The 144,179-nt window shown below is 38.6% G+C and overlaps 2 protein-coding genes across 5 annotated transcripts; both read left to right on the forward strand.

Moving 5' to 3' along the window:
• Positions 1 to 4,647: 4,647 nt before the first annotated feature.
• Positions 4,648 to 61,441, forward strand: LOC114648037 (cytochrome P450 2G1-like). Of its 4 annotated transcripts, XR_007933417.1 has the most exons (10): positions 4,649 to 4,888; positions 4,982 to 5,144; positions 32,062 to 32,211; positions 35,539 to 35,699; positions 35,779 to 35,955; positions 40,782 to 40,923; positions 42,962 to 43,149; positions 47,248 to 47,389; positions 49,720 to 50,224; positions 61,025 to 61,441. XR_007933417.1 is itself a non-coding variant. In XM_051918722.1 (9 exons), the coding sequence occupies exons 1-9, from the start codon at positions 4,655 to 4,657 to the stop codon at positions 60,702 to 60,704; spliced, it is 1,542 nt and encodes a 513-aa protein (XP_051774682.1). In that variant the 5' UTR covers positions 4,648 to 4,654; the 3' UTR covers positions 60,705 to 61,441. The 4 variants fall into 4 exon arrangements, 3 of the variants coding, with proteins under 3 accessions (XP_051774682.1, XP_051774688.1, XP_028652660.1); XM_051918722.1 differs by lacking the exons at positions 47,248 to 47,389; positions 49,720 to 50,224 and adding an exon at positions 58,051 to 58,192 and having other exon boundaries at positions 4,648 to 4,888; positions 60,520 to 61,441; XM_051918728.1 differs by lacking the exon at positions 49,720 to 50,224 and having other exon boundaries at positions 60,520 to 61,441.
• Positions 61,442 to 101,798: 40,357 nt separating this feature from the next.
• LOC114648063 (cytochrome P450 2B4-like) lies at positions 101,799 to 122,100 on the forward strand. Its single transcript, XM_028796867.2, has 9 exons — positions 101,799 to 102,006; positions 103,516 to 103,678; positions 108,460 to 108,609; positions 110,564 to 110,724; positions 110,826 to 111,002; positions 115,397 to 115,538; positions 117,986 to 118,173; positions 118,704 to 118,845; positions 121,655 to 122,100. The coding sequence occupies exons 1-9, from the start codon at positions 101,833 to 101,835 to the stop codon at positions 121,837 to 121,839; spliced, it is 1,482 nt and encodes a 493-aa protein (XP_028652700.1). The 5' UTR covers positions 101,799 to 101,832; the 3' UTR covers positions 121,840 to 122,100.
• The last annotated feature ends 22,079 nt before the right edge of the window (positions 122,101 to 144,179 follow it).

Here is a 144,179-nt window from a genome sequence, read left to right on the forward strand (position 1 = left end):
CAAATGTATTTTGTTCACTAATGCTTTAGTGTTTAATTAAGAATTACCGGAATATTTGATAATTAGTTTAAGCAGAAAGAGTAATTAGCTCTGCTATTTTGTGAGCTATACAAGCGTGCTGAGCTGTTGGCTCCCATTTATGAGGTCACTAGCATGAGCTAAAGCTGATGATTTTAAAAACATGATTTTAGTTCAGTGAACTTTGGATGTGCAGAAGAGCACTTCTTACAACCCTTGCCTCTAGTTAAACAAGCACACCGCAACTATAGCCTCCTGGCTCTAAGAGCAGAAGCGTATGAGCTATGAATGAATTTTCAGAGACAAGAAATTTAAATGTAATAAAGGTAAAGTTGTCTTGGAGACAGGATGACCACATCATACCTAGATTATCTTTATCAAATCAGTATAAAAGAAAGATCTTGACTTATGGCTGATACCTCAAACAACACAAAAAATGGGCCACCTGGAAAAAAAAACAATACATCTAGCAATACCAGGTTGTGTGGTGTTCACACTTTATTTTTCTTTTGTTTTATGGCCCTGTGTACTTGAACTATAATACTTGTCTCTTGCCTGTTATGGAGCTCTGTCTAATTACCTAAAGTTACAGGAATTGGGAAGTGATGAACTATTTTGGTAAGAATATGTGTTAAGGTCTAAATAAGAGAGTATAAAAGGGGAAAAGTGTCACCCTAGGACCCTCCCATGACAAAACAAAAATCATAATTGGGCTTTTCTGTTTTTTAACTTTTTAATTAAAAATAGTAAAATGTTTTCTAATTATCCCCTGTGTTAATAGAAATAATTTTAGTTTTTGAGTAGACAGAAAATATCAACATTTTGTGCTAGTGTAACCGTGAGTGTTTTTAAATGCACGTACAAAACTGGGATAAGGCGTGTAACCTGCTTTCTTATAAAGCTCCGTTTAAATGCACAAGTGTATTTACAAAGTTTTCCTTTTTGTCAAAAGGCTCCTATGTTATAGAAATGAGCTAAGCAAAAAATTAAAAATCATCATCATCATAAGCACGGCCATTCCTTTCATTACTAGTTTAATAGGTTTGAGGGAATAAATATTAATACACACACAAGATGTGCCTAGTCCCTCAAAAACAAAAGGCTACAATGCAGCGGAACGCTACGGAAATGGACCTGAATAAACAAATGAAATTCATACTCGAATGCAGTGACTTGAGCTCCGAGGCAAAAGTAAAACTTTATACGAGCGTCTTACAAAGATACCTGACGTTTGTGAAAAAAAAGAAACAGGTACCACAGAAAAATGTATACAAACTTTTTAAGGACGTAAATAAAAACAGACAACCGGGTCTCAGGTTCCCTGTGTATTAAGATATAATCTCATACATACAGGTACATCTTATACTATTCATTTATCCCCATTATTCAACAATACACTTTTGATACATCTAAAAATCATCCGGACTTTGGGGCTACTATAGGTTGTATTAAAATAATTACATTTCATTTAGAGGAATGAAAATACAGTTGCATTAAGCTCCTGGTCCCTGTTCATCCTTGGAGGCTGTCTCCAACCGGCTATCCTAATGAGAGTTTATAAAGTAAAAATGTTTCGTTACCTCAGACTTTTAAAAACAGGCGGATTCGTACAGAAAACAAAAGGTTACAGCGGGAACCCGTTTCGAAAGAGTACACGTTTCACAAGTGGGCCCTTCTGTACGTAGTTCAGAATACAGACATGTTATTATGTCAGAGCAAATGCCTACAATCTCTGCCTGCGCTTTTAAGCCACACCTGAATATTCTCAGAGAAGAGGCTCTGTTTGAATTTCCAGACGCCGAGACCAAAACAAATTGAACAGATTGTCCTGTTTCGGTAAACAGAAAGAACCACTATTGCTGAACATAATAATTAATGGTAACCTATGAGCATTTTTAAATTTAAAACCTCAGCCCCTCTCATTTTAAACAGCTGTCATTTTTAAAAAAGGGAGTTACCGGAGAATCAACTTGGAAACATTAATATTAAGGATAACATATAAGGATTCTGCCATCCGTTTTTTTTAAACATACTCATTTGGCGCATATAATAATCAAAAATATGCCCTACCGTGATCTCTTTAATGGGTGTGTGCGCTGACCAGGCAAGTGAGAACGGCGTCAGCCCTCAGAGTTATTTTATAGGCAAAAAGCAGGAATTCTTTTTTTTGAAATGTAATTTATAATAACAGATATGTGCCAGTTTTAAACGGGGAGATGTATATTGGAGTCTATTTGATGTACATTATGGTGTCAGCTACCGGCTTGCACCGTATCTGGCAGCAGGGTTGTGAATCACCCCCCTTTCTATAACCTCGCGCTCAAAGAATGCAAAGAATTCCTCAGACGGCCGGGCACCCCAGCAGAAGTGGGACCGAGCAGCTTTCCAGCACGCGCGAACGGCCCCAGTACTTGCAGATCCTGTCAGCTCAGTGTGTAGAGAGAGATAGGGACTGCTTGTCTTTCTGTGAAATGGAAGATTGAGATGCTGGGCGCTTAGAACTTTTCTACTTGTCGCTCTGAGACCGTACCCTTTGGGGTGTTTTTACTGCAGTCTGTCTGCAAAATGGAAAGCTGTTGGCCTTAAATAAAAAAAGCAAAGGGGTAGAGAGATATTTTATTTTCGTGTTAATATTAAAATCATAGACAGAATCGAAGAAGATGAACCGCTTTTTTATACAGCACTTTCAGAAGTGGTGGGGCCAACCAACATGTGCTGCCTGACCGAGGGCATGTTGGAACATGTTCTCGGGATGCCCCTGAACATGTTTGGACTTGCCTTCGGGAGGTGGGGGGTGGAATGTGGTGATGGTGGGTTCAAGGAGGAGGCAGATATCCATTCAAAAAGCCCTTGACAGAAAGGACACCCGAGCAGGCGAAGGGGGGTAATGGTGGGCTCAAGGAAGTGGTAGATATCCATCAAAAAGCCTTTGACAGAAAGGACCTCCGAGCAGGTAAAAGGGGGTAATGGCGGGCTCAAGGAAGTGGTAGATATCCATCAAAAAGCCTTTGACAGAAAGGACCTCCGAGCAGGTAAAAGGGGGTAATGGCGGGCTCAAGGAAGTGGTAGATATCCATCAAAAAGCCTTTGACAGAAAGGACCTCCGAGCAGGTGAAGGGGGGTAATGGCAGGCTCAAGGAAGGGGCAGATATCCATCAAGAAGCCTTTGACAGAAAGGACCTCCGAGCAGGTGAAGGGGGGTAATGGCGGGCTCAAGGAAGTGGTAGATATCCATCAAAAAGCCTTTGACAGAAAGGACCTCCGAGCAGGTGAAGGGGGGTAATGGCAGGCTCAAGGAAGGGGCAGATATCCATCAAGAAGCCTTTGACAGAAAGGACCTCCGAGCAGGTGAAGAGGGGCGGGGCGGGACCGGAAGTGGGCGTTATATGTCCTGTAAGAAAAAGATGTAAGCACCCCCGGGGCCGGAAATAAAGGACAAGTATTGTTTTCACAAAAGTTTTAAAGTAAAAGTGAAAATAATGCATATGTAACAACTCCCATGAAAATAACAATCTCTTTAAATTGTATATCCGGTAAACCAAACCCGGAGGTGAGCAAGCAAAGCGAGCAGGTGGTGGAGCCCCCTATTTTAATAAACAAAAGTCTATCTTTTTAATTAAGTAAATAAATGAAATTAATAAATAAATCCCCCAACTTTCAAAACAGTTGTTTTCAAAAACGTATCGATTGCTTACAACTTGTTCAAAATTCTGCTGCTAGGATAATAAACTGTTCTAAATCCACTGAAAATATTATACCTATTCTCACTCAACTTCACTGGCTCCCTGTTAATTACCGAATACAATACAAAATACTGCTCTTAACATTTAAAGCTCTCCACATCCTTGCTCCTCCCTACCTCACTGATCTCCCACAGACTCATTCAGATCCTCATCTGTAGCTTTACTTTCTATACCACACATCAAACTCTGTTCTATGGGAGCTCGAGCATTCTCTGTAGTGCTCCTCAACTCGGGAATTCTCTTCCCTCTCAGACCAGTCAACTAGACTCAATAACACATTTTAAAACTGCCCTCAAATCTTATCTCTTCAAACTAGCATACCAATTAAGAATTTAACACTGTTACTGCCTGTTATCTTTATATGTTTGCTATTAACTCTGTACCTTATTGCTATTTGATTTTATCGTTCTGCTTGTTTTTATTTTATTAATGTTGTTTAATTTCACTGTAAGGAGAGCTTGTGTGTTAAGAAAGGTGCCTATTAAATAAAATGTATTATTATTATTATTATTATTATTATTATTAATACATCTGTATATTACATCGCACATGCATTTCTAACTTGTTAGAGTTGAAGCTTTTCACCAACACACATGAAAGCAATACTTATCTCTAACATACGCAGATCCGTTATGTTTTTTTTTATATATTTATAAAAATATTCTCGTTCATTTTTTCCACATAGACATTTTTAAAACACTTTTTTTTAGAAAAACTAAATAATAAGCAGTTGGACAGTGGCTATCTGTGCATCCACTGCGTTTTTTAAGATAAATAAAAGCATAATTGAACTCATACCAGGTTTTCAAAAAGAGCAGCAATAAAAAAGAAAAGAAAAGCCCGCCCCGTGAATCGTTCCTATCTCCCTGCCCCCTGGCGCACCTACATGCGTTATGCTCCTAGTGCTGTTATTTAAACTGCACCGTAGCTACAGTTTTCTCTTAACTGTGAACATGGAGTTGGTTGGCACACTTGCCTTGACGGTGATCATTTTAGCTCTGCTGATTGTGTTTTTTCGGAAGGACTCGGCTCGTTACTCAAAGATGCCGCCAGGTCCGACCGCACTGCCATTGATCGGTAACTTGCTGCAGGTGAATGGCAAGGTACCCCATGAAAGTTTCTTAAAGGTGAGAGGTAAATGAGTTTTTATTAAATTCCATTCAACCCATTTAATCAATAAATAATAACACATATAGTGTGCTGATTTCTTTTCCCTGTAGATGAGTGAAACCTACGGACCTGTCATGACGGTGCATCTGGGTCCAAAACGCGTAGTAGTTCTGGTCGGGTTTGAAGCTGTGCAGGAGGCGCTGGTGCACAATGGGGATGCCTTTACTGGGAGACCAGAAATACCTCTGTTTACGTTGGTGACGGATGGCTTCGGTGAGTATCATTCTTTTTCATGATGTATGAGATATTTGGCAAGGCAAATTATCATTTGCGCATGTCCTTTAATTATTTAAATGTAGCTATGTGTAGTAAAGTGATGTACTATGGCATCAAGGGAAGTACTACTTATATATTATATTGCATTTGGGGGGACTATTCTGCTAGGTTGTGGGATCACCCCGGATATTATAGTTTGGTTTAGGAGATATAAATGCTATTTACCTGAGAAGCAGGCGCAGTATCGTGTTGTACTTTTAAATTTGGATAGAAATGAATTTATTGTTTGGCTCAGCGTCATTATCTGAATTAGTTGAAGATACCAGGGTATGTTTTTAGATATCCTCTCTGTCGCTTTCAGTAAATTCACCGTCTGAAAGCCAAATCAGGTATACAGAAAGTCAGTGTTGTTTATTTACAGAATCTGAGAGTGAGAGAAAAAAAAAATCGAATATATAAGGCGCTACACGATATAACGAAATAAACTCGGACTACATGCCGTTAAAATACTAGGAGACATTTTTAATTAAACTCAGTGGGGTCCAAATACAGTAAAATGAATTATATTTAGCAAACCTTTATTCAAAATAAAATTATAATTTTCGACTATGTGTTAAATATTATGCGTTTACCTGTCTTTGTAGCCCAGATTAATTTTTGCATGGGCACATTACATATATCCTACAAAACTTTTAATTTGCGGTAGCCCCACCCAAATTAAGTTATTCCCCTCCAGTCAAAATAATATATATTTTTAAATTATTTCTGCTGTGCTGTTTACACCACTATTACCTGTTTGCTGACGGTAGCATCACATAAACTCCTGATCTTGCCTTTAAGCAGCACAACCGTTGCCACACAGAAATCAAGCGACAAAAAAACGAGCCGATGTTAAATTTGTACATTTAGTTATAATCGTGTTATTTCATACGGGTGGTGGTATAGCGGAGAGCTACCGTTTCTTTCTCACATCACCAGGGGCTTGATTCTAGTCTGCTCAGGGTCCGCGTGAGGCTTGCACGTGCCGTCCATGTGTCTGTGGATTGATTTGCATGAGCATGTGTGCTGACGTGTTTTCTTAGCAAGATATACGTCCTTACCTTCTTATTTTTATTTGTTTATTTTTGGTGTTAGCAGAACCATTTAGGATTCCTATGAAATCCAGCTGTTGAAGTGTATCACTTTTAAGAGGCATCAGTGTCTGAGTGTTGTGTATTTCCTGTTGCTCTACAAACCTCAGTCTGTATCACGCCAGAGCTTGTATTGATAACGATTGCTCCTCAATGGTATTAGTGACACGTAATGAGTGATGGACTGGCATTAGAATTGCCCCTGGAAACCACAATTGGCCAGACACCAACTGTTCTTGCACCTTTTAATGTACATGAACATATTCATTTGTTAGGTGGAGTGGTGGCTCTGAGGCTACGGATCTGCACTGACAATCGGAAGGTTGCCAGTTCGAATCCCATAAATGCCACTCTGCTCTGTTGAGCCCTCGAGCAAGAAAAGCACTATATAAATGCAAATTATTATTAGTAAAGTAGCACAGTACGCTCCCATTGTTCAGTCCTGGCCCCAAGCTGTTGATTTTTTGTTTCAAACATTCACAATCAATGAATCATTTTTGCTTTTATTGATCTCCTTGTTTGAATTACCTGACATTTATTCCTTCTGTTGTTTTGCATTAATAAAAGTGCAATAATTTCATAGTCACATGTATGAGTAATTAAGCAATATTTATTTTTGCTGTATGGTTAAATATTTGTTTTTATCAGTTTTTGTTTTTTCAACTCTGTGGGTTAGCTCACTTATTTGTATCTAAATACTGCTGACAAGCGCAGCAGATCTCAGGGTAAACAAGAGTGAATGGCAAAGGACAGCTATTTCAATGCTATCGATTTGTGCCCTTTTTAGTAAAAACTGGCATAAATAACCAGAACATCAAAAAAAAAAAAATATTGTAAAGCAAAAAAAAAAAAAGTTTTTTTTAACTATATCTAACGAATCTACTTCATCCATCCATTTTCCAACCCGCTGAATCCGAACACAGGGTCACAGCGGTCTGCTGGAGCCAATCCCAGCCAACACAGGGCACAAAGCAGGAACCAATCCCAGGCAGGGTGCCAACCCACCGCAGGACACACACAAACGGGCCAATTTAGAATCGCTAATCCACCTAACCAGCATGTTTTTGGACTGTGGGAGGAGACCGGAGCGCCTGGAGGAAATCCACACAGTCACGGGGAGAACATGCAAACTCCACACAGTGAGGACCCGGGAAGCGAACCCAGATTCCCCAGGTCTCCCAACTGTGAGGCAGCAGCACTACCCACTGTGCCACCGTGCCGCCTAATGAATCTATTTCTTGCCTCTATTTCTTTGACATTTTGTAAAGCACTTTGAAGTACATTCTATGCATGAAAAAATGCTATAGAAATACAGTAAATGTTGATCTTAAAGCCTCATCCTTCATGTAGCAGATATTTGCCTGTCATGAAATTGACTCAAAATTTCCACCCTTTATTCTTATCCATGTTCACTTTAGAGCTATGGCAAACCAGTGTAGCTTCAAGGCAGAATTCAACCCAAGGTGGGATGTGTGTGCATCACAGGATACACTAACTCACCAAAATATATGTACTCCAGCCTCCCCAATAGGTCTTTAGATCACTGGAGCAAGCTTGAGGGCTTGGAGAAAATTGACCTGAACATTGCAAAGATTGTGAAAACTCCATACAAAAACATACGTTGGTTGAGAATCAACCTGGACAGAAGGCACCAATATGGGTGTACTTTTTAAAAATTATTTCTATGCATTTGTACATGGTCTTAATGAGAAGCCAAAACAAAGAACAACAAGTTCAATTTGCAAAGCTTTTTATCAGATATTAGAAGTTACACAGATGTCAGGTGATTGAAAGGAACTACTTTGAGGATCTCTCTCCTAGGAGATTTCATTTTGCCGACGTGCTTGCATCATTTGTGCATTAGCGGCTAAACGACTGTCTTTCTTCGGAGGTTTCGTTTTGCCAACGTGCTCGCCTCGCTTGTGTATTAGCAGCGGGAGGAGAAGTAAAAGGCATACCATTTGCTGATGTGCGCACCACACTTCTGTAATAGCGGATAAGCGAGTGACTCTCTCTTTGAATGTTTTGTTTTGCTAACGTGTTGGCCTCGCTTGCGTTTCTTTGGAGGTGGTGCCCTTAGCCCGACTGCACCTCTCACTTTCAGACTGGACAGACTCACACTTCCAAGCATAGATGTTTATATATAAGATATGTATATATTGTCGTGGACAGCTGGGGCTCATGCCCAGTCAGGACGCCTGGAAGATGGAAGGATCAGGAGAGGAGCAGTACCTCCCCTGTAACACGAGAAGGCAGCCACCCTGGTGGGTGTTGGGGTAACGGGAACAGAGCTTGGAAGCTCAGTCTTATGGGGAGCCATGGTCACACCAGGAAGTGCTGCATGGGCACCCAGAAGCACTCCGGGTGTACCTGCTTCCTGGTCCAGCAGCAGGGGTTCTAAGGCCAAGAGAACACCAGCCCCCACTGGGCATTCACATGGCTTCTAGGCTTCACATAAAAGTATCTGATGATGATGGTCATGTGGACTTCTGTGGTACTGTATTCAATTCATCAATGCAGGGACTGTATGTTGCCTTGCTCAGGTGGTGGTGGAGCAGAAGGCCATCAAAGAGAACTGGAAAAAGAACAGCAGAAAAAGTAGGGGTTTGTACGGATTGCAGAGCCTTGATGAAAATGATAATTCAATGCACATATAGTTTATTAGGGGTACACTAAAATGTACCTATGAGAAAACCATTTTAAACTAATGGGTTTTTAGTAGTTGTTTTTTAAATGCTCCACTGTATTAGCCTGGCAAATTTCTATCAGTCAGCTATTCCAGATTTTAGGTGCATAACAGCAGGAGGCCACCTCACCACTTTTAGCTCTTGGAATTATAAGCAGACCCTCATTTGAAGATCTAAGGTTACAACTTGGAGTGGAAGGTGAGAGGCATTCTGAAATATAGGATGGAGTGAGATTATTTAAGGCTTTGTACACCATAAGCAGTATTTTAAAGTCAATTCTGAATAGCACAGGTAACCAATGTAATGACATTAAATCTGATGTGGTCAGATTTTCTTTTTCCTCATTAAGATTCTGGCAGCAGCATCTGCACTAGTTGCAACTGATTGATGTCTGCCTTCAGTAGTCCTGAAAGGAGTGCATTACAGTGCTTTTTTCTTAAGTGAAAAAATGTTTTCCTGGTTAATATGTGATATAAAATTTAGGTCAGAGTCAATAATTACCCCTAAATTCCTTGCCTCTGTCTTGATTTTTAAGCCTAATGGATCAAGTGTATTTCTAATACCCTCACTATATCCATTTATTCTAATAACTGAGATTTCTGTTTTCTCATTATTTAGTTGAGAAAATTACTACTCATCCATTCAGAAACACAAGTAAGACATTGGGTCAATGAACCAAGAGAGTTGGGATCATCAGACACTATTGACAAATGCATTATGCGTCGAGATAATCTGACCTAATGGAAGCATGTACATCGAAAATAGCAGTGGACCCAGGATAGATCCTTTTAGAACACTATATAGAATATCATGTGTCTTCGAAGTATAATTAATATAAATAATAAATAATTTTCTACCTGTTAAGCAAGACTCAAACCAATTTAAGTAATTGCCAGAGAGGTCCACCCACTGACTTATAAAAATATTGTGATCAATGGTATCAAAGGCTGCACTCAGACGCAGAGCACTGTAACAAGTTCTTGGGTGAAATGCAAGTATATATGTTACAAATTTCTAAATATAAAATTACTACACATAACATTAAAACAAACAGAAAACAATGTACATAAATGGAAGCAATGTCAACTAATTAATTATTGAACTATAGCCAGTTGACAATGTAGAAGAGTAAAATACAAACACCAGCCTGTATCATTCCTGGAGAAAATAAACCTCGAGTGGGTGGTTCATTGTCAATTGTAAGAGAGAATATCAAAGACAGAGTCAGACACAGTCAAAGTCATGGAGATCTTGGCCAACTGGCCATCCACCCAGTCATGGGCATTATATGTCAGAGTCTATCCTGCCAATCCAATCTAATGAAAGAATTATTCTATTAGATGATTCTAGTGCTCGCAGCATCTGAGATAACTTTTCCATTGACAGCAGAACAGCTTGGCAGTAGAGCAGTGGCACCAAGTGCCACATCAAGATACCAAGAAGGGAAAAAGAATAGAGGGGGGATAGAATCCATCCATCCATTACCCAATCCGCTATATCCAAACTACAGGGTCACGGGGGTACTGCTGGAGCCAATCCCAGCCAACACAGGGCGAAAGGCAAGAAACAAACCCCGGGCAGGGTGCCAGCCCACCGCAGGGTGCGCACACACACACACACATACACCCACACACCAAGCACACACTAGGGACAATTTAGAATCGCCAATGCACCTAACCTGCATGTCTTTGGACTGTGGGAAGAAACCGGAGTACCCGGAGGAAACCCACGCAGACACGGGGAGAACATGCAAACTCCACGCAGGGAGGACCAGAGAAACAAACCCAGGTTTCCTTACTGCGAGGCAGCAGCGCCAACCACTGTGCCACCGTGCCACCTAGAGTTAGAATGATTCGTAAATGTTTTACTATTTAAGTCATTTCACAAATGACTGATAAAGTATGCACACCTAATCAGCAGCTCTATTCAGGGTATGCTAAACTAAAGTAGTCTTCAGCTGGAATTATAAAGATAGCCCTTCATGAAAGTCAAACAAACATGGATTTAAATATAAAAAGTGTGTGCATCTCATTAAAACTTTTACATTATATACAAATATTCTCTGAATGGTACTCACAAGAAAGAATTAGAAAGAATACACAATATCACATTATTATGAAAAAGTCAAACAGTTTTCAGTTTTACTTACACAGGGCTCCTGGCCTTAATTTAAAATCACTGAATTAAAGCCAACTTTCAGTGTGCTTTTTTCATGTCAAATTGCCTGATCTGATTATGTTTAAAATGTTTATTAAAATTTGGAAGCATTTGTGCTGGAGTATAATGTAATGTTTAAAGAACTGGAGGTATGGGGTGATTTTGAACTTGTAACTTCTAACATGTGATCAAAGATTTCTGCAAATTAACCTCATTGGTCCTTGTTTTATAACTCTGTGCAATTGCAAATGATCTAGTATATGTTAGTTGGTTTGTCATTAATGTGAAATCAATTCAACCCTTAAATGAAACTATTTTAAAAGAAATCAAGTTGTTACTCAGTTTCTCCATGCAGGTACCTGGGATACAGAGATTCATTTAATTGATGTTGTAGTTATTTATGAGTATTATGTTGTGGACCTCCAAGGTGGGCACCGCCGGCCCAATTTGGTACAGACAGATGCAGAGGCACAACTCCAAAGCACACAGGTCTTTTTATTTTCTTTTTCCTTTGTGGGAAACGCCATCCCCATTCTCCACAAGTATAACACAGACTCAAGTACAGCACAATGCACAATCTTCTCCTTTTCTTTCTCTTTCTTCTCTTCTCCTCCACTCCTCCCAGCAAGCTTCACCTCCCTTCTCCTGACTCTGGCTCACCAAGTAGTGTCTGCTGCCCTCTTATACAAGGCACCTGGAATTGCTCAAGGTGTTTGATGACCTACTTCTGGCAGCACTTCCGGGTGTGGCGGAAGAACTGTCCATGAGGGCTCAGAAGTTGCTGCAGCACCCCCTGGCAGCGCCCATAGACCCACAACAGTGCTGTACCAAGCTCCAACTCCCATGGAGCCCTGCAGGAATCCTAGGCACTGATGCAACACAGGGGGGCTGCCATCTAGCACTCCAGGGGAGAGGCTATAGGAGGCATCTAGAGGCTGTTATATTTGCAAAAGGAGGCTCAACTAAGTATCACTGTTGGGGTGCCCAAATTTTTGCACCTGTCTAATTTTGTTATGATGCATATTGCATATTTTCTGTTAATCCAATAAACTTAATGTCACTGCTGAAATACTACTTTTACCATAAGGCATGTCATACATTAAAAGGAAGTTGGTACTTTGAAAGCTCAGCCAATGCTAAACACAAATCCAGAGGGATCCCACACTTTTTCATATGACTGTATATATTTTATATACACTGTATATATATATATTATAAATATAGTCGCAAAAACCAGACATAAGAGTCATAAAAATGTTTGGGGCAGCCACCTGTATATCGGTATCCTGGCTGCAAATTTGCAAAATCTATAACAGCAGTGATGTGTACAAAACTGAGTCCAAAACAGAACTGATGGAATAGGGAAAAGGTTGAGGCTTTTAAAGGGGAAGACAGGAAGTGAAGTCAGATGGGTCGGGCTCATAAGGGTCTTCAGGCATAGGCTCGAGCCCGAACGTAACATCACAGGGGCTGGTGAAATCTCCCGTGGATGTTCTGCAGGAAAGCGAGAAAATGAATCAGTGCACTCTGCCACATCCTGGTCTGACTCAGAATTGCCCTTACTTAAGCCCTTTAGCTGCCTCCCATGCTCACATGTGTGACAATATATATATACTGTATATATATAGTAAATACAAAAACACAAAGATGGAACAAGGTTTGGGGAAACCCTGTATAATGTAATGCAAGTGAGCAATCACAAGAGACTGTGTCCAAAATGACACTGATACAGAAGGATAGAGGTCGGGTTTTTATAGGTGGTGGAAGGGAAGAGGCGTGTCCAGAATGGAAGAGCTGGAAATGAGGTCAGGAGGAGGGCGTGGTCTAGAGAGAAATGAGGAAGCTGGTTAGGGCTTAGGTCTTCTTCTCATTAGTGTCAAACCCTGACTCACTGTTTCATGCCTGATTAAACCCTTTGAGTGTTATATATATATATATATATATATATATATATATATATATATATAAGTAGTAAAGGAGCGTCACTTTTATCCATCATACATTTTTGACAGGTGTTTGTCCCGCCCCCCTTGGCATTTCCGGTACTCACCGTATGCCACCGTAATTTGGGCGTTTCCCCGCGCTCTGATCTCTGCCTGTTGTCGGGTGCGCTGTTTGACCGGCATCGGGGCTTTAGTCAGTCGTGCGTATGGAAAATGGTCGGCTGCTCTTAGCCTTGATCCTAAAAAACTGAGTCTGTTCATCTTTGTGATCCGAACCGGTCCTTCGGGGCCCCGGTAATGTGTCAAAAGGTAAGTCAGCGATTTTGGGCGGAGCAGGCATCCAGCTCCTGGCTGCGCACAGCGCCAGGTGCGTGTACAGAGAGTACAGCGTGCTTGAGTGAGCCTGCTCTTATCTGCTTACAGCGCCGGGGTGTGTACAGAGAGCTTGAGTGACAGACCCCTGCAAGATGATGGAAAAGAAAACTTTAGAGAGACTCTATTACACACCCAAGGAGCCTGGCAGTGCATCCCAAACACGTCCAGAGCATACCGTTACCTTGACAGCCATGTAAAACCATGCCCTTTATAAAGCAAGGCATAAAGTAGATACCAATTTAAAACAAGTTTTATTGAATGAATCAAAAAGATACCAAAAAAGTGCTTTAAACAATTTTTATTGAAGCAAAATTCCAAACATAGCAAAACAACATGTTGTCTTCACTTTCCGGGTTACACACTGTTATAGATTAATTGCTTAAAAGTCTGAATAAAATCAGGTTAAACAGTTGTAAAATAGTCACACAAGCTTGTTTGAATACAGATTAGCAATTCAATTTAAAAAGAAGCGAAAATACAAGAATTGTATACACTGTTGAAAACACAAATCAAATTGCAAACCATGTCCCAACCCATCAGTGAGCCGGTAATACATCTAAATAAAATGTTTAAGCCCCCAGACAGACAGATATACTTTATTAATCCCCAGCAAGAACGCTCGACTGGCCCCAGCAACACGGGTAAACAGCCTGCAGCAAGCGGCGATGCCGCGACGGACCGTCGAGAACGCTCGACTGGCCCCAGCGACACAGGGACACTGGTAAGCGGTCGGTTAAAACCATGCAAAGCGGCGGTCTCAGCCAGCCAGCAATCGCTCGGTCAGAAGAATGGTTAGCTGTAAACAAGTGTTAGTGTCTCCATTCTGACCTTAATAGCGGTGGTCGATGCCAACCTGCTAATTATCAGTCATAACGGAGTGGACACCTTCGCTCATCACAACATACCCTATTCTTGTTATTGAGGAGGCATGAGGCTTTCGATGCAAAAACCGTTCTTTAAATATGTTTTTGGGCGAAGCTTTTTACAACGCTCGGCCAATCAAAGTATTTAAAGATAAGATTTTTTTAAGATAACCCGCCAGCATATTTTTAACCAATCAACAAACACAAGCCTCATGTTAAGCTAGCCAATGGCATTACACCAGGCTGGTTCGGGCATGCGCTGGCTGCATCGACCCCTTCCCATGCTCATGCCTGCCAATCAGGATACAGACCTGTTGGCGGGAGTGTGAAATGTTTATGGATTGAAGGCAACATGGCGTTGCTGTCAAAAAAGCATGAACGACTCTGTCTATGGAAAATGTATTAGCATATGGATTAAACAGCAACAGACAAAAATATTGTAACACATACAATGCTGGTTCGGGGTATTCGGGCGGCCGTTTTTCTAAACCAGGAGATCAGGGGTCGTATCCGAGCCGAAGAGCAAAAGTAAGATATGTCCTTTTAAATTCTGTATATTATTATGATTGTGCATCACAGTTTTTATTCTATTAAAACCCATAAATGAAATGGTAAAATAGAATTATCTTGTTGAAATAAAAATCCGGTAACGCATTAATATTTATAAATAAGTCATGAATGTGTGTACAGGTTTAAGTAGCCTTTTTATCCCTGGTATGATGAATTTGTGCCTTAAAATAAGAAAAAAAAAGAACCGGCACATTTTGTTACGTATGTTGCCGCTGACACTGCACGCGTAGAGCTGTCATTTTCTAAGCCAGGAGATCAGGAGTCGCATCTGAGCCGAAGAGCAAAAGTGAGACATGTACTTTTAAATTCTGTATATTATTATGATTGTGCATTACAGTTTTTATTCTCTTAAAACCCATAAATGAAATGGTAAAATGGAATTCTAGGTTTCTTTACAAAATGAACATCTGTTGCTGATCGTTGAGATAAGACGCGTGTACTTGACCCCGGGGCCTTGTTGAAACATTCTAGAGGCACCCATAGAATAAAATTTGATAAAAAAATTCATTGGAATATACATTTTACCGGCTGTCTATAAGTGATAACGTTGGAACATTCTAGAGGTACCCTGATACATGACATAAAATGATAAAATTCCATGGAATATTTTTATTTACGTTTTCACCGTGTGTTTATAAACGATAATGTTTGATCAATGTTAGATGGTTATCGGCCTAATATATATAGCTGACTTGAGCCGAATTACACATTAAAATATTTTAATGCATTCTGCATTCCTGGAGCATTATGGCTTGCTTCTTAGATTCGGTTGAATTTGATGCTCAGCTTTCCGATCGACATAGAATTAGTACCGAATCGTCCGGTAAGATTTGTATAATATCTATCTATCTATCTATCTATATATATATATATATATATATATAAAATTAGTGAAAAAAACATCGGTTTACACCTTAAAGGTTATAAGGATATTTGTATGTACAATGTTAATTTTAAAAATACATCCACTACCTTATTATTATTATTATTTTATTTTAACAATATTTCAGCACGTGAGAAATTGCTTGAATCTCGATTAACAACGAGAAAAAGCACCACAGAACCGCAAAGACAAGTTGCAACCACCTTATTAGGAACTGTGACGGCACCTCGGCAACCTACAGGTATGAAAATAAGAAAAAATAAATTTTGTCGTTAATATCAAAATTGGGCTGTGTATGTATTTTGGCGTTCACATCACAGACAACAAGGACACCTGTGATCTTCAGGGGTCGGACTGTATGTGTTTGTGCTTTATTTATTTATTTTTTTCTTTGAATTTTTTGGTCGTAATCTTCTTTATTTATTTATTTATTTATGACGTTATGATCTGCTTCTTATATCCTGTAAGTGCCTTGTGCATGGAATAGGCTCTATATAAATAGAATGTATTATTATTTTATTATTATTATAGCGCTCAATGTACCCTAGCGTTAGGCAAGAGCAACACATGGATAGGGGTCCCGGCTTGCATAACTCAGTGTGCAAGCCATTGATAAGAACTTTGCTGACCAACGCCCTGACGTGGCCTGCTAACCTTGCTTAGCCACCGTGTGCACCCGACTGATAAGAACTTTGCCGCCCAAAGGCCTCAGAATATGAGCAAAACTGTATAGAAAAAAGATTGGGTGTGTGTCGCTATTTCTCGGGCCCTTTTGGGTCGGCGAGCTTAATGAATTGCTGTACGTATCCATATTTATATTATATAGCTATTAAGATTGTGGTTGATTTAATTTTTTTTTCAGATTTTGGGCAATCCGTTGGTAGCATTTCCAAAGGAAAGAAAACAGAGAAAGCAACAACCAAGTCTGGAAAAACCATTCATTCAGATGATAAAGTTGATAACCATGTGCATCATTTAATCGAGAAATGGCTGATGTGTGCTATTAGAATTATTAATTCATTTAGCAACAGACGTAAAGGTATACAGTTTTTATCAGCCTTTATCGAGGAGATATTATGTCCTGAGAGTAATATTTTAAAGAAATATCTTCTGACCTGTATCTCAGGCATTTTTGATTCTGACCAGATACCAGTACTGTAGTTGAACTTCAGACAGCTTACCAAAGGCTGCATAGACTGGAAAGCGTGATCTTAAAAGATTGCACAAGTCTGGGTAACGGTTCTGGTACAAATTCTATATGACTAAAGCAAGCTAAAATGAAACCTAGTAACACATTTTTAAATATGATCAGAAAGATCAAAAATAAATACAAACGGCTGTCTGCTTATCAGAAAAGGCGATTGAAATGTACCGGGGGTCCTAGGGCTAATAGAACAAGAGACCAAACAGATTCTTCGGCTCTTAATGCACATGTTGAAATTGTAAGGGAATCTGAAAGACGGATGAAAAGGTTTAGAGCTACAGAGCATAACTATGAATTCCGTTTTATCGATTTGCATAGGATTAAGTCGTATACACAGGCCATAAACATTGTTCATCAACGTATTCAGGGTCTTTTAGATGCATTATCCCCGAATATTGCACCATGTGATTTTGTTCAATTGCGACTTATTTCCCCGTGTTTGCAAAACAATCTTTATTCCCAAAAAAAGAATCTAGACAGCTTTGAAACCACAGGCTTTTTAAATTACGTGTCTCAGATGCTGCAAAGTAATACAGAAATTGTTACAGATTCTTCTCTCCGATTTGTAGTAACCATTGTGAAAAACATGCGTGGTGGTGGTGCAAGACTTAGAATTAACACATTACTCTTCAATAAAATTATTAATACTAAACGACGTCTATTAGTAGATTTCTCATATCGGGGTAATTTATGTTTTGCAGGCGCTGTCATCCGTTTACTCAGTCGGAAAGCCAAACCGGATAGCTGCATACTGCAAAAAGCTAGACAAATGCATAAACAACTGGGGTTTTCGGGTGACAAGAAAATATCTTTTTCAGATGTAGAAAAATTTGAGCGTCTATTAGATGTTTCTATAAAGGTACTATACATGCATGAGAGTACGTGGAAATACTTCACAACGGGTCCTACGCCTCCAAACTCTAAAGTGATTTTCCTACTCTTACACAATGAGCATTATTATGGGATTTTAAACGTGAAGAAATTTATCGGGGCTAATTATTTTTGTGAAATTTGCCATGCTGCTTATTCTCACAAAGTTCGCCATGTTTGTGCCAATCCTTGCAGGGCCTGCCATGATGCTTCCTGCATTGAAGTAACAGGCTGTTTAATTAGATGCCGGATATGCAAAATCATCTGTCAATCAAACGATTGCCATGAGAGACACCAAAACAAAAAAAAACGTGCCAGTGGAAACAATACTGTACTTACAGTCAGTGTTATACAGAGCTTACCCACAGTTGCAAACCGAGGCTATGTCCTCATTGTAAAGAAACAATCACAAGCTGCGACAATCACTTATGTTATATGCAACCGTTATTAAAGAGTCCGATGTCAAAAAAATATATATTTTATGATTTTGAATGTTGGCAAGACACGGGTATACACGAACCGAATTACATATACGCTTTACACATGGATGGTAACACAAGCTGGGAATTTGCCGGAAACGATTGTGTTCAAAGATTTATATCAACATTTATAGATAGTAAGTTTAAGAATTATACTTTTATTGCACACAATGCAAAATCCTATGACAGTTATTTTGTAATTAGTCAATTAATAAAAGGAATAATGAAAATGGATTTGTTAACGATTGGTGGAAAAATCATGTCGATAACAGTGAAAGGTTTAAACATCAGATTCATAGACTCTTTGAACTTTTTAGCATCAAAATTGTCTAAATTACCGCAGGCTTTGGGTTTTAAAGGGACTAAAGGATACTTTCCTCATTTTTTTAACACGATTAAGAACCAAAATTATGTCGGGCCTAGACCGGCTGTAGAATTTTATGGTGTGGAAAGTATGATGCCAGACGAAAAGAAAGAATTTCTTTTATGGTATTCTAATCACAAGAATGACGCATTTGATTTTCAAAAGGAATTAAAAATGTACTGTCGCTTAGATGTAGAGATTCTAAGGTCGGCTTGTATTTTGTTCAGACAAGAGGTTATGGAGATCACCAAAACGACAAAGGTGTATTTAGACGAGCAGTTTCAGATCAAATACAAAATATTATCGATTGATCCATTTCAATATGTTACTTTAGCGAGTGTTTGTATGGCAATGTTTAGACTTCAATTTTTGCGTGAGCAAACCATAGCTTTGCCGTTACAAGACAGTTATCACAGAATACAGAAGCGCTACTCTACACCGGCCATTCAATGGATCATGTATTTAGAGACCGAAGATAAACTAGATATTCAGCACGCGCTAAAACCCGGAGGTGAAATGCGTATTGGAAAATATTATCTAGACGGCTATGCCGAAAATAACGGCATAAAGATGGCATTTGAATTTAACGGTTGTTTTTTCCACGGGTGTAATATCCGTTATAATGAAAAATCATGGAATAGTGTTACAAACACGTCATTCGGTTCGCTTTATTCAAGAACTATGGAAAAAGTTCACTACTTAAAAATGCAGGGTTTTCAGGTGCATCAAATCTGGGAACATAATTGGCGACAAATGGTTCGTGAAAACATCCGTGTGCAGAATTTCCTGAAAACCGCTCGACTCCCAGAGGCTTTGAACCCTAGGGAATCTCTCTTTGGCGGACGAACAAAAGCAGCACGTTTATATTACAAGGTTTGCGCTGGTGAAAAAATCCCTTATGATTTTACGAGTTTATATCCATATGTGAATAAAACCAAAAGATATCCAATCGGTCATCCAAAAATTATTTATAAGGACTTTGGACCGTTAGAAACGTATTTCGGATTACTTTCGCTAGTGAAATTGGCACTCACCTAGGCTCACTGAAACTCCACACATGCAGTGCTAGCTACACTTACAGCAAGTAAAAAAATCAAAAAACCACTGATAAGAACTTTGCTGCCCAAAGGCCTCAGAAAAACGGGCAAAACTGCATAGAAAAAAAGGTTGGGCGTGTGTCGCTATTTCTGAGGTCTTTGGGCAGCAAAGTTCGTATCAGTGGTTTGCACACAGGGTTAAGCAAGGGGGCCCCGTGTCCATGTGTTGCTCTTGGCTAACGCTAGGGTGCATTGAGTACTATAATAATAATAATAATACATTTTATTTATATAGAGCCTTTCCCATGCTCAAGGCACTTACAGAATATAAGAAGTACGTTATATACAGTATATAGCATTGTACAAACCAGATAAATAAATAAAGAAGATTACGACCATGAATTCAGAGGAAAAATAAATAAATAAATAAATAAATAAAAAGCCTAACAGACAACATATGTGATGGTCTCGCACAAACACACACAGGTTACATGTGCATCTTGACATTGAGGTGAACTGAGAGAAGCGTAATAAAGTCAAGTAGAGCTAAAAGCCTTCCTGAACACATGAGTTTTGAGTTGTTTTTAAAAGAATTCATGGAGTCAGCTGATCTAATTAATTTGTGGTAGGTCATTCCAGAGTGTGGGCGCTATACAACTGAAGCTATACATGGACAACTGGCCCTGCAGATCACACCAGTGCTATTGCCTGTTATGTGAACGCCAAAACACATACAGACCCGATTTTGGTATTAAAAACAAACGTTTTTTCTTTTTATTTTCATACCTGTAGCCTGCCGAGGTGTCGTCACACTTCCTAATAAGGTGGTTAAATAAAACTCTACACTATCTCTTAAAATAAAAAATGCACTGTTCTTAAATAAAAACAATTTTAAATTTTGATTAAAATATATTCAAAAAGTGTTAAGGTTTCTTTTGTATCCTTTTTGTTCAACCCCATAATTTTTCTCACAAGTAATTATGCTTGTATACATTAAGAATTAGTCTTATTCTATAGGAAGTATGGAGTCTGCATTGTTTGGTAGTGTAATTGCACCTTATTACTCAAGCAGCAAACATTAACATTGCTGCAGTCCAGTGTCTGGATTTGTAATGCAGTACATGTAAAAGCACATTGTGTGGTTTTTCAGTGTATATATTGTGTTAGGGTTCTGACAGTTTGGGGTGTGCAAATTTTGTTTGAGCATGGGCACGTAGAGTTATTCAATAACTATCTGTGCCTTTCATTAATGCAGTGGTTCTCTGGATCAGTCATGACTCCTGTGTAGAAATATGTGATTGACAACTCAGTGTTGTACACCAATATATAATTCGGAGCTAGCCTCTTGATTTAGAGGTTTTTTGATTTTTTACTTGCTGTAAGTGTAGCTAGCACTGCATGTGTGGAGTTTCAGTGAGCCTAAATGAGTGCCAGTTTCACTAGTGAAAGAAGTAGGGCTAAAGATAAATAACCTCTGTTTTATTGTCATTCAGTTGGAGGAAATTTTGCACCATCCAAAGTTTAATATTATCTTTACACTCCATCAGTTTTTGTACTACTGAACTGTGAAGTTTTTTAAAACCAGATTGAAATACTGTACATCATATAGATTGTTTTCCTCCAAATATGACAATAATTGCACATTAACCACCTTTTCCATAATTTTGAACAGGAAGGGGAGCTTAGTGATAGGCCTGTAATTTGAAAGCACTGTGGGATCCAGAGTAGGCATCTCCAATAGTGACTGAACAATTGCATGCTTGAAGTTGTCCGGCATTTCCCCACAGTTTTAAACAGTGATTAATTATGTGCGAAAGCAAGTGTACTGATGTCTCCAAAATAATCTTTAAATAGATGTGCAGGTTAAATATCAAGAGGATCAGCGGAAGTTTGAATGGGTTGACTATATCAGTTAGCTGGGAGATGGAAACTGATTGAAACAACATAAACTGGCTCTGCACTGGCCCACAGGAAAGAAGTTTAGGAATAACTCGCAGTTCTCAGGCGAGCTCACAGAGAAGCTGCTGACAGGTGGGGGTAAAGAAAGTGTTCATGGTGTTAAAAAGCACTCTAGGTCTTGAGGCATCATTTGCAATATATGCTATATACTGTATATAACGTACTTCTTATATTCTGTAAGTGCCTTGAGCATGGGAAAGGCTCTATATAAATAAAAGGTATTATTATTATTATTATAGTACTCAATGCACCCTAGCGTTAGCCAAGAGCAACACATGGACACGGGGCCCCCTTGCTTAACCCTGTGTGCAAACCACTGATACGAACTTTGCTGCCCAAAGACCTCAGAAATAGCGACACACGCCCAACCTTTTTTTCTATGCAGTTTTGCCCATTTTTTCTGAGGCCTTTGGGCAGCAAAGTTCTTATCAGTGGTTTTTTGATTTTTTTACTTGCTGTAAGTGTAGCTAGCACTGCATGTGTGGAGTTTCAGTGAGCCTAAGTGAGTGCCAGTTTCACTAGCGAAAGTAATCCGAAATATGTTTCTAACGGTCCAAAGTCCTTATAAATAATTTTTGGATGACCGATTGGATATCTTTTGGTTTTATTCACATATGGATATAAACTCGTAAAATCATAGTAAGGGATTTTTTCACCAGCGCAAACCTTGTAATATAAACGTGCTGCTTTTGTTCGTCCGCCAAAGAGAGATTCCCTAGGGTTCAAAGCCTCTGGGAGTCGAGCGATTTTCAGGAAATTCTGCACACGCATGTTTTCACGAACCATTTGTCGCCAATTATGTTCCCAGATTTGATGCACCTGAAAACCCTGCATTTTTAAGTAGTAAACTTTTTCCATAGTTCTTGAATAAAGCGAACCGAATGACGTGTTTGTAACACTATTCCATGTTTTTTCATTATAACAGATATTACACCCGTGGAAAAAACAACCGTTAAATTCAAATGCCATCTTTATGCCGTTATTTTCGGCATAGCCGTCTAGATAATATTTTCCAATACGCATTTCACCTCCGGGTTTTAGCGCGTGCTGAATATCTAGTTTATCTTGGGCCTCTAAATACATGATCCATTGAATGGCCGGTGTAGAGTAGCGCTTCTGTATTCTGTGATAACTGTCTTGTAACGGCAAAGCTATGGTTTGCTCACGCAAAAATTGAAGTCTAAACATTGCCATACAAACACTCGCTAAAGTAACATATTGAAAAGGATCAATCGATAATATTTTGTATTTGATCTGAAACTGCTCGTCTAAATACACCTTTGTCGTTTTGGTGATCTCCATAACCTCTTGTCTGAACAAAATACAAGCCGACCTTAGAATCTCTACATCTAAGCGACAGTACATTTTTAATTCCTTTTGAAAATCAAATGCGTCATTCTTGTGATTAGAATACCATAAAAGAAATTCTTTCTTTTCGTCTGGCATCATACTTTCCACACCATAAAATTCCACAGCCGGTCTAGGCCCGACATAATTTTGGTTCTCAATCGTGTTAAAAAAATGAGGAAAGTATCCTTTAGCCCCTTTAAAACCCAAAGCCTGCGGTAATTTAGACAATCTTGATGCTAAAAAGTTCAAAGAGTCTATGAATCTGATGTTTAAACCTTTCACTGTTATCGACATGATTTTTCCACCGATCGTTAACAAATCCATTTTCATTATTCCTTTTATTAATTGACTAATTACAAAATAACTGTCATAGGATTTTTCATTGTGTGCAATAAAAGTGTAATTCTTAAACTTACTATCTATAAATGTTGATATAAATCTTTGAACACAATCGTTTCCGGCAAATTCCCAGCTTGTGTTACCATCCATGTGTAAAGCGTATATGTAATTCGGTTTGTGTATACCCGTGTCTTGCCGACATTCAAAATCATAAAATATATATTTTTTTGACATCGGACTCTTTAATAACGGTTGCATATAACATAAGTGATTGTCGCAGCTTGTGATTGTTTCTTTACAATGAGGACATAGCCTCGGTTTGCAACTGTGGGTAAGCTCTGTATAACACTGACAGTAAGTACAGTATTGTTTCCACTGGCACGTTTTTTTTGTTTTTGTTTTGGTGTCTCTCATGGCAATCGTTTGATTGACAGATGATTTTGCATATCCGGCATCTAATTAAACAGCCTGTTACTTCAATGCAGGAAGCATCATGGCAGGCCCTGCAAGGATTGGCACAAACATGGCGAACTTTGTGAGAATAAGCAGCATGGCAAATTTCACAAAAATAATTAGCCCCGATAAATTTCTTCACGTTTAAAATCCCATAATAATGCTCATTGTGTAAGAGTAGGAAAATCACTTTAGAGTTTGGAGGCGTAGGACCCGTTGTGAAGTATTTCCACGTACTCTAATGCATGTATAGTACCTTTATAGAAACATCTAATAGACGCTCAAATTTTTCTACATCTGAAAAAGATATTTTCTTGTCACCCGAAAACCCCAGTTGTTTATGCATTTGTCTAGCTTTTTGCAGTATGCAGCTATCCGGTTTGGCTTTCCGACTGAGTAAACGGATGACAGCGCCTGCAAAACATAAATTACCCCGATATGAGAAATCTACTAATAGTCGTCGTTTAGTATTAATAATTTTACTGAAGAGTAATGTGTTAATTCTAAGTCTTGCACCACCACGCATGTTTTTCACAATGGTTACTACAAATCGGAGAGAAGAATCTGTAATAATTTCTGTATTACTTTGCAGCATCTAAGACACGTAATTTAAAAAGCCTGTGGCGTCAAAGCTGTCTAGATTCTTTTTTTGGGAATAAAGATTGTTTTGCATCTAAAAGACCCTGAATACTTTGATGAACAATGTTTATGGCCTGTGTATACGACTTAATCCTATCCAAATCGATAATACGGAATTCATAGTTATGCGCTGTAGCTCTAAACCTTTTCATCCGTCTTTCAGATTCCCTTACAATTTCAACATGTGCATTAAGAGCCGAAGAATCTGTTTGGTCTCTTGTTCTATTAGCCCTAGGACCCCCGGCACATTTCGATCGCCTTTTCTGATAAGCAGACAGCCGTTTGTATTTATTTTTGATCTTTCTGATCATATTTAAAAATGTGTTACTAGGTTTCATTTTAGCTTGCTTTAGTCATATAGAATTTGTACCAGAACCGGTACCCAGACTTGTGCAATCTTTTAAGATCACGCTTTCCAGTCTATGCAGCCTTTGGTAAGCTGTCTGAAATTCAACTACAGTACTGGTATCTGGTCAGAATCAAAAATGCCTGAGATACAGGTCAGAAGATATTTCTTTAAAATATTACTCTCAGGACATAATATCTCCTCGATAAAGGCTGATAAAAACTGTATATCTTTACGTCTGTTGCTAAATGAATTAATAATTCTAATAGCACACATCAGCCATTTCTCGATTAAATGATGCACATGGTTATCAACTTTATCATCTGAATGAATGGTTTTTCCAGACTTGGTTGTTGCTTTCTCTGTTTTCTTTCCTTTGGAAATGCTACCAACGGATTGCCCAAAATCTGAAAAAAAATGAAATCAACCACAATCTTAATAGCTATATAATATAAATATGGATACGTACAGCAATTCATTAGCTCGCCGACCCAAAAGGGCCAGAGAAATAGCGACACACACCCAATCTTTTTTCTATACAGTTTTGCTCATATTCTGAGGCCTTTGGGCGGCAAAGTTCTTATCAGTCGGGTGCACACGGGGCTAAGCAAGGTTAGCAGGCCACGTCAGGGCGTTGGTCTGCAAAGTTCTTATCAATGGCTTGCACACTGAGTTATGCAAGCCGGGACCCCTATCCATGTGTTGCTCTTGCCTAACGCTAGGGTACATTGAGCGCTATAATAATAATAAAATAATAATACATTCTATTTATATAGAGCCTATTCCATGCACAAGGCACTTACAGGATATAAGAAGCAGATCATAACGTCATAAATAAATAAATAAAGAAGATTACGAGCAAAAAATTCAAAGAAAAAAATAAATAAATAAAGCACAAACACATACAGGCCGACCCCTGAAGATCACAGGTGTCCTTGTTGTCTGTGATGTGAACGCCAAAATACATACACACCCCAATTTTGATATTAACAACAAAATTTATTTTTTCTTATTTTCATACCTGTAGGTTGCCGAGGTGCCGTCACAGTTCCTAATAAGGTGGTTGCAACTCGTCCTTGCGGTTCTGTGGTGCTTTTTCTCGTTGTTAATCGAGATTCAAGCAATTTCTCACGTGCTGAAATATTGTTAAAATAAAATAATAATAATAATAATAAGGTGGTGGATGTATTTTTAAAATTAACATTGTACATACAAATATCCTTATAACCTTTAAGGTGTAAACCGATGTTTTTTTCACTAATTTTATATATATATATATATATATATATATATATATATATATATATATATATATAGATAGATAGATAGATAGATAGATAGATAGATAGATAGATAGATAGATATTATACAAATCTTACCGGACGATTCGGTACTAATTCTATGTCGATCGGAAAGCTGAGCATCAAATTCAACCGAATCTAAGAAGCGAGCCATAATGCTCCAGGAATGCAGAATGCATTAAAATATTTTAATGTGTAATTCGGCTCAAGTCAGCTATATATATTAGGCCGATAACCATCTAACATTAATCAAACATTATCGTTTATAAACACACGGTGAAAACGTAAATAAAAATATTCCATGGAATTTTATCATTTTATGTCATGTATCAGGGTACCTCTAGAATGTTCCAACGTTATCACTTATAGACAGCCGGTAAAACGTATATTCCAATGAATTTTTTTATCAAATTTTATTCTATGGGTGCCTCTGGAATGTTTCAACAAGGCCCCGGGGTCAAGTACACGCGTCTTATCTCAACGATCAGCAACAGATGTTAATTTTGTAAAGAAACCTAGAATTCCATTTTACCATTTCATTTATGGGTTTTAATAGAATAAAAACTGTAATGCACAATCATAATAATATACAGAATTGAAAAGTACATGTCTCACTTTTGCTCTTCGGCTCGGATGCGACCCCTGATCTCCTGGCTTAGAAAATGACAGCTCTACGCGTGCAGTGTCAGCGGCAACATACGTAACAAAATGCGCCGGTTCTTTTTTTCTTATTTTAAGGCACAAATTCATCATACCAAGGATAAAAAAGCTACTTAAACCTGTACACGCATTCATGACTTATTTATAAATATTAATGCGTTACCGGATTTTTATTTCAACAAGATAATTCTATTTTACCATTTCATTTATGGGTTTTAATAGAATAAAAACTGTAATGCACAATCATAATAATATACAGAATTTAAAAGGACATATCTTACTTTTGCTCTTCGGCTCGGATACGACCCCTGATCTCCTGGTTTAGAAAAACGGCCGCCCGAATACCCCGAACCAGCATTGTATGTGTTACAATATTTTTGTCTGTTGCTGTTTAATCCATATGCTAATACATTTTCCATAGACAGAGTCGTTCATGCTTTTTTGACAGCAACGCCATGCTGCCTTCAATCCATAGACATTTCACACTCCCGCCAACAGGTCTGTATCCTGATTGGCAGGCATGAGCATGGGAAGGGGTCGATGCAGCCAGCGCATGCCCGAACCAGCCTGGTGTAATGCCATTGGCTAGCTTAACATGAGGCTTGTGTTTGTTGATTGGTTAAAAATATGCTGGCGGGTTATCTTAAAAAAATCTTATCTTTAAATGCTTTGATTGGCCGAGCGTTGTAAAAAGCTTCGCCCAAAAACATATTTAAAGAACGGTTTTTGCATCGAAAGCCTCATGCCTCCTCAATAACAAGAATAGGGTATGTTGTGATGAGCGAAGGTGTCCACTCCGTTATGACTGATACTTAGCAGGTTGGCATCGACCACCGCTATTAAGGTCAGAATGGAGACACTAACACTTGTTTACAGCTAACCATTCTTCTGACCGAGCGATTGCTGGCTGGCTGAGACCGCCGCTTTGCATGGTTTTAACCGACCGCTTACCAGTGTCGCTGGGGCCAGTCGAGCGTTCTCGACGGTCCGTCGCGGCATCGCCGCTTGCTGCAGGCCGTTTACCCGTGTTGCTGGAGCCAGTCGAGCGTTCTTGCTGGGGATTAATAAAGTATATCTGTCTGTCTGGGGGCTTAAACATTTTATTTAGATGTATTACCGGCTCACTGATGGGTTGGGACATGGTTTGCAATTTGATTTGTGTTTTCAACAGTGTATACAATTCTTGTATTTTCGCTTCTTTTTAAATTGAATTGCTAATCTGTATTCAAACAAGCTTGTGTGACTATTTTACAACTGTTTAACCTGATTTTATTCAGACTTTTAAGCAATTAATCTATAACAGTGTGTAACCCGGAAAGTGAAGACAACATGTTGTTTTGCTATGTTTGGAATTTTGCTTCAATAAAAATTGTTTAAGGCACTTTTTTGGTATCTTTTTGATTCATTCAATAAAACTTGTTTAAAATCACTTTGGTATCTACTTTATGCCTTGCTTTATAAAGGGCATGGTTTTACATTGCTGTCAAGGTAACGGTATGCTGTGGACGTGTTTGGGATGCACTGCCAGGCTCCTTGGGTGTGTAATAGAGTCTCTCTAAAGTTTTCTTTTCCGTCATCTTGCAGGGGTCTGTCACTCAAGCTCTCTGTACACACCCCGGCGCTGTAAGCAGATAAGAGCAGGCTCACTCAAGCACGCTGTACTCTCTGTACACGCACCCGGCGCTGTGCGCAGCCAGGAGCTGGATGCCTGCTTCGCCCAAAATCGCTGACTTACCTTTTGACACATTACCGGGGCCCCGAAGGACCGGTTCGGATCACAAAGATGAACAGACTCAGTTGTTTAGGATCAAGGCTAAGAGCAGCCGACCATTTTCCATACGCACGACTGACAAAAGCCCCGATGCCGGTCAAACAGCGCACCCGACAACAGGCAGAGATCAGAGCGCGGGGAAACACCCAAATTAACTCAGGTGGCATACGGTGAGTACCGGAAATGCCAAGGGGGGCGGGACAAACACCTGTCAAAAATGTATGATGGATAAAAGTGACGCTCCTTTAATACGTATATATATATATATATATATATATATATATATATATATATATATATATATATATATAGTGTATGTAATGGATTCTCACATATTCAGTAATAATTATACAGCTGCTGACATTATTTGTTAGAATATATCACTTTATTTATTTCTTTCATCTTAATAATAACTGACTTATCAAACAAGATGCTAAGCAATGCTCTATGATGAGATTTTTTTCAGAACTGCATACATCTACCTGAATTTTCCTGTCTGAATTTTTAAATATCCAGTTGTATAACTCTTGTATGCACTAAAAACATTACAACAGTTGTATTGCAAGTAAATCTAAAGCATTACAGATAGGAAGTAAAAATGTTAGGTTTGAATACACAATGGGAGATTTGAAAATCAAAAATACACCTTATGAGAAGGATTTAGGAGTCATACTGGACTCAACACTTTAAACTCCCAGATAGTTTTCAGAAGCCATTAAGAAGGCTAACAGAATGTTAGGTTATATAGTTACATATCACAGTGTGTGGAGTTCCAGTCCAAGGAGGTTATGCTTAAAACACACTTTTGAGGTCTCATCTGGAGTACTGTGTGCAGTTTTGGTCTCCAGGCAGCTCTGGAAAAAGTCCAGAAACGAGGGACTAGGCTGATTCCTGGGCTACAGAGGATGAATTATGAAGAAAGATTAAAAGAGCTGAGTCTATACAGTTTAAGCAAAAGAAGACTAGAAAGAGACATGATTGAAGTGTTTAGAATTATGAAAGGAATTAATCAAGTGGATCGAGACTGCGACTTTAAAATGAGTTCATCATGAACACAGGGACAGAGTTGGAGGCTTGTTAAGGGTAAATTTCACACAAACATTAGTACTAGGGTGTTGTACTGTGTTAGCCATTATGAATGTAGTGAGACGTCTCACTACACAAATATTTTTTCTTTACACAGAGAACCACAGACACATGGAATAAGTAACCAAGTAGTGTGGTAGACAGTGAGAGTTTAGGGACTTTCAAAACTAGACTTGAAGTTATTTTAGAAGAATTATTTGTGTAGGACTGGCAAGCTTTGTTTGTCTGAATGGCCTGATCTAGTCTAGAGTGTTCTAATGTTCTAAAAAAAATCGTCTTGACATTCAGCTACACATAACTCATTAGCCTGTATGGATGTTTCTCTTAAACTATAAATTATATAAAATGAGGTTTCGTCTGAAAACTCCAATAGCTTTTCTCTGTGTAATATAAAAAAAAAAATATTAATAGAGAAGGTTAGAAAAAGGGAAGACATTGAATTTCTTCATTTTAAAGCAGAGAAGGTCAAGGGTAAACATGAAAGAAGTGTTCAAAAGTTAGAAAGATAACTGATATGGCAGATGTCAGCTCTTAAATTAAAATAGGTTTGTTCAGGTACACTATGAGGGGTAAGATGGAAGGTGACTAAGGGTAAATTCTGTCTAGAAATTAGAGACTGTTTTTCCCAACTGAAAAATCATCAATTTATGGAAAAGTTACCAAATACTGTACTAGATAATCATATGCCAGAAGATTTTAAACAAAGACTTGATTTAATGTAACTTAGCAAAAGCACAGTTTTAATTCAATCAAATTTAATTTAAAATACATAAGAATGTTTCAATTTTAAACAATTAAAAATTCTATCTACCTGGTTTGCAGTTGTGACAGGTTGGCTCCATGCTTCCAATCCTTTTTGGGAGCCTCCTGAACCCGCCACCATAGATACTGTAACCAAGATGAGCGTAGCAGGTGAGGATACATACATCCAGCTAAGAGGGTAGGTTCAAAAGTGAATCAGTGCTTTTATTAAAATCCAAAAACAAACTATCAGTGTTCAATAAGTGCAGTGTGTCAAAGTCTCCAGAAAATAAATAAATAATCCATAAAAACAAGTGATGGTAGTGGTTAAAATCCAATAAATAGAATAATAATAAAGAATTCTTCTTTAAAAATCACAGTCCCTGATGCTTCCCTTTAAAACAGACAACTCTCTGGCTGAAACTATTTGGACCTCGCAGCATGGAGACAATTCAATCAACAGGCACAGATAACCTTCTGAGCTGCTCGTGTCCATGCTGCCCATTCCATGGCATCCATGGTGTGCCGCTGAACATCCACTCCCTTGACACCCACTGCCCTCACCAGTCTTGAGGGGGAGTCCTTCTGGAGTTATTGTGTTGCTCCTGCTCTCATGGTCAACAGGAACAACTATCAACCCCCTTGAGCTCCGGCTACACACTCCACTCCCAGGGCTCACATTCCCGTTGGCCTACTTCCATTTGTCTCGCACCAACTCTCTCACTCCTGCCCTTCTTTCTCCATTCATTAACCTCTGCTCTCTTTTGTTCCTTTTCCTCTCATCCCCCTTCCATCACTTGCAGGTTCCTTTTAGCAGTGCTGCCTAATTGGGTGCAGGAGCCACTCTTTCTGCAGCCCCATTGAGGTGCCTGACTAATCTGCCTTCGCACGTGTGTGTGGGACGATCAGCCTGCACCTCAGTTAACCGCAGATCGAAATGCACTTGTGCACACCCACACCCAATTGGAGTCCTGCACCTTTATGGGGATGTGATTTAAAAAGCCACCCTGCACCATGTACCGCTCATCACAACTAGCTAAAATATGTTAGATGTGTTCTATACAGTGTAGCCATAAATAGACAAAGGAATATTAAAATCCTAAAAAGCTGTGAATCTTCAATGGACAGATACAGTACAATTAAATTATGCTTTAAAATATTTTTAATATAAACATGTTCATGTGGACCAAGTTGTAAGTTCACAAACCTTAATACACATTTTTACACTGCTCACAAGTGCAACTCTATGAGTATCAAAATATAATTTTATGATTATGTATCAGTCCTTTGTTCGTACACCCTGATGAAAATTTTTATTTAATGCACTCTTTGTAGAATTTCAAACATACTCCAAAGATTTATATGATTTTGACCTGCGTGGCATAGTTATAAACTTTAAATTCAAAAATTCCTCAAAGTTGAGACCAGTACAGCACTTGCTATTATTTTACAAGATCACATTGTTGTTACCTACTACATTTTTTAAACTACAATGTCTAATTATATCTAACTGCTAAATTACAAATATGACTATGTCAGAAGTTTAAAGACAGATATTAACATTAGCAGATTTAGATCCATATTAAAAATGAAATCCTGCAATCACAAAAATCATTCAGTGTAGGGAAGATTTTTATCCATTAAATAATTTCCTGCTTGATCAACTGCTTTTTTTTTTTAAATTTTCTATTTTTCTTGCTTTTGTAGGTTTGGTCGTCAGTAATGGTGAGCGCTGGAGACAGCTTCGGCGCTTCTCTCTCGCTACACTGCGTGACTTTGGGATGGGGAAGAGGAGCATTGAAGAATGGATCCAGGAGGAGGCAAAGCATCTTGCTGCAGATTTTGAGAAACATAAAGGTGAATTTAATTATTACAGCATAATCACAAAATGCACATTTTTGAAAAATAAGAGGGCACTGTGTAAACATGACTAAATAAAGAAACCTAACCTAAACCTAACCTAACCTAACTGTTGTAATGATCACTCAAAGTGAGGTACTGAAATTGAAAATTTCTTAAATAACTAAACATTAGTATGGTTTAAACACAAGGAGAACCCAATGACTATAAACAAAAAGCAACAGGACCTGCAGCTTCTTGCTGTTGTACCAGGGTTGAAGGATAAAAACAAGCTAGAAAATAGATACACAGTAGTGTGATGCAGAGTGTCAGTGGTCCATGGCAGTGCAAAGTTCTTTAAATGGAGAAACTGAGTGATTGTTCACTCACGTGTGGGCACAAATCAGCTCAGCTATTTCCCAATGACAATCCATGGGTTATTAATAAAAGCATCCACAGAAATAAAGGGGTCTGAGTAGGACAGAAAGGAATATGAAAAAAGATAGAAAGAAATTGAGGAAGGAAGATCAGTGACAAGACAGAACAGAATCGGGTTGTAGCCAGTGTTTTTTGAAGGTGGGGAAGCCTCACAGAGGAACATACTGTAGGTAGAGGTGTTCCGGGGGTAGACCAGATTGCTCCTGCTGAAGAGCTGAAAGGAAGAGCGATTGAGTGTTCCAGGGGTCCTGCAGACAACAGCAGAAGTAGCAGGACAAGAGAGTTGGGCTCAGTGTGTCCCAGCAGAGGCCAATGGAAGGTGGCTGAGATGGGAGTCATTTATTGACCACTTTCACTAGAAGTTAAGCTCCCGCTGAGCATACCTGAGTGATCGGTGAGAAAAATGAGATAGGAGAGAGAAAGAGAGATTGACTAGAATAACAGTTGTCCTGCATCAGAGATGGGCTCATGATGACACATTCTAGTATTCTGATATTCTAACGCTAAGGTTTCACCATATGTGCACTCTGGAACTGAGTTTCAATGTGTGCATTGCTTTACAAATATTTTGGGATCATTTGCAATTGTTTCTTCCATGCTGTAATTTATGAAAAGATCCAAATTCTATAAAGGACAATTTGTACCTTATACATGTGTCTTGTGCCCTGGAGATCAGTTAACAGCATCTCTAAAAGTTGCCCAACGCTCTTGTTACATGACACCCATTCAGAAGTAGAATTACAATCAATGTGTAGTGTAAAATCATCACCTTGTCTGCTTATCTATTATTAGAACTAAAATCTTTCATGTTGTCAGTTATTATAACCCAACAAATCACTTTCTTCTTCAAGCACTTTATGTTTCGAAAGCCTGAATTCTGCTTTCCAGCTGTAGCAAACACATCTGGGGATGAATTGTGAGGAAACATTTAAAGAGCCTTTTGAAAGAGACTTTTCAGTTTAAGTTAAAGAAGATTAAGAGGTGGCATGATTGAAGTGTTATAATTATGAAGGGAATTAGTGGGTTGAGACTGTTACTTTAAGAATGAGTTCATCAAGAACATGGGGACACAGTTGAAACTTTGCTAATGGTAAATGTTTGCACAAACATTAGGAGGTTTTTATTTACACAAAGAACCATAGACATATGGAATAAGTGACCAAGAAGTGTGGTATAAAGTAGGACTTTAGGGACTTGCAAAACTAGACATGATGTTATTTTAGAAGAATTAAATGGAAAAGACTGTCGAGCTTTGTTGGCTTGAATGGCCCGTTCTCACCCCAATGTTCCAAAGAGCAACAGCCACCCTCAGTGACAACCTACAGTTCTATTGAAACTAGAGGATGAAGGGGAGTGCGCAATTAATGGTCAAAGAATTATCTCAATACTAACTGCAGAGGGGACTCGTTCAGCGAGTCTATATGCACTAATATTTCATTGGGAAACAAAAAACAAATACTTTTTTATACATTTTTGTATATTTTGGGGCCCTTATAGACCACAGGGCCCAGGACTGCGGTCCAGGTTAGTCTGCGTAGAAGTCTGGCTGTGGCCTTCTGCATTAAAATGAGATTTTTAACTAAAATTCCTTAAAAACAGGTTTTAGTTGGTTATGAGTAAAATTATCAAAATCCCTAGGAATTATTTATTCATATATGGAACTAATAAAACACTGAATAAGTTATCTTACGGTTTAGTAGAAAGGAGTATTTAGGGATTTTTTTTCAATTTGAAAATATATTGGAAAAAGTTAGTTGAATAGTGATTGAAACGCCACATTGGGCCTCATTTTATCAAAATGGTTGTTATATTAGAACATAAAAATATAAAAACTAAACTAAAAATACATTGCAGAGACAATTCCAAAAACTGAATTCAACTAAAAACATCTCATATTAATTCTTAGTAAAACAAATAGTTCTTGTATAATATTCTTCAATAAGTGCAGGTTCTGAGTACAAAAACAAGTTAATAGGTAAAACACACATTACAAATTTGACAAAATGCAAGATGACAAATCAACAGGATTGATTTTAATCAAAAATACAGTACAGTGGGTCAAGATATGGCATGCAGTATCCAATCAATTGGAGACCTGTTTTGTTGTGGTAGAGTCCTAAGTTGACCTTATTTTCCGTTTTATACTCTTTTATGTTAAAAAAAATATTATGTATGAAAGAATGGCCCAAATCTAAAACTCTTTCAACACTGTCAGAATTAACTGCTATTGTAGTTTAATGTTTATTATTTTCCTTTATATCTGAAATTCTAGGCAATTAGAGTGCCAGAGCAGGAAGGTGAAAATGTTACACATTTAGATAGATAGATAGATAGATAGATAGATAGATAGATAGATAGATAGATAGATAGATAGATAGATAGATAGATAGATAGATAGATAGATAGATAGATAGATAGATAGATAGATAGATAGATAGATAGATAGATAGATAGATAGATAGATAGATAGATAGATAGATAGATAGATGATACTGATACAAAAACAATATTAAATTAAAGAGTAATAAAAATGCAGGTAAAAACAGATAATAACTTTGAATAATGTTAATGTTTACCCCAATGGGTGGAATTGAAGAGTTGCATAGTTTGGGGGATGTTAGATTTAACCAATTTTTGCTTTCCACTACATGTTCTCAAAAGACTATTGCCTATACTGTGGAATAATGTGAGTCTTCAGTTCATTCTGAAATGGATTTGTCAGTCCTATTTTCAATTAGTTGTTCTTTCCAGCATTGTCAGGCCAGGGCTTAGAATTCACTGTGGCACTGGTATTAATAAATGACTAACCTCAACTAATATAAATACAATATTGCTTGATAAAACAATAAGGCAAACCAACATAAAACAAGTATTTGAAAAACTCTTATGATTTGATCTTCCCACCAGGTTCTCCCTTTGATCCCACCTACACCCTAACCCGCGCCGTGTCCAATGTCATTTGTTCTATTGTGTTTGGAAGGCGGTTTGACTATGACGATAAACAGTTTATTCATCTCCTGACTCTGGTGAAAACCCTTGTCCCTCAACTCAGCGTCCCTATGGCCCAGGTAGTTTTTTTTATCTTTCTGCCTTTACTGAAGCTGATTTTTTGCAGCTATGCACTGAAATATGTTCTCCGTCATTTAGCTCTACAACATCTTTCCACGACTCTTCAGTATGCTACCTGGACCCCACCGCACTATTTATGAAAATACGCAAGAATTAATGGTATTTATTTCTATGATGGTGGACCACCACAAAGAGACTCTAAACACCAACAGCCCTCGGGATTTTATTGACAGTTTCCTCATCAAAATGGAGCAGGTAATACATTATAACAATCTGGCAAAGTTTATGGAGTTATGTGGGGAGGAAGATCATTTTCTTTTAAAACTGACTTCTACCTTGACATGTACAGGTGCTGGTCATAAAATTAGAATATCATGACAAAGTTGATTTATTTCAGTAATTCCATTCAAAAAGTGAAACTTGTATATTAGATTTATTCATTACACACAGACTGATGTATTTCAGATGTTTATCTCTTTTAATGTTGACGATTTTAACTGACAACTAATGAAAGTCCCAAATTCAGTATCTCGGAAAATTAGAATATTGTGAAAAGGTTCAATATTGAAGACACCTGGTGCCACACTCTAATCAGCTAATTAACTCAAAACACCTGCAAAAGCCTTTAAATGGTCTCAGTCTAGTTCTGTAGGCTACACAATCATGGGGAAGACTGCTGACTTGACAGTTGTCCAAAAGACGACCATTGACACCTTGCACAAGGAGGGCAAGACACAAAAGGTCATTGCTAAAGAGGCTGGCTGTTCACAGAGCTCTGTGTCCAAGCACATTAATAGAGAGGCGAAGGGAAGGACAAGATGTAGTAGAAAAAAGTGTGCAAGCAATAGGGATAACCACACCCTGGAGAGGATTGGGAAACAAAACCCATTCAAAAATGTGGGGGAGATTCACAAAGAGTGGACTGCAGCTGGAGTCAGTGCTTCAAGAACCACCACGCACAGACGTATGCAAGACATGGGTTTCAGCTGTCGCATTCCTTGTGTCAAGCCACTCTTGAACAAGAGACAGCGTCAGAAGCATCTCACCTTTGGACTGCTGCTGAGTGGTCCAAAGTTATGTTCTCTGATGAAAGTAAATGTAGCATTTCCTTTGGAAATCAAGGTCCCAGAGTCTGGAGGAAGAGAGGAGAGGCACAGAATCCACGTTGCGTGAGGTCCAGTGTAAAGTTTCCACAGTCAGTGATGGTTTGGGGTGCCATGTCATCTGCTGGTGTTGGTCCATTGTGTTTTCTGAGGTCCAAGGTCAACGCAGCCATCTACCAGGAAGTTTTAGAGCACTTCATGCTTCCTGCTGCTGACGAACTTTATGGAGGTGCAGACTTCATTTTCCAACAGGACCTGGCACCTGCACACAGTGCCAAAGCTACCAGTACCTGGTTTAAGGACCATGGTATCCCTGTTCTTGATTGGCCAGCAAACTCGCCTCACCTTAACCCCACAGAAAATCTATGGGGTATTGTGAAAAGGAAGATGCAATATGCCAGACCCAACAATTCAGAAGAGCTGAAGGCCACTATCAGAGCAACATGGGCTCTCATAACACCTGAGCAGTGCCACAGACTGATCGACTCCATGCCACGCCGCATTGCTGCAGTATTCCAGGCCAAAGTAGTCCCAACTAAATACTGAGTGCTGTACATGCTCATACTTTTCATGTTCATACCTTTCAGTTGGCCAACATTTCTAAAAATCTTTTTTTTCATTGGTCTTAATTGATATTCTAATTTTCCGAGATAGTGAATTTTGGACTTTCATTAGTTGTCAGATATAATCATCAACATTAAAAGAAATAAACATTTGAAATACATCAGTCTGTGTGTAATGAATGAATCTAATGTACAATTTTCACTTTTTGAATGGAATTACTGAAATAAATCAACTTTGTCATGATATTCTAATTTTATGACCAGCACCTGTACTTCATCCTCCTGTATCTGTCTGTTTGTCTGTCTCTGTCATTCCAAAAGATGGTATATCACAAATATTTTTGGTAGTAAAATGCACTACATTTGTCATTCCAACAGATGCCACATCACAAACATTGACACTGGTTTTGCGACAATCCTATACCAAAAGACATATTCATTGTATGGTGCAGTGCAAATAACACTGAGGTCCATATTGATTACTTAAATTTCAACCTATCTTAGATGAGTAACACAGTTAATTTTATAACTAATTAAAAAAGGCTTGAGGTGTATGGTGAAAAGAAATACAATAAAAATACTTATTACATTCAAAGGGAGTCTTTTTGGCATGCCTAGTGTGACCGGTAAGGTACACAACAGAGCCCTAAACACCAGACACAAGTTCCAAGTTCAATTAATAGTTTATTTGTCCAAATACCTTCAATAGGTTTCCAAAAGTATGACAAACACAATTCTCTTTTTCTTGTTCTCCTCCTTTTCTTCTTCTCCTGCTCCACTTCTAACAGTTAATCTTTGTCTATTCTTCACACCCAACTCCAATGTCACCTGAATGAGGCAGATTGGTTCTTTTATCTCATACCCAGGAGTACTTTTGATGCCAGGGTATTACCAGTAGGAAGCACTTCTATCTCAGAAGCCCCAGAAAGAATAGATCACAAATTCCTGCAGCAACCTCTAGAAACATCCATGGAACCCAACAGGGCTGCTCTACGAGACTACAGCTCTCAGCAAGCCCATGCAAGTTCCATAGCCCAGGGATGCTGCCACCTAGCATGTTGGGGTAGCTAATAGTCCCAGCCGGTTAAGGTTCTTCAGTCTATCCCTCTTCCAAGATGGCATATGCTAATATTCTGGCTAAGGCAGGGAATACCAGGCCATTCTTCTTAGCCATTCATTACAGTGGTCTCCTGGACAGGTAAGGCATCATACGCTGTCCCGGTTGGGACACCAGCCCCTGCCTGCTGTCCATCACAATGATTTTCTCCTGCACATATCTCATCATAAGCAGCCATGCATGTATTTTCTCCTAGACCTCGATTTCTTCCAACAGTCTAACATGTGGTGTTTTGATCGGGAAATTTAGAGTGAACGAGCCCTGAAATGGATTGGTGTTCTATCCCCTTTTAAACTGATAGGCTGAATCTCTTAAAACAATAATGGATAAATAAGTTCAGAAAATAGTAGGATGGATATTTAAAGATATTAAACACCAATAAAATAATAAAAAATATATTTGCTAAAAATATGCAGCTCCAATGTATATTGTTTGTTCTTTTATTTTTCACCATTCAGTCCTCAACGGATAAGCAGATTAGAAAATTAATGTATGAATTTAATAATGACCATTGATCCATTTGACTTGCTTGTCTTTATAGATATCCCAACAAACCATATACTTTAATGAGAAAACATTGTAAATGTGTTATTTTGCATTTTTTTATGCTTTTTATGGAAATTAGAGGTTAGCTGCAAACAATGAGTAGATATGCAGCCTAAGCTACATGTGGATTTAAAAAGTATTAAGACCCTATTAATTTCTGCACACTTTATTGTGCTGTTGGTTCAATTTTAAACTGACCCATTTGACATTTTTGCCCATCAATCTACACTTCATAACCTATAATGACAACCTAAAAACATGTTTTCAGAAAGTTTGCAAATTTATTAGAAATCAAACATTGAAATCTCTCATTCATTTGAATATTTAGACCTTGAATTCAGTACTTCGTAGAAGCCCAATTGGTGGCAATTACAATCTTGTGTTTTCTTAAGTAAATCGCTATAATCCTGGCATTTCTTAATTCGGGCAGATAGCCTGCATCAACCTCTATTAAATTGGATAGGAAGTGTCTATAAATTGACATCTTCAGATCTCTCAACAGATGTTTATTTGGGTTTAAGTCTGGGTTTTGGCTGGGCAACTCAAGGACAGTCGGGGATTTGTCCCAAAGCCACTTCAGCATTGTCTTGGCTATATGCTATAGAACATTGCTGTGCTAAGAGGTGAGCTGCTGCTGCCACCTGAGGTCACATACACTCTGGAATACATTTTCTTCAGAGACCTCCAGAGAATCATTCCTTCAGTTCTGCCCAAAGAGTTCAGATTTTGTCTCATCAGACAAGACAATCTTTTTTCTCATACTATCAGAGTCCTTTAAATGCAAATATCTTTGACTGAAGAGTGCTTCTGAGATGGTTGTCCTTCCAACTGGTTTTTCCATCTCAGCAGTGGTCCTTTGAAGTTCTATTGGAGTGATCGTAGCTTTCTTAGTCACCTTCATAACCAAGGGCCTTCTTTTCTGGTTATTCATTTTGGCCAGACAGCTAAATCTAGAAATTGTTACAAGTTTCTTTTAGTATATAATAATTGATGTCATTGGACTCCTGGGAACCCTCAAAGCTTTAGATATAATTTTATACCCTTGCCCTGATCCATGCCACCCCATAATTTGATTGCAGAAGTCTGAAGAGAGTTTCTTGGATTTCATATCTTGGTTTTTGTCCTAATGTGCAGTGTAAATTGTTGGACCTCATATACAGAGGTGTGTGCCTTTCTAAACTAATATCCAATCGATTAAATCAAGTTCTCAACACATCTCAAGGAGACTTATAACAAACAGGGTGCATTTTACCAGAATTTGAAGTCCCACAGCAAAGAGTCTGAAAAGTTGCATGAAGAAGAAATTTCAGTTTGTTTTTTTTTAATTTGACAGTCTTTCTGAAAACATCTTTTGAACTAAGTCATTTAAAGCTATTGAGTATAGATTGATGGGAAAGTAGCAAATTCAACAATTAAAAATGATATCTACAACACAATAAAATGTGTAGAAAGCTCAGGGGTCTGGATACTTTCTGAATCCACTGTATTTGATGAACATCATCTAAAAGTGGAGTGTATCATCCTGTCGCCAAACCTGGACTTGTGCATAGTGTCTTTGTGGAGCATACAGAAGTGTTGTTAAAAATGGGTAAACTCTGTCAAAAATATATTTTGAGTCAAAGCCTACAAATGGATATATAGCAGAAATTGTTTGAGGAGAACAGCCCTGTGTATATTGTAGTTGTTTAAATATTTACAAGAGTTGTACCTCAACATAAGTTAATTCATGGGTAACTTTTTTCTCTCTTAAAGGAAAGAAACAACCCAGCAACAGAGTTCAATTCTAAGAACTTAATGACAACACTACAAAATCTTTTCGTCGCTGGAATTGATTCAACAACTGCCACTCTGTCCTTTGGACTGATAATTTTCATCAAGTATCCCAAAATACAGGGTAGGAACCTCAAATCTGATAAGACTGTATTTTACCTTTACAAAGCACAATCCTTAGATGGGACAGGAAAATTATTTTACAGTAATATTGCGAAAAGACCAAAGACTTACCTGGTGTATACAGAAAAGTGTTTATGTGTGTGAATGTGTGTTTTTATTTTTTTCTGCTTGCTACATTTACAGTAATGTATAGTAAGGTTAGCAGTTGTTAAAATCTGGGCTGAACTTGATAAAAGCTGTTCACTTGTAATCCCATGCAGTCAGATAGAGATTGAGCAGTTTTTGAAAGAAGGGGAAAATTTGCAGCGTCCAGATGTGCAAACCTGATTAAGAAATAGACCTGTGCCCATTAACTTAAGGCTGTTATGACTGCCAAAGGGGCATCTACTAAATACTGACTTGAAATAGATGAATACTTATGTAATCCATCATTTTGTGTTTTATGTTCATTATTCATTTAGACCACTTTGCAGTGATCTGTTTTTCACATCAATAAAAAAAATAATAATAATACTAATATTTAATTACATTTATACAACATTATTCTCACTGCTCAAAGCACTTAGACAGAGGAGAAACACTTCAACCGCCACCAATGTGTAGCACCCACATGAATGATTTGATGGCTGCCATTATTGTGCCAGTACACTCACCACACATTAGTTATTAGGCGGTGAAGGGGTGAGAGAGATAGCCAATTAGAAACAGGGGATGATTAGGGGGTTAGAAATGATGGGTCCATGTTGGACAATTTAGCTTGGACATTTGGGATACACCGTGCTCTTTACAAAAGATGCCCAGTGGTCTTTAATAACCACAGAGTCAGGACTTAAGTTTTATGTCTGATCTGAAAGACACCATCATTTTTACAGCACAGTGTTCCTGTCACTGCACTACAGCATTGGGATCCACATTCAGACCACAGGGCTGGTGCGTCCTGCTGGCCTCAACAACACCTCTTCCAGTACTGACCCAATGTTTTCATAGATAGTCTCCCATCTAAGTACTGGCTGGGCCCGAACATGCAGGTGGATGACCTGTTCTGAAGTGCAGGTGGTATGGCTGTCTGATATTGACATTAAAAAGTATTTTTCTGTTGATCATTGTGTCAAAAAAGCCAGATTAAATGCACTGTATTTCAATTTTATATAACAAGAAAATATGAAAACTTTCGAAGAGGTGAATACTGGGAATTGCATATGAAAGTACAAACTAAACTGTGTGGAAACTGGCCCGGACACAGACAGGCAGACACCTATGGTTCACCCAACACATGTTTATTTACACGATCCATATTTACAAAGTGACAGCACACAACCCCAATACTCCCCCAAAATCCAGGTCTTTCACAATGCCTCTCTTTCTCTGGTCCACCTCCACTCCTCTCCTCCTGAGCTCCATCTTGCTTCCTCCCGACTCCAGCCATTGAATGGAGGGAGGCGACCCCTTTTATACACACCCGGACGTGCTCCAGGTGCCTCCTGATGAGCTCCTGCCACCCCTTCCAGTTATGTGGCGGAAGTACCGACTGTGCACCTGGAAGCACTCCGGGTGTCCCTGATCTTCTTCCCCCCAGCACTTCTGGGTGTGGCAGAAGTGCTGAGGGCCAGGGCTCCACGGGCCCCTATAGGGTTGAGCTTCTAAGTTCCGTTCCCGTGGTTCCCAAAGCCACTACGGCGGTCGCCCCCTCATGGTCTGGAGGAGGTGTAAGCCCTCCTCCGATCCTCCTGGGCGTCCCAGCTGGGTACCACCCCCAGCCACTCGCCACAAGTGTCACATTTAGAAGAACTGATGACTTATCCAGGGCTGGTTCCCACTTTAAGTTTGCATTTCTGTCTAAATTACAACAGCTCATGAAGTGTATAATTGGGTTAGAAAGTGGATGGATGGAAATATATAATTAAACATCTAAATATTTGACTTATTCAAATGAAAAATAGAAAGGCCTTTTGGCTGGATTGCAACATGAGGACTTCAAGGTCATTGGATCCATGAGACTTCTCGAGCTAAAACAGCTCTGTATTTTAATTCACTTTCAGAAAAGGTTCATATGGAAATAGATGATGTGATTGGTCAAGAGCGCCCCCCACGCATGGAGGATCGCAAGAAGATGCCCTACACCGATGCTGTGATCCATGAAATCCAAAGATTTCTTGATATTATTCCTTTGAATGTGCCTCATGCAACAACTAAGGACACGGTCTTCAGGGGCTACACCATCCCACAGGTGAAAAACCCACCTATATTTACCCACCTTTATTTTGCTTGTAGCAAAATATGTGATCTTTTTTAAGGAATTCAAACCTAAAGTGCTATTGGTATATCTGTACATAAATGTGTCAGAATCTAAGACTGAACAATAAGTTGTAATAAGCATGTTGAGAAAATTTATGAATAACATAAAACAGAGAAAACATTTAAAAATGCAGTGCAAAAATTACCTAGAATTATACATACTGTAAAAACAAGACCTTGAAACTTACAGAGTGTGGTACCAGACAAGGACAGCACCTTACAAGATAAGGAGAACTGGTCACCATGCTGCCAGACAGATGAATAAAATGCCATAAGGAACATAAAATGAATTACTTCATAGTGTCCTTTATTTTGATACATTGTTATATTGTTATTTTCATTTGTTTATATTTGTATCACTTTTTCTGTTGATGTCATCAAGGAATCATTTTCTATATCTATTTACTTCAGTAAAGCCACTTCATTTGGTTGCTTTAATCTTGCATGTGCCACATGACCTGAAACCTCATGGTTGTCCACATTAAAAAATGTTTGACCTTTTAGCAATTAAAGAAAAATCTACCAAAGAGACTAACACTCAAGCAAAAATCTAACAATCAAATGATTTAGGATGAGTATTCTGGTTTCAACTGCGCCTATCACTGTCAAGTGATCTTGCGAGTTTGTGTTAAGACCTTTGCAGCAGTAACATTTATTGATTAGTTTTCCCCTAAAATAAACAAAAAACGAAACAGCTAAAAACCATTACAATCTCTGCAGATGACTAAAAACAGATCTGATTTCTGTTCGAAAAGGAAAAAAAAGCAGAATCTTGGCAAATACTGACATAATGTGTGACTCTAATAGGATAAAAATTTCCAGGATATTTCTTATAGGGGAAGAAAGGGTAGCCAAATATTAGCAGGGAATGGCTTCCATGAAGGTATTCAGTCAGTTAGAGGGCATCATTAGAGATCCCTTGCATTATTTATTTATGGACCTTTACTCGTTGTCGGAAAGGACATCTTTATCATTAAGTGTTAGATGGGGCTTTAAACTACAGGAAAATTGAGTTTTGGGCTTCTGTACCAAAGCTGTACCCCTCAGGAATGCATTATATTTTTCTAGTGTTTATCTATATTTATAATACTTTTTAATTTCTAAAATCATATAAATAATTGTGATTATTTTATTGTTAGTTTAATAATGTCATCTCATTGCAATTTTGAGTTGCTTTTCATGAATGCTCACAATTTGGAGTACTGTTTTCTTTATGTTGGTAAACTCACCATTGTTCCTATTTGAACATGACACTCTGGACATAGCACAACAACAAATCTGACAGAAATGGAGTCGTGGCCAGAGATTCCACTGGTGGAAGCCAGAAAATTAGTGTGTACAGTGCAAAGATTGTCAATGCTAAATAAGAGGTGAGAAGGTAGTGTTTTACTGTATTTGTGAGAAAACAGGTCCAGCAACCCCACATTGTAGATAGAGTCCACTTAGAGGGACACTTAGATTTGATATATTTTTTTCATCTCTATGCTTATGTTACTCACTATGTAAATACAGTTTTTGTAGTAAAACAACTATTTTGTTTATGCATTACATCTCTCTATTATAAAAGAAAATCTTGAGACGAGACAAGACTATTACCAAGGGATTTTTTCAAGTCCTGCGAGACGAGGCTATTGCCAAGAGATTTTTTTTAATGGCCTACACCCACGGTCCTCTCACCTCTCATTTGTGTGAATGCTTTTGTCAGACACAGTTTCTGTGTTTTCAGCTCTTATAAATTCTTACGTTTTCCTCACTTAAAGTTCCCAATAAAAGAAGACTTATTATGTCCAACATCTTATTGAAGAATTTCATCCAGTAGGGTTATTAACAGAAGAAATCAGTACATGGGCAATCCTAGCACATAGAAACGATGAAGTCAAAGGAATTAACACGAAAATTATCAATCACACGGCAAATTAGTTAAATGCATATCAATAGACTATGCTGAAACAGTTGGTGGTGATGTTGCGGAAGATGAAAACATCAACTTACAATATTCCATAGAATATCTACAACCGTTAACACCGTCCGGTCTTCCACCGGCTGAATTACTGTTGAAAGAAGGATGTATCGTAATATTATTGCGTAATTTATGTATGAGTGATGGGCTATGTAATAGGATAGATTAGTTGTATTCAAAATTGGTCTAACAATTCTGACATGTAAAATTTTAACAGGCGACAAAAAAGGTAATGTAGTACATCTTCCGTGGATAACATTAGATACCAAAGAAGATCTTGATATGCCATTCGTGTTAAAATGTTTACAGTTTCCCGTTAGAATAGCTTTTGCTGTGACAATTAACAAATCACAGAGACAAACATTCGAAATAGTCAGCTTATTTATTAGAGAGAAAGAAACGATAGTCATTCATGGGCAGTTATACATTGCATTGTCACGATGTAAGCCCAAACACAGAATCACAATTCAATGCGATACTGACGAAAACATAATTCCGAATATTGTTTTAATGAAGTTCTACAGTAAAAGTGTTAGTTTAAAAAGTATTTGTGTTTTAATTTCAAAGCCAAAAAGAATGAAAACGTATAACGCAACAAATACCTCTAATGCAACATGAAACATAATTTTCTTTGAATTTATTAGGTGTTACTATTTTTTACTATGGTTAATTACTTGCTGTAATGTAAAATAGTTAGTTCTATTATGCATATGTAACAATCCGCTTCTCCATATGCAAGTGGCAGAGCCACGAAGTGGCTAGTGTGTAGTGCCTGCCCGGGGGTTGGCGAGCAGGGGTCAGACCCCCTAGTTTACCTAAAAATCGATGTAGGCAGACTAAAAGTTTAGGTTTGGGTTCAATAACAACATAAAATACAGCCATGCATGGAGCAAAATAAAAACAAAAATTGGCTCTTGTTAGGTTTGTTTTGTCACAGGATCTTGTGGCTTGAGATTCAGATGCTCTGTCTTCCTCTATCACTGGTGCAAGGTCTGATGCCTAATTTTATAGCACCAGTGCAAAAAGGAGCAGATTCTTCTTAAGAATGCAAAGTGGAGCTAAGAATCTTCCTTTAGGTAGCCCTTCAGTGCTACTGCAGGCAAAGATAACACTTAGTGTTTGCGCTCCCTCTCGTCATGGGGTGAAATTGCTTACCTTGCCAAAGCCAGAAAGTTGGATAGTTGACAGGTTCACATGTATGACCTATACTTATATTGTAAGAGATCAGACAGACCACAATAAAGAGTCAGGAAACCATTTTGGTGACTCCATATAGTTGAAGTTAAACAAAGAAAAAGTTCTCAGATTAACTGAACCCAAGATGGTGGATCTTACGGTCTTAAAGTCCTTGTGGTAGGAAGAGGCAGGTCCAGGTGGATAGACAATGGAAGTAACATCAGTGGTGTTATAGCTGTCAATTATCTGCAGAGGAAGGAAGAGAAAAGGCATTAGGACACAGCACAACCCCAGGATTGGCATGGAACTACAATAACCACAGCCTTTAAGCTCTCCCCCATGAGCACGCATGTGACTATATATGTTATAAAGAGGAGACAAAACAATTTTAAAGTGTTAGAGCACCACCCTGGTGACCCCGTATTATTAAAATAAGAAAGTAAGGAAAAACACGTAACAAGTTGCGGATACTGTTTTTGAACTGAGCTCAGAATGGCCAGACTTCTAGTCATTTAGGTTCCAGAAAGGAAGGGTGGGTCCAGGAGGGTGAGTAATGGGACTGATGTCAGAAAGATAGTATTTTTATAGTGCTAAACATTAATAATTTAAGTGCCTGGTATAGCATACATGTTATCAAAGTTAAGTAAGTACAAACTAAGGACAGAAAAAGCAAGTAAGTAAAACCTCAGCAACTTCTTCTGTCCACATGTCACATTAAAGTGCATAGGGCAGTTAAATTATTACAAGGTTACAGCCTTTCTAACTAAGCAACATTAATTTCTTAGACAACTTTAGTCATCAAGCCCTAGTTAATAATTTTAGGGAGTTGTCCAGCCGTAGGAAATACTGCAGTATGCATGGACTGTTAGAAAGTGAAATGTTTTACTCTTTCAGGGAACCCCAGTGTTAGCTTTGCTTCACTCTGTGCTCTTTGACAAGTCACAGTGGGAAACGCCATACACCTTCAATCCCAGACATTTTCTTGATGAGAAAGATGGCTTCAAAATGAATCCGGCTTTCATGCCCTTTTCTACAGGTAAGAGCTCCGCAACTATAGTTTTCCTTAAAGAATCTCAAGGTCTGAAAATTCATTGCTGCATGTCATAAGCATTCTATTAAAACAAATTATAATTTATTTCCATTCAAGAGAAAAGAAGAAAGTGTATTTTAGTGCAGTTTAGTAAACACCAAGAAAGCCTTAGTTATGTTTCTGTTTCTAATTGTCAATTTAGTTATAAATGCTTCCATGAAAATGTAAAATTTCCAGAAAAGTTTGTTGCTCTGTGTCAAAACTTTCCTCTATTGTATGTAAATATTTTGGGAGAGGGAGCACAAGTGTATATACTGTATATGTATATACTGTATAAATGAACGGAATTCATGAATATGGTCCAAAAAGCTTTCAAGATCATGAAACAGTGACTGATGCTATATATGGATTGTTATATATATATATTTAACAAGAACACTCTATTCTGTCATTTTAATGGCCACCTGGTATCAACAACAAGGGTTAATTGTATAAATCACTGGCCAAGAACATCAACTGCTACAACTCAGTTTGATGTTAGAGAATGATTTTCTTAGTGAATATGACCTGATCCCTTATCCCTTAAGTTTAAGGCCTATGAAGCTGTCAAATTGCACAACTTATTGTATAAGTTTCATATATAATCAGTTTGTATTGCCAAACAGTTTGAACTAAACGTTTCCATTAATACTGTCACTAAAATCAATTATCCATTAAACCAGAGTAAGCTAGGAAAGTATTTATAGTATGTTTTTTTGGTGACCTTTGCTATCTTTGATCAACACAGACACAGTGACAAAATGTCTCACTCACAGACACACTATGTGTAGTACAGTTAGCCAGGTTTGGCACAGTGACTTTTTTCCAACCATAAAAACAAATTTTGGAATTAGCTGATATTGGCAAATTGACTGACAGCAACATTATAGCCATGGTCGCACATTTGCCATTACATCACATTTTATTTTCATGTTTGCCTGAAATGTTGGTGCAATGTGGGATTTTATGGACAGACACATCTGTCATCAAGTGGTTTTGGTGCAATAATTAAAAGTGGTGTTTTACCAATGATTATGCATTTATTATTAACCCAAATTGGCACATTGACAGAATTGAACTTTTTTACCCATATTTGCTTTTTTGTAAGTGTTGGTACTGTGGCAGACTGTTATATTTTACTGTTTGTTACATATCCTCCATTCATCATTGGTTGAAAAGTGATAACATGTAAAGTTTTTTACCAAATAGACAGTGCAGACATACCTGAGCCAGAGCTATTAAGAGAAATACCAGTTTATTTTCACACATAATCACTGTGAACACTAAATACACTGTTCATAACATCATTAATTTTTTTCTGAGCTGCTCGAAATGTTTTGTCTTGAATCTTGAATCTGTTGTTTTGTAACCGATTTGACATTATTAACATTGCATATCCCGTGTAGGTAGACCTTTAGACTGGGGGACAGGTGAAGGTCACATTTAGCTAAATCAAGACAGTGGGGTGGCTGCGGCATCTCTTCAGATCTCCAGAGCACCCTCTGTAATGTCATTAAGCAGAGAGGGGATAGTTGACAGCATTCCTTGCTGCTTTTCTGAGACTGAATGTTGCAGATATTAAAGCAGTTAATGTTGACTGGATATGTGGGCTTTTTTGAGTCATACAATCAATATGGATTTCAGAAGTCTGTATGTTAGTCACCCAATACACACAAAGCTTGCTCATTCCTAACTGTCCAGGTATTTTAAAAGGTGTCAATATTTCTGCTTCAAATCCATGACTAAGTACTGTGTTCCTGATTCCAATAGCACTTTGTGCAAAGAAGTGCTTCTTGATTTCTACCTTAAATGCACTTCTCCTTAATTTCCACTACAAGTCACTGTTTTACATTCACTTTTATCAATGCTTTTCAGAATTTTGAAGACCTAGATTATATTCAACAGTATGCAGCATTCTCTGCCAAAGATTAAAGTGATTTAACTCCCCTAGCCTTTCAGAGTAGGACATGCTCATCAGTCCAGAACTGCTCTTGCGCATTGTTCTCCACACAGCTTCTAGTTCAGCAATTTTTTTTTTTTATGGTTTAGTAAGTTGTGTTGAAATAATAAAGTTTCTGTACCGTATCACAGAAATCACTTATAAAACAACAGTATAAAAACAGACATGGTGAAAAAAAGAATACAGCTAGCAGACAAAATGTGAATTTAACTTTAGGAACAAATCCTCCTCATATTCCATATAGGGAACATTACAATTAAGATTGGATCTCTTCGTTATGCCAGCTGAAGAAACGTTCATTCCACTTGTTTTTAAAGTTACTTTTTTTCTTGTATAGGGAAGCGAATCTGCGTAGGGGAGGCTCTGGCTCGGATGGAGTTGTTCCTGTTTTTCACCACTCTACTGCAGAAATTCACATTTTGGTCTAATGATGACCCCAAGAACATCGATCTCACTCCAAGTGCAAGTTCCTTTGCAAATGTTCCTCGGATCTACAAGATTCTATTCATTCCTCGTCAATGAAAGAGAAGAGGATAAGCAGTTATTGTCTTCATAAGAATTACTTATTAAAGTTGTGAAATCACTTCAGTTTTTATGATATACTCTTTCTCTTGTATTGATGGCTAGTTGTGCAAGGTGTCAAGATTTTTAGGGTGTCCTCCCACCTATTTTTGGCCCTCTACACCTGAAAAAAACTAATGTTTAGGCCATTTTTCGATCATGATTTTTTCATTGTCATGATAAAGAGTAAACCAATAGATGTCTTTAGCAAATATGATCAGAAGGACTTGGAAGTTGTATATGCCACATCAGCTGATCCCCGGGGTTCACAGCTTAATGAGGTATGAGAGGTGAATGTAAGTCCATTTCACCAAACTTTGAAAAAAATGGGTATTGGTAATGCAGGCATTTGGATGGGGATCGGTAATATAGTCATGTGGAGAGTTGTTTAATGTTATTTTAAGTTTGCTGATTATGAATATGATAATATTTGTGATATTTGATTCTTTATCAGTGGTCCTAGGGTAAGAGCCACTCCTAGAAGGTGACACATTTCAAATATAATCATGTAGGATATTGTATTATTGGTTACGAATATGATGTTATTTTTGATTTTTGATCATTTACTAGGTATCTTGTTCTCTATGGATCTCTATCACAGGGTGAAAAATTACAATTATCTGTTGTAATCAAGAATACTTAGACTTTAAACATTTAAACATGTTTTAATATGTTAAATATATGGTGTAAATGTAAATCATATGTAAATATATGATGAACCACACATTTTACTATTTTAAATATATGATCCAGCTGTTCTTGTTATTTTGCATTTCCACCTCATGAAATAAATCATTAAATTTCTTTTGAACAACCCTGAATTAGTGTGGCTTTTGCCAAGTCAGATTTTTCTCCAATTACAAAGTAACCGACCTCTTCTTACTACAAGTTCTAGCCTCCTGTTTGTTTTTAAAAGCAAAGTAGAAAGCAAATATAGACTAATACATTTATGGGGGTTATATTACATTTTTGAATGATCACCTTGAGAACATATGCAGATTTTTCAGAATGACTGTACACAAAAGGTGTCAAACTGAGCAGTTTGTGCTTAAAATACAATTTCATTCATCTATTCTGAGTCTGCAAACCATGAAACTTGGCATATCATTGTCTACATGTCAACTTTTCTAGCTAGACATAGAAGTCTCCTACTCAGGCTTATTAGAAAAGTAAAGAAAACTCATTTTGTGGATTTGATCACTTGTGCCCTCTCTCTATCACTCTCTCTATGTACCCAAAAGAAACAAATTCTATGTTTCTTTCTGAGACCTTTAAAATGAATTTACTTAATCTTGGAGCTTTAACTTGTAAGATGTTTTATGTTGGTGATTGAATTATTAATGGTGAAAATCGATTTATTACTTATTGAGTGATGGAACAGCTGTACTACTTGTCAAGGCACAAATGGTGGTGGATTGGAAAATAGTTTCTTGAGCCGGTTATATTTTTTCGATACTAACGTTGGTATTTTTTATGCTTTTGAATATCTTACCATCATTATTAAAGGAGTATCACCTATTTTTATATCAATTATTTAACATTCTCCAAAATATAGTACCTAATTTTTCTAAGAATGTATTATCAGTCATAATATCTAGCGATGACAATTTTCTAATAGTATGTTATTTCAATTTTCATATAATCAATGTGACTGCAAAGCAAGGGAATTTATAAACCGAGTTTATTTCTTTGACTTCAGTCAGATATGTTAAATTTAATATTATTGAAGTGGATTAAACGTGATGTAATTAAAATACTAGATGCAGGCATTTCAGATCACCACCTGTATTTTCTTTGGGATAACATCTATGATTAAAACCAAACACACATCTTTTAGGAGACATTATTTTGATGCAGTGTCTGCCATCACATTTTCTCATATTAATAGTTTGACAGAATTCAGTATTTTTTCTACTTCAACTGGAATTGTAAATAGGTGGGCAATTTTAATACTAAGCTAATGGCCGCAATTCACATAGTACCACCAGAAATATGTGTTAAAGTATCCACCTCTGCCACAGTTGCTTGGTAAACTACATCAGTATGTACCCTGCAGAGTATACAGAGAATTAGTAAATGGAGAATCATTTAAGTCATCAGTGCATTATGAAATTCTGAGAACTTACATAGTTTTAGATACAATACATCAGTCCAATCTGTGACACCATTTTATTTCTCCAAAATGTATTAAAGACAATATATATGCAGAATCAGCCATGGACTCGAAGAACACATTGTCAAGAAATAAATATGATGCTTTGGCAGAAAAGATTCATTATAATATAGACCTCAAATAGAGACTTTTTTGACCCTCCTCACATTCAATGTACCAAACTGAAATAAATGTACTTGAACTTTGCAAAATAATTGCTCAACTCAAATTGTCCACTATGATCTAAATCTAACAGGCTTCTTCAAATAACATCCATCCATCCATTTTCCAACCCGCTGAATCCGAACACAGGGTCACGGGGGTCTGCTGGAGCCAATCCCAGCCAACACAGGGCACAAGGCAGGGAACCAATCCTGGGCAGGGCGCCAGCTCACCGCATCTTCAAATAACAGTGACTGCTTAATCGATTGTGCACTAATTATAATTTATTGCTAAGCAAACTTTTATATATTTCCAGATTCTTTAAACTGTAGTAGCCAAACCCTTTGCTTAAGAAACAACTTTTTGAGGACTTGTAATAAAATTTCTATTTTTAAAGTATTAGTTCAGTTTAAGATGTAGTAATTGTATGGAAGTAATTAAAGACTTAAGAATAAACACTGATACTTCAATATTGGATTGACCTTTCTCATAGTGCTTTAAACTGGTTTCATGCACAAGAGCGATAAAATTCTTTGTAACTCTTGGTGACTATACTGTATGTCAATAATGTAGATTACATGTGGTGTGTCTCAGTGATCAGTCCTAAATCTTTTATTATTCTCACTTTAAATATACACCTACAGTGGCAGCTGACCCTGCTTTTCTAATTAGCATTACAGAATGAAGGAGCAGTAACTTTCTTGAACTATACAAAGAAATAAACAGAAATTGTGCTTATATATATATATATATATATATATATATATATATATATATATATATATATATATATATATATATATATATATATATATATTGTAACAATATGAAAGTCTGGGGATTCCACCCCATATAGTATCATTTTTGCAAAAAATGATAACTCAAAAAGCGAGCAATCACAAAGCACTGATTCATAACATAGATTATAGTTGAGGGGAAGGAAGAGGTGGGTCTTCGGATGGAAGTGAGGTCAACAGGGTTGTGCAATGCTGCTGGAAGTGGGAAGAAATTTAAGTGGGTCTGTCTTCTGGAGGTCTGCAGGAATGAATTAACCCCACACTCTGTTTCAGTTCCACTTAAGCCCTACGACTACTTCCCATGCAAACGTTTGTGACATGCCCCCCCACCCCCGACAGCCTAGAGCCACTGGGTCAGGCGGTCTGAACCAAGAGGTCGTGAACACGGGAGAGGGCATTGGCTTGAAGAGAACCCCTCCGATAAACTACAGAAAAATGATAGGGCTGAAGGTCCAAAAACCACCTTGTGACTCAAGGATTCGATTCCCTGTCCAGGACCATGCACTGGAGGGCAGCATGGTCCATAAAAAGGGTGAATTATTGACCCAGAAGGTAGTACCTCAGCTGCATTACTGGCTATTTAATTGCAAGGGTTTCTCTCTCCAACGCAGCATACCTAGTCTCCCGATCCAGCAGTTTCCGGCTTATGTACACAATGGGGTGTTCAGCACAATCAACGCTTTGGCTCAGCACTGCCCCAAGGCCCGTGTCTGAAGTGTCCATCTGGAGAAGAAAAGGGAGAGAAAATTCTGGTGCTCTCAATACTGGTGCTGATGTAAGGACCTGCTTGAGGTCATGAAATGAAGTCTCAGTCTTGTTGTCCCATACCACAGAATTGGGAGCCCTTTTCCTACTTGGTAGCCTAAATACTAATCAATGAGTAACAATGAAGATGTTACTATCGGATGTGAACAAAACGGAGACCTTATAACCATTCACAACTGCCACACCTGTATTGGAAAGAGACAAGGGGCTAACCAATGCACAGTACCTTTCTCCATGGGCCCAGCCGAACTCCATCGGTTTCAGGAGGAAAGGACAGGTAGTAACTATGTGTCCAAGTTCCCCACACTTGATACAGCGGGGGGGTTGAGGGTTTTTCCTTGGGTCTCATTACTGGGTCAGCGTTGTGGGCTGTGTCATTGTTGTGGCGACTGGTGGCTGGAGAGCCACCCCTTACCTATCAGGCTTGTTGTACTGGTCTTTTGGATTGCTTGGATTGGGACACCGTGTGATGCCGCTTGATGATATCGATGAGGCCCTCCATGTTTTTAAACGGCTGCCTACAGACCTGCTGGGTGAGAAAATCGGGAAAACAATTTATGAGAGCATCACAGGCCAGCTGCTTGGCATTCTGCCAGGCGTCATTAGTTTCTGGCTTTCATTTGGTTGCTTTAATCTTGCATGTGCCACATGACCTGAAACCTCATGGTTGTCCACATTAAAAAATGTTTGACCTTTTAGGAATTAAAGAAAAATCTACCAAAGAGACTAACACTCAAGCAAAAATCTAACAATCAAATGATTTAGGATGAGTATTCTGGTTTCGACTGCGCCTATCACTGTCAAGTGATCTTGTGAGCTTGTGTTCAGACCTTTGCAGCAGTAACATCTATTGATTAGTTTTCCCCTAAAATAAACAAAAAACGAAACAGCTAAAAACCATTACAATCTCTGCAGATGACTAAAAACAGATCTGATTTCTGTTCGAAAAGGAAAAAAAAGCAGAATCTTGGCAAATACTGACATAATGTGTGACTCTAATAGGATAAAAATTTCCAGGATATTTCTTATAGGGGAAGAAAGGGTAGCCAAATATTAGCAGGGAATGGCTTCCATGAAGGTATTCAGTCAGTTAGAGGGCATCATTAGAGATCCCTTGCATTATTTATTTATGGACCTTTACTCGTTGTCGGAAAGGACATCTTTATCATTAAGTGTTAGATGGGGCTTTAAACTACAGGAAAATTGAGTTTTGGGCTTCTGTACCAAAGCTGTACTCCTCAGGAATGCATTATATTTTTCTAGTGTTTATCTATATTTATAATACTTTTTAATTTCTAAAATCATATAAATAATTGTGATTATTTTATTGTTAGTTTAATAATGTCATCTCATTGCAATTTTGAGTTGCTTTTCATGAATGCTCACAATTTGGAGTACTGTTTTCTTTATGTTGGTAAACTCACCATTGTTCCTATTTGAACATGACACTCTGGACATAGCACAACAACAAATCTGACAGAAATGGAGTCGTGGCCAGAGATTCCACTGGTGGAAGCCAGAAAATTAGTGTGTACAGTGCAAAGATTGTCAATGCTAAATAAGAGGTGAGAAGGTAGTGTTTTACTGTATTTGTGAGAAAACAGGTCCAGCAACCCCACATTGTAGATAGAGTCCACTTAGAGGGACACTTAGATTTGTTATATTTTTTTCATCTCTATGCTTATGTTACTCACTATGTAAATACAGTTTTTGTAGTAAAACAACTATTTTGTTTATGCATTACATCTCTCTATTATAAAAGAAAATCTTGAGACGAGAGAAGACTATTACCAAGAGATTTTTTCAAGTCCTGCGAGACGAGGCTATTGCCAAGAGATTTTTTTTAATGGCCTACACCCACGGTCCTCTCACCTCTCATTTGTGTGAATGCTTTTGTCAGACACAGTTTCTGTGTTCTCAGCTCTTATAAATTCTTACGTTTTCCTCACTTAAAGTTCCCAATAAAAGAAGACTTATTATGTCCAACATCTTATTGAAGAATTTCATCCAGTAGGGTTATTAACAGAAGAAATCAGTACATGGGCAATCCTAGCACATAGAAACGATGAAGTCAAAGGAATTAACACGAAAATTATCAATCACTTACACGGCAAATTGGTTAAATGCATATCAATAGACTATGCTGAAACAGTTGGTGGTGATGTTGCAGAAGATGAAAACATCAACTTACAATATTCCATAGAATATCTACAACCGTTAACACTGTCCGGTCTTCCACCGGCTGAATTACTGTTGAAAGAAGGATGTATCGTAATATTATTGCGTAATTTATGTATGAGTGATGGGCTATGTAATAGGATAGATTAGTTGTATTCAAAATTGGTCTAACAATTCTGACATGTAAAATTTTAACAGGCGACAAAAAAGGTAATGTAGTACATCTTCCGTGGATAACATTACACACCAAAGAAGATCTTGATATGCCATTCGTGTTAAAATGTTTACAGTTTCCCATTAGAATAGCTTTTGCTGTGACAATTAAGAAATCACAGAGACAAACATTCGAAATAGTCAGCTTATTTATTAGAGAGAAAGAAACGATAGTCATTCATGGGCAGTTATACATTGCATTGTCACGATGTAAGCCCAAACACAGAATCACAATTCAATGCGATACTGACGAAAACATAATTCCGAATATTGTTTTAATGAAGTTCTACAGTAAAAGTGTTAGTTTAAAAAGTATTTGTGTTTTAATTTCAAAGCCAAAAAGAATGAAAACGTATAACGCAACAAATACCTCTAATGCAACATGAAACATAATTTTCTTTGAATTTATTAGGTGTTACTATTTTTTACTATGGTTAATTACTTGCTGTAATGTAAAATAGTTAGTTCTATTATGCATATGTAACAATCCGCTTCTCCATATGCAAGTGGCAGAGCCACGAAGTGGCTAGTGTGTAGTGCCTGCCCGGGGGTTGGCGAGCAGGGGTCAGACCCCCTAGTTTACCTAAAAATCGATGTAGGCAGACTAAAAGTTTAGGTTTGGGTTCAATAACAACATAAAATACAGCCATGCATGGAGCAAAATAAAAACAAAAATTGGCTCTTGTTAGGTTTGTTTTGTCACAGGATCTTGTGGCTTGGGATTCAGATGCTCTGTCTTCCTCTATCACTGGTGCAAGGTCTGATGCCTAATTTTATAGCACCAGTGCAAAAAGGAGCAGATTCTTCTTAAGAATGCAAAGTGGAGCTAAGAATCTTCCTTTAGGTAGCCCTTCAGTGCTACTGCAGGCAAAGATATAACACTTAGTGTTTGCGCTCCCTCTCGTCATGGGGTGAAATTGCTTACCTTGCCAAAGCCAGAAAGTTGGATAGTTGACAGGTTCACATGTATGACCTATACTTATATTGTAAGAGATCAGACAGACCACAATAAAGAGTCAGGAAACCATTTTGGTGACTCCATATAGTTGAAGTTAAACAAAGAAAAAGTTCTCAGATTAACTGAACCCAAGATGGTGGATCTTACGGTCTTAAAGTCCTTGTGGTAGGAAGAGGCAGGTCCAGGTGGATAGACAATGGAAGTAACATCAGTGGTGTTATAGCTGTCAATTATCTGCAGAGGAAGGAAGAGAAAAGGCATTAGGACACAGCACAACCCCAGGATTGGCATGGAACTACAATAACCACAGCCTTTAAGCTCTCCCCCATGAGCACGCATGTGACTATATATGTTATAAAGAGGAGACAAAACAATTTTAAAGTGTTAGAGCACCACCCTGGTGACCCCGTATTATTAAAATAAGAAAGTAAGGAAAAACACGTAACAAGTTGCGGATACTGTTTTTGAACTGAGCTCAGAATGGCCAGACTTCTAGTCATTTAGGTTCCAGAAAGGAAGGGTGGGTCCAGGAGGGTGAGTAATGGGACTGATGTCAGAAAGATAGTATTTTTATAGTGCTAAACATTAATAATTTAAGTGCCTGGTATAGCATACATGTTATCAAAGTTAAGTAAGTACAAACTAAGGACAGAAAAAGCAAGTAAGTAAAACCTCAGCAACTTCTTCTGTCCACATGTCACATTAAAGTGCATAGGGCAGTTAAATTATTACAAGGTTACAGCCTTTCTAACTAAGCAACATTAATTTCTTAGACAACTTTAGTCATCAAGCCCTAGTTAATAATTTTAGGGAGTTGTCCAGCCGTAGGAAATACTGCAGTATGCATGGACTGTTAGAAAGTGAAATGTTTTACTCTTTCAGGGAACCCCAGTGTTAGCTTTGCTTCACTCTGTGCTCTTTGACAAGTCACAGTGGGAAACGCCATACACCTTCAATCCCAGACATTTTCTTGATGAGAAAGATGGCTTCAAAATGAATCCGGCTTTCATGCCCTTTTCTACAGGTAAGAGCTCCGCAACTATAGTTTTCCTTAAAGAATCTCAAGGTCTGAAAATTCATTGCTGCATGTCATAAGCATTCTATTAAAACAAATTATAATTTATTTCCATTCAAGAGAAAAGAAGAAAGTGTATTTTAGTGCAGTTTAGTAAACACCAAGAAAGCCTTAGTTATGTTTCTGTTTCTAATTGTCAATTTAGTTATAAATGCTTCCATGAAAATGTAAAATTTCCAGAAAAGTTTGTTGCTCTGTGTCAAAACTTTCCTCTATTGTATGTAAATATTTTGGGAGAGGGAGCACAAGTGTATATACTGTATATGTATATACTGTATAAATGAACGGAATTCATGAATATGGTCCAAAAAGCTTTCAAGATCATGAAACAGTGACTGATGCTATATATGGATTGTTATATATATATATTTAACAAGAACACTCTATTCTGTCATTTTAATGGCCACCTGGTATCAACAACAAGGGTTAATTGTTTAAATCACTGGCCAAGAACATCAACTGCTACAACTCAGTTTGATGTTAGAGAATGATTTTCTTAGTGAATATGACCTGATCCCTTATCCCTTAAGTTTAAGGCCTATGAAGCTGTCAAATTGCACAACTTATTGTATAAGTTTCATATATAATCAGTTTGTATTGCCAAACAGTTTGAACTAAACGTTTCCATTAATACTGTCACTAAAATCAATTATCCATTAAACCAGAGTAAGCTAGGAAAGTATTTATAGTATGTTTTTTTGGTGACCTTTGCTATCTTTGATCAACACAGACACAGTGACAAAATGTCTCACTCACAGACACACTATGTGTAGTACAGTTAGCCAGGTTTGGCACAGTGACTTTTTTCCAACCATAAAAACAAATTTTGGAATTAGCTGATATTGGCAAATTGACTGACAGCAACATTATAGCCATGGTCGCACATTTGCCATTACATCACATTTTATTTTCATGTTTGCCTGAAATGTTGGTGCAATGTGGGATTTTATGGACAGACACATCTGTCATCAAGTGGTTTTGGTGCAATAATTAAAAGTGGTGTTTTACCAATGATTATGCATTTATTATTAACCCAAATTGGCACATTGACAGAATTGAACTTTTTTACCCATATTTGCTTTTTTGTAAGTGTTGGTACTGTGGCAGACTGTTATATTTTACTGTTTGTTACATATCCTCCATTCATCATTGGTTGAAAAGTGATAACATGTAAAGTTTTTTACCAAATAGACAGTGCAGACATACCTGAGCCAGAGCTATTAAGAGAAATACCAGTTTATTTTCACACATAATCACTGTGAACACTAATACACTATTCATAACATCATTAATTTTTTTCTGAGCTGCTCGAAATGTTTTGTCTTGAATCTTGAATCTGTTGTTTTGTAACCAATTTGACATTACTAACATTGCATATCCCATGTAGGTAGACCTTTAGACTGGGGGACAGGTGAAGGTCACATTTAGCTAAATCAAGACAGTGGGGTGGCTGCGGCATCTCTTCAGATCTCCAGAGCACCCTCTGTAATGTCATTAAGCAGAGAGGGGATAGTTGACAGCATTCCTTGCTGCTTTTCTGAGACTGAATGTTGCAGATATTAAAGCAGTTAATGTTGACTGGATATGTGGGCTTTTTTGAGTCATACAATCAATATGGATTTCAGAAGTCTGTATGTTAGTCACCCAATACACTCAAAGCTTGCTCATTCCTAACTGTCCAGGTATTTTAAAAGGTGTCAATATTTCTGCTTCAAATCCATGACTAAGTACTGTGTTCCTGATTCCAACAGTACTTTGTGCAATGAAGTGCTTCTTGATTTCTACCTTAAATGCACTTCTCCTTAATTTCCACTACAAGTCACTGTTTTACATTCACTTTTATCAATGCTTTACAGAATTTTGAAGACCTAGATTATATTCAACAGTATGCAGCATTCTCTGCCAAAGATTAAAGTGATTTAACTCCCCTAGCCTTTCAGAGTAGGACATGCTCATCAGTCCAGAACTGCTCTTGCTCGTTGTTCTCCACACAGCTTCTAGTTCAGCAATTTTTTTTTTATGGTTTAGTAAGTTGTGTTGAAATAATAAAGTTTCTGTACCGTATCACAGAAATCACTTATAAAACAACAGTATAAAAAAAGACATGGTGAAAAAAAGAATACAGCTAGCAGACAAAATGTGAATTTAACTTTAGGAACAAATCCTCCTCATATTCCATATAGGGAACATTACAATTAAGATTGGATCTCTTCGTTGTGCCAGCTGAAGAAACGTTCATTCCACTTGTTTTTAAAGTTACTTTTTTTCTTGTATAGGGAAGCGAATCTGCGTAGGGGAGGCTCTGGCTCGGATGGAGTTGTTCCTGTTTTTCACCACTCTACTGCAGAAATTCACATTTTGGTCTAATGATGACCCCAAGAACATCGATCTCACTCCAAGTGCAAGTTCCTTTGCAAATGTTCCTCGGATCTACAAGATTCTATTCATTCCTCGTCAATGAAAGAGAAGAGGATAAGCAGTTATTGTCTTCATAAGAATTACTTATTAAAGTTGTGAAATCACTTCAGTTTTTATGATATACTCTTTCTCTTGTATTGATGGCTAGTTGTGCAAGGTGTCAAGATTTTTAGGGTGTCCTCCCACCTATTTTTGGCCCTCTACACCTGAAAAAAACTAATGTTTAGGCCATTTTTCGATTATGATTTTTTCATTGTCATGATAAAGAGTAAACCAATAGATGTCTTTAGCAAATATGATCAGAAGGACTTGGAAGTTGTATATGCCACATCAGCTGATCCCCAGGGTTCACAGCTTAATGAGGTATGAGAGGTCAATGTAAGTCCATTTCACCAAACTTTGAAAAAAATGGGTATTGGTAATGCAGGCATTTGGATGGGGATCGGTAATATAGTCATGTGGAGAGTTGTTTAACGTTATTTTAAGTTTGCTGATTATGAATATGATAATATTTGTGATATTTGATTCTTTATCAGTGGTCCTAGGGTAAGAGCCACTCCTAGAAGGTGACACATTTCAAATATAATCATGTAGGATATTGTATTATTGGTTACGAATATGATGTTATTTTTGATTTTTGATCATTTACTAGGTATCTTGTTCTCTATGGATCTCTATCACAGGGTGAAAAATTACAATTATCTGTTGTAATCAAGAATACTTAGACTTTAAACATTTAAACATGTTTTAATATGTTAAATATATGGTGTAAATGTAAATCATATGTAAATATATGATGAACCACACATTTTACTATTTTAAATATATGATCCAGCTATTCTTGTTATTTTGCATTTCCACCTCATGAAATAAATCATTAAATTTCTTTTGAACAACCCTGAATTAGTGTGGCTTTTGCCAAGTCAGATTTTTCTCCAATTACAAAGTAACCGACCTCTTCTTACTACAAGTTCTAGCCTCCTGTTTGTTTTTAAAAGCAAAGTAGAAAGCAAATATAGACTAATACATTTATGGGGGTTATATTACATTTTTGAATGATCACCTTGAGAACATATGCAGATTTTTCAGAATGACTGTACACAAAAGGTGTCAAACTGAGCAGTTTGTGCTTAAAATACAATTTCATTCATCTATTCTGAGTCTGCAAACCATGAAACTTGGCATATCATTGTCTACATGTCAACTTTTCTAGCTAGACATAGAAGTCTCCTACTCAGGCTTATTAGAAAAGTAAAGAAAACTCATTTTGTGGATTTGATCACTTGTGCCCTCTCTCTATCACTCTCTCTATGTACCCAAAAGAAACAAATTCTATGTTTCTTTCTGAGACCTTTAAAATGAATTTACATAATCTTGGAGCTTTAACTTGTAAGATGTTTTATGTTGGTGATTGAATTATTAATGGTGAAAATCGATTTATTACTTATTGAGTGATGGAACAGCTGTACTACTTGAAACTTCTCATAATTTTTTATTTTGTTTATTGTCAAGGCACAAATGGTGGTGGATTGGAAAATAGTTTCTTGAGCCGGTTATATTTTTTCGATTCTAACGTTGGTATTTTTTATGCTTTTGAATATCTTGCCATCATTATTAAAGGAGTATCACCTATTTTTATATCAATTATTTATCATTCTCCAAAATATAGTACCTAATTTTTCTAAGAATGTATTATCAGTCATAATATCTAGCGATGACAATTTTCTAATAGTATGTTATTTCAATTTTCATATAATCAATGTGACTGCAAAGCAAGGGAATTTATAAACCGAGTTTATTTCTTTGATTTCAGTCAGATATGTTAAATTTAATATTATTGAAGTGGATTAAACGTGATGTAATTAAAATACTAGATGCAGGCATTTCAGATCACCACCTGTATTTTCTTTGGGATAACATCTATGATTAAAACCAAACACACATCTTTTAGGAGACATTATTTTGATGCAGTGACTGCCATCACATTTTCTCATATTAATAGTTTGACAGAATTCAGTATTTTTTCTACTTCAACTGGAATTATAAATAGGTGGGCAATTTTAATACTAAGCTAATGGCCGCAATTCACATAGTACCACCAGAAATATGTGTTAAAGTATCCACCTCTGCCACAGTTGCTTGGTAAACTGCAGCAGTATGTACTCTGCAAAGAGTATACAGAGAATTAGTAAATGGAGAATCATTTAAGTCATCAGTGCATTATGAAATTCTGAGAACTTACATAGTTTTAGATACAATACATCAGTCCAATCTGTGACACCATTTTATTTCTCCAAAATGTATTAAAGACAATATATATGCAGAACCAGCCATGGACTCGAAGAACACATTGTCAAGAAATAAATATGATGCTTTGGCAGAAAAGATTCATCATAATATAGACATCAAATAGAGACTTTTTTGACCCTCCTCACATTCAATGTACCAAACTGAAATAAATGTACTTGAACTTTGCAAAATAATTGCTCAACTCAAATTGTCCACTATGATCTAAATCTAACAGGCTTCTTCAAATAACATCCATCCATCCATTTTCCAACCCGCTGAATCCGAACACAGGGTCACGGGGGTCTGCTGGAGCCAATCCCAGCCAACACAGGGCACAAGGCAGGGAACCAATCCTGGGCAGGGCGCCAGCTCACCGCATCTTCAAATAACAGTGACTGCTTAATCGATTGTGCACTAATTATAATTTATTGCTAAGCAAACTTTTATATATTTACAGATTCTTTAAACTGTAGTAGCCAAACCCTCTGCTTAAGAAACAACTTGGTGAGGACTTGTAATAAAATTTCTATTTTTAAAGTATTAGTTCAGTTTAAGATGTAGTAATTGTATGGAAGTAATTAAAGACTTAAGAATAAACACTGATACTTCAATATTGGATTGACCTTTCTCATAGTGCTTTAAACTGGTTTCATGCACAAGAGCGATAAAATTCTTTGTAACTCTTGGTGACTATAGTGTATGTCAATAATGTAGATTACATGTGGTGTGTCTCAGTGATCAGTCCTAAATCTTTTATTATTCTCACTTTAAATATACACCTACAGTGGCAGCTGACCCTGCTTTTCTAATTAGCATTACAGAATGAAGGAGCAGTAACTTTCTTGAACTATACAAAGAAATAAACAGAAATTGTGCTTATATATATATATATATATATATATATATATATATATATATATATATATATATATATATTGTAACAATATGAAAGTCTGGGGATTCCACCCCATATAGTATCATTTTTGCAAAAAATGATAACTCAAAAAGCGAGCAATCACAAAGCACTGATTCATAACATAGATTATAGTTGAGGGGAAGGAAGAGGTGGGTCTTCGGATGGAAGTGAGGTCAACAGGGTTGTGCAATGCTGCTGGAAGTGGGAAGAAATTTAAGTGGGTCTGTCTTCTGGAGGTCTGCAGGAGAGAGAGAAGATGCATTAGTACAATGAATTAACCCCACACTCTGTTTCAGTTCCACTTAAGCCCTTAGACTGCTTCCCATGCAAACGTTTGTGACATGCCCACCCACCCCCCACAGCCTAGAGCCACTGGGTCAGGCGGTCTGAACCAAGAGGTCGTGAACACGGGAGAGGGCATTGGCTTGAAGAGAACCCCTCCGATAAACTACAGAAAAATGATAGGGCTGAAGGTCCAAAAACCACCTTGTGACTCAAGGATTCGATTCCCTGTCCAGGACCATGCACTGGAGGGCAGCATGGTCCATAAAAAGGGTGAATTATTGACCCAGAAGGTAGTACCTCAGCTGCATTACTGGCTATTTAATTGCAAGGGTTTCTCTCTCCAACGCAGCATACCTAGTCTCCCGATCCAGCAGTTTCCGGCTTATGTACACAATGGGGTGTTCAGCACAATCAACGCTTTGGCTCAGCACTGCTGTCTGAAGTGTCCATCTGGAGAAGAAAAGGGAGAGAAAATTCTGGTGCTCTCAATACTGGTGCTGATGTAAGGACCTGCTTGAGGTCATGAAATGAAGTCTCAGTCTTGTTGTCCCATACCACAGAATTGGGAGCCCTTTTCCTACTTGGTAGCCTAAATACTAATCAATGAGCAACAATGAAGATGTTACTATCGGATGTGAACAAAACGGAGATCTTATAACCATTCACAACTGCCACACCTGTATTGGAAAGAGACAAGGGGCTAACCAATGCACAGTACCTTTCTCCATGGGCCCAGCCGAACTCCATCGGTTTCAGGAGGAAAGGACAGGTAGTAACTATGTGTCCAAGTTCCCCACACTTGATACAGCGGGGGGTTGAGGGTTTTTCCTTGGGTCTCATTACTGGGTCAGCGTTGTGGGCTGTGTCATTGTTGTGGCGACTGGTGGCTGGAGAGCCACCCCTTACCTATCAGGCTTGTTGTACTGGTCTTTTGGATTGCTTGGATTGGGACACCGTGTGATGCCGCTTGATGATATCGATGAGGCCCTCCATGTTTTTAAACGGCTGCCTACAGACCTGCTGGGTGAGAAAATCAGGAAAACAATTTATGAGAGCATCACAGGCCAGCTGCTTGGCATTCTGCCAGGCGTCATTAGTTTCTGGCTTTGGCTAGCACCCGGTCTTACTCCAAACTTCGAAAGCCTGTGTGCATGTCGACCTCTCAGGGTTAAAGCGCCACTGTCTCGCCTGCTGATCCATGGATATGCCAAACCTTTTGAGGACCTCACCACTGAGTTTATCATAATCGGCGATGTCTTCCTCCAAGAGGTCGAAATAAGCTCATTGTGCCGCGCCCTTCAGGAAGGGAGCCAAGATGTTTCCCCAGTCGTCTCGCAGCCAGTGATATCTGGTGGCAGCCCTTTCAAATATAATGAAATAGGTCTCCACATCGTCTTGGTCTGTTAAGGGAACAAGTACCTGGTAAGGCAATCTGGCTTGGTCTTGGTGGAGAGCAAGGCTTGCTTCTATCCTGGCCTAAGATTTGGCGACCCATTCCTGTAGGTTTTGTAGTTCTGTAGCAAAAGTTGTCAAAACTGCATTTAGGTCCTGTTCCTTGGACATTCTTTAAGTAGAACCCTGCCAACTACACCACTGTAATAAGAGATAAGAAACAATATGAAAGTTTAGGGATCCCACCCCAGATAATGTCGGTTTTGCAAAAAATGATAACTCAAGCAATGAGTAGTCACTGAGTCATAACATAATAATTTTTACTTTCATACTACTTTCTTCTGCAATCCTGTACTCATGGCACCTAATAGAGTAGAAATACAAGAATCAGCCTGAAACCTAGAAAGACATTGGGGAGTTCTTGAGGAGCAGTGTAAGTTTGAAGGAGTTCTGTCAGTGCTGTTTTTTGTTGTCCATCCTATAAAACTTTCCAAGAGCATATCAGCAGAAGTACATAGACACTTACATTAAGGAAGTGCTTTCCAATGAACATCCCTGCACAGGCTGACTATCTCAGCATTTGCATCTGTGTGCAAACTCTTCTTCTTTGTACCTTGAGTCGTTAAAGTATTTTTTAAATGGGTACATAAGGCTTTATACATCTATTGGTGTGTAAAGCCTTAAATATTGTTGTTTCTTCTTATATCTTGTAGTGCCTCTCCCTCTATACTCCAAGTCGTAACCTTAGATTTTCTAATAGCGGACCTGCTTATAATTCCAAGACCTACACTTAAAAGAAGTGATAAGGTGGCCTTGTTGTATTGTGAACCAAATTTCTGGAATACTTTACTAATAGAGATACACCAGGCTAAAATTGTGGAACATTTCAGGAAACTCCTACGAGCCCAATTTTTTATTGTTGCTTTTTTGTAGTTTCAATTTAGTTCTGCTTTTAATACAGTAGATATGCATAGATTTATCATTCTCTTCAGTGAATCTAAAATCATTATTAATGTTTACTTTTCTCTGTTTTCTTTTCTGGTTCTTCCATAGTGTCTTTCTGAACCACCACCACCTAATCAAAGTCCAGTGCTGCTGCCTGTGATGTCTGAATGATACCCCAGCTTGCCACAAGACTCACTGCATCAAATCTTGTCCACCCCGGCCATTTCAATTAATCATCAGACTGTCATTTAGAAATGTAATAAAAAACAATTCTATATTCTATTTTTACGGACTCCATTTCTCTTAATTATAGTTCTTTCTTACTGCTTGTAAGTGTGCATTATTTTTTATGTTTAATATACTATGTATTCATTATTATTATTATTATTATATAAATGTAAATTGTTTTCCTTGAATGTGACTACTTTCTTGACGTGTTGTAAAGCACAATCCACAAAGGACTGTGGCGGACTGCTGGGGTCCTGCCCAGCCGGGACGCCTGGAGGGACCGGGAGAGGAGCAATACCTTCCCCGGGCCACGAGAAAGCAGCCGCTGTAGTCTGCGTGGGAGCCACAGGACCAGAGCTTGGAAGTTCATCCCAGTTGGGGCCCGTGGTCACTGCCAGGGGTCACCCAGATAATTATGGAGCCCTGGAAGGCAGCACTTCCACCACACCAGGAAGTGCTGCCGGAAGAAGAGTCCAGGTATGCCCAGAGTACTTCCAGGAGCAACAGCAGCACTTCTGCCACACCAGGAAGTGCTGCTGGGAGAAGATCAGGAAGCACCTGGAGCACATCCAGAGGCCGCCTCAGTCCATTCGAGGAGCCGGAGTCAGGTGGAAGAGGATGGAGCTTGCGAGGAGTGGAGTAGAGGTGGCAATAGAAAGAGCAGAAAAGGACTATGAGCCATTATTGTGAGTTGGTGCACTGGCTGTATTGTGTGAGCAGGTGCAGAAGGAATTAAAAGTGTGTGTTTTCAACCTCTAGCTGTCTCAGTATCTGTCTGTGTCCGGGCTTCTTTCACAGGAGCTACATCCATTGTATGAAAATGTGCTATAAAAATAAATGTTGTTGTTGTGGATGAGCATATGGTTTCCTCGATAATGGACTATTTCTCAGAAGACTGCAGTTTGTGACACTCAAGGACTGTGTCTCTGATATTGATGTGAGCAACACTGAAACACCACAAGGAGCAGTCCTGTCTCCTTTTCTCTTTACTCTATCCAGCCATCCATTTTCCAAACCACTGAATCCGAACACAGGGTCACGAGGGTCTGCTGGAGCCAATCCCAGCCAACACAGGGCACAAGGCAGGGAACCAACCCCGGGCAGGGTGCCAACCCACCGCAGGTCTTTACTCTATACACTTTAGAATTTAGAAGCCTTTATTTTCAGTATACGATGTATAATATATATAGTACATACTGTATATATACAATATACTATAAACTATATACAGATAAATGGTATGAATAATGATGTGCTGGACAATTTTCACCTCCCATTGTAGGGCCTCCCTGTAAGCTACAGAGCAGTTGCCATACCACACCATAATGCAGGTTGTCAATATGCTCTCAAAAGTGGTAAAAAGTTCAACAGAATCTGAGAAGACAGGCAGGCTTTCTTTGTTGTTGTTGCACTTTTTTAACCAGACTGGAACTGTTCATTGTCCAAGAAGAGTAGATGCCCAGGAATTTGAAGCTGGAAACACCTCAGCCCCATTTTTATGGATTGGAGCGTGTCTGCTGCCTTTAGTTTTCTGGGAATCCACAACAAGCGCTTTAGTTTTATTGGTGTTGAGGGCGAGGTTATTGTCAGAACACCATGTTTCCAGGTGCTGAACCTTCTCTCTGTAGGCTGACTCATCATTGTCACTGACTAGTCCTATTACCATGGTGTCATCTGCAAACTTTATGATGAAGTTGGAGCCATATAAAGGGACGTAGTCATGGGTGAAGAGGGAGTAAAGGAGTGGGCTATGTACACAGCTCTGTGGAATGCTAGTATTGTTTACCCTGATTGCCTGGGGTCTGTTGGTTAGAAAATTCAGTGTCCAATTACAAAGACAGGTGCTGATGCCAAGGTTGCTGAGTTTAGTTACCAGAGTAGATGAGATGATGGTGTTAAATGCAGAGCTAAAATCAACAAATAACATCCTGACGTAGGAGTTGTTGTTATTCAGGTCTGTCGGGGTAGAGTGAAGAGACAAGGATATGGCATTCTCCGTTGACCTATTGGGACGATAGGCAAACTGGTAGGGATCTAGTGTGGGAAGTAGACTAGATTTGAGGTGGGCCGGAACCAGTCTCTCAAAGCACTTGATGATGATGAGTGAGTGCAACAGGGTTATAGTCATTCAGGCTCCCTGGAGAGTATAGTTTAGGCAAAGTAGACTTAAGGCATGCAGGGACGACAGCCTGGACCAAAGACATATCGAAGATATTACTGAAGAGCACAGACAGTTGCCCAACGCAGGCCTTAAGCACACGCCCAGGTAGGCAATCAGGACCTGCAGGCTTGCTAAAGTTGTTTAGCTCATCAGGAAGGGAGACATTATTTGAGGATGAAGTTTATATTTACTCCCCTGTATTCTGTGATGGGCTACATGTCTTGTCACAGAGTTTTTGAAATGATCCTCAATTTGTTGCTTGAATTTCTGTTTGGGTCTGCTGATGCCCTTTTTCAGATTGGCCCTGGATGTGCTGTAGCTCTCAGCATTACCAGATCTGAAAGCGGTGTTGCAGGATTTCAGCAGGAGTCTAACTTCTCTATGCATTCAAGGATTCTGATTTTGGGAAGGTCTTAATCTGTTTTTACATTGTGATTTCACTAATATTTGTATTGATGTAATTTAGATAGAAGAAATGTTCATTTCAAAGCTCCAGTCTGTGTGCTGAAACTTCTGCTGTAAAGTAGAGTGTGCCTCTTCATGCCAGACTTTCACCGTTCTCACTGAAGGTCTCATGCATCTGATAAGTGGTGTGTATTTAGGAAGGAGGAGCAGGTAGGTGTGATTTGATTCTCCAAGGTGCGGGAACAGAAAAGCCTTGTAGGCTTCCACAATGTATGTACATACAGTACGTGGTCTAAGATTCTGTCTCCTCAGGTGGTGGAGGACATGTTTTGATGAAATTTGAGGAATACAGTTTTAAATTTGCAATGATTGAAATTGCCCACAGTAATGAAAGCCTCATCAGGATGTCCCAGTTGTTGTCTGCAAACAACACCATACAGTTCTTTCATTGTAAGCTTAGCTTTGGCATCATACACAGCAGTGATAATAATAGATGTGAAATCCCGGGGTAAGTAAAAAGGTCTGCATTTAATCATCAGATATTCCAGATCAGCAGATCAATGACTTTCCATTACAATAGTGTCCGCACACCAAGCATTGTTCACATAAATGCAAAGACCTCTGCCTTTGATCTTACCAGTATTCTCTATTGTTCTGTCCGCTCTGAAGATGGTGAACCCCTCCAGTTCATTAGTGATTCCTGGGATACAGTCACTTAACCACGTTTCTGTAAAAATCATGATGTTGTAACATGTGAGTGTGAGGTTATCAGGAGTCATAGTTTGTGTAGTGTAGAAAAGGCGCTATATAGGCGCCTGACCCGGCACAGAACGACACAGAGGCACGTATAAAACCAAGGACTTTTATTTTTCTTCTTCACCCGTGGGCGTACGTCTTTCCCGTGACCCACAGGCAATACACAGTCCCAAAAGCACTTAGTATAACACAAACAACAACAGCACTCTTTTCTCCTCTCCCACCACTCCTCCGCAAGCGTAGTCCTCCTCCTCCTCCCGACCCTGGCTCTCTGAGTGGTGGTGGCTGGCCCTTTTTATACCCCACCCGGAAGCGTTCCAGGTGCTTGACCACCTGGTCCTAATTGCATTTCCTGGTGGGGATGAAGATTCCACCAGCCGGGCTGCAGACTCCATGCAGCTCCCCCTAGCGGCCATCCGAGCCCCCAACCAGGCTGTGGAGGACTCCATCTCCCATGGAGCCATGCGCCAGGTTGGGGAATCATCGTCCACCAGGGAGGCTGCCACCAAGCGTCCCGGGGGAGGTATTGAAGTGTCCATGGCTGCTCCCCCGGAACAGATGCAGCAGGGGCGTGCCGGGCATGGGACCCAGCTGTCCTTCACAGTAGCTTGTTTGCAAGAGACCAATGCACAGCAGAGGTAGATGGTCGGGGGTTTGCTATAGCCTCACCCAGATACCTCCATTATTCCCTCTTCTTTGTCTATGATCTTGACACTGCCACTGGGCTCTTCCTATCGGTAGAACTGATTTACTAGACCACAGTGTCCTGGCTATCTCCAGTGGGATTTGAATGTTGTCATTTCTGCAAAGGGAGCCAAATATTTAAAAGTTCTACTCAGTTATGCAATGTATTTGTACAACTGTATCAGGGTAACCATAATATTATTATTCCGAAAAAAACTGGGAAGACACAGGGTGTTGCAATGCACAAGCGCTGCCACCATGGCCATATAGGTAGACTTGTTCCCATCCAAGATGAGTCCAACCACTGTAGTGTCATAAGCAGATTTGATGATGATGTTATGAGGGTGGGCTGGACTGTAGTCATGGGTGTAGAGGGCAAACAGCAATGGACTTAGCATGCAGCTTTGTGGGAGCCGGTGGTGAGGAAAAGTGGGGGCTGAGTTTCACAATCTGAGGGCGATTGATGAGAAAGTCCTTAATCCAGGCGCAGAAGAGTAGGAGGAAACTAGAGTATACAGAATTATTTGTATTAAATGCTGAGCTATAGTCAATAAAAAGTATCCTCACATAACTCCCCCGGTGTTCCAAGTGGCTCAGCGCAGTGTGCAGAGCTATTTGCTCTGTAACCAAACTGGTGTGTATCAAAAAACGTGGGAGGGAGACAAGCTCTGATGTAGTGTGAAACCAACCTCTCGAAGCACTTCATGACAAGAGATTATTGAGACTGTCAGTGGCTGTGTTCTTGGGAACAGGAATGAAGTTTGCTGACTTCAGACAGAGTGGAACAAAGCCTTGTCACAGGGGAGTGATTGAAGCTGCTGGTTAAAATGCGTGAGAACTGGTTAGCACACTCTACAAGTACCTTCCCAGGTATCCTAAGTGTCTGGCTGCTAGATTGTAAGGGGGCTGAGAGAATGAGACTGTTCTGTCTCAAAGTGTGCAAAGAAACAATTCAGCTCCTCAGACGGAGAGGCCCACAGGTCTGCAAGTGTTATAACGCAGCCCCTGTAGTTGGTGATGTCCTATATTCCCTGCCACACATTCCGAGGGTCATTTTCTGAGAAGTGGGCTTCTATACTTCTTTTAATGATTGCCTTAACTTCTTTTATTCCTCTCTTTATTTCGGCTCTAGCAGCACTATACAGCGCACTATCACCTGATCTGAAAGCTGAGTTGCAGTCTTTGAGGAGGGACCTGACCTTGCTGGTCATCCAGGGTTTCTGGTTAGGGGAGACACAGATACACTTCTCTACGGTGACATTATCAGCACAGTACTTGATATAGGCATTGTCAGGGCCAGGTCAGAGGCCAAGTTATAATGCTCCCTGCCTCACCCAATGGTGATTATAGCATGGCAGCGATTGGCACGTATGCGATCAGCTTTTAGTTGTTTCTGTGAGGTTGGGCTGTGGATGCCTCAGCGATGGAGAATCAGTCCTCGACAAATACGGCACTCCATTGAAGGGGGATCTCAAAAAAGTTCAGAAACCTCACTATATATATATATATATATATATATATATATATATATATATATATATATATATATATATATATATATATATATATATATATATTTATTTATGTACCTATTTACAGTATGTATTTGTTTATTGAAAGCACCTTCTATTTAAATCTATCTAAAAGGTTTCAACAGTTCCTTGATTTCTAGTCCTGAGGAAATGACCAGGGTTGGGGTAATTAACATTACTACTGGTTCAACTGTGCTAAATCCCTAAATTATAGTAGGCACATATAAAAAGTTTAAGGAGCTTAGCATACCAGATAAGGATTGTTTTAATTATGATTAATACATTAAAATCATTAGTTATTGTGGTTAAGAAGGTCCTACAGTAATGAAGACCCTAAGACACCTTTAAGAGGCACATTCGTACTGTTATGGTGGTAAAAACTAATAATAATCTTTTAATAATAACCAGGGGCCTCATGCATAACACCGTGCGTAGAATTCACACTAAAACATGGCGTATGGACAAAAGCAGAAATGTCCGTACGCACAAAATAATCCAGATGCATGAATCTATGCGTAAGCAAACTTCCACCGGTCAGCGTGAAAAGTAATGCACGCGCCTGCCATCCCACCCCATCTTCTCCCACAATTACATCCCTTTGAATATGCAAATCAATATAAATAGCCCTTAAGTTCAGCATTCGGTGAAAAGACAATGGCAAAAGCATGTGGGAAAATAGAAGAATTTCAGCGAATACCAAGGGAAGGCAAGGAAAAACATACTATTTGTTGGTTTAAACAGTGGTATAAACAACAAAAGGAAGTTGATTGTGTGACATAGAGTGTCAGAGAAACTCGAAAGCTCAAGTTCATAAAGTTGCAAAGTGCCCGAAATAAAAAAGAAGTGGTCAGATATCAAAGTCGCCGTGAAAAGGCGAGTCGTAACCCACAGTCTGAGTGTGATATGGAAGCTTATTAGGGTAAAGAGAAAAGAAAAAAAAATAGTGACACAGTGGGAAAAAATGCTTGAAATGTTAACTTTAATCTCGACATTTCCACCTTAATCACGCACTTTATTTTGTCATTAAAGTAGAATGTCATAAACATCATATTAAAATTGTTTAATTTACTAGTTTCTCAAATCCCATAGTAACTAAAGTAGCACGTTAAATGCTTTGTTTTGCATGTGTTCTTCTATGTGCTTTATGTGTGTGAATCACTACGTGCTTCTTAAACGGGCTTTCTCTTCCTCTGACAGGACACAGAATCCATTACATTCATGATATCACAGCTCGCTGAACAATTTAGATACTGAGATGTATACTTGATATTATTTTCATGATGATAGGAATTAAAGGGTGTATTAAACATGGGAACACGGTGTTGCAGTGATAGTGACGAACTAGCGCCCCGTCCAGAGATTGTACCTGACCCCAGCAAGATGCTTGCTGCACAATGCGCAACCTTCGATGAAATAATTTTTTGCAGCAGTACTGTCTCTCTCAAACATACTAATCCCCAATTCCGGTCCTTACTTTTCTTTCTCCAAGTAACTAATTGCCACACAATCAACTCTGTAATAGATGTAAAGCCATCTGTGAGCTGAGAACATCGATTCTTCAAAACTTTTAAGGAACATTGAAATATCTTCATAGTACATGTTTAATTATTCTAGTGTTGCGTCAGCCCCAGCAAGAATACGGCACGAGGTAGGAACAATCCCTGAACAGGATGCTAGCTCCTTGCTAGCGCTGCAACACCCTGTCCTTACATGTTTAATTATTTACAATATAGATTATTTAAATTATGTTAAAATTTTATCTGTACAATGTAATAAACATACTTTGCTGCATTTCATCTTTAAAATGATATTGTTATCATATGCAAATATGCGCTTTATATAGTGGTTCAGGTTGTGCAATATTATAACTATCACAAGTTTATAGTGAGGTAATTGTACTTATAAGTATAAACAGTTCTACCAGGAACACTTAATAATAATAATAATACATTTTATTTATATAGCGCCTTTCCCATGCTCAAGGCACATACAGAATATAATAAAGAACGGTAGCATACAGTATACAGTATATAGCATTGTACAAACCAGATAAATAAATAAAGAAGATAAAGACAGTGAATTCTGAAAAAAAACAGACAACATAATTGATGGTCTAGCACACACACATACAGGTTACATTAGCATCTTGGCAGAGAAGTAAACTGAGAGAAGGGTAATAAAGTCAAGTAGAGCTAAAAGCCTTCCTGAACAGATGAGTTTTGAGATGTTTTTTAAAAGAATTCATGGAGTCAGCTGACCTGATTAATTTCAGTAGGTCATTCCAGAGTCTGGGCGCTATACAGCTGAAGGCCCTGTCACCCATGAAGTGTAGATTAGTGAGGGGCACAACAAGATTACCAGAATCAGAGGACCTTAGTGGGCGGGCAGGCACATAGTGATGGAGAAGGTCACTGATGTAGTTTGGCACGAGGTTATTTAAGGCTTTGTAGGTTATTAGTAGGATTTTATATTCGATTCTGTAAGACACAGGGAGCCAGTGAAGACGGAGCAGGATGGGTGTGATGTGCTCGCTGCTGCTGGTTCGAGTAACTTCTCTTGCAGCTGAGTTTTGAATAAGCTGGAGCTGTGAAATAAGATTAGAAGGGGCACCTGCCAGTAGGGAATTACAATAATCGATGCGGGATGTGATAAAAGCATGGACAAGTTTCTCAGCATTAGAGAAGGAGAGGAAGGAGCGAACACGGGATATGTTACGGAGGTGAAAGTAAGAAAGTTTCTTAATGTGATTTATGTGGGCAGAATAAGAGAGGGAGGAATCAAAAATGACACCAAGATTTTTTACAGTAGAGGCAGGTCTGATGAGATCACCGCCAAGATGGACTGGGAAGGACCTCATTTTATTAAGTTGCATTTTAGTCTCAATTTGCAGGAGTGTTATTGCAATTTAATTTTAAAGAGTTCTGCTGCATCCAGGTTTTAATTTCACTAGACAGGTTGTGAGCTGAGAAAGCTCTGACGAAGTTCCACTTTTAACATTGAAGTAGAGTTGAGTATCATCTGCATAAAAATGATAACCCAGTCCACAGCTACGGATAATATGGCCAAGGGGAAGCATGTAAATACAGAAAAGAAGAGGGCCAAGGACAGAGTTCTGAGAGACTCCTTGTGTGACTGGTGCTGAGCTGGACCTGCTGTTGCCAAGACTAACTAACTCTTGCCTATCAGTCAGATAGGACTTGAACCACTGGAGGACAGTGCCAGAGATACCCAGCATGTTCTCCATTCTGGACAGTAGGATGTCATGTCAGGATGTCAAATGCTGCACTGAGGTCTAACAGAATTAATATGCTGGTTTGTCCAGAGTCTGCTGCCATAAGCCAATCATTGGTTACCTGTAGCAGAGCAGTTTCACAGCTGTGCCCTGAAACCAGACTGAAAGGGTTCCATCAAATTATTTGAGGTTAGGTGATTGGTGAGTTGGGAAGCTACAACACGCTCAAGAACTTTTGACAGGAAAGGTAAGTGGGAAATAGGCCGAAAATTGTTAAGATTGTCAGCATCAAGAGCAGACTTTTTTAACATTGGGGTTACAGAAGCGATTTTAAAAGTGAGCGGCACAGAACCAGTGTCAAGGGATGAGTTTATTATTGTTGTAACAGTCGGGATTATGGCATGAAGGCAGGATTTAAGTAGTGTGATGGGGATGGGGTCCAGTACACAAGTAGTCGGCCTCATCTTACAAAGCAGGTTATTAACAAATGCAGATGTGACTGGTGAGAACTTAGAGAAGGAGCTGGATGGAGTGGGAAAACAGGGAGAGATATAAACAGATGACATATTTATGTTAGTTGAATTATTTAGATCATTAATTTTGTTACGAAAAAAGTGGAGGAATTCCTCACAGACTTCTGTAGAAGAGGTAGTTGGGCCAGATGCGGGTTCGAGTAGTTTATTAACTACAGAGAGCAAAACCCTTGGGTTATCATGGCCACTTTCTATTATTCTGCCGTAATGGGTGTTCTTGGCAGAAGTTAGTGCTTCTCTGTAAGCTCTTTGGTGGTCAGAGAAAGCCTGGATGTGCACGGTGAGGTCAGTCTTACGTGACATTCTCTCAAGGCGTCGACCAGCTGCTTTCATAGATCGCAATTCTGAGTTATACCAAGGAGCTGAGCGTTTAAAGGAAACCTCCTTATGTTTTAAAGGAGCTGTTTTATCTAATACTGAATGAAGGGCTGAGTTATAGTGGTCAACAAGACTATCTAGTGTTGGTGGAATAGGTGAAGACAGTAAAAGATCAGAAATGGATCCAGCAAGAACAGAGGGACAGATTTTTTTAAGGTTTCTGTAAGAGATTTGTCATTTACAGGTAAGAGGAGGGAAAGACAGTGAAACAGCGAAAAATACTGCCTTATGGTCAGAGAGTCCCAAATCAGTGCTGTAAATGTTGGCAACAGATAGTCCAGAAGTGCAGATCAGGTCCAGTATATGACCACCAGAGTGGGTGGGAAAATCAACATGTTGTGTCAAGTCAAAACAGTCCAGTAAGGATAGGAATTCATTTCTCAGTTTAGATGTAGTAATGTCAATATGGATGTTGAAATCAACAAGAAGGATAATTCTCTGAGAGTAAGAGCTTAGGTGGGTCAAAAGTTTAATCAGATCGGATAAGAAGGATGCATTGTATTTTGGGGGACGATAAAGAACAATGAGTGAGACAGGACCTAATTTCGTTATTTGTTTAAGAGCCAGGCATTCAAAACACAATGGACAGTCAATTGGGATTTGTTTAATGTTTAAGTCTGCTCTGACGATTACTGCAAGCCCGCCGTCTTGTTTTGAGCTGCGAGGCTCTGTGTGGAAAGTGAAACCAATTGGAGTCGCCTCTGTGAGAGATGCAAATTCGTTTGGTTTTTGCCAAGTCTCCGTTAGACACAGAATATCAAGTTTGGTGTCAGTGATGAGTTCTGACAGCACCAATGCTTTGCCATTAAGAGACCTCGAGTTAAACAGTGCAATATTAGTTAATGAGGCTTCTTTTTGCACAGAGCCGCGATCAGGGTTTATTTCCACATAATGCAAATTTGGCACACTGACACTTCTATTTCCAGGGTCATGAGAAGGACGGCGTATTCCTGAGCAAATGCTGCCGGTGGTCTTTTCATTCGCAGGCCGGTGGTGGCAGCGACCTGACCCGTGATGTACATATTTCGGGCGCTGCAAAATACCGGCATCCTTTAGGATGTTCCATTTAGACCATTTGCTCTGGACAAACTGTTTAATAAGAAGGAGTTTGTCATGAGAGTATTTTAACATGATACTGGGCAATATTTATCTGAATAGCAGTGGAGAAGCAGCACAGCACAGCGGAACCGGTAGGACAGGCGGGTGTGGTAGTGCAGGTGAGCAGCGATAGCAAGAAGCAGGAAGCATAGCAGGAGGAGGTAGCGGGATATGGAGGTTCCAATACACAGCCACAAACAGTAACGCTTGGTAATTTCAGGCATGATCGCCCCGGAGCCAAAAGCCAGATTAGTATGAACATCAGATCAGTTACCAGTCGTAGAGTACTGTAAGATGAAATGGGAGCATATCAGCATAGTGAATTTAACTCTTGTAGGGCTAATTTTTTTTTTTGTTTCTTTTCTCCCAGGGCTGAATATTTTTTCCAAAAACTAACATTTTTTAAAAAAGAACACAAATCAATTGTTTAACATATAAAATCAACAAAAAATATTTACTTTTGACAAATGTTACTGTCTTGCATGTTGTATGAGCCTGCATACTCTATGATTTCACATACATATCACATACATTTTACACACCAAAGTCTGATCTCGCTCAAAGCAGCCAATTTCAGTCATTGCCACATTGCACTCCTTACAATATGTGTTGCTTTGGTGCCTATTTTTCAATTGTCTGTTGCTGCACTTTCTAACATATATTGTTAGTGTGTACTGTAGAGAGACAAGTCACCCATTTGCCATCGTGCCATGCCACTGCCACCAAGTTTTCTGCCTGCATGAAAACCGTATTGTCACCTCTTTTCATCTTCTGAAACTTTATGAACTTTATGTATGGCATTATAGCCTGGCTCACCCCATGGGATTTGCTTCTGTTTATTACAGAAGTGAATAAAACTTTGCAGCACCACGTACCAAAGCCACCAGGGGACAAAACACGTTTGGACCAATGCTCCCTGAAGTTATATCACCAGTTCTGTCCCATCTCTATTTGTAATGCCACAGCGCGCTTCATCTCGTCTTTCGTTGTGGGTTTCCACTTTGAAAAACGAGAATGCGATGCAAACGCAGCCCGTGATTCAAAAAAAATCTCTGCCTACCTGTTTGTCTCGTCTGACAGTAGCTGAAAACCAGCATCAGGAGAGAGCAGCCTGAAGTACAGCAGCTGGTGATCTGTCATGTCCAACAGCAAGCCATGCCGTCTTGTAAACTCCGGTAGCCAGATCGGCTCTCAACGGATCAATGTCTGTGTATTTATCCCATGCGAACCTTGCCGTAGATGTATCGGCTGCGCGAAGGCACTCAACTGGCAGCAGATCCGTTGGCGTGGCATCAGCTGGTGTCTGATCAGCTGATGCCTGCTTCTAACTCTCTTGCTCGATCTCCTGATCACTACCAATAAAGTCCGATTCTGAAAAATCAAGAGTCCGACTCCGCGATAATGCGCAAAACATCGCCTGCCGAGTGTTTTCTTTTCTGCACTTGCTTCGCTGCCTTTTCACATGTCGGTGCCATCTTGCCTTTGTTTACATTTCGCAATTCACACACACGCAATGTTTATTTGCTGAGTCAACGAGTCTAGCATTCCTCTAAGCACAGAGGGAATGCCTGTGATGTGACAGTGAGATTTGTCGCCATTAACAGCTGATTGTCGCCCCCTATCCCTGGATGTCGACTTTTGTCGACATTCGCCTTCAACCCCTCCTGTCGACAAAAGTCGACATCCGCCCTAAAAGAGTTAATATAATCACAGAGTCAGATCATCCCGAGGTCCTAGATTGCCTGGTACAAAGAAATGTTTGTAGGTTCTCGTCCCGTGATCCACAGACTCAGCTGTTCCCAGTCAAAGTAGAGTCCATAAAATCTGTAAATATTAAGCCAAATCCATACAATTCGAGTCAGCTGTATCCATGAACTATACGTACAATAAAAGAAATAAAACAAGCATAAGAAAGTGTAAAATTAAGGCGAATTTTTCGAAAAGTGTTGTTAACAAGGAGGAGCGGCAACAACAAGTGTGCGCCAGCGTCCCCTCACCTGATGGACTGATTGAGTGCGTTCATAGTTCTTTGGATGAAACTGTTTCTGAAGAGCAAGGACCCTACAGGAAAGGCTCTGAAGCGTTTGCTGTATGGGAAAGGTTCAAATAGACTGTGTTCATAACTGAGGCAGCTTATGCTTGATGATGTATACAGATAATTCTCTTTCCAATCAGCTGCTGTAGAGCTGTGAATCCACACTCAGATACAGTGGGATAAATACTTGGAGTGGTGCAGTGAAAGTAACAATGCTAAAGCAGCTATGGTATTTGGAATAGTTTGGTCATTCCGTGGACCATTATATTGTTACAGGTTAATTACAATCAGATGCCTTAAACTAATAAACGATATGTAGTTAATTTCAGTATGTTTGATAAAGCCATGTCAGGGATGTGGATCTAAAAAAGAAAGGGAAACTACACTAGAACAATAGCAAAGCTTTGACACTGGATGCCACCAGTTTGCAAAACCGAGCAGAGAACTTGCGCTCGCCTGGGATTAAGGTGGTGTGAAAATGTGTCAGGCTTTACGCCAAATTTAGTTTTTATACATTGCGATGTGAGCATGGAAACGGGCATATGCAACATTTTTGTGCTTGCATACCGTTTATACATGAGGCCCAAGGAGACATTCTCAGTCATATACTTTTGCGTAGGATTTTGCTCAGATCAAGACAGTGCATAGATATCCCCTTTAGGCAAAGGTGCTCCTGATAATAACTAAATAGTACACTGATAGCTACAATCAGGAGTCAAAACTAGAGTTTTCCGTTTACTAAATGTATCTTTAAAACCTGTGCATTGGTTAGGAAATACTGAGATGGTGTTACATAAAATAGCACAAGGATGAAAGATTTAATTTACTGATTTTTTTCTTTTCCCAAATAATAATTGCAGTCATGGAAATTCTAATTTCATTTACGGAAAAGGGAATTGAATAATATAAAAGTTTTAATGTTCTTTATCGAATAAACGAGTGCAGACAGTAAGAGGAGAACAGGTGGAATCTAAACGCCGGTTACGCAGTGGTAGCACTGCTGCCTTGCAGTATGGAGATCATGGGTTTGCATCCCAGGTCCTCCCTGTGAGGAAGCACTTTGAGTAGTAAGAAAGACATTATATAAATGTAAAGGATTATTATTATTATTAAATGGCCAGGTCCAAAAGGATTTCCATCAAGTGCTACTTACACAAGCAGCTCTTTTCCCGTCTTTATTTTTCAGTTTTATACTTTTAACATTATTTACTTTTGTCTTTAAAAATAAACAGTTGGAGGTCACTGTACAAGCTGCAATTAGCCAACAGGGCTGGCGGAGACCCTTGCAATGCAGTTTACCAGTTAAAGCCATTTAGCTGTGGTTTGCTGTGCTTGTCATTTTTTAATATAAAAGAGACGGTGATTCCCTACTGCATGTTTTCTAAAGGACATTTGCTTTTGTTTTGGCACAGAAGTTTATTGAGGAATTGGCAATTGTGTGCACTAGGGGCATTTTTAATTTGGTCTTAAGATAATAAAAAGTAAATCTTGCTAACTTAATTTTGAATAGAGTAATTTAGCAATGCAGAATTATTAAAAAAACACACACACATACATTAGTAGAGCAAGTGTTCAGGACTGACTAATTCTTTTTAAAGTTTTATGTGTAAGTAGGCTATTAGTAGGTTTTTAGTCTCCAGAGACTGCTGAAATGCTAAATGTTAATGGCAGGTGAATAATATATTATGTGATCTTGTTTTTAAAATTATGTTTTTGCTTTAGCATTTTTTGATATTTTTTCTTTTTTGCATTATGATTGTGTTGGAAGGCTTTTTGTTTATTCAACAAAGACTGTTTAAAAAGTCTGTCATTGTACTGTATCTATGTGGTGCCTTTCACACCTCTCTCTACATATCTATCTAACACGTTAGTCTCTCTTCTTGTCTTTTATAGTGTCTATTATATCCATTTTATTTAGTGCCGTACATATTTGTCATAAAGTAATACCTTTTATATTTACCTCTGTATGTATATATTGTTTTTCGCATCTATTTGTCTGACTATCTATCCTTTCTTGTCATCACTCTTCCAATGACCCCTTAATCAAGTTTAATCATAGACAAACATTATTTTGTAGTCTGTTCTTTGTATTGGGTGCATTCCATTCAGGGTAAGGCTTATTTTACAAGGCCTGCATACATGACTCTTGGCTGCCTTCTGTGTCACCTTGCTCAGATTTATATTTAACCAATAAGTAGAGAGCAAACAAAAATTGAAAGTTCATTCAAGTCTAACAATAAAAAAAAGTAGAATATATAACCAGTCTGCTAGTCCACACATAAAAGGTTCTGTAGGCCTTTTAGCAGGCTATTAATTTGTGTTTATTAATTATGCATTTTAAGTTAATATTTTATTATTTATTGAACCAGCTTTTAAACTGTAGTTGTCATACCACTTAACCAACAACAGAATAAGGGTGCAGATCTCTTAATTTGTCTCCAGTTTAAGACTAATATTTAAAGATTACTTTTATTATAAATTATGAATTAATTATAAGTTACTGTGATGTTTGAATTAGCATTGACTTACCATTATTTGTCAAGTTTAGCTTATGTACCTATAGAAAGACATATGAGTATAACTAATAGTCACCTTTTATGTGTAACCTCAGAAGTTAAGCACCTTTTAAGCATGTGCTTTTTAATGAAACCTCAAGGACTATATAGCTGTTATAAATTTGAGTTCCCAAGCATTTAATTGCCAAAAACAGTGAAAAATGCCCATGGGGTGTTACCGTCAAACCCCAGCTAATAATAAGGACAAATACAGAATCAAAATAAATTAAAAAATGTACTTCTTACAAGAATACTCTAAACAAAAAGCAAACTCTGTGGAACACAAGAAGGCAAAAAGGAGTTGTCTAAAGCACCAGGCAATCCAAGTGAAACAAGTCCCGACACAGAATTCAACAACAAAGTCAAGAACAGAGCATGAAGTCAAAAATAAAATTATCATATTAAGCTCAGAAAATCATAAACTACAAAACTCACCCCTCCCAAGCTCATTCGTTCTTTTATTGGTGTGAGGACAATCCCTTTCCGGGATTGGTAGGTGACACAGCCTTTTAGGGAACCATCCACTAAACACAAGAAACATGGTAAAAGATGCATAAACATAAAGAAACTAAATGATTAACAATGTAAATTTAAACAATGAACAAAATAGACTAGACATAAAAAATCAATTGAACCCCAGCCTGCGGAGAAACACTGGCTGAAATATAACAGTAGGTTTCCTAGCATGGGTTCCATGAATAATATTTCACATGCAACCTCAGAATCTTAGCACTATTCCTTAGTGTGTTTCAGAATAAAACCTCAGAAGCTAGGCAGCTTAAATTAACATGTGTTACATTTAATTCAAAGTAGAATACTCATAAATTATATTTATGCAGACTGTGAACCCTAGTGGCTGAGAGTCCAGCATGTGTCAACAGGGAAAAAGGATTAGAACCTTTTAAGAAAAAAATTAAAAATAAACTTCTGGGTAATTTTACCCCGTGTCCGGCATACTGTCTGTTGGGAAAAAAAGGTGGGCAATAGCGCCACCAAGCATCCATGTATTTAAAGGATATAATTCCAAAAGATAGGTTTGGTGCAAAAATAACACAGCACATATTCAAAAGAACACCATACCCACAGTGAAGCATGGTGGAGGCAGCATCATGCCTTGGTGCTATTTTTCTTCAGCTGGAATTTTAGTCAATGAATCATGAATAGCTGCAAGTATCAGTCTATTTTGGCACAAAACCTTCAAACATCTGGTAGGAAACTGAAGATGAAGAGAGAACTTCACCTTTTCAGCATGACAACAACCCACAACATTTATCAAAATCAACAAAGCAATGACTTCATTCAATGAAGGATAAAGTTTCTGGAATGGTCCAGCCAGAATCCAGACCTTAATCCAATTGAAAAGAGATTTGACAGATCTGGAAATATATTTGCAAGGATGAATGGGCAAAAATCGACAAGTCCAGATGGGCCAAACTGACAGACTCTTATCCAAAATGACTGAATGCTGTATTAAATTCATAATACTAAGTATTAGTTTAGGGAGTGTGAACACTAGTGCAGCCAGGTTTTTGAAGGAGTTTTTTTTCACTTTTTTCACTAGCTTCTGATTGTTTTCACCCACTTAGTATAGACTGTAATTTTGCAATAAAGGTGGAATAAGTTCTGACTGCATTTCTGAGGTTCGCATTTTATATTTTATGTTCACTGTATATCTTAAGGTGGGGGGGGGGGGGGGGGTGTATGGCACATTGCTTAAGAAATATTAAGGGCAGAAAAGTGAGAAGAAACTCAGATTAGCAGTTAGGCATAATGGTAGCAGCAGCAGCAGATAGCACATGGAATGTGAAGGGTTGTTTCTGCTCTATATTATAAAGAGCAGGCAATATTGGAGCACCAAGGCCACAAACCCATTGGATTTGAAGATAAAGGGGCACCTGTGACTACTAGAAAGAAGACTGAGAGGCCATCCCCAAGGCATTCAGAATTAACTTCTTACCCAAAAGGGAAATCTGGGATTTTTCTTGGTTGTAATCAGCTAAAATTTAATTTAACAGCTTCTACCTGTTTGGAGTACGAAGTTTGGTTGGGTAAAGGATGGTGGAGAAGGAGTGTGGCCAGAGAGAAACTTGAAGCAGAATTGCAGGAGGAGAAGCAGAGAGTTGGATAGATAAAGAGATTGAGGTTTTTTTATGTTAGGTATTATGTTTAGAACCAGAACTTGAACCTGTATTACCATGTCCAGTGGGGCAATTGTTTTTTTCATGTTCATTTATATTTATACTTTGATTTCTTGCTTGAATCAGTTATTCTTTTTGTGTTGTTTAAACCTTTTTTTTTTTTAAAGAAAGATACAGTATATATTGTGGCACTCTTATCTATAAGTTACAGTGACAAAGAAGCACACACTGATCATAGGAATCTCCAGTATTAAAAAATGACCCAAGGCCTGTAGTCTTTTGGAATGTTAGTTGAATGATAAAGTAAAGGAACTCACATAGAATCCTTTTGGATTACTGCATAGCTTTAATGGATCAGACAGTGGGATCAAGATTTTAACTAAAGTTTCAGAATAATGTATTTATGTCATCTGTGTCCTTGGCTTACCAGGTCATTCATTTAGGAGTTCATCCAAACATACTGAAACTTGTTTTTTTCAGTTGATGGTCACACAATGCTAAGCTGGATGGTGTGGCAGTACACTGCAGGGCACACTCACAGTCAAGCTCATGTTCCAATTTATTGTCATGTGTACTGTCACAAATGCATATTAATGACTGTGTAAAATAAGGGACGGGTTTTCACTAGACACGCACTAACCTCTTTTATTTCCTCCACTCCAGAGCAGAGAACAACCCCGCAGATGAGTGACCTCACTTCCAATGTGCTTCGGAAGTCCTGGAACACTGGGTTGCCAGTCAGTGTTTCAAAGATCAAGGAATCTACTGATTAAGTTTTCTGTTATTGCAAATTTTTTTGAAAAAAGTTGCGACTGAATTATGTATTCCCTCAGAGCTCTAATGTTTCCTTATCACTAGAATTACCAGAGTCTACGAAAAAACTCGTAGATCCAGCCCACCTTAAATCAAGTTCGCACCTCTCCGGCAGCGTCTTTTGTCCTCTACATGTGCCGATAAAGACAAGCTGCAAGCAGCCGGCTATTCCATCCCCCCACCAACTTAGAACGTGCACGAACTTCTCCCAGCTCATGCCTTGATTGATTATCTGGGAGTGAAGTGGAATTTTAGTGTGGAAATAATTATTTGGAACACACGCATTTCATGTGTGTTCCGTTTCTACAGTAATCTGTGTAAACACATTTTTAAAACAGAAACATTTTTCATATTTTAGTAGTAAATGACAAAATGTAGTCATCTATAATAATAAAAGGCAAAGCCCTCACTGACTGACTCACTCACTGACTGACTGACTGACTGACTCATCACTAATTCTCCAACTTCCCGTGTAGGTGGAAGGCTGAAATTTGGCAGGCTCATTCCTTACAGCTTACTTACAAAAGTTAGGCAGGTTTCATTTCGAAATTCAAAGCGTAATGGTCATAACTGGAACATATTTTTTGTCCATACACTGTAATGGAGGAGGCGGAGTCACGTATCGCGTCATCACGCCTCCTACGTAATCACGTGAACTAAAAACAAGGAAGAGATTTACAGCACGAGTCACACGCGGGAACGAAGGTAAATGACGTTAATTTTTGACTGTCTTTTAATACTGTGTAAGCATACATATTTTAACACATGTGCAATTAAACGTGTGCATTTACGGGGTGATTTCTCAGGCTTAAAAGCTCACCTTTTATCAAACGCGGGAACAAAGGTAACTGACGTTGTTCACTGTCTTTTAATACTGTGTAACCATACATATTAACACATGTGCAATTAAACGTGTGCATTTACGGGGTGATTTCTCAGGCTTAAAAGCTCGCCTTTTACTAAAAAGGTAAATGCAAAACTATTTTCAATCACTTTATTGAAACGCTCCTGTTAAGGATTGCAATAACATATTCGCGAGATAAAAGAACAAAGTAGGGGGAAATGGAGGAACAGCCGGAAACAGCGAAGAGCAAAAAATTAATTAAACAATTGAGAACGGAGCGAGTGAAGCATACAAGCATGTTCATAAGGGAAACAAAGCACGGTGTAAAACGTAAGTTTAAATTAAGTTTATAGAAACGCTCCCGCTGCGGATTGCAATAACATATTCGCGAGATAAAAGTTTAATGAGAAGACACGAGGTATAAACGAACCACACGCCGTGGCGCAGCGTTAAGGGCAACAGTTTCAACCATTCTATGATCTGCTTCTCGCAACTGAAAGACGGCACATGGCGGATGTTAGCCGACTTGCTGACCGCAACGTTAGGGGCTTCAACTACGGCGCTGACGCCACATCTCAGTGCCAACACTTTGCACACTGTACTTAAAAGACACGCCCTCCTCACTGGACAGTTAAAAAGACCAATCAAACTAACGATGACATCAAGTATTACCCAATCAAAAGTAGGAAAGGACGCATCTTCATAAAATGCGTGTGGGATGATTTGCATGACACGCTGCTTTAAAAAATAAATGATAAAAAAAATACGGGATAAATCCCGTCCAGTATTGATTCAAAACGGGACGCGCAATTTCATTCTCAAACGCGGCACGATTCCGTATTTTAAAGGACGGGTGGCAACCCTACAGTGCCAGGTAACCACCCATACAATCAGATTGTGATTCAGACTAGGAATGCAATGAATGTAATTACCCCGATCTACATACAAGGCGAAAGTCTTGCAACATTCAAAGATGATGGTTTGGGATAATTAGTACTTATTAAGTACACCATGGCACATAAAAGAGCTTCTGAAGCCTTGAACCAAAAAAAGCAAGATCTCAGAGATCATAAAAAAAAAAAAGGAGGTAATGTCGTTTTACTCACTGTACATTTTAGTCAAACATTACCAGTTATTCCACGAGGGAAACCAGCACATGAACTCAACGCGTGTTTAAAATCCATGCTTCTCCCACGCTCGGTTATATGTCGCGTGTTCTCGGGTAGGTACACCAAAAAATGTATACATTTAAGCATGTAATGGGCAAACAAAAAATGAGGTATACCCGAAGGCACTGCAGTAGTACTCAATGTAACTTTACTTCTTAAATGTTAATGTTTTACTGTTTAATAATTTATACCCTTCTTATATATTGTTCAAATTCTTTTATCAAAATACCAGTGACAGCGCAATGCACCATAACATGGAGTGAATACACCATACGCATCTGCCCACGGCCGCCCTGGTGTGCGCAGATAGGAGTTGATTCTAAAATAAAATAAACATAAAAAGAGTAATACAATCATCACCCATAAAGCGGATAGCAGACGTGACGTATTATATGTGTACCAGATTTCAAGTCAATAGGTGAAACGGTTTGCAAGCTACAGGTGATTTAAAATCCTGGACAGACCAACGAAAAGCCACGGTAGCAAATTATAGAAGAAGATTTTACTGTTTAATAATTTATATTTATATGAAATGTGCTTCTTATATATTACTTCATATTCTCATATGATAATGATGTTAATGTTGTTTATATTGATTTCTATGTTATTGTAAGTGCATCTATGTGTGTATATGTATGTATGTATGTATGTATGTGTATATATATATATATATATATATATATATATATATAATATATATATAAAAAATATATATATAAAAAATATGTGTGTATATGTATATATAATATATCTGTATATGTGTGTATATGTGTGTGTATATGTGTATATGTATATATATATGACAGCAACACTCATAACAATGACAACACAATTACATTGACAATCATGTTACGTTATTTTTAAAATGTTTCCTTTACTTTTTCATAACCTCTTTAACACACTACTTCTCCGCTGCGAAGCGCGGGTATTTTGCTAGTAAACTATATAATGTCTGAAGTCCAAAGATCAAGTAAACACTTTCACATTAGGTTCAAGGAAAAGACAACAGTTTCTGTGGCATAGCGGTACGATTTGCTGACTTGTAATTAAAAGTTCAATCCCGACTCACTCCTATATTTGCCATTTTCAGTAGTCAGCTGCTCTTATTGTTAATATTATGCAGTACACACATACACTTGGTTTGCGTCTGTAACACACGGTGTTCATTTATAGGACTTGTAAAAGTTACCATTTTTTTTTCACTTTTATTCTCTTTAAAACACGATCATACCACCACCCCCCCACCCAGGGATCTGACACTGTTAGTTTTTATTTGAAACTGGGAATAACTGGAGATTTGAGTGGTGCTTTGAGACAATGGAACTGGACATTCTCTCATCTGGAGGGATTAAAGCTGACACACAAACGCTGGCGAATCTGCCTTCTTCGTATCTCACCATCACTTGATTTTTTTTAATTCAGTTTTATTGAGTGTTCCTGCTCACGCTGAATTAGAGTGCACCTTATGGTCCATGATGTCAAAAAAAAAAAAAAAACAGAGACATAGGTATATATGATATTTGGAATTATTCGTTTTATGACCTGTATAGTACATTTCGGAAAACTTTGTGGCACGGATGCAACATTATTCATATTATTCATATTCATTCGCATAACATCTTGCGGTTTGTAATCAGTGACCGTGTGTTTTTTTTCCCCGATCTTGCCAGTCCCCACATGTTGCTGATGGTGTTTCTTTTGTACTCCAGGACAAGCAGAGCATAGAATAGTACAGAGCAGTAAGTTCAGCGCTATATGCAATCATCAGATTCAAATGTTAACAGTTCACACACATGCAAGGATCGTCCTTTCTACATTTACAACATGAGTACCTGTTACAATGTACACACTTCTCTCTATGCTGTGGGTTCCTTTACACACCTGAAAGAAAGAGACAATATATGTGAAAACATCATCGCACTAATGCAATATTATTTGAAAATGAACAGCGTCAGATCGGGTGTGAATTTATGCTGGCGCTGTTACTTAGAGTCAGATCAGGAGGGACGGGGTGGAGTGACACTGACTCAGCCAACTTTCCTGGGGAAAGCAGGTGTGTGGAACAGAAGCTTGTTGATGTTGAATCTTTTCTTTTTCCATTGCCTTTTCTAGTAAGATGCGATGACAACGTTCCTCTGCAAGCTGAGCCATGAACACTCTTCTTTTCTCAGTGGCCCCCGCGCATGCCTTGCACAGTACATGTGCGTTGATCGCCGCCAGCATGTTGTAGCACACAGCAACTGGCCACCTGCATGTTCTTGCATGCACTGAATAAGCTCCTGATCTGACTCTAAGTAACAGCTCCTGCATAAATTCACACCCAATCTGACGCTGTTCATTTTCAAATGACGTGTGTGTGAACTGTTAACATATGAATCTGATGGTTGCATTTTGAATGACAGTTGGTATGCTGTTACCAGGCAAGATGACCAACATCATGCAATGGTTGACGTCATCAACATGACTGTTTAAAGGTCGGTGTCATGCATTTTGATCATCTGAGATTTCAGTTTTTTTTCCAAAGGAAAAAATAATTAATTAAATTATTAATTAAAAATGCAATTCAATTGTTGATATATTTCTGCTTAGATAATATTGTTTTCAAATAGCATAGTATCTTGAACTCAGATTGAGTTTTTGTAGGCAGACATACTTGAAATTACACCTTGTACTGTTTAAGAGCATAGATTTGAATTAATCCTTGAGGTATGTATTGACTGTATGAGGCTTCATGGCTGTGTATTTTGGACTAACCATACAGGAACAAACATGAAATCCTATTTCCTTGGAAACACTGAGACAGAAAAAGGGGTATTCAAGAGACAGAAGAAAACAGAAAAAATTAAGAGGATTTCAAAATGTGAAGTAAGTGTCAGGTGCATGAGGAAGTGAGACAGCTTAAGGGCTTTGGTGATAGTAATTACCCATTCCCATTGTGATAATGCCTTCTCTCTTCCTTCCTCTTCAGAAAAGAAGATCGACGGTCATTCCACCATTGATGTCACTTCTGCCCTCCTGGACCCGCCACTTCCTGCCTGGAACCCATATGACCGGGAGTTTAGCCACTTTGAGTCAGCTCAGTTCTGAGTTCCTATCTAAAGGAACATTATCCACAACTTTTTGCATGTTTTTTATTGTTGTCTTATTTCAGTTATATGGGGTTACCAGGGAGGTGCTGTAATAGTCAAAAGAGTTAGTCAAGAAAGCCCAGCAATGCCTCAACTTCCTGAGGAGACTGAGTAAGGCCTGGATGTCCCCCACAACCTGTGCAGATTCTATAGGTGTACTGGGGAATCCATTCTGACAGGATGCATCACATCCTGGTACAGCAACTGCTCAGTTCAGGACTGCAGAGCTGTGCAGCGTGTGGTGAATACAGCACAGCAGATCACAGGCACACAGCTCCCTGTGATCCATGACATCCGCACTACACGCTGTCTCAGGAAAGTGAACCATGTCAGACAGGAACCCAGCTACCCTGCACTGTCACTTTTCACTCTCCTCCCATCGGGGAAGCGACTATAGTCCATTCGGAAGTGCTCCTCCAGGTTCAGGAACAGTTTCTACCCAACTGCAATCAGACTCATGAACAATCAGTAACCTTGTGTTACCTCCACTGCTGCCTGCACATATACTTCTGCCACTGTCTCTATTTATTTCTAGGATTCTGGTTTTTATTTATTTACTTATTTAAATTCATTTATTTATTATGTGTGTGTTTTTTTTTGTCTATGTTCACTGTCTTGCAGGAGCACATGCAAGCAACCATTTCATTGTACATGGTACTTGTACTTATACACATGACAATAAAGAATTGAATGAATGAATCATATTTTGATGTTGTTTTCTCTTTTATTCACACAACACTCACATATCTCTCTACACTATAGAGAAACAGAAAAAGGAAAGCATTCAGACAGAGAAAAAGACCTCTAAATTCCAGCACCCTCTTCCACCACCATGAATTATTATTAAGACAAACTACATGTGCTGTACTAGAATACTCTGTCATTTCTTTAAAGGTTTACAGTATGTCCTGTGAATATTTGTCCCCAACTGACCACTTGACTATGGTCTGTTTTATATATTGTACCCTTTGCGACTTCATTCTTTCACCACAAATACTACTGTAAATATACCTTTGTCATATGTTCATAATCTCTTTAAACTCTTTTAGTTTATTTTGGAAAACAAAAACAAAATGGTTGTAATAAATTGAATTGAAAATAACTGTATAATACTGATGTAGCTGTTAGGGCTGTTGCTTCCTCATTTTTGAGTGTTGGACTCATTTTTTTGTGATGTTTCTATCTTCTCCTTATGTCTGTCTGGGTTTTTCTTTCCATACTTTGGTTTTACCCACACAGTTTAAACAGAATCCACTCATGGTTGTCTCCATACATCTGGATTCAGTGAGACTATCTATCTTTACACAGGACCATGAATGCGCCAGTGCGGTGACCGCCACCCACAAATAGAAAGAAGCAAAAGTAAAATGAAAGAGACAGCACACAATTAATCAATGAACAACAAAATTTCAAAAACAACATAATATAAATAACATAAAAATGTAAAATAATGTGAACAATTATAATAATATCGACAACAAAACCACAAAAACACATTTCAGTACATAACACTGGACTAGCTCATAAGAGTACTGACTACTCCGGATGTGACCTTTGCCTGTCAATAAAACCCCGATCCATCTCCTGATTCCATTCCTACTTGAATGCGACTGTCACCCAGCGGAGTCAGCACACTAGGTATAATTTAAACGTTTTCTAGATTTTCACATCAACTACATGACACTGTTGTTCCAAATTCTCATTATGTGAACACCAACAGCGTCCTTCCCTGTGTTTTTCTAAATGGTAGAGATTCGAACATAGTAAACAGGGACTGTAACCTTGAGACAAATGGCATTCGATCAATTAGATGAACTTTCATGAAAGGGTAAAACAGAAATCATCGTCAAAAAAGAAACCTGAAATTCAAATCTACTGATACATTTCTTTGGTTTGTATCCTGTGGTATCTACGGAACATACTGTTCTTTATTTTGGCAAAACATTTCCTGACTTGATTGAACTTGTTCTAATGTACCTTGATATTTGCTATTATTTTTTATTTTACCATTTGCGCCATTTGTGCTATAACATTGATAGTGCAAAATACTGTGGAAAAATAAATATTGTCCGATTATATAACCCATTTTTTCCTCAATCTAGTGAAAAACTACAGCATGTTCTGGTAACATCAGTTTCATAGTACAAAACTATCTTGGATTGGATGCCAGTACATTACACATTACAGGGCATATTCCTACATACAGTATACCCATGTTGGGCAATTTATAGTCATCCATTAACTTAATGTTCTTTTCTGACAGAAATTTAAGGGAATCTATTTCGCACTGTTAAATGACAGAAACAAAAACTCTTAAGGAGAGAATGTGCAAAATCTGAGTTTCAGGTGAAAAGTATGAGGCCAAAAAAAAATTTTTAAATAAAAAGATACCTGCCAAAATACACAATCCCATGCTTTCTTTGTTCATGAAATCATTTTAAGTCAGAACTGGACTGCCAAATTTTTAGCGCAATATCCAGGAATTTTTATCAAAAAATATATAATGCCAGCTGCCAAAGTAAAAAAAAACAAGGAAAATGGAAATTGCCAAATGTCATCAAAATAATGTTTAAAAATATTAGCAATCCCTGAATGTACAATTATCAAAAAACACCAGAATCTTTATATTTTTCATGTGCTAAAATCTTAAAGCCATGGCGGCACCCCAGAGTAATACTTCAGCAAAGCAGATACATTGCAGGATTTTAGTTCTCATAAGAAAGTATATTATTGGACATTTACTACAGAAGAAATTTGGATACATATTGCAATGACCATCTTTGGGGGGATTATTGTTTAAGTGGGGATGTCATGGAGACCATGCAGTCTCCTGATTTTTTTTATGGCCATCCTACAATGCCACTTACAACACCTCAATTTTCCTATTTCCATGTGGATCGATATACTCTCATCTACTTTCTTCATTGCCTAGATATTCATGCTTCTGGCTCCACCTGGCACCTCACTTTTCCCCAACTCCATGAGCTTATCCAAGATAAGATCTTTAAGAAGACCCTCTTATGGCCACACAACCAGACTAAAGTGACTGCAGATAAGTGTCCACTGTTTGTGCCCAAACTTTCATGCTTTACAGTGGCTTCTTTCGATACCGAAAACTAACTCCAATCATTCTGTTTTAGTGGACTGAGAAAGTATTCATACCATTTCAATTTCTGCACAATTTATTGTGTTGCACATTTAATTTGAAATGGATTCACTATTTTTGTTCATCGGTCTATGCTCAATAACCTATACTGACAAAGTAAAAACATGTTTTCAGGAAGGTTTTGCAAATTTATTAAAAATGAAAACACTGAAATCTCTCACTCATGTGAGATTAGTGTCTTGTTTCAGCCAGCATTTCTCCCCTGCCTGGGGTTCACAATTGTGCTTCCTGTTTGTATTGTTTAATTGTATGCGATTTAACTGTATTAATGTTTATTTTATTTATTATGTACATTTTTCTTTGTGTTTATTTGTAAAGGCGAATGGCCTAGGTTATGTCCCATGTGCTTTGTGGGTGGTTCCTGCCAAGGGCAGGGGCCATCTGCCAACCAATCATTGTCAGGAATGGCCCTCCACACTATTTATTGGGGGCTTTCCATAGTTCCTGGCAATTTATTTCAAACATGTTAGGGAGTTTAGAGTACCCTTTTTTATCGCTTTTGCGATTTTCCGGTATTATTAACTTGTGCTCTGTTTTTCAACTACATCTTTGGATCCTGTCTTGGGACTTTGTTGCCGTGATTGCCTTGCCTTTCCTTCATCTATTGTACTGCCTTTAGGAAAAACTTAACCTTTTATTGTATAAAGATTTTTCAAAGCACTTTTTGGTGTTTCATCCCCTAGAGGATAACTCTTTGAAGTGCTTTTGGGAACTTTTGTGCTTTTTGGACACCCCAGTCATGACAATTATGACATTTTTCTGTTACACTCCAAACTGTGCTCAGGTGGAGCCAACAGGACTCTTCCAAGAGTTTTCCATATGGCCTAACTGCATAGCCAGGCAAGAAGGACCTTTGTCAGGAAGGTGACCAAGAAATTAATGGCCACTACTTCAGAGCCTCAGAAGGCTTCTGTTATCACTGGATAACCTGTCAGAAGGACAATCATCTCAGCAGAACTTCATCAATCAGACATTTATGGTAGAGTGACTAATTGCTGGTTGGAGATTGCCACACAGCATTTAAAAAGACTGAAAGCATGAGGGATCTTTGTATCTGGTCTTATGAGACAAAAATTAAGCTCTATGAGCAGAACTTGAAGCACTAGGTGTGATGAAAATCAGGCACTGTTCATCACATGTCTAATATTACCACTGCAGTGAGGCAGGGTGATGACATCATCATGCTATGGGGGTGCTTCCCAGTGGAAAAACAGGGAGATTGGTCAGAATTGGAGAAAGGATGAATGCAGCCAAATACATAGAGTTCCTTGAAGAAAACTTGCTCCAGAGAGCATGAAACGTCAGACAAAGACAATGGTTCATCTTTCAGCACAATAATGACCCAAAGCATACAGCCAAGAAAACAATGAAGCAGCATCTGGATTGGTCTCTGACTACCCTTAGACTTTAACACTAGAATTACCAGAGTCTACAAAAAAACTCGTAGATCCGGCCCACCTTAAAACCATTCGCAGCTCTCTTTTGTCTTCTAAATGTGCCGATTAAGATGAGCCAGCAAGCAGCCGGCTATTCCATCCCCCACCGTCGCAGAGCGTTCACTAAGTTTTCCCAGCTCTTGCCTTGTTTGATTATCTGGGAGTGACTGAACTGCTAGAGTTTTAGTGTGGAAATAATAGATCGCTATTTGAAACACAAACAGTTCATGTGTATTCCATTTCTACAGCAATCTGTGTAAACACATTTTTAAAACAGAAACGTTTTTCATATTTTAGTAGTAAATGACAAAATGTAGGCATAAACTATATAATGTATGAAGCCTGAAGTCCAAAGATCAAGTAAAAACACTTCCACAAAAGGTTCAAGACTGATACAATAGCTTCCGTGGCGTAGCGGTAAGATTTGCTGATTGAGAGTCCCCGGTTCGATCCCCACTCACTCCTATATTTGCCGTTTTCAGTAGTGAGCTGCTCTTTTTGTTAATATTATACAGTACACACATACATTTGGTTTGCGTCTGTAACACACGGTGTGCATTTATAGGACTTGTAAAAGTTACCGTTTTTTTTACTTTTATTCTCTCTAAATCACGATCACGATACATACTACAACCCAGGGATCTGACGCTGTTATTTTTTATTTGAAACGGAATAACTGGAGATGTGAGTTGTGTTTTGAGACAATGGAACTGGACATTCTCTCATCTGGAGGGATAAAAGCTGACACACAAACGCTGGCGAATCTGCCTTCTTCGTATCTCACCGTCACTTGATTTTTTTATTCGGTTTTATTGAGTGTTCCTGCTCATGCTGAATTAGTGTGCACCTTATGGTGAATGATGTCAAAACAACAAAAAAACACAGACGTAGGTATATATGATATTTGGAATTATTCGTTTTATGACCTGTATAGTACATTTTGGAAAACTTTGTGGCACGGATGCAACATTATTCATATTATTCATATTAATTCGCATAACATCTTGCGTTTTGTAATCAGTAAATGCATATTTTTTTTCCCTAATCTTGCCAGTCCCCACATGTTGCTGTATGCTGTTTCTTTTGTACTCCAGGACATGCAGAGGATAGAATAGTACAGAGCAGTAAGTTCAGCGTTATATGCAATAATCAGATTCAAATGTTAACTGTTCACACACACGCAAGGATAGTCTTTCCTACATTTACAACGTGTGTACCTGTTACAATGTACACGCTTCTCTCTATGCTGTGGTTCCTATTACACACCTGAAAGAAAGAGACAATATATGTGAAAACATCATCGCACTAATGTAATATTATTTGAAAACGAACAGCGTCAGATCGGGTGTGGATTTATGTTGGTGCTATTACTGAAAGAAAAAAAGATCAACACATGCGTTGATCCAGCAGAACTGAATAAGCTCACGCGCTCTAGCATTCCCAGCCCCGATCTGACTCTAAGAAACAGCGCAAGTACAGACGCAAACCAAGTGTGATCAAGATTTCCCGGTTCGATCTCACGCACTCCTATATTTGCCGTTTTCAGCACTGAATAAGCTCACACACTCTAACACTCCAGCCCCCCCCCCCCCCCCCCCCCAAAAGAGCAGCTTACTACTGAAAACGGACATAAAATTTATAAATTGGTATGCACTGTAAATCGTTAACTTTAAAATGTCGATCGTGGTTATTTCTGTTAATTAATTCATGCTTTTTACTTAGAGTCAGAACAGGAGCTTGTTCAGCTTATTCAGCTTCTGATCTGACTCAAACAGCGCCAGTATAACTTCACACCCAACCTGACGCTGTTCGTTTTCAAATAATATTGCATTACTTCGACGATGTTTTCTGATTGGTATTATTCGCATCATAAAATGATTTCTTCACATATATTTGTCTCTTTCTTTTTTAAAATGTGCGTTGTAGCACGCAGCAACTGGCCACCTTCATGTTCTTGCGCACACTGAATAAGACAGTGCTATATGCAATCATCAGATTCAAATGTTAACAGTTAACAGTTATATAGCACAGAATGGAAATCAGCAGTTCTTAGCATTGCACCACACAAGCTCATATCAACCGCCTACTGTAACTTGCTTTCTTTTTTCTTCGGTTATATTCTTGAATAAAAGTGCACTTGTTTTATTATACTTTTACATGGGGTAGGGAAGGATCCTGAACACGACTGAGACAATGAAAAGTGAATTAAAAAAAAAACAAAACAAAGCTAACCTTTGCAAATATCATAAATTACACCGGCTGTTACAGACTGAAATCAAATGTATCTTTTTATTCTAAAATAGTAAAAATAAGAACACTTCACATCCCATAAGGGGGATGATCATGATCGAACTCATGACCTTCTGATTGCCAGTTAGCAACTGATACTGTTGCGCCAAAGCGGCAATCATAGTAAATAGGTGTCAATGTCCCACACTAAGGCAGTTTTTTTGGCAGCGGCTTTTTTTTTTGTACCTTTTGTGAAAGTGTTTCTTTGATATTTGGACTTCAGGCTTCATACATTACATAGTTTATGCCTACATTTTGTCATTTGTTACACAGATTACTGCAGAAACGCAACACACATGAAATGCGTGTGTTCCAAATAGCGATTTATTATTTCCATTCTAAAACTCCACTCACTCCCAGATAATCAATCAAGGCATGAGCTGGGAAAAGCTCGTTTACGTTCTAAGTTGGTGGGGGGATGGAATAGCCGGCTGCTGGCAGCTTGTTTTTATCAGTACATTTAGATGACAAAAGACGCTGGCAGAGAGGTGAGAACGGTTTTAAGAAGCGATTTAAGGTGGGCCGGATCTACGAGTTTTTTCATAGGCTCTGGTAATTCTAGTGTTAAACCCCTGTAAGAATGAGAAAACACAAATAAAGTGTTGCGGTACTGTGGTGATCCCCATATAATTGGAAGTTTGAAAAATAATTCACAAAATCAAAATAAGTATTGTCAATAGGTTTGAGAGAATCTTCATCTGGCTCCAAGATAGTGACGGAGATGGTTTTCACTTGGGAGGATAGGAAGAGGTGGCTTCAGAAGTTGGGAACCGGATGTGACATCATTAGGGATACAACCATCAAATAGTGCTTCTGGAGAGAGAGGAACAGAAAAGGCTTTAGGCAACAGCATCAACCCCCTGCTTGGGAGTGTAATTACATTTGTGTGAGTCCTGAAGGTGTCTCCCAACTGCAAATGTGTGACACCTCATAGAATATCTGTAAAGAGGCCTGAAGATAGTAGTTTACAGACGCTTCTGTGAAAAAAAAAATTACTGCTTGCAAGCTACTTATGGTTAATAGCTGACAAAGCCGTTTTGCTGTAATGGCAGGTTATTCATACAGGCGTATGTCATAAGATGGTGCAGTAAGCTGACCTAGGACAATTTCCAGTTTCTTTAGGAACACGTCTATTTTACACAGGAAAGATGACCTTTCTTTCTTTAGGGTCTCTCTGACAAGTGAAAAAAATAAGAACTAATGGCCCATTAGCATAATAAAATAAAATGCTTAAGTAAACAATATTATGGTTTTTGATTAATTAAGGGGAAGGGGAAGGAAGAAGAAATTATTAAAAGCCAATTGAAAAATGTAACTTTGCTCTTCTGACTTGCAACTTAGAATCCAGGTACTCATCTGTGACTGAAAAAAAAATCTAATTGATTGAACTTGTCCTGTCTTCCTAGGGGGGGTTTTCTTCTACACTTCTTATTCAATCTAATGGAACTTGACAAGTTTGGCTACAAAGAATGGGATAAAATGCCCACATCTATTTATGCAAAGCTTCTAGAAACTTACCCAAGAAGTGGTGAAGCTATAATTGCTGTCAAAGGGGTTTCTACAAAGTATGAATAAAGGGTCTGAATATTTACTGTATATGAATGAGAAATTTCAATTTTTGATTTTTCAAAAAGATTTGCAGTCCTTTCTGAAAATATTTTCACTTTGACATTATACGTAATTGAGTGTTTGATTGTCAAAAATGGAAAATATCTTTTTGTGGAGAAAATGAAGGAGTCTGAATACTATTTGAATCCACTGTACACAGAATTTATTTTCTCTAGCCTTCTTATGATCTACATTTTAGATTCTAAAGATATTGCTTTACATTTTTGTGACACATTAGGCAAATTGTATTTTTTACTTTATTAAAAAAATTAATATAAATACCGTACATGTGAAAAACTGAACAGTCATGTATAATAACTGCATGTTCTACAGTATACAAAATATTAATGACAGACAATAACTATTCTATACAAGGAAGGTGTACGTGACAACACTCTAGCAGACAGGAACTTGAATTTACACATGTGCAACAGCACCTTTTATGTCAACTTCATTATAAAGAGCTTTGCTCTCAGAGATCAATTTACCTAGTTATTAATGTAGTTTGCTATGAATTATACCCATAGTTGCTATATGCTGGAGACATTAGGACTACATATGGGTTTATTCCCTGTTTCCTTTTTTTGTTATTATGTACTACTGTCATGTTTGTTGTTTTATTTTTGCTTAATTCTGTCTTTGTAATTTTGACCTGTCTCCATAGTACTGCTTGTTTAGGGCTCTCAAGTGTGCAATCATGAAATAACTGAGAGGCCTATTTAAGACACCTGCTGCCACAGGCAATTTACTCTGGCATTAGCTTGTGTGATGGGCGGCCTCAGCTGGGACACCAGCGGAATGGAAGGACTGAGGAGGGTGGCATCTCCGAGGCACTACCTTCCCTGGGACACTAGAGGGCAGCCCACCTGGGCGGCTGTGGCACCACTGGTTCCCGCAGGGAATTCTGGGACTTGGAGTTTGCTACAGCCCTGTTGGGTTCCGTGGGGGCAGCCAGGGGGAGCTGCAAAGCCCTACAATGGACTTTCTCCATACCTGGGAGTGATTCCAGGTAATACTAATGTGCCACCTGAAGCACTCCCAGGATTAGAATAAAAGGACCCACCTCACTACATTTGAGGAGCTGGAGTCGGGAGGATGAAGTACGTAACTTGCAACGGGGAAGTGGAGTTGGAAGGACTGTGAATTACTGTATATGTACTGTGCTGTGCTCTGGGGAGCAAAGAAAAGCTCTTCCCCAGTCTTGAATAAAAGTGTGTTGTGTTCTGGAACTCGTGTCTCTGCCTGTTTGTTTCTGATGTTTTTGCAAAATGTCAGACTGATCTGTTGCCACATTCAAAATGTTGATCAAAATCAAAGTCCTAAATACCAAAAGTAAGTTTGAAAACCAGAAAAGGTTTGTGGGAAGATGATAATGCTAAACTCTCAAAATCATGATGCCTGTAACTATACAAAATGGTGTTGTGGCATTTGGGTACAGTTATTTTATTTTAACAAGAACATGTCTAGATGAAAACAAAGGCAACAATTGAAATCTACTTTAGGAAATCTCAAAAGAACTTAATGACAAAGCACAACAGCAACCATGGTATACAGGCCATAATTCAAATTAAAGACAAATCATCTGCTAGGATGTATAAAAAATTCATTTTATTTGAAATATTCTGAATTGTTAATGGCATTATTTGATCACAAATGCTGCTTATTTCCTTAATGAAACTTTGCTTAAACACACAAGTAACCTTTTATTTGAGACCTCTCTTAATGGTTTTACTTATCTTCCTAAATCACCCATTAGATTCTGATGAGGCAGATGTGGAGTGATTGTTAATAGTTGTCTTCAAATTTCACCAACAAGTGTCAATAATATTACATCTTTTGAGGTCCCAATGTTAGATATTGAATCTGAACAGTTACAGTATATTACTAATTTATTTATTGTTAATTCTTATTCTTAAGTGAGCTAAGCAACCTTTCATCCAAACTATGTATTTATTATTGATTCACTTAATTATTTACATAGATCTGGTAAATATCACCTTCAGTAAAAGTTTCCTTTTTCCAATTGTTTCTGTGGGGTCTGTCCAATTCCGAACATTTCTACATACTGTCATAAGTATACTTTAAATTTAATTATTACAAATGTGATCATTTTTCTTGTATTAATTAAACTTTCAAGGTCATTATTTGATCACCTTATTTATTGCTTCCCTTTTCATTGAGAGGTCAATTTAAAGCTATATGACTTTTAAATAATAATAGTACTTTAAGATTTATTGATATCAAAAAAAATCAAAGCTTGCAATCACATAATATAAATTATCTGTCATACAGCTATTACTTATAAATATGAAAAGGCTTTACTCACAATGAATCTCTTAACACTCATTAGTCTTCTACTGGATTTTTCTTTCTTGGTTAAATATAAGTTAAAATAGGGAGCATCATCATGGCTGAAAAGTGCTTAAAACTGCAGTGAATAGGGATGGGGTGTCATAATCTTTAACACCTTATTTTTCATTCATCAAACGGAGGAGGGCATTCAAGAAAATCTTTGTATTCATTTTCTCCTCTTTAAGCTGGACAACTATTTAAGATGAGAAAATTGGGAAGTCTGCATTCAGTCACAAACGTGAGACTGTAGAGGACTGAGCTTCCTCCACAGAAGAAACCAAACCTGTGATGGAGTAACCAGACTCTTTTAACATTTATTGTTTTCATTAAGGTTGTTACATTCAGCAACCAATGCATTAAATAGGATACCTTGGTGTTCCTCAACCTTTTATCTTGACTTATTATTTCACTATATTTACTATTTACTATCCAAACTTTAGAGCTATCTTATATGTGAATATTTCTTCACCTTAATTATCTTTATTTTAAAAGAAGCAGCTTGTCTCATAATTGCAGTCAAGAGACCATTAAGAGGAGCCATAACCTTTAAGGTTGTTATCAAAAGCTTGCTGGATCTCATCCTATCTGGAGGCATCCCAGAAAAGTGCAGTCCTGCTTCTGCACTCGATAAACTCAATTCACCTCCAGTGCTGACTCATTTCATTATTTTCTTTTGATTTTTTTTTCTTTGTTTGTTTTGGCAGTGATTAGCTATGAACTGTGCCAACTTGGCAGCATTGCCTCTTTAGGATTCTTTATATACCCCGTTCAGATTCAGATTTAACTTCTCCATAACACACCATCATGGATCTATTCAGCACACTGATTCTAGCTGGTGTCTTAATTGGATTGATTTTTATCATGTTCTTAAAAAAATCAAACCTTTATTCTAAGATGCCACCTGGCCCAACACCCCTACCATTAATTGGAAATATGCTTCAGGTGAATAGCAGGACTCCCCATGAGAGCTTCATGAAGGTGAGGACTTGAATTATGGTTGATAGCTGATCATATAGCTTTCACGTATGGGCAGAATATGCCTAATTTTTACATTAAATTCAACGGATTGAAATTAAATGAGAGCTGTTCTCTTTAAGAAAAAACATTTTGAGATATTTAATTCATTTTAATATTAAACTGTAGGTAAGTTTTGTGCATACAGTTTTTTTACACAAGTGTAAAGAAGCTGATCGCCTCTACAGTAAACAGTAATAGGGACTACTAAGGACATACTTAGTTATTTGAAAAATTGTAGAAGATGATGTGCAGTTTAGAATAGAGTGGCTTTAAAAAGAATTCAGGTCCCTTCAGTTTCCATACACTTTATTGTGTTGTAAATTTGATTTTTAATGGATTAAGAGTGCAGAAGGTGAATGGTTCTGAAAACTTTACAGTATCTCAAAATGCATTGCAGATATCTTAAAAGTAAACATTAGAAACTTAGTTAAACTTTTGACAAGAACAGGCCATCAGTCTTATCCATCTAATTTCTCCAAAATAAGATCAGGTTGAGTTTTAAATGTACATAGAGTCCTACTCCCCATCACACTACTTGGTAGTTTACTCCAGGTGCCTATAGTTCTATATGAAAGAATATATTTTGCAAAATCTGGAATGTGAAATTAATTTTAAGATATCTGACATTCAATTTGAGGAATCTCTAAATGTTAGTTCAGTTTACAATACTGGGTAGAGTTTTATTATACAATTGAATGTGGTTTTGCTGTATATTTGGATTAGAAGAGCTTTGAGAAAGGAACCAATACATTTCCAAAATGCAATGGAGACTTTGTTCTTGATCCACATATATAGCAGTACTCTTTTTCTTTCTAATTTCTGGAATTGACATATGCCTTCTAAATATGAAACTGGAACTTTTTAAGTGTTCCAGTAGACGATATTTGATCCCAATATTCAGAAAATGTTTTATTTTTCAGGCATTCTTCTGATACAAGGGCTACAGTTACCCCATGTCTTCTGGAAGGATTTAACATATTAATGTGTGGTGATATGCATCTCTGGGGCATTTTATAGTCCATTGAAGTAATTTGTTGATTGTGTTTAATGTAACAATAAGGTTATATTGCAAACTGGGGTTTATATGAAGAACCATGCGTTTGATGGCATTCGGATTTACAATTCCATTTATCTGTCCTTTGGGTAACTATTATTTATCCTTTCTATACTTTTGCATCACTGATATTTATATTTTGCAATAAATTTTTCTTTGGTCCACATTGTATTATGATGTAGGTACTCTTCAGTCAACTATTATTCCAATAGGGAAGTCTTCTGTTGTAAAGGGATAAACTGACTGAATAGGTTAATTTTATGAATTTGCTTCTTTCATGACAGGGTGACAGGGACTCACGCCTAGTCAATTATGGGATGCCTTCTTATTACAGGGTCAACTCATACTCACAGCCACGTTACCTCTCATTAATGGTTTTACTTGTTTTTCTCTACTGCACACCATGCCATCCACAGCTGAGTGAAACATATGGACCTGTGATGACAGTGTACCTTGGCCCACACCCAGTGGTTGTTTTGGTTGGACTACAGGCAATTCAAGAAGCACTGTTGCAGCAGGCAGATGCATTTTCAGGGAGAGCATGTCTACCGATGTTTAAGAAGATCACAAATGGGTTTGGTAGGTTTTGCAAAAATTATATTTTAGTTTATTTTTGTTTTTTCATCTTTAGTTTTTATTTTTTTATTTTTTGTTATGAATGAAATCACAATGTAGCCACTTCTGCACAAGGTGAACACTGCCATATTTCAATGTTGTTTTGTGTATGTCGCAAAAAATCCCCAACTCAATCAAAAGCAATAATGGTGTTTTCAAATACCCAAAGATGTCTTCTTTCAATTAAATCATAATTTTCCATGCTGTTTGCTCTCTTCAATTAGTAAAAGATGAGAGTTGCACACACACACCCAAAGCCAGGCAGCACATCATAGCTGAGTGAATCTGATTTTATCAAAGATCCCACCTACTGTATGTCACTCCACATACAGTGAAAGACTCATTACTACTAGACGGCTGAGTTTCAGACGTTTCCAGTTTTGTATAGTTGCCTATGATTGGTCATTTGTGATAAACATCACAGCTGTGAGTAAAAGTCAGAAAATATACTGCATATCCGACAGTGCACCTTTATGTATTGTTATACACGAGCTTCTGTGAGAGTGCATGCAGATAGCTTGGTCGTACAATAAGACATGAAGTTTGTACTAGGGAAATGTCTTCTACAAAAATGAGAAAACATATGGCTAAGGAACTCCTGGAAAGGTTACAGAATGTTAGTGATACAGAATATGAAGACCCTGAGTCACAGTTTTAACTCTATTAAGAACAACATGTTTGCTGAAGGTTGCTTTGCTTGATTTGTGAGTACTGCTTAGTATAACTTTGAAGCAATGTGGCTTGCACATTTACAGTTTAAGTGTCATGGGCTTCATTAACAGAGCAGTGCTCTTCCAGTTTCAACTTCTTTGCATACCCGCTTGAATTTTCACATGAGGAGCCCTGTCTCTTTGATCGAATGTCAATGCATGTGTGAACTTTCATGGGGGACCACTCCATGATCAAATGTATTTGTATTGAACTGTGTAATGTTGCTGCTTGCAGTTTCACATGGGAACTCACTTCTTCCATCCAATGTCACTGAATCACACACCACAAATGTTTATGGGGGCTTGCACTTCCATTGAACGTATGTATATCATGCCACATCACTTCGGTTTCACGTGGGAACCCCATTTCCTCTCCCTGACTGGTGTGTGTGTGTATTTTGTTTTTTCTATAAAATACAAAAATATATAACTGTCTTTTAGGTGCAAAAGACTAAATGTTTCCAAAAGGGGACAAAATTATACTACAAAGGGAGTCACCTTTTGCCTGTTTGTTTTTTGGTTGACTGTTAAGTTTGTCACTTCTGCTATTTATGACTCCCCTTTTCGTCCTTATGACCACATCTTTGTTAACTCATCAAACAAGTTTTCATGTTCTAAACAATCATCTTTTATCTCTATTCGGTGCCCACCTTGCATATAAGTTGACTCACAATATTTGTATGTCAGATGTACATCCAGTAACGTATCTTAACAAAAAAACTTAAAATGATAGAGCTAAGTATGTGATCAGTAGGAAACACCAATTGTTAAACCATAATAAATAAATAAGCCTATACTTAAGAAGACAAAAAAGTAATGATTGTTAATTAAATTGTGACTGCATTAAATGTTTAGAATTTTAACCAGCAAGAACTAAAATGACACCAAAAATGTAAATTGGCAGGAATTCCCCTTTATTAAAAAAAGAAGTTGACTGAAAACAAAATAAAATTTTAAAACTTTGCAGCCTTCTAGGATGCTAAGAGAGTAATGGGCTGTGTGATAAAGCCTACACTGGTAGTATGAGGTACAGAGTGGGATCCAGTAAATTTCATGGTCCACATATAAATGTGTACATGGGTTCTAGTTTAGTCTACCCAAAAAGCCACACTGTCCATTGGTATTTTGAGAATAATCTGTAGACCCTACAAACAGAAAATTGATATGAACAAGGGGGGAAAACATGCCAGTGCCACACAGTGTTTTGCTACAAGATGGCAAGGAAAATTATATTATAAGATGGGAGACACTGTGCTATAGGAATCAACCTCCAAAAAGGATTTAGGGGTTTAAGTTAATGTAAAGTTGCCATTGTCAAAGCATGGTGCAGAAGCAATTAAATGTTAGGTTATAACATAAAAACTGTTGAATATAAATCAAGGGATGTTATGCTCAGATTATGTATCACACTAGTGAGACCGCACCTGGAGCATTGTGTGCAGTTGTGGTCAGTACACTACAACAACAACAACAAAAAAAGACATAACAGCACTTGAAGTTGGGCAGAGGAGAGCAATAAAGTGTATCCCAAGACTTAAGAACATGTCCTACGGTAACAGGCTCAGAGAATTAATCATTTTTAGTCTCAAGTAGAGGAGACCTAATCCAAGTCTTCAAAATTCTCAAAGACATTGATAAAGTAGATCCACCAAAAATCTTTCAGCTACATGGCTTTCGTGGACACCAATGAAAATTAAGGACTGAAGCCAAGAAGCTCTTGTTTATGCAAAGATTTTTGGGAATCTGAAACAAACTACCAAGATACAGTATATAGTTAAAGCAGAAACCTTGAGAACCTTTAAAAAAGGATCTGGATGAGATATTTGGACAGCTTAGCTAATTGCTAAACAAACAATCATTATGGACTGAAAGGTTTCCTCTTTTTTGTCAAATTTCTTATGTTCTAATGTTACAATGTTCTAAGAGGGAGACCAGGAGAAAAGGCATAGTCATAAATAGTGAAAAAGGTTTGAAACCGGAAGGTTAAACTATACTGACAACAAAACCAAAATGAGTGGCAAATATCAGAGTTGAAAAATACAGACAAATTATTTCTCTAAAAAAAAGTAAGCAAGGCAAAAAGGGTCTTGGTATCCGCAAACTGAGATGAGGAAGTGAACCTTAGATGACCATCGAATCGTTACACCAAAAGGTCATAGCCTCCAAGGATACACCCATAACAAGTCATGACATTACTCTAAAGATGGGAGGACAAAACAGTGGCAATTGTTATAAGCTAAAAAATGTTGGTGTATATAGAATAATTATAAACGAAAGCTGAAAAAACATTTAGAACTCATTCCTAACATACGCAACCTTAAAGGAATTTTTTTCCCAAAATATTTTTATATGTTGCTTATGCCATGTAGTTTGTAGTGAAGCCTGAGAAAAAGATTTTAATCTCATATTTTTTTCTGGAGAGCAATGACAACAAACTTTTTGTAAGAATGGATATCATGAAAATCAATGTTGAATGACAGCAAACAATATAAAAATGTCCATAAAAAATGTCATATAATCCAAACATCAGGTTATTCAATTGTATGCTCACAATGGACAAAAAAATTGTTAAATAAACACTTCCGAAAATCAGAGCAGTACCTGCAGAGGAAATGTGTTCACATGGTAATGAGCCTTTACATTGAATACAAATCTCCCGACCTACGAATGAGGGGGAGAGGCGGACCTTCAGTTCAAACTTGTTTCCTCTGCATGCACTTCTGTAATTTTCCATAAATATTTATTGAACAATATTTTAGCAAAACATGCATGCATTTTGCGAGACAATTTGATGGTTTGATTAAGTGACAGAAGTAACTTGAGATTTTTCATGCATGTTTTTTAATACTGTTTGCAGTGGTCCAGTGTTTTGTCACCATAGGCTGCCATTCTATTATACACTTTGTTATCTCTTTTCCCAATGAAATCATGAAATCAGTTTTTTTTCTTGACCATCACTATAAACTACAAGTAGCATTATAAAAATCATTTTTGGACGGAGTATTCTACAGAAATCTTAACATCACCATAGAAATACATTTTACATTTTATTAGTAGATGTCCCATGATTTAAGATTTATTCATAGTATATTTCAGTCAGAAGGCCACATGGTTGTTTAGTGGTTTGTGCTGCTACCACACAGTTCCACAGTTCTGGGTTTGATTTATTCTCTTATTTTTGCCTGTGTAGGATATTATGCTTGTATCCATATGGGTCTTTGTCTGGGTTCTCAAGCTGTGCCAGTTAACTGGCAACTCTAAATTTCCTTTGGAACAGTGAGAGTGCACTGCTATAGACTGGCACGTCATTAACAGATGGTTCCAGCCTTGTCTCCAATGCTTCTAGGGTGGGCCCCATTGCTCTGTGATAGTGAACTACATAAGTAGATTTCTGCAATGTATTTGTTCAAATTAAAAACTATGAGGATTGTATATTTTATTATGTAACATACTTGGCATTTATCATTATAAAAATATTTTTTGTGTTTGACTTTTATGTTAATTTTGGGACGGTGGTGTACTAACATTCAGTATCTAGGAGTCACCACTGAATGTGTAATAGGAAATTGTTAATTGTTAGACTAATCACTTCAGTAGGAATGGATACATTCAGAGTGTATATTTTAGATCAAAGTTTCCTTAGGTGAGAATCTTAAGAAGCAAGTTAATGGAACTTAAGCACATAAATTACTTAAACAGCAATTATTGAATTCTAATTCAAAACTTTGTTTGGAAGGACTGTAGGACTCCAGGGTCATATTTGAGGACACTGTTTCATTTTATGATTATCCTTTTAGATTTTCTTTGGGAGTAGTGAATAAAAGAATGCCATTATTTATTGTAGCCTCAGACTGGTCATTCTCTTCAAGTCAAGAGTAAATGAAATATTTTTGTTATGGCATAACAGGCCGTCACATTGATTAAATGAATATCAAACTAACTGCGGTGAAGCAGCTCAAAATGACAGAACTTGATAATTAAAGTGAAAATGTCACTTCAGTATGCTCTATGCATGAGTGTTTCTTCTTTTTGCAGGAGTGGCATTTACTAATGGCGAGAACTGGAAACAGCTTCGCCGGTTTTCTATAACAACACTCAGAGATTATGGAGTAGGTAGGCGTAGTATTGAGGAGTGGATCCAAGAAGAAGCACAAAACCTTGTAAAGGAATTCAAAAAATATCAAGGTAAGCTGAGTTAAAGGAATCCCCCACTCAAAAATTATATATACTGTATATATTTTATATGTTACTTACTTACTTAGTTTGTTATAATGGCCGAGAAACTTTTTAAATCTTATGCAGAACGGAGATAACAAAGTTTCTGATAGCAGAGTCGAAAAGAGCAAACTATGAAAATCTTAAATTGAAAGTCTCACATTTACTCGTGTTGCGTAATCCAAATCTCATGTCATCTAAATGAATGATTTTCAATCACTTCCAAGAAATGTTCTCCTGATGTCTTTATCCAATGCAGCTTACAGCATTTATGATATAATTGTTTACATTTCTTTTGGTTGTTCCAATTGGAGTACAGACAAGTCATGTAACTTGCTTATGGTCATACAGTGTCAGTAGTGGGATTTAAACCCATAACCTTAGGGTTTGATGCCCAGAGCCTCAACCACTACACTGCCTGCCTAAAGTAATTGAAAGGAAGATCATGAGGAGCAGGCACCACTAAGACTTGAACTCAGGATCTCCTGGTTACTACACAGGTGCTTTAATCAGCCAAGCCACAGCACCTGAAAATGAAATGAACTCAAACATGATTGAACATTTAAACTGAAGACCCGCCTCCTCCTCTCAATTATTGGTCCAGACCAATAATATGAATCCTTTATTAAACAAAAAGAAATAACAATCATTACCAAGGGCATTCATTTATGGCACTGACTTCTTTTTATCTAAATCGTGTCAGCTACAGAGCTCACAGTTTGCAGCTTTCATTGCTTTAAAAAGAGGTAGACTCTACACATTTCTGGCATTAAATTTCAGATTTGGCAAGAGGATAAGTGATCTGGGAACCCAAAAGGAAAGTTAATTTTTCCAGTTTTAGATCCAACCAAGAAAAAATGGGCACCTTCTTGTGGTAAGTCTGTCCCCTGGGGCTAGTTAACCCTGCCTGCCACTCAATGGAAGGAGGGGGTGTAGTGTGGTGCAAGAAGCTGGCAAAGTATGCTGAATAGCTGAATGGGTGCAGTGTGGCATGCCAGTGTGACCGCCAAATCAACTGCACAAGAGAGCTCCATAGGCAGTTGTGTCGAGTACGAGAGGCCTATTGGACCACACACATGTCTGTGGAAGGTGCCGACACTCCGGTGATGCTCTGCTGCCTGCACGGAAAAAGCAACAGGTGAGCTTCTAGTTAGTAGAAGCCATGCAAGAACCCAGGAAGAGTTTAGGGAGAGGTTTACCTGAGTAGGGATCAAGAAAGAAGACTAGACCATAGATCCATTTCATATGAGAGCATGCACACGCAGCAGGATTTGAGACCCCATGAAACATGACAGGATTTGAGACTGCCATGGTGCAAACTTGGCAGTGTGCAAGCCTATGGGTGGGGTTGGACAGTTGTCCAAGCGGGATCAGTTACAAACATCCCAAGAGCATATTTAAAACATTGCAAAGGCTAATGAGGGCAGCTTCTGTTGGTGCAGTTAATCAGTGAAGCATGGCTGCCTTCAGCAAGGTCTGCGATAGGGAAGAAGGGGATGTAATGTTCTGGGGTTAAGTCCCCCGATTGTTCAGTGACATGGAGTCAAATACTTGGGAAGGAGAGGCACTGGAAGTGTTATGTAATTTTTCATTTAAATAAATGATTTGGATAGGAATGTAAGTAACAAGCCAGTTAATTTTTCAGTTGATACCAAGCTAGGTGGATTGGCAGATAATCTGGAATCTCTTGAATCTTTACAGAGGGACTTGGAGAGTTTATAGACTTGAGCAGATTTGTGGCAGTTTAAATTTAATGTAAATAAATGTATAGTATTACATGTAGGAAGTAAAAATGTTAGGTTTGAATGCGTAATGGGAGATCTGAAAATCAAATGTACATCTTAGAGCGCAATATTTTTAAAGGATTTCTTAAATTTCTCTTTTCTGTACCCAATAATCATAAGAGCTTGTTTGAAAATTTCAGGTTCTCCCTTAGACCCTAAAGTCATTCTAAGCTGTGCTGTTTGCAATGTCATCTGCTCTGTTCTTTATGGAAAACGTTTTGAATATAAGAGTGCCATTTTCACTCACTTGGTGTCTGTAGTTTCCACAGTGGTTGCTCTCATTAGTACCCCGATGACACAGGTAAAAAAATATATTTATGTTTACTTATTAAACTATTCCAATGAAACTGCATGGTGCATGATTTGCTTCTCATTTCTTATTTTTATATCCTTTCTCTCCAGTTGTACAACATATTTCCTAACCTGTGTAAATTCCTGCCTGGATCTCATAAAGAATTGTTCAAACAAATAGATGAAATGAACATCACAATCAAATCAATGATTTTAGAATGCAGTAAAAATTTGAGCAATGACAGCCCTCAGAATTTTGTCGACAGTTTCCTTCTTAAAATGAAAGAGGTAATGTATCACAAATGCATGACAGTTACTGGGTGGGAGAGGATGGAGAGATGATCATCTACCAATTTAGAAGTATCTTCTTTTCATAAATGTTACTGAAATTATTACATCTACAAACAGGTTGACCAGAAAAAATCTTGTATTGCAACAGGGTGAGAACTTGATATAAGGGGCCCAACACTTAAAAAGAACAAGAGAAACCTTAAGGCTAAATGCCATTTTAGCTCAGCTAGCTGATTGTCTTGGTTTATCAGTCTACAGGAGAATTAGAAACAGCAGCGTTACGTTTGTGATCATTGAAAAATCGTTTTAAGCTCTGATCACTGTTATGTGAGTGAACTGAGATATTTAAATGAATAAACAGTGATTAAGTGTTATAAGGGAGACAAAAGAGGTCATTATGACTCCTAGAGTTTAATAAATAATTAACTTTTTGGACTAATTCTATAATCTAGTCCTAAACCTGAACCTGATTGCTGCTGAAAAGTAATCAGATTTAAGAAACACCTACAGTGGCTTGTGCAACTGCTTTGCAGACCCAGAATTACAGGTAAAATCCCTGCTTGGGCACCACCCAAGCTACAAACACATGCAGATCAGGTTAACTGGGAAAGTCTAAATTGGCCCTGTGAGGGGGTGGATGTGTTATATAATTGCTTGGCACCCTCATTAACAGACAATGTATACTTAATGCTGTAAGGACAGCCTCCAGCCCTCTTTGACCAGTATTGGAATAAGCAGGTTTTGGGAAAAAAAATGAATGAATGTTTCTAGAAAAACAGCCCACTTGCTCTTAGTGTTCCAGGCTAGAATTCCAATAGTCTTACTACTGTCCATGTATTCCTGAGCCTATTTACTTAATCTCAGTGAATCAGAGGAGTTGTGTTGCACTCCCATGAACTCAAGTCATGTAGTCTGGAATACCCAGCATCTCATTCAGACCAGTCTGCAACTCTCTCCAACAACATTAAACATGTCTGATGTTGTCTGAAATCATACAGGTGAGCTGCATGTATGTAGTAACTGAAAACCAATGAACACTCAGCCAGATGTACAATGCATATAATGCAGCTATGAGGAAGATAAGGAATGGGGAGCAAAAGAAAAGAACCAACGCTGAAACAGGTTCATGACTCGTTCGTGACCCCATATAATGTAAAGCAAAAAAACACATTAAATGATATTTTCACAAAGAACAGTAGCGTCTTTTCAGTTGAGAGTACAAAGAAGTGACAGCAATGGCAGGGTTTGCGGTCATATATGTTCCAGGCAGAAAGGGGAGGGTCCAAGAGGTCAGACAGCGGAAGTGATGTCAGCAGTGGCAGGGCTGTCAATCACATGTTCTGCAGAGGGAGAAAGAGAGAAGGCATCAGACAACAGCACCTGCTCCTGGTTCAACAGGAACATTACCATCATCAGAGCCCTTAAACTGTCTCACAAGCACACGTGCATGATGGGGGAATTCGGACTTTGCAAACAGAAGAGTCTGATGTCTCATATTTTACTTACCATGATGGAATAGAAAACGGTAAAAGTGCTGAGATTGTAGCTGAACACTCTGCACCTGTAAAGCATTCAACAATACTGTATAGCACCGTCTGTCACAAAAATGGGTGCACTCATAATATTTTGTAAATGTAACACATGGCTAGAAAGTCATCAAACAGAGTCACTTAATTTGTCATCCCTTGTAATTTTTAGATGTGTAATCTAACATCCTGAGGTGATGAGATCAGCAATTTCAGTCGTTATCTGCTTAAGAGAGAATGAAAGATCTTATTCATGAGGACTGTGTGCTCTTTAGATAGATAGATAGATAGATAGATAGATAGATAGATAGATAGATAGATAGATAGATAGATAGATAGATAGATAGATAGATAGATAGATAGATAGATAGATAGATAGATAGATAGATAGATAGATAGATAGATAGATAGATAGATAGATAGATAGATAGATAGCTGTCAGGAGGTGTACCATCCTCTAGTGTTTCCTCACTGGCCTCTCTGTGTCACTTTGTAGACCTGAATTAAACAGGATCACAGTAAGAGACATTGAAGAATAACGATTAGTTTGAGCTACTCAGTTGAATGAAAGCACAAAACCTCTTAATGTATTCACCTTGCAATTAGCATTTCATTAAATCTAAACCAATATTTGTTCATCCATGGTACAAAATTTTAAAATCTAAAAAACTAAAGGAAACTGTTTTTCAGGCCTATTAAAATATGTCACTAATAATGTTACTTAATTTAAAAGTTTCTTAATCATCCATGCATCTATTTTCCAACCCGCTGAATCCGAACACAGGGTCACGGGGGTCTGCTGGAGCCAATCCCAGCCAACACAAGGCACAAGGCAGGAACCAATCCCGGGCAGGGTGCCAACCCACCGCAGGACACACACAAACACACCCACCAAGCACACACTAGGGCCAATTTAGAATTGCCAATCCACCTAACCTGCATGTCTTTGGACTGTGGGAGGAAACAGGAGCGCCCGGAGGAAACCCACGCAGACACGTGGAGAACATGCAAACTCCACGCAGGGAGGACCCGGGAAGCGAACCCAGGTCCCCAGATCTCCCAACTGCGAGGCAGCAGCGCTACCCACTGCGCCACCTAACAGTCAATGCAAAATCATGAATTATTTTGGTTTCTGTTATATATTAAATCGTGTATTTCTATTGAATGAAAGCATTTCTAAATCGCTCATCTGCTCCTGAATTTTTCATGAATGACACGTTTCCCTGCAACTCAAGACAATCAGTTTTCTATACTGAAACTGTACAGAATCGCAACTTATTTTAGAAATTAAAATTGGAAGATAGGATGAGGTTGAAATATACAAGCCAAAGTCATTACTAGGAGTCAAAGAAACTAATAAACAAGGCCTAGGGTATGAAACAATAATCATGGCCAAGGAACAAAGTGAAAAGATTATAAAGCAAATGTGCACATCGCCAGAGCTAAGATGTATGGCAAAAATCGTAGTCAGGACCAACAAAGAATTTGTAACCAGAGAGCTTATATATCCACAAACTTAGTGTCACAGGAGGCTGGGGGTGGTACCCAGCCGGGACAACCAGGAGGATCAGAGGAGGGCTTACGCCTGCCCCAGACTGACCTGGTGGCTTTGGGGACCACTGGAACAGAGCTTAGAAGCTCAATCCTATAGGGGCCCGTGGTCACCGCCAGGGGGCGCCCCAATGCCTATGGAGCCCTGGCCCTCAGCACTTCCGCCACACCCGGAAGTGCTGGGGGGAAGAAGACCAGGGACACCCGGAGTGCTTCTGGGTGCGCAGCCGGTACTTCCGTCACACTGGGGAGTGCCAATGGATGCTAATCGGGAGGCACCTGGAACACATCTGGGTATGTATAAAAGGGGCCGCCTCCCCCCATTCGAGGGCTGGAGTCGGGAGTGCAGGGGACGAAGTCTTGATGGAGAGGAGTGGAGGTGGACCTGAAGAGGCAAAGGCATTGGCATTGTGAGGCCTGGACTTTTGGGGGAGTTTTGGGGTTGTGTATGTTTCACTTGTAGATAATAGTTGTATAATAAACGTGAGGTGGTGCTTTAAACATGTCGACCTGTCTGTGTCCGGGATGCCTTTCACATTAGACAAACTAAGATTTTCAAGGGGTTGATGATGTTTATACCCCTTGATCTCTGCTGTTATGCCATCTGTGACCCTTGATATCACCCCTAAAATCTAAATAGCAACTGTCAACACTAAAGAGTACTGCTAACAAAGTTGCCAGTGTCAGAAAATAAAGGGCTGGAAAAATTATGAAGAATGCATGTAGTCAGGAAAGCATTCAGGTGTCAGTAACCAGAAAGACAGATCCTAGAGAAATGACAAAACAAGAACCAGGGATCATAAGTCAAAGGAATGCAAGGTCATAAACACAGAAATTCAAGTGCAAAGCAAAGTACAGAAAGATTTTTGTTTCTAGAAATTTGGAAAATTATGCGGATATACCAGATGGTCTAAATATCCCTGCAGTAAATACCCTGTAGCAACCCGAAATTGTGTCCACACTACAAGAGTTTAATATGGTGTTGCAGTAAAACAGCAAATAATTCATATTAATTAGTTGATTATAGAACTTTAAAACATGAGAATGAAATAATAATCCCTGAGGTCAGATGAGCTTATGAGAAAAATGTGTAGAAGAAACAAGAAATGTATAGGTTTTAGGTATCACTACGGTATACGGAGTCCTACAATGGTGGTGCGCACAGGAAAAACAAAACAATGCCAAGGAATAATGTAAAAAGTAATTAACATAAGTAAAAATGCATTGAAACAAAAAATAAATGGTATTTCTAAAATTATTTTTAGAACCCTTTGGTTTGAAAAATGCATGCCTTTCTTTCCATTTTTTTTTAAGGAAAAAGAAAATCCCAATAGCTCTTTCACCTATGACGATTTACTGGGAACCATTAATAATCTCTTTATGGCTGGCACAGAGACTACAAGCACCACTTTACGATATGGACTGATGCTTCTCATCAAGTACCCCCATATCCAAGGTAGGTGTTTTAGAATTTCTTAGTAAGCAAGTTTATTTTATTCTGTATGTATAAAACCAACCCATAACAGAACAAGATGCAGAGGACAGAGAGATATGGAAGAAGATGATCAGCTGTGGCAACCCCTAACAGGAGCAGCCGAAAGAAGAAGAAGAAGAGGTATAAAACCAACCCATCCCAGCACTGAAACACATGGCTATGGGTATCCAGTGAAAACGTTTTTGGAACAACATCATGTCTTAATTTTACATCTCATGTTTACTTTACTGTCTATCGGTAATTATGAACATATTATACTATATGTTGGTTTGTTTTCCATTAATATTCTGATAGCCATGTGCAGTACTCCCATCCATTATCTGTACCTAACCATGCATCTTGGCAACATCAGCACCATTACCGATTACACACCAAATACTGAAAGATAAGAACCACCAACTGACCCTACCCACATGTGGTTCTTTAATCCTCTTCAAACAAAGGAAACATCTCAGTTCATAGATTTGTACTGTGATGAATTACTAGTGGTCAGCCATGAACACACAATGTCTGTTTCAGAAGCTGTCCCTTTACAGTGTGAGCTAATAGGTAGTATTGTTGCAGCATGAGCTAATAGGAGAACAGAGTCTGCAGGTTGTGGCTGACAATATTAGTTCACACCATATGAGACCTCCTTCTGAGCCAGATATTGTGGGTTTGCGGCTCACCAGAGTGCAAATCTGCAAACTGAGATTCTTCATAGTGTGAGTCCACAGCAATCCACTTGGTGACAATAAGTGGGATTTGCATTGTGGATGGGTGGAGTGTAGTGGTATGTGGTAAAGTGTATTTAGGGGTGTGACAGTGTGCAGCTGTTTAAGTATAAACAGTGCACTTAGCCTCAGGAGGGACATAAGTGAGCATGGTAGCATGGATATCTCAGTAGCATTCATAGGCAATGCTGGTCAACACATCCAATGAGTGTCAGCATTCAGTCTTTTAACACTTTGAACTTGATGTGCAAGTTAAGTCATATCTCATTGAGTCTGTTAAAATGTGACATGTGAGACAAGTCATATCTCAGTATATAACCATTACAGATGCAGCCAGCTTGCTGGTGAGTTTTGCTATCGCATCTCAGTTACCTACTGTAGTGCTGCCATTTAGTGGATAGCCATAGAATTATTTTTTTTTGATGGCAACAGTTCGTGGAAAATAGTGCTATAAATAGAGAGTCCATAGTTATTTCACTGCAAAAAAGGTATAAAGCTGTTGATGTTTTGAAACAACTAGCTTTACTGCAAGATTAATATTTTGATGATAAAGACAATGGTCGAGATAGTGAGAATCAGTTGAATAAACATGTAGGCTCTGGTACTGATGGTGTTTCTTCATCTTAAGCTGTCCGACTTGTCACAGCTATCAGGCCAGCACTACGTTGGCATTTTGCAGCCCACCGAGCTAAAAAACAGTCACCAACTACCAAATGTGTTGTATGTAACAAGTGTGGACAGTGCAAAGAAATGTATTATATTTGCAGCACATGATCTCCTAAGCCTGCACTCTGTGTGGTGCTATGCTTCAAATTATTCCAATGGAGACTTTTAATTATGCTACTGGTGAAAATTAAATAATTAAGAGATTTTTTACATTTTTGATGGAGTTAATATTAATAAAACAGTTGCTTTCTATATATTTATGAGTTTCGATAGCGTACATTACTTATCACATATGCATCAAACTGTACTGCAGTCTCCTGGTAATCAATGGTTCAGCAGTCAATGTGTTAAGGTTACATTGCTACAGCTCAAACATCTCAAAGCGTATATATCGGTCTTCTCAGTGATCGTGGTTTCTCTGCAGCTGCTTATTAAAGATTCTGGCATTAAGCTGCTGAATTTCAATTTTGAGATGGCTAAGGGGAACATGCCTTTCTGTCAAATGTCATTTTGATAGACCATATCAGTACATTTTACAAAATAAAGGTATCCAGTGGTTCAAGTGCCTTGCGTTTTATGTACTGTATGTGGAAAGTCTAGAAAATAACAATTAGAACTTGACCTTTCTTAAAATATAATTTTGCTATGTGCTATGTTTGGAGATTGACATTTTCCTAATCCTTTCAATCTGTGTGTCTTCTGTGACATCTGGCTGCTCCTCTGCATTCTGCAAAAAGCCCCTTTTTGCAAGGTTGCCTACTTTGATGTTTCTGAACTAACAACTTCTCTTTCTGTGTGGGTTAGAAACACTGATACTACAGGCATACAAAAGTTCAAATTAGAGGGAAAAAAAACTAAAAAAACAGAACAGTTTAACAATATTTTTAACATCTGTACCTTCATTGCAACTTTAAATACTTGTAACATCTAAAATATGAAAATGAGAAAGACTCCACAACAGTAATAAAAAAGGACTTTAGCTAAAAAATATAAACTACTGTACTTCTGTGTCTACTTTAATCTTTTAAGAAAATATTCAAAAAGAGATTGAAGCTGTCATTGGTCATGAGCGTAGCCCCTGTATGGAGGATCGGAAGAAGATGCCATTCACGGATGCTGTAATTCACGAGATCCAGAGGTTTAGTGATCTGCTGCCTTTGAATGTAATCCACACCACCACCAAAGACACCATTTTTCGAGGATACTTCATTCCAGCGGTGAGGGGCTCTGATTTCATTTTTGATTTATCATCTTAGATTTGCTGTTAAAAAATACTCAAGGGGACCTAGTACTTGTTACATTAAATCCTTCAAACCAACCTCTTCCCCTCTCACATGGAGTTCTATTTGTCTTTATCCAGAGGATGAAAACAATAAAAACATGTCAGAATACACAGATTTACACCCAATGGCAGCAACAATGGAAATACATTATATAAGAATATTATGTCAATTACTGAATGTGACATCAGGTGCCCATTACAAATGGAGCTCTCTTCACACAGGAGAGCTTATTAGATCGCTACAATATGTAGTGACACTCCAGATGCTTGCAATCTGAAGCTACTGTGTGCCCTGACTGAAAGGTCATGTCTCTTTTTCAGTCCACTTACCTGCAGATTGACTATCATGTTCTTAGGTTAACAGATTGTGGTGACTGCCACTCCTCACACCATAATCCTACCCAAATCCTAAAATAATAGTGATGCTAATGTGGAAGTCTTTTGTTGTTTCTCATCATGATACAGGGTACCATGGTGGCCCCTTTGCTTCATTCATTGCTGTTTGACAAGACATTGTGGGAATCTCCTAACTCCTTCAATCCTGGTCACTTTTTGGATGAGCATGGTCACTTCAAAATGAATCCCGCATTCCTTCCATTTTCTACAGGTACACACATATTTGTTATCTTCTGTCATTTTTATAAGTTTAATATTTATACCTTTGAATAGTGATGTGGCTCCTGTGTTTAAATTTTGCCCTGTATTTTCATATTTTGCCCGTACCGATATAGAAAAACTAATGCTAAAATGCTCAGGATTAGATAGATAGATAGATAGATAGATAGATAGATAGATAGATAGATAGATAGATAGATAGATAGATAGATAGATAGATAGATAGATAGATAGATAGATAGATAGATAGATAGATAGATAGATAGATAGATAGATAGATAGATAGATAGATAGATAGATAGATAGATAGATACTTTATTAATCCCAAAGGGAAATTCACATTCTTCAGCAGCAGCATACTGATACAATAAATAATAGTAAATTAAAGAATGATAATAATGCAGGTGAAAAACAGACAATAACTATGTATAATATTAAATGTTAATGTTTACCCCCCCCCGGATGGAATTGAAGAGTCGCATAGTTTGGGGGAGGAACGATCTCCTCAATCTGTCAGTGGAGCAGGACAGTGACAGCAGTCTGTCGCTGAAGCTGCTCTTCTGTCTGGAGATGATACTATTAAGTGGATGCAGTGGATTCTCCATAATTGATAGGAGCCTGCTGAGCACCCTTTGCTCTGCCACAGATGTTAAACTGTCCAGCTCCATGCCAACAATAGAGCTTGCCTTCCTCACCAGTTTGTCCAGACGTGAGGCGTCTTTCCTCTTAATGCTGCCTCCCCAGCACACCACTGCGTAGAAGAGGGCGCTCGCCACAACTGTCTGATAGAACATCTGCAGCATCTTATTGCAGATGTTGAAGGACGCCAGCTTTCTAAGGTAGTATAACCGGCTCTGTCCTTTCTTGCACAGCGCATCAGTATTGGCAGTCCAGTCTAATTTATCATCCAGCTGCACTCCCAGATATTTATAGGTCTGCACCCTCTGCATACAGTCACCTCTGATGATCACGGGGTCCATGAGGGGCCTGGTCCTCCTAAAATCCACCACCAGCTCCTTGGTTTTGCTGGTGTTCAGGTGTAGGTGGTTTGAGTCGCACCATTTAACAAAGTCATTGATTAGGTTCCTATACTCCTCCTCCAGCCCATTCCTGATGCAGCCCACGATAGCAGTGTCATCAGCGAACTTTTGCACATGTTATTTTATTATTAAGGTTTTTTTTTTTTTTTGCACATAACTCCGAGTTGTATTGGAAGTCTGATGTATATAGGCTGAACAGGACCGGAGAAAGTACAGTCCCCTGTGGCGCTCCTGTGTTGCTGACCACAATGTCAGATGTGCAGTTCCCAAGACGCACATACTGAGGTCTGTCTTTAAGATAGTCCATGATCCATGCCACTAGGTATGAATCTAATCCCATCTCTGTCAGCTTGTCCCTAAGGAGCAGAGGTTGGATTGTGTTGAAGGCGCTAGAGAAGTCTAGAAACATAATTCTTACAGCACCACTGCCTCTGTCCAAGTGGGAGAGGGATCGGTGTAGCATATAGATGATGGCATCCTCTGCTCCCACCTTCTCCTGATATGCAAACTGCAGAAGGTCAAGGGCGTGTTGAACCTGTGGCCTAAGATGGTGAAGCAGCAGCCTCTCCATGGTCTTCATCACATGTGATGTCAGAGCAACAGGCCGAAAGTCATTCAGCTCACTAGGACGTGATACCTTTGGGACTGGGGTGATACAAGATGTTTTCCAAAGCCTCGGGACTCTCCCCTGTTCCAGGCTCAGGTTGAAGATGCGCTGTAGAGGACCCCTCAGCTCCGATGCACAGACCTTCAGCAGTCATGGCGATACTCCATCTGGACCCGCTGCTTTGCTGGCACGAAGTCTCCTCAGCTCTCTGCTCACTTGCGCTGTTGTAATTATGGGTGGGGTGTCTTTCCTATACTGTATCAGCAGAAGGATGTGTGGAGGGTGTAATACTCCGAGGTGAGGATTATGGTGTAGTCCCTTCCCCATTTAGTGTTTTAATTTGTTCTGATCCTCTAACTGTACTTAACAAAACATGATAACCCACCATAATAACCCAGATGATAGCAACATAATTAACAAATAACTAACACACAAACACAGTCCAGTTACCAGATGGAGATAATGATGAAGAAAAGTGGTTAACAGCAAAATTTTTCAAAGCTTTTTCCTGCAGGTGATCTCATTCACTAAATATTTTCCTGAAATTTTTGTTATCCCCAGAACCAGCATGATAATAATAAAGCTGGTCCTAGCAGTAGGTAATATGCTGGATTAACCAGTATACCAGATGAAATTCTTCTTCCTGTATGTATTTAATAAGAATTGTTTAACTGGTATGCAAAAATTTTGCATAAAACTTGCAAACATATTTAAACACAAGTTGTGCATGCAGAAAGAAACTGGAAAGGTGTTGGTATAGTTATGTTTTAAAGGTAATGTCTTTTTGAATAAACGTGTATGTGACCTGTGACCCTACTCCTTTAATAATGTTACCCAGAATGCTATGCACTTTAAGCAAGCTCCACTTTCATTCACGAGAAGATTTTCTGGTGGTGGTTCATTTAATAATAATTTAGTAAAAATACATGCATTTAGGACTTTGTGGGCATATGACTGGATGACTTGATATATGGATTATGCAACACTTGTCGCAAAAGATTTTTTTCATGAGCTTTTTGATATTGTTTACTGTTGTTCAGAGTTGGTTGCCACAGATGTCTCTTCTGTCAGAAGCTTTCTTATGTCCATTTTCATGGAAACATTAAGAAGGAAAACTACTGCTTTTATTTATTTATTTTTTAATTTATTTTTAGGAAAGAGAGTCTGTATAGGTGAACACCTGGCCCGCACAGAGATTTTCCTATTTATGACCTCCCTGCTGCAGAACTTTTCTTTCCGTTCCATCGTGGATCCAGAGCTCGTCAACATTACTCCAGATGAAAGTTCTTTTGTAAAAGTGCCACGGTCTTACAAACTCCTGGTATGCCCTCACCAATGACAGCTGAACACTGAAACCTTTAGAAAATCAACAAAATTCACCTTATGTTCTGTCTTCATTTGTTCCAAGGCTCTTATATCTGTGTCTTTGTGTTCTGAGGTATTGTGTAGCAGTGTTTAATCTGTATGGCCACACAAGCCAGGCATTGTGCAGAAAGCACAACTGGTCAGGATTCACATGTGTCACACCAGTTCACATACCTGCCAATGTTTTTGTATTAGAAAACGGTCTTCATATCAAAATAAACCATTTTGGGACAAATGGTGCTTTTCAATATGTGGAAATCCTCAAGGAACTACATATGTCTAGTCTAAGCAAATCGAGATTAAGATGAGACATGTCAACACATGTCTCCCAATATGGAGGATAAACTATGAAACTAACAGGTTTTCATGTTGAACAAGTAGCCATGAACCAAGAGCAACACTCAAACAGGTGGGATGGAGTCACTAGTGGTGTCTCCATATATGTATTAATGCTACAAACAACAACAACAGAGTAATAACATGATGTGTGCTTTCTACCAAGGAATGAATCTGGCCTTAGTGTCAATGGTGTAACTTGGGAGATAAGATAGGCTGAGAAATATCACACAGCAATGTAAATACCACTGAGAACACATTGAATTTAACAAATTGAGAAAGCTAATCACCTATCCCTAAAGGTGAAAGGAGGAAAAAAAAATCACCAAAGTTTTACACGCGGGTATTACCTATCATCTGTCAAATGCCAGAGGGTGTCATAAGGATGATCCAAGAGAGTGAATCTATGACATGTCTACAAGACTTACTATTTAAAAAAGATTGAGATAGATAGATAGATAGATAGATAGATAGATAGATAGATAGATAGATAGATAGATAGATAGATAGATAGATAGATAGATAGATAGATAGATAGATAGATAGATAGATAGATAGATAGATAGATAGATAGATAGATAGATAGATAGATAGATAGATAGATAGATAGATAGATAGATAGATAGATAGAACTTTATTTGTTCTCAGATGGAAATTTTATTTGGCTTTTTATAAAAGTTTGATAAATGGAATGAATAAAAGGAAAGAAAACTTAATAAAAAAGAAAACTTCTAATTTGGCTAAAGCTAAAAGACCAGTCACAGTTTAAAAGTGTATTGTTATTGGTATAAAGAGGTCCCAGTAGTGTTTCTTGAAAGACTTCTGTTGAATAAATCGCTGGCTAAAAGTACTCATTGTTAGTGTGTCAGAGTGGGGATGTGCAGCATTGATCATAGTGGTGATCAACTTTTCTTCATTTTCACCTCCACTACTGTCTCCAGCGGCTCAAGAGTGTGTTTCAAAACTCAGCATGCCTTCTTAATCACCTTGTTGATTCAGTGGGCCTATCTAGAAGTGATGTTTGCAGCCAGCACAACACAGAGCATAAAATCGTATTGGCCATCACGGAGTTGAGAAAGATGTGTAGGATGTCACTACCTACATTAAACAAACACAGTCTACTAAGGAAAAAAAAGCCTGCTCTGCCCTTTCTTCCCTAATTTCTTTGTGTTATAAGACAAGTCCAGCATATCATTGATGTGGACCACCAGGTACTTGCAGCAATGTCCAACCTCTACATCCAAACTCTGAATAGCTGTTCTTTGGTGTTGCAGATGTTAAGTTTGCACAAAGTTCTCCACCTGACTGCTACTCTCTGTCTCATGCCCCAATTAGTGCAGGAACATCTGAGAATTTCTGCAAATGATATGACCTGATGCTATGCTCCTAGTCCAAGGTATAGAGAGTAAAGAGAAAAGGAGACAGAAATGTTGAGTTTTATTGTCATTTATGCCCAGTACAATAAAATTCTTACCTGTATGTCTCCCAATAATACCAACAAGTGAAATAATAATAATAATAAATACAACATCATACATTGCATTGTACTGTACATATTGTATGTGACAAGAAACATTTAGTATGAATGCCTGTTAAGCAGCCTTATAACCTGTACAGTGGCAGATCTATGTTTTTGTAGAACAGTCACGTTTACCCCTAGAGCAGTGTTTCCCAACCTTGTTTGAGCCACAGCAAATATTTTACAGTACATTAGAAAAATCCCACAGTGCACCACCAAACAAAAATGTCACAAAAAGTATATGTGATGAAATATAATGATCTTCTAGTTTCAATTTACTCACAATTTACTTACTCAGTGTGAAACCTGGGCCTGTTTAGTTGAACACGACTCTGATATACACACAGGAATTGAAGAAAGACACACAAAGATCTTCTTCAACAGCTCTGAGTCTCTCTCTTTTTTGGTTTTTATAGCAGTCATGCTTGAAAAGCCAAGCTCGCATAGGTAGGTTGTGGAAAATGGGAGAAGGGCTGAAATAGCTCTGCTTGCCAGAATGGGGAACTCCTTAGCAGCAGTCAGCCAAAAACTGTCCAAAGGTAGATCAGCAAAGCTCAGCTTTAAACCACGATTTTCTCTCAGTACAGTTATTTCCTCCTGCTCCTGCAAAGTCATGTCTTTCCAACTGCGGTTGAGCTGTATGGGTTCCTAACCCAGTCAAGGCAATCAGTGGAAACTAAAGGGAAATAAAATGACAATTTCTGTTCAAGAGTTTTCAAATGCTTGCCTATTGTCTCACACAGTGCAGCAATGTTGATACCTTGTCATTTCTGGATGTGTGGGAACATGTCAAGGTTGGCACTTTCCAAATGTTGTTGCCACAGCTGCCTACCTTTGAAGGAAATCCATTTATTTTATCTGCTCTTATGAGCAGGTTTTCATTTCGGCCTTGCATCCGTGTGTTCAGGTCTTTGAAATGTTTAAATATATCCGCCAGACATGCCAGTCTTGCAAGTTACTCATCACTTGAAAGCAACTTAGCGTCATCACACCTCTCATTTGTCAAAAATACTTTTAGTTCCTTCCGCATCTCATAAATAAATAAAACTTTGCCACGGGATAAGCACCGGCCCTCCGTATGCGGCAATAGCACTTTATGCTCTGCTCCCATTTCTTCACACAATGATGCAAACATGCGACTTTTTACAGGTTTTGTCTTTGCAAAGTTTATCATGCGCACAACATCATCCAATACAGGAGCTAAGTCTGCTGGTAATGTCTTGGCAACGAGTGCTTCACGGTGCAGAAAACAATGCGTCGCAATAATATCTGGATGTTGCTCTTTCACTCTGCTTACAAATCCTTTGGTGCGCCCGAACATGGCTGCTGCTCCACCAGTGCAAACACTTATGCAGTTTTCCCACTTAAGTCCTCCTTGTTCAAGGTACTTTGATACAACTCAAAAAATTTCCTCTCCTGTTGTTCTTTCTGGCAATTCTTTGCAAAACAGGAAGTTTTCTTAAATGGTGTCTCTGTCTACAAAGCGTACATTCGCCAAAAGTTGTGCATGTCCACTGATATCTGTAGATTCATCGAGTTGTAATGCAAATTTTCCACTGGCGTGCAACTTCTCCAAAACGATCCTTTCAATGTCTGCAGACATGTCATCAATACATTTGGCAATTGTATTATTTGAGAGAGGGACTTGGGCTATTTCTTTAAGAGCGCCAGGGCCAAGTATCTCATTTACGATGATTTTTTAGGCAGGTAGTATTAATGTCTCTGCCACCGTGTGTGCCTGTTTTGATTTGGCAATGAGTTCAGCAACTAGGTAGCTAGCTTTGAGATCTCTCTCATTCGTCTTTGTGGTTTTCCTCACTAAAGCTGCCTGTTTCTTAGTCTGTTCACGAAATTGAATAAAATAGTCTGTGTTCTTGTTTTGAAGTGATGGGTGTTTTGTTTAGAGATGGCGTTTAAGTTTGCTAATGTAAAGTTATGTTGTCACAAGTATTAAATTAGAGAAGTAAATGTTCATTAAATTAGAATGAGAATAGGAATATACCTCAATTTAGATCTGCAATGTTAATTTCTCTGTTACGTTGTAATGTGTTAGAAAGTAGTGTTTATAAAGTTAGGCATTCAAGATCTGGAAGGATATGTGAGAGGAAGTAAGATTGTTATTGTTTTGTTTTTTGGCCTGACCACGTGCTAGCAGCTGCAGAGAATACAGCTTGTATTAACAACAGAAATCTGTCTCCATCCAGTTCTTTTTGTTCCCAGAAAGGATTCCATCCATCTTAGAAGAGAAAGCGTTGTTACATTTGGTGACCAACGGTGTGGCAATTCTTTTTTTTTCCTTCTGTTTCTTTCTGGTGGATGATTTGCACTGAGGACGGGTTTTTATGACAACTAACATCTCTAACAAATTGCATTCCTACGGAGTCCTGTTATTTGTGAACACTGGTAAGAGGCAATATAATTTTCTTTTCTGTTCTGTTACTTGGCACTTATGGACTTTCAAGTTTAAGTTTTTTTCCCCCTTTGTGAGGCTCTGTTTATGACACCTTGTGCTCATTAAGATGTCCGTAGGAGCTGCTTCAGCAAACTCAGGGAATATTTTAAGTGACGTTTGGAGAATGACAGAGGCTCAGGAACCACACAGTTCCCATTTGTTCCCAAAACATTGCCCCCCATTTTTAGGGGTGATGGGTCTAAATCTTTTGCAAGTTGGGCTCGGCGGTTTGAAGTGGCTGTTGCAGCACTGCACCCTTTGGCTGCTTCTGAGTTACAACCAGTGTTAGCAGCTCTACTTCCCACACATTTATCAGAAACAGCATTTTTGTATTGGGATGGTCTCCCCACAGCTTTACAACAAGATTACACTGCAGTTTTATCTAAGCTGAAGGAAGTTTTTGGGTTTAAACAATTCCTGCATTTCTTTCAGACCTACATTAATGCTCGTCCACGAAAACCTAATGAAAGTTTAGAAGTTTATGGAGCTGAAATAACACGTCTTGTTCTTGAGGCGTTTCAAGATTATGACACTAATGCACAAAATGGTGAGAAATTTCGTAGCTTTGTTGCTGGTTTAGACCCCATGTTGCAAACTAAAATTCATGAAATGGGTGCAAAAAATATTGATAGAGGCCCTTACAGTGGCTAGTCGTTGTGAGAGAGCCAAAGAATTACTAAATATGACCTCTACCTCTGTATCTCAGCCAGCGTATTCCTCCCCTAGCACTACTACCACTGCTGAGCCATCTGTTTCTATGGTGAATACCTCTAAAAACAGTGATCACCATCTGAGGGGTGCTATGGAAAATCTAATTTTGAAGGTGGACTCTTTACAAACACATCTAAACCAGCTACAGGAATCTATTTTTGTAATCTTTATAATTATAAATATCAATGCAACAATAGGCTGAAATTTAATAACTCATGGGGAATCTTGAAACTAAGATTAAAACTGCCTCATTACCAATTAAAACTATAAAATGACATTAAAAACTCAGAATCAATGTCTCCATGATGGGACAGTTAACTTTGTGAGCTGGAATGTTAAAGGCCTGAATCACGAACTAAAGAGAAAGAAAGTATGCTCTCACCTAACAGGCTTAAATGCTAAAATAGTATTTTTACAGGAGACCCACTTACTAAGCAAGAATCAGTTCAGACTACTAAAAGACTGGACTGGCCAAATGTTCCATTCTAGCTGTATAAAGAAAACTAGAGGGGTTGGAATTCTCATACACAGAACTGTTCCATTTGTAGCATCAGATGTAGTGTCGGACCCTGAAGGGAGATATGTGATGGTTATGGGCAACTTGTATAACAGTAAAATGATTTTGATAAATGTTTATGCATCCAATGTTGATGATAAGGAATTCATGCAAAATCTATTTGCATCCATCCCCAACGTGAACACTCATAAAATTATAATGGCTGGGGACTTTAATTGTGTTCTAAATCCACTCTTAGATAGGACTCCTGTGACAGGGGGGACAACATCTAATACTGCAAAGACAATTACACAGTTTTTAAATGATCACAACTTATCAGACCCCTGGAGGTTTCTTAACCCAAACTCAAGAACATATTCGTTCTACTCACCAGTGCTTTATAGCTACTCAATAATTGATTATTTTTTTATAGATAATAATTTCCTGCCTACAATTAAATCATGCAAATACGACACAATTGTTATCTCCGACCATGCCCCTCTAGTCTTGGAGCTAAAATCATTAAGCCCCTCACACTCACCTCGCAGATGGCGCCTTAACCCTCTTCTATTGGCAGACGAGAACTGCACAGAATTTATATCCAAACAAATCAGCTTCTTCCTAGAGACAAACACGCCCACAGAGGTTTCTGCAGGAACACTCTGGGAAACTCTAAAGGCCTTCTTAAGAGGACAGATTATTTCATATCTTTCTCACAGAAATAAATTAGAAACCAAGAAAGTGTCAGAGCTAAGAAGTGAAATTACTAGAATAGATGAAGAACAAGCCAGGTATCCAAATGAAGTTCTCCACAAGAAAAGGCAGGCCCTGCATACAGAACTTAACATCTTAACAACTAAAGAAACTGAACAACTTATTTATAAGTCTAGACATCATTACTATGAACACGGAGAAAAAGCTAATAAGCTTTTAGCTCAACAAATTCACAAACAAGAAGTTCGCAATGCAATACCAGTAATCACCAACAACAATGGAGAAGAAATTATTGACCATAAAAATATAATGCACACATTTAGAGATTATTATAAATCCTTATAATTCTACTGAGCCCAAAGAAGACAACGCACAATCTAATGCATTTCTGGATACATCACAGATACCACAAATAGATGCTTTAAGTGCTGAGGAACTGGATAAACCTCTAACGCTAACAGAATTACTAGATGCTATAAAGTCACTACAAAGCGGGAAATCAGCAGGCCCTGATGGTTACCCCGTAGAATTTTATAAGAAATTCTCCAATCAGCTAGCTCCCCTCTTATTGGCAACATTTACAGAAGCTAGAGACAACCAAATACTACCTCAAACATTTCGACAAGCATTAATCACCGTCTTTCCTAAACAAAATAAGGACTTGTTACACTGTGCATCATACAGACCAATTTCACTCCTGAATAATGATGTTAAGATACTCTCAAAAATTCTAGCTAGAAGGATGGAGAAAGTGCTGCCCTTGGTAATATCACAGGATCAAACTGGATTTATTAAAGGCCGATACCTATCTTCCAATCTCCAATGCTTGTTTAATGTTATACAGTGGTGTGAAAAACTATTTGCCCCCTTCCTGATTTCTTATTCTTTTGCATGTTTGTCACACAAAATGTTTCTGATCATCAAACACATTTAACCATTAGTCAAATATAACACAAGTAAACACAAAATGCAGTTTTTAAATGATGGTTTTTATTATTTAGGGAGAAAAAAAATCCAAACCTACATGGCCCTGTGTGAAAAAGTAATTGCCCCCTTGTCAAAAAATAACCTAACTGTGGTGTATCACACCTGAGTTCAATTTCCGTAGCCACCCCCAGGCCTGATTATTGCCACACCTGTTTCAATCAAGAAATCACTTAAATAGGAGCTGCCTGACACAGAGAAGTAGACCAAAAGCACCTCAAAAGATAGACATCATGCCAAGATCCAAAGAAATTCAGGAACAAATGAGAACAGAAGTAATTGAGATCTATCAGTCTGGTAAAGGTTATAAAGCCATTTTTAAAGCTTTGGGACTCCAGCGAACCACAGTGAGAGCCATTATCCACAAATGGCAAAAACATGGAACAGTGGTGAACCTTCCCAGGAGTGGCCGGCCGACCAAAATTACCCCAAGAGCGCAGAGACGACTCATCCGAGAGGTCACAAAAGACCCCAGGACAACGTCTAAAGAACTGCAGGCCTCACTTGCCTCAATTAAGGTCAGTGTTCACGACTCCACCATAAGAAAGAGACTAGGCAAAAACGGCCTGCATGGCAGATTTCCAAGACGCAAACCACTGTTATGCAAAAAGAACAATAGGGCTCGTCTCAATTTTGCTAAGAAACATCTCAATGATTGCCAAGACTTTTGGGAAAATACCTTGTGGACTGATGAGACAAAAGTTGAACTTTTTGGAAGGCAAATGTCCCGTTACATCTGGCGTAAAAGGAACACAGCATTTCAGAAAAAGAACATCATACCAACAGTAAAATATGGTGGTGGTAGTGTGATGGTCTGGGGTTGTTTTGCTGCTTCAGGACCTGGCAGGCTTGCTGTGATAGATGGAACCATGAATTCTACTGTCTACCAAAAAATCCTGAAGGAGAATGTCCGGCCATCTGTTCATCAACTCAAGCTGAAGCGATCTTGGGTGCTGCAACAGGACAATGACCCAAAACACACCAGCAAATCCACCTCTGAATGGCTGAAGAAAAACAAAATGAAGACTTTGGAGTGGCCTAGTCAAAGTCCTGACCTGAATCCAATTGAGATGCTATGGCATGACCTTAAAAAGGCGGTTCATGCTAGAAAACCCTCAAATAAAGCTGAATTACAACAATTTTGCAAAGATGAGTGGGCCAAAATTCCTCCAGAGCGCTGTAATAGACTCATTGCAAGTTATCGCAAACGCTTGATTGCAGATATTGCTGCTAAGGGTGGCCCAACCAGTTATTAGGTTCAGGGGGCAATTACTTTTTCACACAGGGCCATGTAGGTTTGGATTTTTTTTTCTCCCTAAATAATAAAAACCACCATTTACAAACTGCATTTTGTGTTTACTTGTGTAATATTTGACTAATGGTTAAATGTGTTTGATGATCAGAAACATTTTGTGTGACAAACATGCAAAAGAATAAGAAATCAGGAAGGGGGCAAATAGTTTTTCACACCACTGTATATTCACCAGCAAAATCAAACACCCCAGAGATATTACTATCATTAGACGCAGAAAAAGCATTTGATATGATTGAATGGAATTACCTTTTCACTGCATTGGAGAAATTTGGGTTTGGCCCGAATATTTGTGCATGGATCAAACTACTGTATACCAGTCCAGAAGCTTCAGTTTGTATTAATAACATTTGCTCAGACTACTTTAAACTAGAACGTGGTACCAGACAAGGATGTCCCTTGTCGCCACTGTTGTTTGCAATAGCTATTGAACCACTGGCGGTTCACTGCCGAAATTCTTATCAGATAAAGGGGATTATCAGAGAAGGACTGGAACAGAAAATTTCTCTATATGCAGATGATATGGTCTTATATATATCAGACCCAGGAAACACTGTCTCTGCTGTTTTAACAGCACTAACAGAATTTCAAAAGATATCTGGTCTTAGAATTAATCTGAATAAAAGTATACTCTTTCCAGTGAATTCACAAGCATATAATATTAGATTAGACACCCTACCTTTTACCATAGCAGATCAGTTTAAATACCTAGCGGTAAATATCACAAGTAAACATAAAGCTCTTTATCAACAGAATTTTGCCGTCTGCATGGAAAAAATTAAGCAAGACTTGCATAGATGGTCAACCCTTCATCTCACTCTACCCGGAAGAATTAATGTTGTTAAGATGAATATCCTTCCTAAACTTCTCTTTTTATTTCAAAACATTCCAATATATATCAATAAATCGTGTTTTAAACAGTTAGATTCAACAATAACCTCATTCATTTGGAACTCAAAACACCCACGTATCCGAAGAGCGACCCTACAAAGACCTCAGGCGGAGGGTGGCATGGCTTTACCTAATTTTCAGTTTTATTACTGGGCAGCAAACATACAAGCCATAAAAACCTGGACACAAATAAATGAACATACACAGGCTTGGTCCGCAATAGAAGTAAAATCCTGTAGTACTTCTTTATACTCCCTGCTGTGCTCTCCAATAAATGAAAGTTATCGCAAATATACTAATAACCCAATTGTGCTTTACTCACTCAGAATATGGAACCAAATTAGAAAGCATTATAAGATGGAAAATCTTTTATCGGTGGTACCGCTGCAAGAGAACCACCTCTTTCAACCTTCGCAAGTATATCCAGTTTTTAATACCTGGAAAAGTTTTGGGATTAAAATGCTCAGAGATCTTTATATAGACAACATATTTACATCTTTTGAACAATTACGTTCAAAATTCAGCCTCCCAGCTACACATTTCTTTCACTATCTTCAAATTAAAAATTTTGTTAAACAGAAATTACCCGATTTCCCCCACCTAGCACCCTCCACAATGCTGGAAAAAATACTGCTCAATTTCGAAGAATTAAACACCATTTCCGCATTATATAAAATCTTATTAGAGTCCCTACCTTTCAAAGATCCAAGAGGACATTGGGAAGAAGATCTCTTAATCAATATATCAGAAAAGGAGTGGAAGGTAGCAAAGCAGAGAATTCACTCGAGCTCCATATGCGCAAAGCATAGAATTATTCAACTAAAAATTATATATCGAGCTCATTTGTCTCGCTTAAAACTGTCCAAAATGTTTCCAGGGCAAGATCCAACCTGCGAACGCTGCAACCAAGCTCCTACCTCACTGGGTCACATGTTCTGGGCCTGCACCCAACTAACATCATTTTGGACCAAAATTTTTAAGTGCCTTTCAGACAGCCTTGGTGTCACAATCCCTCCTAACCCACTAACAGCTGTGTTCGGTGTTCTTGCAGACGGACTTGAATTGGAGAAGGACAAGCAAACGATGATTGCACTCACTACACTTTTGGCACGCAGACTTATTCTGTTAAATTGGAAGAATCCTAATTCTCCTCTGATAAGTCAGTGGAAAACCGATGTTTTATATTATTTGAAATTGGAAAAAATCAAATTCTCAGTTAGAGGTTCTGTACAAAATTTTTTCAAAACCTGGCAGGATTTAATCAATATTATTTTAGAATAAGAGAAATAACTATTATCGCATTTAATCCCCTTCTCCATCCCTTATTTACATATATATTTATTTCTCCCTTTCTTTTGTTTATTGTTGTCTTATTAAAAAGCCCTAAGCAATTCTCCTTTGGCTAAGCTCTCCTTCTCAGGGGTGGGGTTTGATTTGTCTTCAATTTTGTTGGGTTATAAATTGATCTATTTGTATGGAATGATTACAATGAAAATTAATAAAATAAAACTATGAATAAATATGACCTCTACCTCTGCATCTCAGCCAGCGTATTCCTCCCCTAGCACTATTACCACTGCTGAGCCATCTGTTTCTATGGTGAATACCTCTAAAAACAGTGATCACCATCTGAGGCGTGCTATGGAAAATCTAATTTTGAAGGTGGACTCTTTACAAACACATCTAAACCAGCTACAGAAATCTAATCACCTGCTTCTTAGACAGTTAGGATTTACTCCTGAAGGACATCATCCTTCCTACTTGAAACCCACTCGTTACAAGAGAGACCATTCTGTTTCAACTCTGGATGACTGTCATCAACATCCATTCCATCATTTACCTAATAGGCAGCTCCAGCATTGCTCTAGAAGTCCACAACGTTTCCACACTGTCGCTTCACAATTATATACAGGCTATGATGATGAGGAATTTTCAGTTAGTCCCTACTCTCGTTCTGTTTCACCAGAATGTAAACAGCGGCCTGAAGAGCGGTACTATGCTAAACGATCACGCCGTGGTGAGTACAGACACCGCAGTCCTAGCTCAATGATGAGAAGACATAGGGGAGTTAGTCCTACAAGACCCCAGTCACATTCTGTTCATTTTTTTTCTCCCACATGAAGATTATCTTCCCCTACTTCTCATTCTCCAAGATCGGGAAACGATCAGCAGCTATTGTTGAGGGGCACACATTAGCTTTGACAATAACAGCCCCACATGCTGTGCACAAGCCATATAACAGTAATGTTAATAATATACAAGAAGCTATGCCACTAACCCTCACAGCTAATGTGCTGGCTGTGGTGGAGGAACTTGAAGTGTTGGCTGTAGTGGACACTGGCTCATCAATTTCCTTAATTAGTGAGGATTTTCGCATGTCTCACACATCTTTGAAACGGCGACCTTTAAAATCATCTTTTATGCTAGCTTGAGCTATTAATGGACAAAGTTTGGACATTTTGGGAAGTCTGACACTTGGCATTCGCATTGGGAAAGAACTTTTACAACATGACTTCCATGTAGTACGAGGTGGCCACCAGCCAGTTATTATAGGTTGGGACTTTCTACAAAGGCATCATGCTGTGGTGGACCTTGCAGAGGGTAAATTGTCACTGTGGGACTGGGAAGTTCCATTTTGTCAAAAACAACAGGAAGTCATTACTTGCTGTAATGTTTCAGTGCTCAGCACAGTGCTTCCAGTAGGGAGTGAAATTATCATGACTGCCAGTGTGGGCGCACCCTCATTACCTTCGTCAGTCCCTGACAACTACTTTGGTGTATTAGAACCTCAGACTAATTGTGATGTTGTGGTAGCTTGCACTTTCAATCAGGTACAGAATGGAGTTACTATTGTATGAGTGCTTAACCCCTCTAATGAAGATTTGGAATTACATGCAGGTGTACATTTAGGGGAATTCTTATCTGTGCCTGCTATTGAACCCCTATCACTGATGGCTTCCTGTTATACCACTTTGTCTGCTCCTGCAACAACTTTACCTCCAGTGCAAGTAGACCAAGCAATATTAATGGATACTGAAGTACAGTCCCTTGAGATGTTACTACAAAAGTATGCTGGGGTGTTCAGCAAAGGCCTGGAGGACCAGGAATGTACAAACATCATTACCCATCGTATTCGCACAGGAGATGCCCCACCTGTTAAACAACGAGCTTACCGTGTGACACCTAACCAAAGGGCTGAAATACGAGAACAGGTTAACAAACTATTAGAAACGGATGTTATTGAAGAAAGTTTCAGTCCTTGGGCTGCATCAGTGGTACTTGTGCTGAAAAAAGATGGGTCCTGGCATTTCTGCTCAATGCAGTCACAATTAAAGACTCCCATCCTTTACCCAGAGTTGATGATGCTTTAGATGCCTTAGCAGGTTCAGCATGGTTCTCCACCCTGGACATGCAGCAAGGTTACTGGCAGATAGAAGTGGAGGAATGTGACCTGGAGAAAACTGCATTTACAACAGGATGTGAACTATACCATTTCAAAGTGATGCCCATGGGACTGATCAATGCTCCAGCGACATTTCAGAGGCTGAGATGGTGCTGCGTGGCCTTCCATGGGAGACCTGCTTAGTGTACTTGGATGATGTTTTAATTTTCAGTCGTTCCTTTGATGACCACCTGAAACACTTGGAGGAGATCCTATCTAGGATCTACAAGAGTGGACTTTAGCTAAACCCTTCCAAATGCAGTTTTGCTAGAGATCACGTTACGTTTTTGGGCCACATCATATCCTGACAGGGCATTGTGCCTGACCCGAGAAACATCCAGAGTGTAAGAGACTGGCCTACTCCTGGTTCCCGGACTGAGGTACGTGCATTTCTTGGGCTCTGTTCCTATTATAGGAAGTTTATACAAAACTTTGCACACCATGCTGCACCACTCCGTGCTCTTACTGAAAAATATGCTGTGTTCACATGGACACTTGCCTGTGAAGAAGCTTTTTGTTATTTGAAGAATGCCTTGTCTAATCCTCCTATTGTTGCATTCCCTGATTTTTCAGAACCTTTTCTGCTTTACACAGATGCCTCTGGGACTGCAATTGATGCGGTGCTGGCACAGGTCAGCGATAAGCAGGAGCGTGTTGTGGCCTATGCCAGCCATGTGTTAACAAAAAATGAGAAAAAGTGGTCTGCATATGACAGAGAGCTATGGGCCATCATCTGGGCTGTACGACAGTTCCGTCACTACCTTTACAAACTGCCATTTAAAATCATAACGGACCACAAACCTCTACTTGGCTTGAGGCAAATACCCATTGATGGGGACAGAACAGGCCGACGTGCTCGATGGGCTCTTGAACTTGACACTTTTGACTGGGTTGTAGTACACAGAGAGGGTAATGCTCATAAGAATGCTGATGCACTTTCTCGGCGGCCGGTCACTTGTATAGCTACAGATTTGGAGAATGCAGGTGCCTTGCCATCATCTGCTATTGACCCCTCTCACCATAATACAGAGGATGACTTACACCGTTAAATTTGTGGATGTAGTTACCATCTTCCTTTGACGGATCCTGACCCTTCCACAACTCTGCCACCTGGATCACAGTCTGATTAATTTTCAGAGTTTTCTTGTACCCTAGCCACAAATGGACACACCATTTATGGACATCAGCAAAGTGATCCTATGCTATCAGAAGTTATTAAATGGATAACTGTTGGCCATCATCCTCCTTACTGGCAGATCAAACAAGCTGTACCTGTACTAAAGAAACTGTGGCAAGAATTTCTTCGCCTCGCTATCCATAACAACCTGCTCTGCCGTAAAGTATACTTTTCTCCTGCCACAGATCCAGTATATAAAGTAGTCGTCCCCCCATTACTTGTACCAGACGCTCTGGAATTTGTACATAGTAACAAAGTATCTGTACATTTCGCCATTGACAAAACCTTACACAGAGCAAATCGCTTTTGTTACTGGCCTTATATGGCTCGTGACATCCGAAAATGGTGTGAGCAGTGTTCAAGTTGTGCAGCATGCCGTACACCTGTCCCTCACCACTGTGCACCCCCCCAAACAGTGACCTCTACAAAACCCTTTGAAATTGTAGCAGCAGACATTTTGGAACTGCCACTCACCTCACGTGGTAATAAATATGTTTTAGTCATACAAGACTATTTCACAAAGTTTGTAAACCTCTATGCTTTACAGGACCAATGTGTCACTACAGTTGCTCAATGTTTTTTTGAGAACTTTATCACCCAACATGGTATTCCAGAACGTCTGCTCACATATCAAGGTCGGCAGTTTGAATCAGATTTGATTCATTATCTTTGTCAATTACTAGGTGTAAAAAAAAGTCAAAACCAGCTCTTACCATCCACAGGGGGATGGCCTAGTAGAGCAATTCAACCGGACTCTAATTGAACAGTTGAAACGAACCCTGCTGCAACATTTAGGGGAATGGGATGAATTTTTGAACCCTGTGGCATTTGCATACAACACCAGCACACACTCTGGCACAGGTTATATGCTTTTCTTTCTTTTGTATGGTAGATAGGCACGAACGCCTGCTGACCTTCTATTTTCATCGGGTTCAACAACCACTACAATTGCTTCCGGGACGCCTGTGGACTATGTTAACCAACTAAGAAATAAATTCCAAGTGGCTTTCCAAACTGTTGCTAGGAATAACCAGTTGGCTCACAAACAACAGAAGCATTTTTATGATCGCCTTGTCAGACATGAGCCATACTCCCCAGGAGATCTTATTTGGCTGCATGACCCTACTTCTACACGTCAGAAACTGTCCCCTCACTAAAAATGACCATTTGAAATTGTGGAGCACATGGGTTCTTCTGGGGATGCCTCAGGTGTAAGTTATCGTATAAGGTGCCATTTTGAACCTACCAAGTTACAAGTTGTCCATTATAATCATCTGAAGAGATATACTTCTCCACTCCCCACCACCTCACCCACTATGACTGACTGCACTATCTGGCTCGCTCCCCTTTGTACCAGTTACTCAGAGGCAACAGGAAACTGAGGTTCAACTGGGTAAAGAGAACTAGACTCAGTTTGGACACGACATAAACAATAATCCTGCTGTTCAGCTGGAATCTGGGACAAATTCAGAAGCACTTTCTCCTGTTAAAGGTGTTCTGCAGGAGCCAACTCAGCAATGAATTCGTCACCCTACCATCCTACCAAAACGTTTTAAAGACTTTGTAATGGGTTAAAATATTACATTGTTAACTTGTTGATGTACAGTATTTTCTAAGTTGTAGATTTACAAGGCTAGAAACGTGGACGTTTCTTTCCTGAGGGAGGGAGTAATGTAAAGTTATGTTGTCACAAGTATTAAATTAGAGAAGTAAATGTTCATTATATTAGAATGAGAATAGGGATATACCTCAATTTAAATCTGCAATGTTAATTTCTCTGTTACGTTGTAATGTGTTAGAAAGTAGTGTTTATAAAGCTAGGCATTCAAGATCTGGAAGGATATGTGAGAGGAAGTAAGATTGTTATTGTTTTGTTTTTGGCCTGACCATGTGTTAGCAGCTGCAGAGAATACAGCTTGTATTAACAACAGAAATCTGTGTCCATCCAGTTCTTTTTGTTCCCGAAAAGGATTCCACCCATCTTAGAAGAGAAAGTGTTGTTACACTAGGAACCATGGCACTGTTGGACAGCTTTTCCACACATACCAAGCATAACGTAATCGGCTCGCTTGGTTCCCCGGAAAAAGTAAATCCAAAGGAAAGATAACTTTCATTGTATTGTCTTGAGCTCACCTTTTTTGAGTTCTTTTGACCACTACTCATACTAGGGCCTTCATCTGGGTCACAATTTTCTCCAGGACCCAGTTCGGATTGTGCACTTTTTCTTTTCAGATATTTATCCATCGCTATCACTGCTGTCACAGCCGAAGCATCAGTAATAAAGTATCTATCTATCTATCTATCTATCTATCTATCTATCTATCTATCTATCTATCTATCTATCTATCTATCTATCTATCTATCTATCTATCTATCTATCTATCTATCTATCTATCTATCTATCTATCTATCTATCTATCTATCTAATACTATTGTTTGAATGGCAACAGGTAGATACACAGATTAATTAGTCATCTGCTGCCACCTAGCGGAAGAATATTTAATTGTTCTGCCTGTCACTGTCGCATAGACGAATGAAGACAAATTATTTGCAGTAAATAAATAATAATTTTCAGACCAATTAAGGGAAATTGGATAATTTTCCACGGTACACTTGATGATCTCTCATGGCACACTAATGTGCCGCGGCACAGGGGTTGGGAATCACTGCCCTAGAGAACAAAAGGAGAAACTGACCTGTCAAGGTAAAAACTTGTCAAAATGTGATATCTGTCTCTTTGATGAAGTAAATAAATAACAGAAAACACTCCAACTTTCAAATCAGTTAACTAAGTCACACCCGAATGTTATGCTATATGTACAAATTCTAACTTCTTAAAATAAGAAAGTGATTATTTTACCAAATTGAAATATGTATGTAAGCAGAAGTTCATGTCAGGAAATTTCAAGAAAGTTAATTGATGGATTATTTAAGGGAGGAGAAATTTGGTGGGTGGAGTAGGGAGAGAGAATAAAAAAGAGAAATGTTCTTGGGTAGCTCAGTGCTGTATCTCCACTGTTGTATTATTAAAGAAATAAATATAATTGGCAAATAGTCCACAAACTGGGGTGGCCATCTCTTTGTGCCTTCCACACATCGAAGACTCAGTCTGCTACGTTACTGAGGTCAACTGCAAGCCAAGAAGAACCGACGCCGAATTCTGGTAAGGAGAGTAGCGGACTCTCAACACCCGCTCTTACACGTAGACAAATATTGAAGCACAAGGTTTTCTGTCATTTAAATATTGTTAATGGTACTTATGTAGTTTTTTTGTTGTGATGACTGACTTATCAGCTTGTTTATACTCCAACGTAGACTTCCTAGAACCATCCTCTTGGAGTTGTGTGCTTAATTTTGAGCCTCCATTACAAACACTATTAAGCAGAGACAACACAATCCCTGGTTTGTTACAAGTTTTACCAACCTGGTTTAGAACAATAGATAGATGGATGGACGTTGGAATGCGACTGATGCATTACTAAAATTCACAATGAAATAAGATTTTATGATCATTTCATTGTCCTTCTGACTGGAGTTGCTCAAATGCCAACACCAAAAACGTCTCCATAATAATTGACGATGGTTGAAGCTTGAGGAAACTTAAAGCTAGTTTTCACACCAAGGTTTTATACATCCTGACTTTTGTGTAAGAAACGGCTTAGGTACATTTCTGAATGTAAAAAAGTTTTATACATTTATATTTACATTTATTTGCTTGTCAGATATTTTTATCCAAAGTGACTTACAAACGAGGTAAACATAATCGAGTAACATTAGGCTAGGGCCTGTTTGTTCAGGAAATATAGTAGGACATGTAACAAAAGCTAATTGCCACAAGTGAAAAGATGTAAAAAATAATACATTTACAATCATAAATTAACATTTAATAAAGCAATTAAACTTAATGTAACAACAAATCAAAGAAGAATATGACAGATCACAGAGCATTTTTTTTCAATCAATTAGACAGATATTCACAGAACAAATGATTTTCAATTGCTTCTTAAATGGAGTCAGCAGTATGGGTAGAGGTGGGCAGCTCATTCCACCAACTAGGAACTACACAGGAAAAGAGTCTGGATTGAGACTTGATACCACACAGAGGCGGCATCACCAGATCTTGTTCACCGGCAGACCTGAGTGGGCAAGAAGAAGTATAGGACCTCACCAGTGTCTCCGTATGCTCAGGAGCTGACCCATTCTGTAGGCAAGGATGAAGGATTTGAACTTAATGCGTGCTGCTACAGGGAACCAATGTAGCGACCTGTGCCTGTCTCGGCTGGTTAAATACAAGATGGGCCACTGAATGCTGGACTGCCTGTTGATGGTACTTGCGGGTACTCCTGCCAGAAGTGAGTTGCAGTAGTCCAGACATGAAAAGACCAGCACCTGGACCAGATGTTGTGCTGCACACTTTGTGTATGATCTTGCAGATGTTGTACAGCATGAACCTGCATGAACAAGGAGAAGTAGAAATGTGGTCAGAAAAAAGACTGCGTACTGACTTATAGGTGTTAGCAACAGTGAGCCAAGCTGTACATAGATAGGGAGTTGAACAAACTGGCTGGCCAGGATCACACAAAGCTTGGTTTTTGATAGGTTCAGCTGTAGATGGTGGTCCTTTATCTATGTTCAGATATCATATATCAGTAAGACATGCAGAGACTCCAGCTGATGCATATTGTCCTCCAGAGGGAATGACATGTACAGCTGTGTATCACTGGCAAAGCATTGATAAGAGAACACAAGGGACTGGATGATGAAGCACAGCAAAGTGGGGGATGACCCAGCAGCAGTCCTTGGAGTACACCTGTGCATGTCTGGTGTGCCTATAACAACTCTCCTCACCAGGACACACTGTAGGATCTGCCCAAGATGTAGGACTCTAACCATCTGAGAGCAATCCCAATGATGCTAAGGTCAGAGAGAGTGACCAGAAGGATGTCATGCTTGGCAGTGGAGAGATCCAGCAGGATCGGGACAGATGACATGTTAGTAGTTCTAGTCGTAGCTGGTTGACCACTGTTAGTAGAGCTGTCACAGTCGAGTGATTCCTCTTGAAGCTGGACTGGTTGGTATTGAGGAATTCATTCTGAACAAGGAAGGAAGAGACCTGGTTAGAAACAGCACATTCAAGTGTTTTGGAAGGAAAAGAAAAAAGAGAGACAGGCCTGTGATTGTTAACTTGGGATGGATCGAATGATGTTTTTTTGAGAAGTGGGGTTATCAGGGAATGTTTGGAGATGGTTGGAAATGTGCCTGAGCTAAAGTGAGTGTTATTGGTGTGTTTAATTGTGGAAATGAATGAGTGGAGATGGCAAGAAGATGTGAGGGGATAGGGTTCAGTACACAGATAGTGGGGGTGATTGGAAAGGAGGTCGGAAACATCTGTGGCAGAAAGTGGAGAGAATGTTGGGTGATGCTTGGAAGGAGGCATAATGGGTGTCAGTGAGGGTGAGAACTGACTATTGATAGTGGACACCCTATCCTGAAATAAGGTGGCCAAGTCACCAGCAGACAAGGACATCGGGGGGGAGGAAGGTTAAGAAGGGAGGTGAAAGTGGAGAACAGAGAGCGTGTGTCGGTGGTGCTGTTAATTTATACATAATGCCCCATAACTCTAAAAAACACATGCATCTCCATTCCTGTCAGGTAACAACAACAGGGTCAGTGGTCCACTGTGCAAACATAGCCACTCTAAACAGACTTGTACTGGACTGGTTTAGAGTTTCCAGTTAACCTAACATACAGATCTTTGGGGTGTAGGAAGAAAGCAAAATAAATGTAAATAAACTCCCTCAAACACTTTGAGGACATACAGGCTCCACAAAATAACTGGGCATAATAATTAAACCAAGACACCTGGAATTGTGAATCAGTAGTGCTACTAGCTTCATCACACTGTCTCCCAATACAAAATATTGACAGTATATAGATAAAAAACACATATTTTAAGTGTGACAACCAGCACTTGAAAATTATCCTAACATAACTGTTAACAAACATGCCTGTTTGTGTAAATGAAAAATATGCTTCATGCTCTGAACATACAATAATAATGACCCTTTAAACCTATAATGACTATGTAAGCCAAAGATTTAGTCATTGTATAACTGTAGACATTTAGCACACATCCACATACAATCTTTGTATGCTTAGGTGTTAAATATCCCGACGAGTGGCAGCTCTGGCTTGTTTTCCATTTATAAAGTGCCCCTGAGTAAAGAGATCTCATAGCCAAGTGAATGACAATGGGGACAAATTTAAGAACTCCCACGGGATTAGTTTGTTTGACTGCTTGAGAATGCAAGATCATTTTAATGACTTCAGATTCTAACTGTGTTGGTATTTCATGCAAAACTTATATTTAATACCGTGGTGCCTCTTGGTTGAACTTTTAAGAGAACTGGATTAAACACAGGGTATCATATTTCTTACTTGTGGTTTATTTTTCCTGTTTCTTTTCTTCAATGGATGAAACACTCCTTTGTTCTAAGAATGATGTGGTAGAAGCCCCAAATCCAATGTCAAAATAACTAATAAAATAATGTACTGTAACACATTTTAAGCTCCTCATTCAAAGAAGGCTCAGATTCTCCTAGTAATTTGGACTATGTTAGAGAAGTCTGAGGCGTGCTCTAATACCCTTATTGTATCTAATACCTTTATTGTATCTGTATTGAAAGAATTTTCAATAGCATTAAGTAGTAGTGAGGACAAACACACGCAACAGTCCAGAAGTATGTATGTTCACACAGATAATTCATAGCCATGTTTACACATCGAGACTCAGTTCTTCGTTTTAGGCTTAAAAACACACATTCATGTTGAGCTCTGGAAGCCTGAGGTTATTTTGTAAGAATTAAGTGGATAGGATTGGGGGTCTTTGTTGTGCTGAGTAGCCTATTCTCATCTAGGTTGTTCTAATGTTATTCTCTGTCTCATCATCCTTCCTAACTTTATCCTGTTCAATAACTGATATTTGGCTTTGTCAGGTAGACCTCTGCAAATGAGTGTCATGTAGTGATCAGAATTGTGAGTAACAGGGCCTACTATGTCCTATACTTGGTGCCATTGTATGTATTGTGGAGATTAAGTCACCTTTGAGTTGGTTGCTCCTAAAAATAGCTGAAGTTTGGAAGTGCACCTGATGTCACTAGGAGCTCCTTGGAAATTCTCCATGAAGCTGGAAGTAATTCCTTAGAGACATTTGGAAGTAGCTCACGTCTGAGTATCAAAAGCCCCTTCTTTCACAGGGCCAAGAGCACCTGGCTGCAGCTACTGGAAAAAGTGGAGGTCCACATTAGACAGGAAACCTTTGTCTGTGGTCAAAATTATGATCTTCCATGATGTGCCTGGGGTTATCCGGGTGAAATGCATGTGGTTAGACAGTGGTTATAATTAGGGTTGGGAGTGGGTTCTCTGGCACAAAGTGACAAAAATAAACGTGCGTGTAGTTCACATGTTTCCTATCTAACTTGGAACTCCATAGCTTACAGTGTTTGTAGTCAGACTCCTCTCCACAGAGCTGGCTCAAATAACGACTAAAAGGATTTTAATCAAACAAAGACCAGAAGAAAGATAAGGTAAATAAACAAGCTGTGTTCATACTGGGAAATCTAACAACTGATTGCAAGTGTTACGTTTAGTCACGGTTCCTTGACCTGCTGGTGTTTAAATTTCTGTTGTATGTCTTTTTTGCTCATATTTCATTCATTCGTTATGTTATTCTGTTTTTCACTATTTTCAAGCATTATTTAAATTCTATATGCATATGCTTATTCTATTATATTCCATGTGTTTTGTGGGTGGTTCTCCAAGAGGAGGGGCCACCTCCCCATAACAGTCAAGGGACTACACTCAATCTTCTTAAGGCTGTGGGAATAGACAGTTCCTTGTGGTACATTGTATGCATCTTGGTGTTGATCACTTGTCTATAATTTCAGCAAGCGTTTCTGTGATTAGCAGGATTTTGATCTCTTTTGCTATGTTTTTCCAAAGACAAATGCACAGATCAAAATTCACTTAGACTGAAACAAAATAAAAGTTTGCTTGCAATAATTCACAGAATTCTAATATCAAATGATGTGTAAATAGATGGGTCAAACATTATATCATTGCTTACAATGATGCCACAAGCAGCAAACACCTGACCATCTCTGGGTAAGATTTTCATGGAAACACACCAAAGTTGTGGTGGTGCCCCTAACAAAACAATAATGGCCATAAATATTAAACTTTTAAAGGACACATTCTGGAGCAGGGGTGCCCACACTTTT

The sequence above is a fragment of the Erpetoichthys calabaricus genome, chromosome 1, assembly GCF_900747795.2.
Source record: "Erpetoichthys calabaricus chromosome 1, fErpCal1.3, whole genome shotgun sequence".
Classification (NCBI taxonomy): domain Eukaryota; kingdom Metazoa; phylum Chordata; class Cladistia; order Polypteriformes; family Polypteridae; genus Erpetoichthys; species Erpetoichthys calabaricus.

Bases quoted from the DNA above. Each gene is read 5' to 3' on its own strand.
- LOC114648037 (XM_051918722.1), top strand. From the start codon at position 4,655: ATGCTCCTAGTGCTGTTATTTAAACTGCACCGTAGCTACAGTTTTCTC. The intron at 35,956-40,781 runs GTAATACATTAT...TCTCTCTTAAAG, and splicing joins TCCTCATCAAAATGGAGCAG to GAAAGAAACAACCCAGCAAC. The intron at 43,150-58,050 runs GTGAAAAACCCA...TTACTCTTTCAG, and splicing joins GGGGCTACACCATCCCACAG to GGAACCCCAGTGTTAGCTTT.
- LOC114648063 (XM_028796867.2), top strand. From the start codon at position 101,833: ATGGATCTATTCAGCACACTGATTCTAGCTGGTGTCTTAATTGGATTG. The intron at 102,007-103,515 runs GTGAGGACTTGA...TGCCATCCACAG, and splicing joins CCCATGAGAGCTTCATGAAG to CTGAGTGAAACATATGGACC. The intron at 103,679-108,459 runs GTAGGTTTTGCA...TTCTTTTTGCAG, and splicing joins GAAGATCACAAATGGGTTTG to GAGTGGCATTTACTAATGGC.